This window comes from Alligator mississippiensis, chromosome 11 (assembly GCF_030867095.1).
Source record: "Alligator mississippiensis isolate rAllMis1 chromosome 11, rAllMis1, whole genome shotgun sequence".
Classification (NCBI taxonomy): domain Eukaryota; kingdom Metazoa; phylum Chordata; order Crocodylia; family Alligatoridae; genus Alligator; species Alligator mississippiensis.
The window spans coordinates 27394352-27535918 of NC_081834.1; the positions used below are offsets into that span (position 1 = coordinate 27394352).

General features: G+C 48.3%; 5 protein-coding genes across 12 annotated transcripts; 1 reads left to right on the forward strand and 4 right to left on the reverse strand.

Annotated features, from left to right (window-relative positions):
- Positions 1-15649: 15649 nt before the first annotated feature.
- Positions 15650-42211, reverse strand: SCAMP2 (secretory carrier membrane protein 2). 2 transcript variants are annotated; one of them, XM_019477474.2, is made up of 10 exons: positions 42063-42211; positions 32183-32263; positions 31321-31410; positions 30750-30884; positions 29336-29453; positions 25628-25756; positions 24235-24397; positions 22503-22604; positions 20214-20331; positions 15650-18208 (listed from the first exon to the last, which is right to left on the reverse strand). In XM_019477474.2, exons 1-10 carry the CDS (start codon positions 42117-42119, stop codon positions 18062-18064), a joined length of 1140 nt encoding a protein of 379 aa, XP_019333019.1. In that variant the 5' UTR covers positions 42120-42211; the 3' UTR covers positions 15650-18061. The 2 variants fall into 2 exon arrangements, with proteins under 2 accessions (XP_019333019.1, XP_006264049.1); XM_006263987.4 differs by lacking the exon at positions 30750-30884 and having other exon boundaries at positions 42063-42206.
- A 115-nt stretch (positions 42212-42326) lies between these two features.
- Positions 42327-57778, forward strand: MPI (mannose phosphate isomerase). 2 transcript variants are annotated; one of them, XM_059714732.1, is made up of 8 exons: positions 42327-42346; positions 44844-44971; positions 45679-45879; positions 49682-49823; positions 50324-50506; positions 53065-53238; positions 54848-55056; positions 56347-57778. In XM_059714732.1, exons 3-8 carry the CDS (start codon positions 45685-45687, stop codon positions 56560-56562), a joined length of 1119 nt encoding a protein of 372 aa, XP_059570715.1. In that variant the 5' UTR covers positions 42327-42346; positions 44844-44971; positions 45679-45684; the 3' UTR covers positions 56563-57778. The 2 variants fall into 2 exon arrangements, with proteins under 2 accessions (XP_059570715.1, XP_006264069.2); XM_006264007.4 differs by lacking the exon at positions 42327-42346 and adding an exon at positions 42397-42494.
- A 2231-nt stretch (positions 57779-60009) lies between these two features.
- On the reverse strand, positions 60010-68504 carry FAM219B (family with sequence similarity 219 member B). 5 transcript variants are annotated; one of them, XM_019477476.2, is made up of 6 exons: positions 68395-68502; positions 67421-67520; positions 65822-65912; positions 64939-65016; positions 64257-64305; positions 60010-63415 (listed from the first exon to the last, which is right to left on the reverse strand). In XM_019477476.2, exons 1-6 carry the CDS (start codon positions 68458-68460, stop codon positions 63260-63262), a joined length of 540 nt encoding a protein of 179 aa, XP_019333021.2. In that variant the 5' UTR covers positions 68461-68502; the 3' UTR covers positions 60010-63259. The 5 variants fall into 5 exon arrangements, with proteins under 5 accessions (XP_019333021.2, XP_006264068.2, XP_019333020.2 ...); XM_006264006.4 differs by having other exon boundaries at positions 60010-63412; positions 67421-67523; positions 68395-68501; XM_019477475.2 differs by having other exon boundaries at positions 67421-67523; positions 68395-68501.
- A 7041-nt stretch (positions 68505-75545) lies between these two features.
- On the reverse strand, positions 75546-90754 carry LOC102561310 (cytochrome c oxidase subunit 5A, mitochondrial). Its single transcript, XM_006264005.4, has 5 exons — positions 90299-90754; positions 82168-82284; positions 81060-81181; positions 79409-79531; positions 75546-75714 (listed from the first exon to the last, which is right to left on the reverse strand). Exons 1-4 carry the CDS (start codon positions 90738-90740, stop codon positions 79418-79420), a joined length of 795 nt encoding a protein of 264 aa, XP_006264067.2. The 5' UTR covers positions 90741-90754; the 3' UTR covers positions 75546-75714; positions 79409-79417.
- Positions 90755-120812: 30058 nt separating this feature from the next.
- Positions 120813-122139, reverse strand: RPP25 (ribonuclease P and MRP subunit p25). Of its 2 annotated transcripts, none has more exons than XM_006264004.4 (2): positions 121769-122139; positions 120813-121556 (listed from the first exon to the last, which is right to left on the reverse strand). In XM_006264004.4, exon 2 carries the CDS (start codon positions 121548-121550, stop codon positions 120945-120947), a length of 606 nt encoding a protein of 201 aa, XP_006264066.2. In that variant the 5' UTR covers positions 121551-121556; positions 121769-122139; the 3' UTR covers positions 120813-120944. The 2 variants fall into 2 exon arrangements, with proteins under 2 accessions (XP_006264066.2, XP_019332929.1); XM_019477384.2 differs by having other exon boundaries at positions 120813-121605; positions 121769-122138.
- Between the last annotated feature and the right edge of the window lie 19428 nt (positions 122140-141567).

Genomic DNA, 141567 nt, shown 5'->3' on the forward strand with positions numbered 1-141567 from the left:
TACCTAGCCTCAGATTAGGGGTCATGTCTGCATCGGTGCTCACAGACCATGGTAAGTTGGCTGGACAGACCCAGGCCCAGGTGACTGTTGGCTGAGTGCCCCCAGTTGCTCCCCAGGGGTCAGTGGCCTGCTGGGTGCTGGCCTCAGGCAGCCTGCCTCCTCTGCCCCATTGCCAGGCCAGGACAGGCCAGGCTCCTGGCCTGCCCCTGGTGCCATCACTCCAGACCCACTTCCTGCACTTCTCCTCCTGCAGGCTAGCCTGTCTCCTGTGCTACCGCCAAGCCCACAGTGCCTGGGCTCAAGGGGCATGGAGTTCCCAGACAACTGGGATGTGGAGCTGTCCATGCCCCTGACCCTGCCCTCCCAGCAGGGGAATCCTCCCCCCCTCTACAGCTGAGGAGGATATTGCTGCTGGCATCAACATGTTCCTCAGCTTGTGAGAGGCCCATGCCCACCTAGCTGCAGGGGCATGGGCTGCTCAATAAAGTTTTGCACTGCCTCCTGCCTGTGCGAAGCTTTGGTCACTGATTCAATCCAGAGGAGATTCGGCCTGATTCGGTGGCCAAATCTCTGAATCTGAATCGAACGGGAGACCAATAAAAAGGTCCAAATCGATTCAAAGCTCTCCAAATTGATTTGGAAAAGATTCAGAGAGCTTTGGAGATTCAGGCAGTCACCACTCACGGCCGCAGGGAGCTAGACCCAGATTCCGTGCTGGTAAGTTGGGGGGGGGGTTGGAGGAGGGGGAGGGGACCATGGGAGGACCCCCGCCAGGCCCCATCCTCTGCCTGTTCCCGCAGCCCCCCTGAGCACCCCCTGACCCCTGCCCACTGTCCCAGCCCCACCCCCACCCCCAACATGGCTTCCCCACATGGCCCCAGCTCCTGGCTCTTAAAAAAAAAAACCCCAAAAAACCAAAAAGCCCCACTCACCAGCTGCTGCCAGGTGGAGGGCGATCCCCACTGCCCCCCACCACCCTGCGCTGCATGGGGGAATCTGCCATGAACCCCAGCCCCCCCCACTCTCCCAGGCCCTCCCCCCTCATGGCTGCCCCACCCAGCCCCAGCTCCCAGTTCTTTAAAAAAAAAAGGAAAGCCTCACACTCACTGGCTGCTGCAGAGACCATTGGGGTTTCTGGGGGCTCATGGCAGAGCCCCCCATGCAGCATGGGGCAGTGGAGGGCAGTGGGGATCACCACTCCCTTCCCCCCCACCTGGCAGGAGCTGGTGAGTTCAGGGCTTTTTATTATTTATTTTTTTTAAAGAGCAGGGAGCTGGGGCTGGGCAGGGCAGCCATTGACGGGGCTGGGAGAGCAGGCAGGGGATGGGGCCAATTCAGAGATTCGGCCAATTTGGCGGCAGCCGAATCTCCAAATCAGATTTGGTCAAATTGATTTGGGACAGTGATTTGAATCACTGAATCGAATCACTGTCCCCTGAATCGTGCTGGGAGTGGGGGGTATGCCCTGATGCTGCCTGTACCGAGTCACACCTGAATCACCGCCTCTCCCCCCCCCCCCCCCCATGTCAGCTGGGCAAGCGGCAGCAGGGCATAGGCCCTCCGGCTCCCATCACTGGGGCAGAGGCATGCACAGTTGGAGGAGCCATGGGAGAAGCCCCCATGGCTGCCCTGCCCAGCCCCATCCTCTGCCCAACCCAGCCTCCCGGCATTTAAAAAAAAATAAAAGCCCTACATTCACCAACTCTGGCAGTGGAGTTTGGGGCCTCTGGGTGCTCATGGCAGAGGCCCCCCATGTAGTGCAGGGCAGTGGGGGGCAGCAGGGATTGCTCCCCCAACCTGGCACTCATGCAACAGTTGACCCATGGGGTGGGTGCAGCATGGCTCATATATCCCATCCTAACCAAAAGAATCAGAGCAACTTGAACAGACAAATGGACAAACTGCCCACGGACGGGTTTCCCCAAACAATACCCTAAACATGAACTCTAACTCTACCCCTCTCTCACATCACCACTTCCCTGCTCACTATATCAAATCCAAGACTACAAATATAAGATGACTCATCCCGCTCTCCAAATAATTAGATTCTAGACAAGTAAAATTATAACAAATTTGTTGTAATTTTCCATGTCCAGAACTTCATTATGAGAAGGTTATCTTCAATTCAGCCCCACACCACTGCAGTAGGGAAAGAAGATTCCTGTACCCCAGTCTGTCCCCCCAGCACCTACTCCCCGCAACCACTTGGCCCCCTGGCACCTATCTTCCTGCCATCTGTTTTCCCAGCACTTTCCCACACTTCATACCTGCCCACCCTGCTGCCTGTCCCCTACCTCCTGTTTCCCCAGTGCCTGACCGCCCCCCTGCTGCTTAACCTGTTCAGTGGCTCCAGCCCCAGCCTGGCCAGGCACCAGTGGCAGCGGCAGCTCTGGCCCCAGACCCAGCTCTGGCCAGGAACAGATAGCAGCAGCATCTCTGGCTTCAGGCCTAGGTTAGAGCAAAAGCTGGAGCCACATCTCCCCTGCTGCTGCATGGTCCCCTCTAAGGCCCCCCACTCATACTGCCCAATCTCCTCCCATGCTTCCCTGCCATGTGATCCCCAGGCCATGTACTGCACAGTCTCCTTCATGCACCGACCCCCCCGACCACCACAGTGCCTTGCCTGCTCTCCCCCTGTCGCATGAGCCACTCTTGCCCCAGTCTGAAGCAGATGGTAGCTCCAGTGCCAGAGCCGCAGCAGCTGCCTGCCCTGGGCCAGTACTAGACTCTAAGGGCATTTTCACACGTGCAAGTGCCACAGTGCTGGGTGCTTTGAAAAGCGGCTGGCCCTGCGATGCTTGCAGTTGTATAAGCAGTGAAATGGGTGTCAGCACGGAGAAAATGGTGATGGTGCACTTTTGAACTAAAACACCCCAGAGTGCTTTAGTTCAAAAGTGCACTGACACCATTTTCTGTGTGCTGATGCACATTTCACCACTCATACAAGTGCACGTGGTGCTGCGCAGTGCACATCAGCTCGCATGTGGAGCAGATTCGATTAATTGAGTCTGCTCAGAAGTGGCAGATCTCCAGCACGTCGCCAAACAGAAAAGTATGTGTACAAATGTCCTAAGACAAGGGTTTCCCCTCCTCCTCCACACCCATGTTGAATGGGGAAAAAACATCATGTTGGATCCCAGGTTGTTGGTTGTAGTCCTGTTGGTCTAAGGACATAGGCAGACAAAGTTCATTGGCTAGATGTGATATCTGTTATTAGATCCAACTAAATAGTTGGAAAATGTGTTCTTTGCAGGTTTTTGGACACAAACACCCTTCTTCTTCAAGTATAAGGAGAGTTTGTTGGTGTTTGCGTACTCTCCTGGGTAGAAGAGAAGCCAATACGCAAAATGCAGGTCTGTGAAAATGCAAATGTGCGGCAGTGAGGCTCAGAGGGAGTGGGAGACAACCCGTGTGAGAGGCTGGGGGAAGGAAGGGGGAAATGTTGAACTGGTGATGGAATGTAGTTGGTAAATGCAAACAGATTATTATGTTTGAATCATTTTTCAACATTTGGATTCAATATTTGAATCATGATGGATTCAAATTACTACTTTTTATTTAAAGAAAGGTAAATCTCTCTCATAATAGCTCCTCTCTTGGGGCTAGGGCTATTATTTCACATCTAACATTCTGTTTCAGGCTGCTCGTGGATGGCCTTCCCCAAGGCACAGCAGCTCTCTGGGCTGCATATGCACAGCCTGGACAGCAGGTGGTGCTCTTGGCCAAAGCAGAAGCAAAGTCCTGTGAATCCTAGGACTTGCTAAGGTCTGTAGAACTGCTCCCCCGATGGAAAGGCCGACTTGAAAAATGGGCAATGGTCCCCAAGAAGTGTCAGCCTTGCTAGTATTTTTCCTTCTCCTCTTGCAAATTCCTCGTTATCTTCTCCAATGTCTATGATCTTTTTTAAAATAAACCAAGAACAGGTTATGGGCAGATAACATTTTTACTTTTAGGACTCTCTTTGCCCATAGAAACCTAAGACCTCCTTATCTGTGTTCTTTTGAATGTCCTTATTAGTAGGTCCAGAAACTAATTTTTGGTAACCAATAAGTATATTTAATAAGACACATAAGGGAGGAGGGGAGTTCCAACCAACATGTCACCTTTCAGGTTTGAAATAAGGGAAGGACATTAATTGTCCATAGCTAACTGTGATTAAGTTGAATATTGACTTGAAAAAATGGCCTTAAAACACACAAATCTGTTGCAACTTGCAGATATTTTAAGCCTAAATTCTGTCAACCCTTTATTTAACGTGTCAGATTTACTAACAAAGAAGGTTAATGTATGATATGTGTTGTTTCGGATCACTACCGTCTCCTGGGCCACCAAGTCCCTTGCATTTGTAGGCTATCATTAACTAAAACACTCCCCCAAATTGCCACTTCAATCCCTCTCTCACAACTACAAGGAGCAACACCCAAAACACCAAGAAGCATAGAAAATTAGGGCTGTAAGGGACCTCAGGAGGTCATCTAGTCTAAACCCCTGCTCAAACCACCACCAACTAGATCATCCCAGTCAAGGCTTTGTCTAGCCAGGTCTTAAAAACCTCCAAGGATGGAAAGTCCACAATCTCTCTGGGTAACCTGTTCCAGTGTTTTATTACCCCCGTAGTGAGAAAATTCTTCCTAATATCTAACCTAAACCTCCCTTGCTGCAACTTGAAACCATCGCTCCTTGTTCTGTCATCTGCCACCACTAAAAACAGTCTAGCTCCATCCTCTATAACCCCCCTTCAGGTAGTTGAAGGCTATTATTAAATCCACCCTTGGTCTTCTCTTCTCCAGACTAACTAAGCCCAGTCCCCTCAGCCTGTCCTTATAAGTCATGTGCCCCAGCCCCTGAATCATTTTTGTTGCCCTCCGCTGGACTCTCCAATTTGTCCACATCCTTTCTGTAGTAGGAGGCTCAAAACTGGACACAGTACTCCAGATGTGACCTCACCAGTGCTGAATAGAAAAGAAGAATCACTTCCCTTGATCTGCTGGCAATGGTCCTACTAATGCAGCCCAGTATGCAGTTAGCCTTCTTCACAATAAGGACACACCATTGGCTTATATTCAGTTTATTGTCCACTGTAACCCCCAGGCCCTTTTCTGTAGAGATGCTGTTTAACCAATCAGTCCCCAGCCTGTACCAGTGCATGGGATTGTTCCATCCTAAGTGCAGGACCTTGCATTTCTCCTTATTGAACCTCATGAGATTTGGGGGGGGGTCCAACCTTCCAATTTGTTGGGGTCTCTCCAAATCCTTACCCTACCCTCCAGTGTATCCATTACTTCCCCCAGCTTGGTATCATCTGATAACTTGCTAAGGGTGCACTCCATCCCATCTTCTAGATCATGGATGAAACTATTGAACACAACCGGCCCCAGAATGACCAATATCATCCCATAGACCGGGGGTGACCAACCTACAACACAGGAGCCACAAGTGGTATGGGTAGCATCCACAGGCAGTGCAGCAGCAGATAGGGCAAGAAGCAGAAAGCAAAGCAGCAAACTGGTCAGAAAGCAGAGGGAAGGAAACAAAGAGAGTGGTAGGTGAGGCAGGAGAATGGGACCAGAGTGGCACTTGGGGAGCATGCAGGGCTTAGTTTATGTTATGCCTGCCAACATGGTTTGCTCTCACTGCCATAGATAAAGCAGAGGAGGTGAGGTCATTGCCAGTATCCTGCCACTGGAGGGAAAGGGAAGAGGTTAGTTATTATATATGCTATGAAGATCCTAGGTAGAGAACAATGCTCCAGATGAAGGCAAAAAACGCCCCCACAATTTGTGCTGATCTGGGGTTGGGAAGGAAGGTTTTTCCTAAGTCAGAGTTGGCAACTGGTGTGACCCTGAGTGGAAGAACCTAAGTCCCAGGTGGTTCTGCATTGATTATCACTGCAGCATGTCATATACATACAGTGCAATATCTAGCTCTTTTAGTCACTGTTGAAGGTAGACCTTTAGATTTTGGATCCAGTCAGTACTACCACATGGCCCCTGATCAGCACTAGGACACAGGAGCGGGGTGGGATCTGTGACTGCTTGGGAAAGGTGCAGTGGTAGAATACGTCCAGCAGACTCCTGACAACCCACTGTCAGAGTGAAGACACTTGTTCTGTAATGCCAAGTCAAGAAGCACCAACAAGAGAAGTCTCCTGAGTCTCTTCATTGCATTGCTTCATGCCTGGGACAAAAACTTGGTCCTAAAGCAGGGGTGTCAAACATGCAGCCTGTGGATTACTGCTTAATGCCACTGGGATTGAAGGTAGTGAGGGCTTGAAGAAGGACGTGGTTATGACTGCTGACCTCAAGCAGGAACTCCAGGCTGGGTTCTCTGACTTTCAGTCCTGAGGTGTTCAGACTTTTCAGCACCCCAATCTTTGTCTCATCTTTGTGGAAGATGTCCCCCAAGAGCTGCAAATGGAAGTCACTGATTGTGGCAGGTCCTTGTCACAGGGGCAGATGCGACACCCCCTGGTGGCCACGTAGCTCCTGCCCAGCTCAGTCCCTAAAGTAAACCTCCCTTGATCACTTGCTTGCCATATTTTGTTCTTATTTAAAGGTTAGATAAAGCAGGCTGCCCATGGGCCTTAGAATGAGCCTGCTGTGGTACAAATTGCCACCAGGTCCCTCCTGGACTCCCACTTGTCTCAACGCAGCCCTCAGGCCCAATGGCCTTCTCGACCTGCCCATGCCTCTGCAGGGAATCTGTAACCTTAAGAGCTAATTGTGTGGCTCTGTTCTACCCCCACACCACACCCAGGCCTCACAGGTGTTATTACTCAATTAGCCAATTGCCTATCAGGAATGATAGGAAGGGGGTGGAGCGGGGGACAGGTGGGGATGGAGCATGGCCACCCACCACCCCGTGCTGCTGCCACCTCCCAGGAGCAGGGGGGTGGGGGCAGAGAGGGGAAGCTTGCTCCGCTGTCCTCTCCGTCCCCCTCGGCCAGCACCCCGTGCTGCCGCCACTGTCACCTCCAGGGAGCAGGGCTGGGGGGGAGGGGCCAAGGCCAGCGGTGCCAGCCTCGTCCCCCTGCTCTGCCCCGCTGTAATGCCAGCACTGCACCGCACTGCCACCTCCTGGCTGAAATGCTCTGGGAGCACGCTGATTGGTTGTCTCGGCAACCAATCAGAGTGTGTATAAGGCGCTACAGGCAGGCAGACATACTAAGGCTTTTATTATATTAGAAAGATATCATCTGATGTTCCTTCTGTTTAGCCCCTTTCCGGGTTCCTCACTATTTTCAGCCCCTCTCTCTGGGCTCTCAGACCCCTGGGTGCCAGCATAGCCCACCTCTTCAGTCTGGGACCCTCAGGCCACACATGCAGCCACTTCCTGGGCTCTTGAGCTCTCTGGCCTCATGCTCAGCCCCTCTCAGGGCCCACAAAGCCCCTTGTTCCACACACAGTCCCTCTCTGGGTTCTCAAACCCTAGTCCCACACTCAGCCCCCTCTCTCTGGGCTCAGGGACCCTCTAGCCCAACTTCTACCCCTTCTCTGTGCTCTTGGACACTCTGGTGTGACTTGCAGCCCCTCTTGGGCTCGTGGACCCACTGGCCCAAGTCTGAACTCTTCACTATGCTCATGAGACTCCTGCTGTACCCTCCTCTCTGCTGGGCATGACTCTCAGCCCCTCCTGGGCTACTGGTCCATCAGGGTAGGCCTGGAGCCAGCCCTAGTAGCACTCCAGGCTAAACCACCGCTGCACTAAAAAGAATCTCAGTGCTCCAGCAAACACCCTGCAGCCCAGGTGTACACGGGTTTGTACTCCCCTCTCCAACTGAGGGAATTATTGCCAGGGCAGTGTGCTGCGGAGGGACACAACAGTCCAGCAGCCGCCTCTGTCCCCTGTAGAGTCAGGCCCACTCAATCAATTACTTAACTATATACAAATGTATTATTACAACAAAACCATTAAAGGGTAAGGACATACGTATACACATGCACACACACACATACAGTATAGGGTTTATTGCTTTGTAAATTTGTACACACACACACACATATATATATAAAATTTATACACACACACAATTATTATTCAAAAATGCAGATGAAAAATAGAACAACCCAGAACAAAGGATATTTATCAGGCAACCCTATAACTATTAATATACAAACTATTACTTCAACTTATTCACATGAACTATAAGGCACTGTCTACAACAGGGGTTGGCAACCTATGGCATGCATGCCGAATGTGGCACACAGCATGGTTTTTATTGGCAAACAGGCTGCTTCCCACCCCAAGGGGCAGGAAGAGGCATGCCCAAATTGAGCAGCACATGGCTGCCTGGGAACAGCCTTGTGCTGGTGCTGACCCTTGCCAACGCTGGACCCCAGCCCCGGAACACCACCAGCCCCAGCCAGGTAAGAGCCCCTGGCCCTAACCCTAGCCTAGGGGCCATCCGCCACCCCAACGGCCCCAGCCCTGGCCCCAACACTACGCCGCTAGCCATGTGCCGCTGGCAGGCCCCAGCCAGCACCACCATGGGCCCTGGGCCCAGCCATGTGCTGCTGGTGGGCCCAGCCCCAGCCGGCACCATTGCTGCTGTAGGCCCCCGTCCAGTGCCAGCACCGGGCTGGGGCCATCAGCAGTGTTGGGATGGGACCTGGCCCCATGCCAGCGCTACAGACAGCCCTGGCCATGTGCTGCTGGCGGGCCCAGCCAGCACTACTGCCGCCACCGGGCCAGGGCTGTCGGCAGTGCTGGGATGAGGCCGGGGCCCAGTCCCATGGACCTGTGCAGGCCCTGGCCCCATCCCGGTGCTGCTGGCGGGCCCAGCCCCGGCCGGCACCTCCACAACCGCCGCCCGCCCCAGCCCAGCACTGCTGCTGGGCCGGGGCTGTCTGCAGTGCCAGGATGAGGTTGGGGCCCAGGCTCATCTCAGCACTGGTGATGGCCCCGGCCCTAGCCATGCGCTGCTAGTGGGCTGGGCCCCGGCCCCATCCCTGTGCTGCCAGTGAGCCCGGCCCCAGCCGGCACCTCCACTGCCGCTGCTGGGCTGGGGCGATCGGCAGAGGCCCCATCCCGGTACTGGCGGTGGGCCTGGCCCTGGCCCTGGCCCTATCCCGGCCCTGCTGGTGGTCCTGGCCCCAGCCGGCACCTCCACCGCTGCTGCTAGGCTGGGGCGATCAGCAATGCCGGGATGAGGCCAGGACCCCGTCTCAGTGCTGCTGGTGGGCCCGGCCCCAGCCATGTGCTGCCACTGGGCCAGGCCCTGTCCGGCACCTCCACCTCCCAACCCAGCCCAGCGCTGCTGCATGGTCAGGGCTGTCTGCAGCACCGGGACGAGGCCAGGGCTGGGGCCCATGGATGTGCATGGGCCCTGGCCCCATCTTGGCACTGCAGACAGCCCCGGCCCCTGGCACGTGCTGCCGGCAGGCCTGGCCCCAGCCCTCACCACCATCGTGGGCCCCAGCACAGTGCCGCTGCCAGGTTGGGGACATCGGCAGCATTGGGATAGGGCCGGGGCCAGGGCCTTGGACCTGTGTGGGACCCAGCCCCATCCCAACGCTGCCGAAGGCCCCAGCCACGTACCAGTCGGCACCACCACTGCCACGGGCCCCAGCCCTGGCATCAGTCCGGTGCTGCCACCTGCCCCATCCTGGCACTAGCGACAGCCCAGCTCCAGCTCCAGCCCCAGCCCCATGCTGCCAGCAGGCCCTGGCCCCAGCTCCAGCTGCAGCCCCATGCTACCCATGGCCAGGCTCTAGCCCCAGCCCCCTGTTGCCCATGGGCCCCGTTCCCAGCCCCATGCTGCTGGGTGGCCCTGGCCCCAGAGCCTCAGCCCTTCACTGCAAGTGGGCCCCGGCCACAGCCCCACGCTGTCCACGGCCCCGGCCCCAACAGGCGCAGTGCCAGCACCTGCTGTCTTCCTGGAGCCCAGGGCCAGGAGACAGCCAGGGCCGGGGCGGGGAGGCAGCAATTGTTTGCAGCCTCCCAGCTGCAGCCGGCCCAGGTTCATGGTAGCTGCTGATAGCCATGGAGCCTGGGCTGCTTCCAGCTGAGAGGATGGAAGGCTACAAACAGCTACTGCCTCCCAGCCCTGGCCCAGCCCCAGATCCAGCCCTGGGCTCCAGGGAGACAGCAGATACCAGCAGTGCTCCCCATTGTGCTGCCCTTAATGCTGTTTTGGCAGAGCAACATGTGAAACCTGGTGTGGCAGGGCACAGTGGGGGGCACAGAAAGCTGCCTGTCACTCCAAGCTCCCCACTGCCCTGGCCACACTTACCCTGCAGGCAGGGGCAGCAGCGAGGGGCTCAACCCTGTGTACTGCCCATGGTGTTCCCATGCACACAGGGGAAGTGTGACCCAGGCAGCACGGAGCTTGCAGCAGCAGCCAGCTTCCCTGTGCGGTCTCTCTGTGCGCTGCCACTCTGGGTTGCACGCACTGCTCTCAGGAGGGCCCAGGGGAGGGCAGCAGGGCTGAGAGTGCAGCGTGTGAGGGCAACACAGCAGGGAGCATCACCGGTATCTGCTGTTCCCCAGAGGCCAGGTCTGAGATGCAGCTAGGGCTGTGGCTGGGGCAGGGAGGCAGCAGCTGTTTGCAGCCTCCTGACTGCAGCTGATCCAGGTTCCGGGTAGCTGCTGATAGCCACAGAGCCTGGGCAAGGGGCAGCAGGCCTGGGGGGCAGGGGGCAAAGGGCACAAGCAGGGCATCCTGCCATGTACCCCCTGCCTTCATTTTGTTTTTCTGGCTTGCCAGCACTCCGGCACCTTCCAAGGTAGGCGTTGTGGGTTTTCTGGCACTCCAGCCAAAAAAACGTTGCCTACCCCTGGTCTACTCAGTATGACAAGCAATCCTTAGACTACCTGGGTGCCCTCCACAGCAGGGGCCTCACTCCCAAGGTACCACTACAGGAAAGCAGGTGGGGGGAAAGGAGAGGGAAACCCCAAAAACTCCTAAGCCTCCCTGTCACTATCACCCAGGAGTGGCCCACATAGTGCCCCTTTGCAACCCTGGGGGGTCCCTCCCCTGCGGGGACCCTCTCTCCAGGGTAACTTACTACTCCACAGTCCCAGAAGGTTGTCTCCCATTCTCCAGGTCGAGCTCTGTTCCCCACTGGGCTTTCCTGCTGCCTGACTCTGCTGCCCCTAGGCCTGGCTTAAGGCCACAAGCACCCTACCCTGTGTGTAGTGGGCCCTTTGCCTTGTGCTAGGGGTTGGAGGCCTGGACGGCCTTGTGCAGCACCCGGACCCTCTGGGCAATGTTGTCCACACTGAGCTGCCGCCCCATGCCAGCAGCTGTAGACCTGAGTCACCTCAAGCAGCTCCCAGGTCTCTCACCCTCCATACAGTGCTTCTTGCACCAAGCTCCCGATCTCATACAGAGGTTGGGGACCTGAGCCACCCAAGTGGCTCCAAAGATCCTGCTCCGTGCAGTGGCTTGTGCACCGTGTCTCTGGCTGCACACCAGAGGTTGCAGACCTGAGCCACCTCACACAGATCCCAGGGTCCGGACACCATGCCGCACACCAAGAGCTTAGCCACTGGAGCCATCCGCAGCTCCCTACTGATAGAAGTCTTTAGGGGCTCTTCCGGGCTACTGCCTTGCCCTGCTGAGCAGCTCTCCTCAGCTCTTCTAAGCCCCACTCTTCTCCGTCCCTGACGCATCTCTCGCACTGCGCATTCAGCTCCTTCTATACTCTCCAGGGCTCTGCCCCTGAAGTCTTCCAGACCTGACAGTGTTGCAGTCTTCAATCAGGGGGGCTCCTCTTCCCCTCCCCTCCCCTCCCCTCCCCTCAGGAAAGGGGTGTGACTTTATTTCTCTTACTGCCTCCTGATTGGTGGATGGGCTCCACCAATCAAAACAGCAGAATCTCAAGCCTGGGACTCAACCCAAGCTCTGAAAAGTGAGCCTGCTACACCCCAACTCTCTCTGAGTTGGGTAACAAAAATAAAGGCCCCTTCCCTGTACAAACTCAGTCTTTCCAGGTAATCTTCCTCTGCTCCCAGGACTGCAGAGCAACTTACCCCTTTCACAACACTTTCAGGAGCTCTGTGGCCAGGACCATTTCACTGCATAGCTTACAGGGCTGAACTGCCTGGTCAGCTGAGGGCTTGTGCTTATATAGCTCCAGCGGGTGTCTGCTGATCAGGTGACTCACCAGGCAGCCTCTCTGCCACCACCTCTCTGGCTGCTTGCACACTTAAAGGGGCAGGCGCCCTCCAGTGTCCTGTTGCACTGATCCTGAGTGGTAAATTCTGAACAATTAGGATTTACAAGTTCCCTGAATTCCTGGGAGAAAACTATCTAGCAATAAAATCATTTGCATCAAGGATGTTATCCATATTTGCAAGCATGTGCATGTATGAATGGATCTACTCATAGCAAACATCAGCTACTCAAACTGTGCTCAAGATTCAACAAGCACTTGACTCAATGACAAGCCTGAAAGAGACCTAGGAACAGCCCTTGGAACCAAGCATAGAGGACCTGGTTGCAGTGAAGAGGTGCCAAGTATCCAGGAGCAGGACTAGCAGTTTGTGAGATGCTGGTCTGTACAAGCAATATCTTTGTTTTATTTTGAATTAATTTGAACTTATCATTTTTCTTAGACAAGAAAATACATTTTGAAAATAAATCAAGTTTTTCACACACCTTAACCTCTAATTTCCATTATTTACTTACATCAGAGGTTCCCAACTACTGGGCCATAGCCCGGTACTGGGCCGTAAAGGGTTGGCCGCTGGGTCATGGCATAAACCCCCAGCTCAGACTCCTGTCTGTCTGCCCCAGTGAGAGGCTTCTGCCACCACCAGTCATGTGCGGGGTTAAAGCTGGGGGCAGGGCAGCCCCGGGAGGGAGACAGCCAGATCCGTGTGCCCCATCCCACTCCTGTGCCAATCTGCAGGAAAAAATGGTTGAGAACCACTGAGTTACATGTTTACAACAACAATCAATGCAGTTCTGATCTTTATATAATGGAAAATATACATCAGGGCAGGCAATTATTTCAGCTGGAGGCCTGCTTAACGAGTTTTGGTGAGCTGTCGAGGGGCACAAGGGTAGCTCCACCCCTTTGACAGGTACGCCACCCCCTGGTTGCCATCTTGGGGCTGGACAGTGTTGCCAGGTGTATGATAATTATCATATTTGTACAAACATTTCAACCCATGTACAATGTACAATCAAGAATAGTAAAAGTGTTTAAAATGTATGATAATTTTTGAGGCAGCTAATTGATGCAACATGCAAAACCCAAGTCACTCTCAGGGAGTCTCAGCTGACTTCTGGGTTTGCTGTCAGCACTTCTGATTACTTGCCTCAAAATAAAGAAACACTTCAACTTTGATGACCCAGGTCACTCACTCACTGGTAACTTGCAGTGAACAATAGAAAGTAAATAAGACGACTTATTTGTATATCTTCTCAGTGTACCATAGTTTTTCAGCAAATATGATAATTTTGAGCTTCCAATATAACAATTTCATATTTAAGACCTGGCAATGCTGGGACTGGAAATCCCACCCGTAACACCTGGCCTTTGCCATGGGAAGTCCCTCCCCTTGCCCTGAAAGTATCCCTTTTGGGAGGGAGGGTGCTGCCATCTTGAAACCACAAAATAAAATATTTAAAAACCCCCCCAAATATCTACTGTAACATTTTAATTTTATTCTTAAAACTATTTTTATCCTGATTTATGTTTGTATCGCGTATCTAGAGGTGATTGTATAATAGCTCAAAATAGTCTTACTTTTATATATGGTGTAGGGAGGTGATGGGGTGTATGTGGGGGCTGTGTGTTTGGGGAGTGCGTCTGTAGTGGGGTGTGGGGTATGTGGTTAGGGTAGGGACTATGGGAGGGTGTGCGTGGGGGCTGTGGGATGATGTGGGTATGCTTGGAGGTATGGTGGGGAACAGTGTGGGGGGGGGAAGGAAGGGGGGAGGGGGTTCTCCCTGGATCTGCAGGTAGTGGCTGCACATGAGGCGAGCCCCGCCTGGCACTGCAACATGCAGCTCCCATTCAAGTCCCCAGCTGCACATGGCAGCAGTATGCTGGAGCAGCGTGGCCCAGTCCCACAGCATGTGGCTTCCCGTGCTCCTGCCCCCTGCAGGAGTCTCTGGCCCCTCTTCACCTGCATTGCCAGGCTCACAGGCAGGGAGGCTGGAAGCAGCCTCGGGGCAACCAGGCACAAGTTCTGCTAGTCAGAGGCTCCTCATCCCCTGTGCCCCCTGGCTTGGGGCGGGGGGGGCCGGGGTTGGGTCAGGCAGGGCTGGGGTGGGAGGTTTGCTTAACAACCAGAGCCATACCTCCTGGAGGCCCCGGCTTGCAGAAGGTTTATGGAGAGGCCCCACGGGCTGGATGCCGTATTTTGCCTGCCCCCGACTTGAGTGCAGTTTAGAAACTAATTTATTGCAGTTCTATGTTTCCTTAAGTCATATAGCTTATCTTAACATTACCCCACCCACCCTATCGACTATGGAATTGGTTAAAGGGCCCAAAGTGTTGCAACTAAGGCCATGCCATTTTCCAGCAGGCTTCCAGCTTTAGACCACTTGCAGTGCATCAGAGGCAGTGCTAGGCTCCTGAGCAGAGTCCTGATGTCTAGACCTCAGTCTGGCTCAGTCCTGTTTCTCCCCGGCTCCTTGGCCAGCAGCAGCTCCCCTCTACCTGCAACTATAAGACCTTTGTGAACATACGTATTGGATTTCTTGCATTAAGAAATACATGGTGTCATATACAAGACAGCATATTAGATTCTAAGGCCGGAAGCAGTCATTATCATAATCTAAGTTCTGGAAGAAAGCATCTGCACACAGGCAAATTAACTATTTTAGAATGTTATTCAGTAAAAGTCCAAGCCCTAGCAAGCTTATCATAGAATCATAGAAGTAGGGTCGGAAGGGACCTTGCAGATCTTCAGGTCCGACTCCCTGCCTGGGCAGGAAGAAAACTGAGCTCAAATGACCCCAGCCAGGTAGGCATCAAGCCACTTCTTAAAGACCCCCAGGGTAGGAGCCAGCACCTCTTCCCCTGGAAGTTGGTTCCAGATCCTAGCCACCCTAACTGTATAGTTCTTACGGATGTCTAATCTAAACCTACTCTCCAACAACCTGCGGCCGTTATTCCTTGTTATCCCAGGGGGCGCTAGGGGAAGCAAGGTCTCACCCAAACCCTTCTGGTCCCCCCCTAGTGAGTTTACAGACAGTCACCAGGTTCCCCTCAGTCTTCTCTTGTGAAGGCTGAACAGGTTCAGGTCCTGTAACCTCTCGTTGTAGGGTCTGCCCTGCAGTCCCCAGATCATGCGGGTGGCCCTCCTCTGGACCCTCTCAATATTGATTTCTTAATCAACATTGTTTAGTCAACAATGTTAATCAACAATGTTAATCAACATTGCTTAATCAAGAAGCTTAATTTCTCCCTAAAAGGAACTTGACTTTCATGGTTTCCCATATTTCTGAACAAGCAGAGACAGAGGAGGTGAGAATGTACAGAGTGGGAGGTGGGCAGCATGTCTTGGAATCTCCAAAGTGGTATTCACTGCAGCAGGTTTCCAGATTCAGTTTCTACCACTTGACCAATGGATCAGGTAGGCAGTTTTGACAGGAACAGATCTCAGGTGAGTCCTCCTTTGCACCAGAGTTGACCTGCTAATGTACAGGAAAGCAGGCTGCTGTTTTAAAATAGATTCACAAGATCCAAGATTTTTTTAAAATTTTATACTTTTATTTAAGCACAAAAGTTTGACTTAACATATACATTTTTACATGAAGATTAGAAGGGGAAAAATACATCAGAAAAGGGGAAACTTTAAAAATCTCAGTTTTCCATCATTATATATTCCAAAGCACAAGGTGCTGGAGGAAGCCTCCCCAGGTACGCTGGCTTGGACCTGCTGGCAAGGGGGATGTTTATGATCACCCAGATCATCATTTCTATACAAGACTGTGATCGGAACTACAGCAGAAATCAAGCCCCCTCTCTTACTAAGGTGAAGGCATCATTTTGCTCCTAGTTTCCCTCCTTTCCTTTCATTTCTCATAAAGTCCAAGTGGACGAGGCACTTATCTGGTGAAGTTCACTGCTTTGTTCAATTAGCCCAGGTAGATAAGGATGTACATGACCCTAACCAACAGTTGCAATTTCACAGCAAGCCCCTTATGTCTACAGGAGCAGTCTCCAGGAAAGTCAAGATTCTCAATGGACTGAGTTTCATGTGCTCCTACAGTAGAGGCAGAAAGGAGCAAAACATCTCAGGATGCAAGGGGCTGGATTTGTCTTTCTAGACCGATTTAACAATTACCTCCAATAAAACCCAAGACATGGGGCTTCCAGATGCACCCAGCACATCCTTAAGACTTCCTGTAGCCTCTGAAGAATTACCCATTGATACAGACCTTGGGAAGAGTTCCTGAAATGCAAACTCACAGTAATATAAAGCAATTTGAAAGTGATCACACTATTTTTGAGACTTTTAACCTTCCTTTGCCCAGATTTCTGGAGTTCTTCAGTGCACAGCACTCATTTAGTCTCACATAGCCATTTTCAGCTTGCTACTAGAAAAATTACATTTCCCATCACAGGGAAAGAGGAGCCAGCAGAGACTGATACTTAAAGATTCAGAACTCCACAGCTGACAGGACGGGAAAGGGATGAAGCAGTTGATAAAGGGTAGGTGTTTTCATTACAGAAGGCAAAACTGAAGAAAAACTAATTCCTCCACTGTAAACCCTTTCTTGGGCACCAGGAAATTCCCTCCGTTCACTGCATGGAGAGGGCTCTGAGGCAGGCAACCCAGGATCCATTTGCTTGAGCTCAAAGAAAACTCTGTAACCTAATACACGTGTGCTCCCATTAAAATCCATCTAAGACTTGTTCCACATCAAAACAGACGTGATTACAAGTGAAGCAGAAGGGGGAGCATATTCTCAGAAGACACTTGAATCTAGCAGCCCAGACACTGGAATGAGCTTCCAGCAAGAGACATGAGCAGCAGACAGGGCTTCACACAGACATAGCTTTAGAAATGGAACACAGTTCAACCAAGACATGTCCTTTGATAAAAAAAAAAAAGTATGAATTCACCCTTGAGAAAGTCCATTCATTCTCTGGGCTGCCCCCTCTAGAGTGCAGAGACAGAGAGCAAGCTGGACAGGATGGAGGAAAGGCCAGCAGCAGGCAATGTGTAGTGTTCCAAACTGAGGACCCCACTTACTAGGGTTTAGGAGGTTGGATACATCTTCTGTGCTTCCTAAGATGGTTCTGGTGGCTCAGTTTGCTTCCCACATTCTCATTCTCTCCCCTTCCACCAAACTAATACCCACATGGCACACAATCCTGCAGGGTAGCCCCAGAAAGCTTCTGACCTCTTCAGTACTGCTATTTCCTACATAGAAGTGGAGCTGGTCAGGTGTAGAGGATATCCCTATCACCCCAAGATTTAAGGCTATGGTGAAGGCTGCACTTCAATTGATCAACTCTCCATCTGTTCCCTGGGGGGATTACAGGTATAAATACAGTTCCATAGTACAGTCTGATGTAGGATCCTCACCTTGAGGTGAGAAGAAATAGAAGCATGAAGAAGTCCTGCACCATGGTATGCCAGCAAAGAGCCGTCTTCCCCAAAAGCACCATTTATGCACTGTTGTAGCCAGACCTCACAGAAGCCTGGCAGGAAGAGGTCAAGGCTAAGTAGCAGAGGCAGCTTCCTCCCATCATTATATTATTAACATACACTAGGTGCAAGTTACAAAATAAACCCTTCATAGCAAAGCCCAATGGAAGTAAACTCAAAGTCTGGAGATCTGATTCTCCAAACCCCTCTGACAGAGGCAAAAGGGGAGGAGAGGATGTTAAAGAAACATTGTACATGTCCTGGATAAGGAACGATATATTTGATTTTGAGACCATTTCCCTATCCCCTACACCAAAGCAAGGAAAGAACTAGTCGCCATAAATGAAGGCAGCTGAAGCTAAAGAGACCTCTTCTCATCTCTGCAGCTGGCGTCACGGAGTTAGCATGGTACCCATGGAAAGTGCATCTTAAAAGGAAGATCAGGGTTGTGGCAAGAGAGACAGAGGGGAGGGAGGTGTTGCAGAGGCAATCCTACATAGGGTTAGTTCCCCCGGAAAGCACTCTGCGCAGCTGAGGACGCGACCCCGGAAGCTGCATTCTGGAAGTTCCTGTTGGTGAGGATGCCTTGGGAGAACTCTTCCTGGGCCCTTTGGAAACTGGCTCCCGTCCGGCGATAGAGAGAGTGCACCTAAGGGAGGAGAGAGACCGAGAAAAGAAATATCTGTCAATTTAAGGACTCTTCCCCTGTCACCAGCAGAATAGAACCTTAGGACTTAGACAGCTGACTAGACAGCATATAGCAAGCTCGAAATACCCCCCACTTTAGTTTCAAAGCTAGTGAGCTTCACTTGCAGGTGGAAGGAAAGTCAACAGCTAAGAAAGACTGACTAAAGAATCACATCTGGCCTGAGGTCCAGAAGGATGAAGGCGAGGAGAACTCTTGTTCATTATAAATGGAGAAAATTTAGTTCAGTGAATAAGTAATGTTCTCATGATCCATAAACATATCTAGTAGGGGTGTGCGAAACAGGCCATATTTGATTTGGATTCAGCCCAAATTCAGGGCAGTGATTCAATTCAGCTGAATCCAAATCTGAAAATTCAATGCTGATTTGGAGAATCAGCAATTCAGCCATAGACATAGCTTTAAATGTTTTTTCTACGTACCTCGAGGTACGAACATGGCTTGTGAACACTGCAATGCTGGGGCAGGTGGCGTGTCCCACAGAAGTGCAGGGGGCCCCCCCCGGCACACTTGGTGGTCAACCCAGAAGTGGTCCAGAAGTACTTCCGGTCCACTTCTGGGTCCACTGCCAAGCATGCGGGGGGCACCCCTACCCCACCGGCTTGGTGATCAGCTGTGGGGGGACCCTGGGTGCCCCCCTCAACTCAGGAAGCACCAGTTACTGGGTCACTTCCGGGTCTGTTGCCAAGAGCGCTGGGGAACCCCCTGCTCCTGTGGGATGCTCCATCCGCCCCAGCATTGCAGCATTCACGACCTACCTGGTACCTTGAGGCATGTAGAAAAAACATTTAAAGCTGTGTCTATGTCTGAATTGTTGAATCTTTCCGAATCAATTTGAAGAGATTAAAGGGTCTCCTGATTCAATTCTGAGATTTGGCCACAGAATCGAATCAGGGGCCGAAGCTTTGCACAGCCCTAATGTCTAGTCCCTGCTTGAAATTCTACATAGGTCTTAGTCTCACTGAGATCTTAAGATAAAAAAAGGGCCAATTATGCTGTGGGGAAACGTGTCACTATGTACCATTTCCAATGCCTTCTAGTTTTACTGACTATGCCCTTGGGTTTGTACTATGAGAAGTAGCACTCCTGCTTCCCTTCTCTAGCCCACTTGTTCTTCATATCCCCTTCTCTATGCCAAGTAGTTGCAGTTTGCCCCCAACACACACACCCTAGTCAAACTGACACATTCACCCCCATACCTGCTACCTTTTCCATAACCTGTTCCTGCTAGCTGTAAGATCAGATGACCAGAACTAAATACCCTAGTGCTGGCAAGGACAAACAACCTACCTTATTCATATGAAGACAGTGTCATACTGTCATGGCATTCTTTTCTTTCCTATTCTTTATGCATCATAATACTGCCACTACACAGTAAGCAAAGATCTTCACCAGCTTGCCCACAATGACACTAAAGCTCCTTGCTTAGTTACAGGTCTTTTAGAACATAATAATGTAACAGTTCAAGTTTTCCAGGCAACTTTCATTGTTCTCCACTTATTCTATCATGCTGCTCATACACCTAGCATGTCTGTGTCCTATAGAACTTTTCTGAAGTCTTCTCTACTTTCAGTTATCTTAACTGTCCTGCCTGCTCCCCAGTTTTTCTAGCAATTAAATACTAATCATGAGCCACTACCCCTATTAATGCTCAGTATTGCCTCATAAATGGCAACCTGGTCTTCTCATGTGGCCCTCGGTTTCTTATTCACATGACTATAAGTTTTCTTATAGTGATGGACTCGATACAAGTACAGGAAGAACAAGCACAATACAGCTTTTGATAAACACAGATTTGCTGCTTTCATTCTGCCTTTGAAACCAAGTTGCTAATAGTACCACCAGAAGATAACACATTTTAACACTGGGAAACTCTTTGCTATTGTTAGTATAAATTGTTCCTGGTATTCATGATCTAACTGGAACCCTTTCTTGTCAAATCACTTACCTGCTTTAGGAGGAAGAGTGAGAGAATAGCACACAGTGTGAAAAATGCAGCTACCACCATCATGATTATAGACACAGCCAGGTTTCCTTTTAACTCAGACAGAGCTGCAATCCAACCACTGTAAGAGGGAAAACACATAATGAGTGGAGGGAGAAGACCAAATTCATACATGGACAAGAGAAAAGACAAAACTCCGAGAGAAGCACTTTGTTACTTGGATCATTTAACAACAAAATCAAGTGACCATGAAGAGGACATGCTATAGGAATGTCAGACCACAGAAATAATGTCTTTCTGCCTTCACGCAGGAAGTTTCTGAAAGCACAAGTTCAGTACTTCTCCACCTCTTTAGACTCAAGGCACCCAGCCACAACTTTTCTAAATGTCACAACACCCCATTTAAAAAAATTAATATATTATAATGTAAGCATAATTGTCATGTTAATGATTACTCAGTTATTAATTGATTCACTCTTTATAATTATATATTATATCCATCCCACTGCTACTGCGGCCAAACGGATCCATATCATGCGCACCTCCTGCAGAGCTAGACTGAGAAGTGGCTGTAGCAGAAACGCATGCTCTTGCCACAGCCCTTCCTGGTCTGACCCCGCACAGCATCTCCTGAAACAGAGGCATGCAGGCAGATGAAATAGCCCCACATGCCTGTTTTCAGGAGATGTGCTGGGGCCAAACTGAGAAACGGCTACAGCAGAAAGGCATACAGCCTACATTACATTCAGCAGGCAGGCATGGTATTTATGCTGCTTCTATTCCCAGTGTAGCTCCTGAACATAAAGGCATGTGGGGCAGTTCTACCTGGTGGCAGCAGCATCTTATCTCCAGACTGCTGCTGCTGCAGAGTAAAATTGCCCTACGTGCCTTGGTTCAGGAAGCATGTGGAACCCAGTTGAGAAGAAGCTGCAGCAGACTGCATTATGTTATGCAGGCAGGCACTCTGCCTCTGGTCTACCTCTTCAAGGTTTGGCTTGTACCCAGAAATGAGAAACAGCATGCCTCTCTGCTACAGCTTTCTGATTGGTCATGCTCCACATGCTTCCTGAAAACCAAGGCATGAGGGGCAATTTCACCCCACAGTGGCAGCACCCCAGCTGAGAACCACTGCACTAGATGCTTTGCAAAAAGGTATTTAAGGTGCTCTTCCCATTCTCCAACTCATTTCCTTTCTCAGGGTGTACTAAACACTAACCCAATGAGGAATGCACAGAGCAAGAAAACACTTGCCAAATGGAGACCTTCAAAAAGATGGATACGAGTGGAAAACAACTCTACGGACTGGTGTGCAAGAAGAATCATTAGGTCAGTTACAAAAAGGTACTAGAACTTCCTCAACATAAGGGACATTATGGAACTAGAGGGTCAAGGTGCAGTTGGTCCTGATTTCCATTTTCATAAAAATCCTGCTAGACAGAGTCTAATGTTAACTGCGTACACCTCGTATTTCCACCATGCAGTTATTATTGCCTCCATGATACACCCTAGCTGTTATGAGTTAATCATGCTACTTGGGACAGTCACATCTTGAACCACCTTTATGGACAAAGCATTCTTACAAAATTGTACTTTGCATTTAAGAGTCAATTTATCACAGGATAGGGAAGAGGAAACAGGTAGACAGAATCCAAGCCAGAAAATGTTCATGCCAGCTTCACAAGGCCAGGAACAGATCTGTGGGAAATGGGAAGAAAGCGGAAAGGGAAATGAAGAAGCAAAGTTGAAGCAAAGCTAGATAAAAAGATCCACGAGACCCACCAGTGGCTTACATTAAGCCCTAAAGTTTTCTGTAGCCCTAATCCTGGTAAATTGCTAACAGTAAGATTACCAGGATATCTAACTAAAACACAAGGTCATTTGGAGAGCATTTTCCAATGGTCTCTTGTGCCATTGGAAAAGAGGTATTGAAGTCCAACAGCTAAATTCATCATGTTCTGCCAAAGGAAACAGAGAAGGGATTGAACAGGAAGAAGTGTTTGACTTTCTTAAATCAGATTTGCATTTCCTGTTCTGTTTTAAAGAGTAATAAATATGATTCATACAAGGTGATGTTAGGAGAGGGAGATGCGTGCAGTTCCTGTGATTAGAACAGGAAGTGAGGAGAAGAAAGGAATCCCAGCCATGATCTGCAGAAGCCATGTCAAAGGAAAGAAATGGAAGACAGCTTTGAGAAAAACAGCACAAGACTGAAATTCCCTTCCACAACTGCTGTCCTGTGAAAAGAAGATACTGATTTAGGGTGGTGGTGCCCATGCAGCAAGCCATGCTTACCTGTCTCCCCAGCCAGGAATGCCAACTGCCTGGATGATGTAGATTGCTATTTGGCAGAAAAAGATGAAGAAGAACACAAAGAAGCTGAAAGAGCTGTCAGACCTGCAGAAGAGAGAACACTGAGTGAAATTCAGGGACCACTGAGACAAATGCACCACATAAGTTACAAAAGCACAGTATGTAATCAGAGATTTACACTGAACCATCCTTCCAGCTGAAGGCTGCTCAAGGGGTAGGGATTACCGCATCAGCAAGAGGATTTACAACACAAGAGCTGTAGTATGCACATGGTATCACTCTGAATGTGAGACTGTACTTCTTTAACACTTGTAAACACAATCTGTAGGCTTTGTAAGATATTGCTTGCAAATGTTCTCTTAAAATATAGCAAGCAGGACCATCTGAATGACTAGTATTGGATAGCAGCTGTAAATTTATTTCTCCCTGACATGCAGAACATGGAGACTTCATAACCGCTGGAAAACATATTTGGGAGATAAATTTGTGGGTGGGTCTTTTAAGTTTTTCATTACCCATTACAGAGTACCTTTCAGCTATCTCAATGTCTGTTTTGACAGGCTCATAGATTTTAAGACCAGAGGGAATCATTTCTACCACCTAGTCTGAGCTCCTCACTATGAACACAAGACATCACTCTCTCCCAACCTCCACCACATACTCCGAACAGCCTTTTTGGAGGAAACATACTGGTCTAACACAGGGGCGGGCAAAATATGGCCCACCACCCAATTTTATTCAGCCCACAGGTAGGTGGCACAGGTGATAGCATTATGCAGCAGGCCCTGGGCAAGCTGCACTCAGGTCCCCAACTCTGCTGGCAGGTGATATGGGTGGCAGCTCTGGCTCCAGCCTCTGCTGATGCTGTGGGGGGCGGTGGGCAGAAGTAATCCTGCCCGCCCACCCAACACTAGACACACAGTGTCAGCAGAGGCAGGAGCCGGACCTGCCACCTGCAACAGCCACCAGCTTAGGTGGGGGCCTGAGCCCAGCTTGCCCAGGGTCTGCCACACGAGTGGGCAGAACTGCTTCTGCCCAGTGTCTCCCCATAACATTTGGGAGATGAAGTCCAGCCCCACAGGCCCTGGGCACTACCCACCAGCAGAGGCCAGGGACGGAGCATGGCTCACCCAGGGCCTGTGGGGCTGGACTGAATTTCCCCAGGCGCCAAGGAGGATTCTGGGTAGAAGTAGCCCTGCCCACTTGGCAGGCCCTGGGCAAGCTACGCTCGGGCCTTGCAGCTTCAGCTGCCATGCAGTGCTGCACGGGCAGGACTGCCTCCACCCAGCAGCCACCAGGGTCAGAGTGCAGCTCGGCCAGCCCCTGCCTGTCGTGGATGGAGCCTGGCCGCGGGCCTCTGCATTGTCCTTCCCTGCCCTGCCATCAGGGCTCCTGGGAGCCTCAGGGTGAGGGTGGATGTGCGCACTGATGGTGGGGCAGTGCAGAGGCCTGTGGCCAGGCTCCTTCCCCCGCCCCTCTAGCTGCAGATGTAGCTGGCAGGTGCTGACTTTGGATGGGAGGAGCAGCGTGGGGAGCATGCGTGCATGTGCAGCCGGCAACAGCTCACCAAAGCTTGTTAAATGGCCCTCCAGCCCAAATAACTGCCCATGCCTGGTCTAATGTAAGACAAAGGCAAAGATACTATGAACAGATAAAATGCAATTCTTCCCAGTATAGGATATAATCCCCCAGTAAACTGGAAAATGGTACTTGCCTGAAAGCCTTGTAGATTGGCCGATACCAACAAAGAAAGGCACAGGGGGTGAACAAAATAAACCACAAGATCGAGAGACCGAAGTCTACTCCTCTAGAGTCTACCTCGACTGTGAACCATGCCAAGCAAGCGAGCAGGTTTAGAAGCAGAGTAACTGAGTGAACTGTTTAGGATGGGAGAAAGAGAAGAAACGAGATTAGCAAGTTCTTGGAAAACTCACAAAGGCATCACAAACAAAACACCACCCCCTCCTCAAGGAACAACACAAATAATATGCTTGGTAGCAAGTGGGAAGCACCTAAGTCACAATTTCTGAATTTCCCTTCCCTACCAAGAACCATTTGCAAGAAGATGAGTCTTGGTTGAAGAGCTGCATGTGATCCTGCTGCTTAATGCTTTCATCTCAAATCTTCACCTTTTTTTTTGCACTACATAATTGGTTCTGGAAGGCCCCATCCCCACCTCTCCTTTAGTTTAATGAAGTTTCCACTTCTAACCACATTTCCTCTATTCCTGAAAGATGATAAACACGACAATAAGATAGTAATAGGCTCAGGTGGGCTGCCAAAAATATAACAAGCAGGAAGTTTCAATGCCCTGGCAAATCACACTTGGAAGATGATGAGATTTGAAGGGAGGTTTACAATCAAAGAATAACTGATAAATAGATAAGCAAAAGGGGTAAAAAGGGGTACACCTGCATTGTTATCTGCGTAAGAACTAGAAATTGGTTTTCTTACATAATCATTAAAACATGATTGGTATCGAGAATTATTCAACACGTAACAAAGGTGTAAAAACATAACTATTCTACCACACTTTGGACATACAAACCTTTGTGCACTTCCCCTCTGCAAGCCAGTCTAATCTGCTGGCTGACAATAATTAAAGACTCTCTAGTTCTGCTAACTGTTGTTTCTTTAAGTTTAATAAGTACTACATGCAGCAAACCAAGAACAAAGCCAAACTATGACAGGCTGAAGCCCAGCCAACTCAGGCACTTACAACAATAAATACTACTAGAGAAGTATTGCTTGAATTATATTAAGTGTTAAATATTTACCACTTCTTCAGATTCTCAAGTTTTATATTGAAGATGGGCTATTTATAGTCATCTAATCTAATCTTCTGCATAATGCATGCTACAGAATTTCACCTAGCATTTCCTCCAGCACACTTAGGATCTTCCATTGGACAGTCTTTTAAATGAGACTTTAAAAGACAGAGAAGCAGAGTTCATAGCTAGACATGGCATCTACATCAGAGATCAATCTAGGGAGCTACTATAGAAAAGTCAGCATTTGATTAAGTAACTTCTTAGAAGCCTCAACAATTTCTCCCTCTAGCTCAACATCATTTCCCCCAACTCTCCCAGTCATAGACTGCTACTTACGCATCCACAAGTAATACAGCATCTTGCATGTTCGCTGGTAATCTGCTGGGATGTCTACAGGGAAATCCTGATAGAAACATGGCTTGATTGGACACCTCCTGGGTAAAGGTGGCCAATTGTTTTGTCTTGCTGTGAAAAATGGACAAGGAGAGATTCCTTTAAGAAGGTGCCTGTTGTTGAGAGACTCACTAAAAGTATCATCACTTGTAAGCAGGCAGATTAATAATCAATACAGACTGGGATGGAAACTGCAGGATACTGTAAAATCCAGACTCTGGCAAGTAACTAAGTTTGAACAGTCTCTACCTTAAAGGGACCCTGGACAGACTGACACTACTAGGAACAGGTTCTTTTAGATGCTGCAGATTGGAGAGCTAAAATGTATCAGAAACAGCTTCCTGGGGCCTGTCTGAGTCCCGGAACTGCTTCAGTGGGGATTAAGGTCCACCACAAATCTCAGCCACCTTCCACTCAAGACGGAGTACACACTTCTTTGATCTGCCTTCTTTAAGTCACAGCAGCAAGCATAGAAAAAAACCCAATCAAAAACCTACTCCACTGCATGCATGCTTCTCATTCTGGGAAGGGTCATGATAAGAAAAATCATGAGGCACATGTGACAGACATAAGTCATGCTGCTTATTTTATGTTGCAAGTTAAGAAATCAAGTTAGGAAATGCCAGAATCAAGGGTGCCTGGTGCCTATATATAACACCAGTCCTCAACATCATCACATATGATTTTTCTATGGGATGACTGTTCCTTTTAGAGCATGGGATGGACAGTACTCTGCAAATATAAATGTTAAGAATGGAACTGGACTGCTGCTTGGAGCAGCTGTGTCTCACTGGTGAAAGACTGGTGTACAATTAAAGAGGTAGGAGTGCACAGAAAAAGAAAGCATGGTCCCAGGGATAAAGCAGCTGAATGTCATGCTGGAAAAATAAATTTTATTCCAGCATCTGCCATGGAGTTTCTAGATCAGGAGCAGCCAGTGTGCTACAAGTGGCATGGACTCTGTGCGTGCGTGCGTGCGTGCGTGCGTGCGTGCATGCGTGATGCAGGAGACAGAGGAGGGGCAAGGCAGCAGAGCAGCAGCAAAGGCAAGAAGCAGACAGCAGAGCAGGCAGTGGAAAGGGATTGGAGCAGCACTCAGGGAGAGTGTAGGGCTAATTTGTGACACGCCTGCCAAAAAGGTTGGTCCCCTCTGGTCTAGATAATGCTAGTCAAGTCTCGAACTTCTCACAGTTGGCAGTTAATTGTGGGTTTCTCATTGTCAGGCTGTATAACCTGAGGCAACTAGAGCCAGATTTGGAGAAGTGCTGTTTGCTCCCACCTAGATATGAAGCCACCTGGAGACATGTTTTGAATGTACCATATTGTCTCGCATACCATACACCCCCAAATAAGGCATGCACCTTGTTTTTGGAAGGAAGAAGGTAGACAAAAAGATTTTTCTAGACTCGTGACCAAGAGATGACTGGAGCAGTAGTTCGCTTGCATGCAGCCAGCTCAACAACATTTCAGAAAGCTACAGCATTAATCCTTCCTCAGCCGCTGCCAAATTGGCAACAGCTTTTGACTGCTAGCCAAATACTATGGTCAACTCAGTAGCAGCTGTGAGAGGGTTATCACTGGACTCTGCCCCTACTGTTTCCTAGCCCAGAGAGAAACAGCAGTCATTTTGGTGGCCATTACATCACAGCCTCTCCATGCTTCTATTCCAGAGAAGAAAATCAGCTTTCCTTCTTATGATACATGCTCTGATTTTGGAGGGCTGATTTCTGGAGAAAAGGTGGGTATGGTATGTAAATAAATGCAGTAAACGTGTGCTATAATGTTACATTCTCCAGAAAGCAGGTGCTGTAGATCAGGAAGGGCACCCAAAATTGGACAAAGTTTCTCAACTGTAAGATGAGGAGACCATCACCTCATCCTTGTCCCCTCCCAAGGGGATGTATGAAAATAAATTAATGTTTGTGAAGCACTTGGATACTAAACCAAGGACACTGCAGAGACTCCCAAAAAGAAATAATTCTACATTTAATTCAGGACTTGGATGCCATGCATTGAATAAAGGCAATAAATGAGAACAGTTATGCACTAAATGAGGCAGATGTCATGCTGAAAGAGTAGTATGTGATTGGATAATTAAAGATCATCATAATGCATACATGAAGACAGCTGACGTGGCATAGAAGCCTTTTGCCTTTTCATGGCTTCATTTGAGTGTTTGACTTTGCAACCTTAGACCTCCAAGGTAAGTCGCCATCAATGTTCAGATCTGCAGGGTACATCTCTAACATTTGAGCTAACAAAGTAACAGCAGTAGACTCAGACTTCCTATATCAGGATTCAGCACCCTTTTGCCAACACAGACCCTAGCTTGCAACCCAGCAGCTACCATGGGCGCCACCATTCCCCTCCAGCTGCTCCAGTGATAGTGAGCAAAGGCAGCAGCAGAGAAGAGCACCCCTCCACGTGGCCTGCAGAAGCTGGCTGTAGTAGCTGCAAACCACATCAAATGGCTGGGGAATCAGCATGCCCTTAGTAAAATGTGGACCAGATCAGACCCTTTCAGGCCAGATCCAATCCATGTTCAGGCCAGATCTGGCCTGTGGGCCACATGTTGTTGACCCCTGCTCTGTATGAAATAGTCACTAGATGGTGGCAAGGTATGCTCAGCCAACAGGTTTCACAATTATATGCCGGCAGCAGAAGTGCCGACTTGGGACTCCAGGGCTCAATTCTAGGTTCTGGAGGAGAGGTCTCCAACCCCATTTGCCCCTCTGTTCTCAGCCTGCCATCCTCTATCTGCCCTTCACTGTCTACTGGGTTCCTCCTCTGGGTGCATCATGCTTGATACAGATGAAATCTTCAGAGAATTTAGCTGCCCAGCTAACAAGTCTTAGTATGTGCTGACATTTTTCAGGGGCTCATGAATCAGCCACATTTTAACAAGTTTCTGTATGGGGAAGGCAAAAAGTAACCTGCTGGCACCAGTGAGAATCTTTCATATGAAATTTCAAGTTGCTGCCCCAAATCATGAAGCCAAGACAGTTGAACAGGACATCTATACAAATTCCATTGTACTTGGGCAAAACAACGCATTTTCCCCCACTCTTCTCCATTTCAGTTGAAATAAGTCAGCTGGTTCTGACTTCCTAAAAGACTCAGCCTGAGGCACACCATCAGGATGGAAAATGTCAGGCCCAACAGTTCATTTGGCAAACATCTAAGAAACTGAACAGAGGGTCTTGTGATGGAAAGCGTCAGGCATTAGATGAAATTGCCAAGCCTATTTCAAATAGCTTCGTCCAGGCAAGTGCATAAAGAAGTCAGTACATGTAGGACAAAAACAGGGGAGAGGGTCAACATGGTCTAGTGGTAGGACTGAAATGGGTGTCATTACTCCATTAAACAAGTTGGCATAATGAAAGATGCCGATTTAACAAGGGCTGTAACAGATCCATGGCAGGTACTTTCATTGTCCTCTCCTCATAGCACAGAAATCAACTAATATGGTAGAATATGCCCCCCCCCATCAGCTGTGACAGAAGTTTCTCCAACAGACTCAAAACAAACACAATATAACTCATGTCTAATGCTGTACAGAATGTCAACAATGGAGGTGCTCCAGCAAAGCCATGTTAAAAAAAAAGATGGAGTGTAAATGGATACTTCAAAATTGGATGAAACACCACTCACGGTTAAAAGCTGCTGTATTACTCTGCAACTCCCGCTCCTTCCTGTCCAGCTCTGCTGCTTTCCTCTCCAGCTCAGCCTGCTGCTGGAGGAGTTCAGCTTGTGCTGCTGAGGCAACGGCCTACATGGAGAGTGAATCAATCAATCACGAAAATCAAATCAGCAGACATTTGGTGGCAGTGACAGGATTCCTTCCAAGTGGAAATGAAGACTAGGTATTCAAAAACACTAATCAGTATTTCAACAAAGGCAGAGGACACTAGAAGCAAAGCATTCATGGGTACCTGAGATACCCTACAGGTCCCCACCTCCGGGATGATAGCAAAAGCTTTCAGTAAAACTCCCAGCAGCTACCTGTTCATCCCCAAGCCCTTCCTCCAGGGTGACGTCACATCCTACCTGGCAGGTTGTTCTACTTTCTCGTTAGATTTATTACTTAAGTGTTTTGAACTAGTTCACCCACCTTTTCCTTTTTGTTGCCCTCAAATTAACTAGGGAGAGACACTGCCACAGCCCATGGCTTGCATGTCAGTGCCTTGCAGGCTCTTCTAGACTAATACTCTCTTCCCTGCATCACTATCTCCTTGAACTAGATTAAATTTACTTACTCTGTTTTCTTCAACCATCTCTGGATGCATCTACACAAGACACTAAAAGTGCAGTAGACCAATTCTATCGCAAATTAGCAAAAACTGTGCTAATGCACAACAGAATTAGTCTACTGTGCATTAGCATCATTTAAAAGATGTGCACCAGCACTACTGCACAGTAGTGCCAATTACCACACATTTAGTACCTGTTATTACAGGTACTAAACTTAATGTGCTGTAGTTACATTAAATGTACGTGTAGACAGGCCCTCTATAAGCCTATTGGCTTTGGGTTTAACAGAGCAGAACAGGGGTACTCAAATCTTTTTCAGCTGACACGTATGCGGTGCCTTTAGAAATGTGTTGCTAGTCTCCATTCAGTCCCTGGTTGACAAGTGTGCCTACTACAACCCTCCTTCCCCAGTTGGGCACATTCTGAGAGGTCAAGGGCTGAATGAGCTGTGTAGATGGTCTTACTCCCAGAAAGCTGGGGAATGCTTGCCCTTCTGGTATTCATGCCATGGTTAGAGCACTATAGAGCTGCTGGAAATTTTCATCAGCATCAAGATTACATAAAAGAAAAGCCAAGACGTGATCCTTTTCCCATCCTCAAAATCATTCCTTTAAGAGCCTCCCTTACCCACTTTAGATCCTTCCCAATTCAGCAATAATTTAGTTTAGTGATCAGGAGCCCCAGACTGCATGGCATGTAAGTGAACTAATAGCTAAGAGGGAAGGGGTTAAGTGTAATGAAGAAGCCCTTACAACAAAAGGTAATCAAGAATGGGGCTCTGGAGTTTAAACCTCTCTTTTCTGTACCTCCCTACCTTGCTGCAGATCTCTTTTACCTGGTGGCTATTCTGAGAACTGAAGCCTTCTCCTAGCAGTCTCTGTCTCTCTGAATGCTCATTTGCTGACGTGAACTTGGGAGTCAGGTACTTGCTGGCCTGTCTAAGCAGCAGCTGCAACATATAACTACATTGTGTTTACACCCACCAAACGTAGTTTCTGCAATGGAACAGGTGTGCTAAGTTACCCACATCAATGGGATAAGCTGTGGGCAGCATTGTGCAAAAGAGCCAGTCAGGATGGGATAGAGCATAGTTGTGATAGCAGAGGTTTCTACATTTCCCCCTTCTCTAAATTAATGTTCTTAAGTAGCAATCCCACGGGCAATCCAATAAATACAGATGAGAGCAAAACTCATCAGCTGCAGGCTCCCGCACCCCGCTCAAATAAATCCTGCCCCAACTTCCGATCCTTAGAGATCTAAATTTTGCCAATGTCTTGTACGATATGCTAAGATTCATTTGTTTTCCTGAAAGGCTCTGCTATGAAAAGGTCAGGGTCCAAGCTCACTACACACTCAATCATGTGGTGGTGGTTGGGGTACAGTACCTGTGGAGTGGGTTCTACAGATGGCTGCAAGACAGCGGGCTGCGAAATGCTGGAGGGCTGTGTGGCTGGAACTGTCTGGGCTGTACTTGTCTGGATGAAAGACAGAAGAGCATTACATGCACTGCTTCAACCAACCCAGGGCACTACCGGTTTTTGCAATGACCAGACACCAAAAATGCCTCCAGTGAGGACTGTTCCCATTGCAGGCTAGGCCTGCACTTTCAGGAACATGAGAAACCATCTTGCCTTTAAGTATCTGTGTGTTTTTGAAATCTTTCAGTTTCTCACTACCATGGACCTATGTATGGAAATACAGAGAACAACATTTTTTAAGCATTAAGCACCGTCATAGGACAGATAAACTTGGGCTCAGGTCACTTGTTTAAACCGTGACTGTTTTCTTTTTTGTTCCCCTCATCCCACGATGTCTATCACAACAGCTAGGAATGCAAGACGGAGGTCCTACTGGAGCTGGTCAGTAGTCCTAACTACCCAGCAAGTACTGATCTCTCAGCAGCATTCCTACTCCCAAAATAGAAGCTGACCAGACACATATGTCTTGGCATCAAGTCTCTTATACTTCACACTTTGGGATTCCTATGCTTTGGCTGCAAGGTCCTGCTGAGGCTGGCAGCAACTTCTCACAAGAAGCTGTTTATGCTGAGTGCAGAACTCCTACAGTGAGATCACTACTCAAGGAGATCCAGTCTCAGAGTCTCTTGTGAAAAGCCTATTACAGGTGTGATAGGCCACTGTCCATTGGGGACAGATCTGTGAACGTATCATTCATTTTTTAGCTCCATCTATCAAGAGACACAATTGTGGTATATAACTATCTAGCATGACTGCTTGACACACATACCAGCCGGGAGTTCTCAGAGAAGGGATTGAATTCATCCAGGCCACCTTGGTTGGCATTTGTCAGCTGTGTCACTGAGGGATCCTGAAAGAGAAAATGGAAGAAGGGTTCGGGTTCAAGACAAATTCTTAGAGAATATTTTTTCTGTATGATCTCAGCACACAGATCAGTAAATGTGTGCGCCTTACCACAGTCTACACTGCCTTGAATAATTTCTTCCTCAGCCCAAAGTCTTTGTCTGCCCCATATGCAAACTGCAGTAACTAGTACTTATTATGAACCAACAATGTCCTAGGGCAGCAGTTCCCAACCTTTTTGTACAAGTGATCTCAAGTGCCAGAATCACACTTTTGTAGGGCTTGCAGTTGCAACTCCACTTATAAGTGCTGCAACCCCTTGCTTGATGAACAATTGTCCTTAAGACTGGATTTCATCTGCTCTGAAGTCTGAAGAGGCAAGAATCCAGCCCACATGCACTCACACGAATCTCAAGAATTAGCATCCCTGATAGTGGAGCAGTGTTTATTTAATTCAGTGCAGTGCCTTGTCAAAAATACCTCAGTGCCCAGCCACCCTTGGTCTTGCAGCCATTGGGACAGGGAAAAAAGCTGAAGTATTCTTCTCTGTACACAAAAACTCCAATCAGCTATGTAGCTACCTGTCTGATTTTCTTTCCAGCAGGCATTCCAGATCCTTGCCTGTGAGTATCCCACTTTTTCAGGAATTGAGTCATCTAGATTAGGCAGTGCAAAAACTCTGCAGAGAGATCTTTTCATTGACATGATCATTGGGAGGATTTTTTGTCTTTTATTTGCTAAGCTTAACACAACCAATGACTGCTTAGCATTCCCTGTAATACCACTGAATGCATACCCGGTTTTTTTCATCTAGAACACATTTTCCCCAGTTTACAGAGAATGAAACTAGCACATGGAGGGATTAATTCATCCAAAACCACAAAGGAACAGAACCCAAGTTCCTTCTCAACTCTGAATTTCACCAACTAGACAACAGTTACTATGACTGAGCCTTGATTGAGTGCTGCAGAGAGTGGCTGAAAAGATTTTCAGGCAAAACATCACACTAACTGAGAGATGCAAGCTGGGCCAACTGAAAGCAAGTTGTGCCTCCACATGGCCAGACTAGAACCACAGCCAACCAGGCTTATACGAGGTATAAAACAAAAGACTAAGAAGGCAAGGCTGAGTTTTCAAGTTAACTGATCACTCTATTGTGCTTGCAGGTTTAAAAACCCTGGTTTCTGCTGGAATGTCAGTTTCTTTATTCATCAAAATGGCTGTTCCTCCACATAACCTTAATAACACACGAGGGAGAAAGAAAGATGTTAATTTTACTGGTTATGTTACGCCATTTGTCTGAATGTTATACAATGTAGAGCTGTATTTTGTTAACAGCTCTCCCTCTGATAGCCTCAAATTAGAATCATAGGAATGGAAGGGGTCTCAAGGAACATGTAAGCCCAGTTGGTGCCTGGTGTCTATCTTTTCTCAGTCACTGGTAGGATGATGTGCTGTTTCTTTATACGTTCGCTTTATGTCCATGCCTGAATTTCCATGTGATTTTACATCTGAAGCTCTCCTGAAAGAAGGTGCTCTCTCATTTCCAACAACAACAAAAAAATGCCTCTGCTCATCCATTATTTTTTTGTGATTAATGGGTCAAAAAGTAATTGCCAAGGCTAGGCCAGGGAGGAGATGGTGAGGAATTTAGGTGTGTGAAGGCTGCTCAAGTTTCTAGTTTGCCAAACATCGTAATAGCAGGATTATAAAGCCCAGAAAAGTCAACTGGTTTGTCTCAGACATACCACAGCTCTATCCCTGATTTATGATTACAGCTTTCTGATCACCTACATATAAAACTGTTTAATGAATAACTTCAGATATCCCCCGGAGATCAGACACACCCTGCCTAACACGTTGCACAAGCTTATGAATCACTCCAGGATGAAGAATTTCAAAAAGGTACAGGTTCCTAGATGCTAGATATGAGAAGTGCATTTACTAGGCACAAAAGAAAGAGGACCCTGTGCCAACTTGTGCACTTCCAGTTTGCACTGGGAATCCTTTACCACCAAAGAAGTCCAGGTTCTTCATCAATGATGTCATCCAAAGGCTGAATCAGGCATATGCTATAGCAGTACAAACAACAGCTTATTCTGGCAAGCTGGATGCCATGCCATCTTCAGGGGATATGACTATGAAATCCTAGAGCATTAAAGAGGGTGGAGAAGGAGCCTAACGCATTAAAAGGGAAAAGACTGCAAAAAACAAAACAAAAACATCCCCCAGCATTAACCCCTGAAGCACCATCTCACCAAATATGTGGGCAATCAGTTCTACCCCCTTTTGTGGATTATCCCGGTAATGAACTGAAACTAACAACGTTCTGGACAATTTCCATATGCAGAAAGAAAGAAATTTTGCAGTGTTTTTTCTTCCTACAGCCTTCCTCTCTCACCTCTGCAAGAAACAGCAACAGGTTAGTTTTTCCTGCCCTTTCAATGTGAAAAGGGACACAGAGTGTTAACATCAGCTGCAACAGCACTAACCTGCCAGTCAGAAGGGAGGGTGGCTTTGAGATGACTGCTTTGTATCTGGGTATATTAGGAGCTGTGTAGCATTTAAGGGGAAGGATGACCTCTTTAATGTAATTCCACTGTTTTCCCCCCAAACTGCACCTTAGCTGATGCTACTGGACCCAGGCAGCTTAATTTGCTGCTAAACTTTGACTTGCATGCTATTTCAGAAACCTGTTTCGTAAGTATGGACATGAAGAGCTGGACAATTCGAAATTAATGGAAAAGTGTCTGGGACACAGGTTGCTGGTGACTGGAGGGAAGCTATTCCGTAGGGACTCACAACACTGAAGACACAGGCTTGTAAAAGCCAAATCACCTAGCAGAAAAGAACGTCTACATTTCTGAAACTTGAATTTGCCAGAATTTTTGAAAAGCTACTCATGGGTTTTACATAAGATTTTTTCAATTGGCAAAAAACATAAGAGTTTGAATAGAGTTTCTCTTCTTGAAGTGCAAGAATGTGTCCCTGTTAAAGCACAGTGTTAGCCGTGTTAGTATGGTCAGACAGAAGGCATGGTTGAGATCCACCAAATAAACTAACTGAAGTAAGAAAACCTAGCAGACTTGCATGGAAAAACATCATGAGGAGATCTGCACATCTATGGCTCTGATATGCCTCACTAAGCACAACTTTAGGTAATCAAACTTTGACTACTTTGCAGTCTGCAAGCCTAAAATGGACTTGCTCTTCAATCAAAAACATATTGACAGATTAAAAAAGATTTATATGCAATGAAGAGAAATTAAAAGCCTCACTTGTGTTTGCTTTCAAAGGCAGCATATCTTACAAGCAAACAGAAAGCTAAGTTTATTGGAGGGTTTGTGGCTAGAAATGTATCATAGTTTCATAGTTGATAGGGTCGGAAAAGACCTGAGCAGATCATCAAGTCCAATCCCCTGCCATGGGTAGGAAAGAATGCTGGGGTCAAATTACCCTGGCAAGGTGATTGTCTAGCCTCCTTTTGAAGACCCCCCAAGGTAGAAGCGAGCACTGGGTGTACCAGATTTGTGCAAAATGATCAACTTTTTTTCTGACATAATGGAGTTGGAAACTGCAACATGCAATAGTATTATGAAGGTAATACAATACATTAGGTTCTGAGACTAAGGCAGAAGAGCTCAAGTCAGAACTGTCTGGCAGTTAAATACAGACAGAACAAATAGCGTGAAGGTCCAGTATAGACAAAAACCTGCTCGTGTTGATACTGTGCAATACAATGCACAAATATATGACCACACGCATACACTTCGGTTAGTCTATAGGTGCAAATCTTCCCTACCTTCCACTGCGCAGTGAGGGCAGTCCCAATCTTTGGCTTGCTATTCTGGATCTTAATTGATTTTGAAACCTAACTGAAATGTTCAAGTCTTACTGTTTGTGCCCCTAACAATGATATGGTCATGTTGGAATGATGCTGTACTAATGACAATCCAGGAAATATGAGGCAAGTATTTTTTTTTGGATGGTACTGTTCATTGGACCAGACCAGAAGAAGGATCCTTTGTGCCTGCAAGTTTGTCTAAAATCTCTCCCACCTATGCAGTTTCTCCAATAAAAGATATAAAAAAATCCTTACTTCCCAAACAATGATAGGAACTTCAAGCTTGAAATATAAGATATTTTAGAAGTATCTGCCATGTATGCTAAGTTGCTGGGGCACTGAAGGGAATTAGCAAAAACTGTTTGGCTTCCAACTATTTAGAATATACTGCAAAAAACAGAAACAGACGCATTTTTATGGAGATCAAAACAAGCACTTGTGTGTGGGTATTATGTTTCATGGTGAGCTTAATCAATACTGCGAATAAAATGTCTTTTCAAGGGCATCTCTAGCTGTTTCAGGATTTGTAAAAGCACAATGCTGGAACTCACAGAGAAAACAAACAGCTCTGATCCTTGTGCCTAAAACTTACTTCTTTGGGATGACCAAAACAACAACAACAAAAAAGCATATTCCTGTCATAACCCAATGATTTTTAGTGCCTCAGCACATTGGAATTTTCCTGCCACATGGAGCTTTCTTTGCACAGTGGATTTCTCAGCTGCAGAGAGAAATCCCCGGTGCAAGAGTTCCCGCCACACGTATGCAAATTAGTGCCCCACTATTGGTCAATTCTAAGTTATTCCTACGTGGCAGCTAGCAATTGGCTCGCTAGCCGTACAAAAGGTTAGAGCAGTTTCCGCCCAAGTTGGAGGACTCCACAACCATCTCATGGGGAACTCTGAGCGCGCTGTGGAGCCTAGCAAACTCCGCATGTGTCTTGGAGGAGGACATAGAGGCCTGATCAGCTCTTAGCCACTCCCCGTCATAGTGGAAATTTGACGTATCCCCCATGTAAAGCGCTCGTGGAGTCGTACATCGACGACTCATCTCGGTTCGGTGCGGTTCGGAAGAGATCTCACTTGTGTTTGTTTGTGCGCAACTGCAACTCAAGCAAGTTTCCTCCCTGCACTGTGACCATCGGCAGTGTAAGTAAAGCTTTCTTTGTAAAACCAACACGCTTCCGTGCCTAACTCTACTCCGTCGTGGAAAAACCCCACCTGACGGTCCGGGCTACTGGTCATAGCCTTAGACCGACCCTCAGTCCTGACAATTCCTAGGTCTTCTGAAGCAAAACTTCACAAAATGTGGTACCAAATGTCTGAAGCTGCTACTAGGCAATGGCAGCAACCATATAACCGATTTAATTTTTTTTAATCGTTGTGTCAGCTTGTGGATTCAGAGTGCTAAAAAATTGGGCTCATTACATCAGACTGCCAGACTAGACGGGTGCTGTTCTGCAGGACCAGACCTAGATTTCAGTTGCATGATGTCTACAGAGACCAAATATTAACTTTTTTCTTTTAATTCAAAGTTAATTATGTAGATCTTCTAACCATCTCAGACTGCAGGTGGCAACAGGATTTTAATTTAAATTAAAGCAAGGACAAAGCAAAAACATAATACCAAGTGAAAGTTGCATGCTCAAGGAACAAGAAAGTCAAAGAAAACCCCCAAACAGAATGTCCGCAGAAATGTGAAGTATTAAGTGCAGAATGCAAAGAAATGATATTAGATAACCCTATCTGTGACTGTGAGGCTATTTATGCTGTTTCATCAGATCTGGAAAAAGAAGTTATGTTGATGAGAGCTGGGGAAGGCTGCAGGCAGAAGATTCAAACCAACTCAAGTGCGAAACTATTTTCCTTAAGCCAGTAAAGCTTTTTGTCCAGCATTGGAAGCCAGTGACTTAATTCTTTGCTACTGTCACATGGCACGGACTTAAAATTGAGAAAAGCTCATTCTCTTATCAGACAACTCAATCTTAAGGCTTGGCTGCCAATGGACAAGCAAACAGGATCTCCAATGCCCTCTAGCCACACCCTGAGCCTATTGATTGGAGTACATATGGGCTTCAAATTACACTAACCAAGTAAAATAGTTACTCTTCCCACCCTCCCTGACAGGAGCCTTACAATGAATGAATAAAAATCCCATTGGAAAAACCAGACAAGTGAAGATATCTTTGTTGGCAGCGAGAGAAGGAATGTTAGAATTTATTCAGCATTTTTCTGTTCGGGACAAACATCCAACACACATACACGCACCTTTCATTTCCTATTCTGACCTGTTTTTCAAGGATCATTAAAAAAAAGGGCCCACAGAAGATCATCATACTAGAGTTACTTGGTACATTTAATCTTTTTGTTTGAACAATGAGTAACATGCAAGCGCAGCCCTGGTTGGCGAGATCCAGTGGCAGCATTAGTATGCACAAACTAACAGACTATTTGCATACTTAAGTAGCAAATTACGAGAGATATTTGTAAACTACTAGGGCCCCTGGCAGATGTTATATTTATCACATGACTAACACATTAATCGTGCAATTAATTACAACATGACATATGTTCAAGCAATTTATCACCCAAGTAAAATGTCAAAAGAGCCTCAAAAATGGTGAATGAGCTCCAAAGATGTTACCTGTTAAATGTAGAACATCTTTAAAGTCTGATATGCATGAGCTATAATTCAAATATGTGGCATGTTACACATCAGGTAACAGTGCTTTCTTGGGTCTTCAGGCATCCCAGGGTATACTGCTCCCTCTCTTCACCCTCCACCCGGGCTGTCAAACACAGCTTGCAGCTGCCTGCAGGAAGACGGTATACTCTCTACTTGCTCACCTGCTGGCCAATCAGGGCTCTGCTCGCAGCCCTAGCTACTGTCACTAGTCAGGGATCAGAGAGTCAAGATGACCCTGGTCTTGTGCAAGAGGAATGCCTCTAAGCCCTTGCAGAGAACCAGTGTGGAAGGAGGGCCTTTCCCCTGGACCTTGACCCCTCTCCCAGGGGCACTTCTGGGATCCCATGCTGCAGACAGGCTCCTTAAAGCTCCTGGAACCTATAGCCCAGGATCTGGGAGTGAGGGTCCAAGATCCAAGACTGCAGGCATGCTGGGAATGCTACAAAGCATGCAGCCAGGGATCTCAGAGCACCAATGCCATGTGCTCCAGGATGTTGAGCTATAGGAGCACCAGGACCTTTAAGGAGCTCACCTGCAACCCAAGATCCCAGAATACCAGACTGCAGTTTTCCAAGAGCCTAAGCTGCAGGCAGCGCTAGACCTTTAAAGGGCTCACAAGCCTTTACATGAGCTTTTAGGGTGACTTCCTTGGGTGCAGAGAGCTATGGAGCATCATCTCTCTATCGCCTTCTGTCTGGATAGCATGCCTTCTGTCACACTCCAGCCACGGAATGTGTGACAGTGTGGCTCCCCATAGCTCTTTTTTTTTTTTTTTTTTTTGTCATGCAACCAACTTTGTAGCTTGACAAAAATTATGTCTGCACAGGGACCTAGAGGTGCCAAAGAAAGGTGACAAAAATCTAAACTAATGAGCTTTTAGTTCTCAAACATCTCAGGCAGCATTTCTGTTTTGCATTTCAGGCACTTCACTTGATACTCAAGTGATATTTTTCTTGTCAATGTTTTATAATGAGGATCACAATGTGTTGATATTAAGATTGGAATGATTGCTACCTTAACAGACTGCAATATCATAAAAAAAAAATCACCACAAGGTAAGACGATACACACCAAGCAGCAGTTTCCAACACCAATGTGTTTCTGAAATGTGAAGTATTAAGTGCTGATCTTCCCACCTACAGACAGCTTATTCAAGCTTAAAGGGCTATTCCAGGAATAACCTACCAACACCCTAGGTAAGTAAATGTATTTTTCAAGGCAGCAGACATGGATAGGAGTTCAGAAGAGGAGGAATCCAGGGAGTGCAAGTAGATTCCTGTTTACTTTAGAAAGAAACCCCCTCCTTTGAGCTACCGGAAAACAAATTTCTGCTAGGCTCACCATTTAATTCCATAGGCTGAGCTCCCCTACAGCATTTAGCACTGCACACACAAACATAGACTGAGAAGCAAACCAGTAGTCTCTGCATTCCTCTGTACCTAGGGCCTGGTCTAAATCAATTTTGCATTTTTCATGAAAATCATTAAATTAAATGATTTTTTTTATGAAAAATGTGATTTGGGTGTGCTTGGAGCAGTGGGGAGGAGAGAAGCTGGTGTCCCACAGCAGGCTGAGGAGAGATCTGCCCTTGGGCAGTGCCCTGGGTGCAGAGACCCTGGCTAGGTTGCAGCTGCAGCACACCATGGAAGGAGTGAGTGGAGCAGCAGCGAGGGGCTGTGGCATCACAGCTCCTGCATTGCAGAGGGGCATTGGGCAGGCATTCATCTGCAGGGCCACTCTCTCAGGCATGGCTGAAACCACCTCTCCATGTGCCCGCAGTGGGGGCTCCTCATTCCACAGTGGGAATCATAACCCAGTGGGAGGAAGCAGTGCCTTCTGCAACTGCTTCCTCCCAAGCAGGCTGAAGTTCCCAACAAGGCTTCGCCACTTCTTCCCACGCTCCTCCCCTACCCACGCTGTGCTGGAACCAAAGGGAGGGGCTTCACATTTGACCCCTGTGCTTAAAAGCTCGTGTTGCAGTCCCGTGGGGCTCTGGCTTCTTGGGTTTCTGCAGAGCACCTCTCTCCCCTTGCACCGCAAGCATCACAAAAATGGCAGCACCCAATTAGCGAGCTGGGCCCATGACTCAAACCAGGTCCTATCTATAACATAGTATGGGAGCGCCACTGACCCTTCCTATAGCCTCCTGTATGCTTTGTTGCAGTAAATGATCCAGGTCATTAATACCAGACATTCCCACTCACTTGTCAATGTGAGATATGCAGACAGAAACATACTATTAGAACTGGCAGCATGGTATGCACATTTACTATGCCCGTCACAGGACACTATTTATGGTGACCACATCAAACAGACAGCTGGGATTATGCTTGCTTTAGTTTTACACCCTTGACCCTGTTACAAGATGCACTGCACCATTCTCTAACGCCTATTCACTTACAAGCTCACTAGGGGCCCGATTCTCCACCCACTTTGCACTGGTGCATGTACTGCAGGCTAGAAATGGTAAAAGTGAGGGGAGAATAACTTGCATGGTGCCCACACTGGGACTTCAGCAGTCACAAACCATATTTCCATGTGCTGGCAGGTGACTGTAAGCAGGAGTACCTGACCGGTCACAGGCACCATGTGGCACAGCCAACTCATCAACCTATAGAAATAGCTGCTCAAAAGATTTGGACCCTTGCCACATGAGTGACCACCATCATCCTTGAAGGAGAGCAAGGCCACGAGGACATAAAAGAGGAAGGAAGATCTTGCAGTTCACACCCTGGACTCCAGCTCAGCTTCCAGTGCGATCGTAGGCAAGTTTCACCAGCTCTTCCTTAGGCTGGCTCTGCTCAGGACTGAAGCTGTGTGGCGGGAAGGCATCTCTTGCTGGCATATTGCTGTTGTGTGGCGTGGGGGTTCCCCTTACACGGCTTTACTCAGGCGCATGGGGGGGCTCCCAAACCACTCGCACCCAAAGGAGAGAAGCCCGACGGAAGTCACACAGCATAGGAGAGCCGGGCGACTCCTCAGCGCATCCCCCAGCACCGGCTCCAGGCCCAGGCTAGAGGCTCCCGGAGCCAGGCAGAGCCCGCGCTCTCCGCGGGGCGGCGGGGCCGCAGCAGCGCCCCCGCAAACAGGATCGGGGCGCTCCGACTGCCCCTCCGTCCCACCTCCCTCGCCCCTGATTGGACAGGTCGGGCCGGAGCGGCGCCGCCATTGGCCGGCGGCCACTCACTCATAGCCACGTCTCGGCCGCGGGGCTGGAGGCTGCGGCACCGCCTCGCGCACGGGCCACTAGCGGCCGGCCCGGCCGGCCCGCGCCCACCTGGAAGGGGTTCACGTCCATGGGGTCGGCGAACGGGTTGGTGTCGAAGCCCGACATGGCAGCAGCGTCCCTGCGCGCCCCGCGACACTGCCCGGCTCCGCCCGCCCCACTTCCGACTTCCGGGAGCACCACCACGCCTGCGCGCCGCTCACCCTCGACAGGAGGGCGGGGCCGCCGCTCCCCTCTGTCACGTGACAAGTAGCGTTGTGAGCTCAGCGCTTGAGCTCGCCCGAACGCATGCGCGGTGGGAGAGCTCGGCCGCTTGGCTCCGGGGGCGGGGCCAGGTGAGCGCGAGTGACGTTTTCTGCCCGCCCCTCCCCGCGGGGGGCCGGAACTACCTTTCCCGGCGTGCAGCGCCCGGCCGGGGGTTGGGGGAGGGGAGGGATCAGGCCGTGCAGTGCCGAGCTGCGGGAGCCATGGCGGAGTTGCGTGGTGAGCGCGCTCGGGGCGACGGGGTGGGCCGGGATCCGGGATCCGCCGAAGCTGCGGCTGCGGGGGGTCGAGCAGGCGGCGCCTTGCGCTCCTGCCCGGCCTCGCGTGTGGTGCCGTCCTCGGCCGCCGCCTGCTCGGAGCCAGCGGCGCAGCCCGTCCGTCCCAGCACCCGCTTGTGCCCATCGCTCGCCGCGCTCCCGACCGCTGCCCCCAGCGCGGGGGGCCCAGGCTGCAGCTCTGCCGCCTGCAGGGGGAAGCCGCGGCTCCCACGGTTTTCTCCTTTAAAAAAGAATCCATTTTTTAAAGTTCGTGTGTTCTTGCGACCCCCTGAAACGCGCTGCTCGAGCCCCGGCCGCCCTGCCCCCGGGGCGGATCTGGAAGCGGGGTGCGGCGGGCGAGGTGCAGCACCTGGGAAGAGGCCTGGTTGACTGGGAGCAAGAAGCCTGGGGGACAGGCTCGGTGTCCCGCTTAGTCTGAAGCAAAAACAAATAGCGGTTCGCTGGGGTGAGCTCAGAGCCGTCTGCCGGGCTGTGAAACCGGAGCTTCCTTCCCAGGAGCAACTTCCCGAACCAAGGCTTGCAGAAGAAAGGCTAGCTGGACAGGTGCAGCATCAGGACCATTGCAGAGAAAAGAGGGCCCTTAACACCTGGGGAGTGAATGAAGAGTTTAGGAGGTCAGGCAGATTGTGATGAGCTGAAAAGTCAGCTGACTCCCTCACGCTGCCTGGCTAGAAATGCTGCTGCCAGGTGGTTGGTTTTTACGCTTTGGGTGGAGCAGGAGTTGGAGGGTGGATGCAAGTGCACCAGTGCATGCCCCCCCGCGCCCCAGTCCACTCGCCTCATCCTTCACTCCCCTGCTTGGTAGGGAAACTTTAATGTCCAGCACAGGCAAGTAGTGTTTTTGAGGCCTGCCAGTGATACTAGAGCCTATATGAGCACTTTACTAATCACAGAATCAGAAAAAGAAGGCTGGAAGGGACGCCCTGCTCAAGGCAAGAGCTTTGCTGCCTAAGCCTTCCTAAGTGTAGGACCACAGTTTCAGTTAGTCCTGGATGCTGCGCTTGATCTGAAGATTAAAGACTCCACAAGCAGCAAGTAGACTGATGCATGAGTTGGAGTGGAATCAGCTTTCCCATAGCAGCATGCAGTGTGCAGGAGTAAGGGAGGTCAATACATATTTATCTGTATCATTAGGCCTGACTTGGGGATAAGCAGGTGGCAAGAGATGAAGCCACAGAGCAACTTTAAACTGCAGGAGGGAGAAGGGGGTGGGCTGGAGTCTGAACATCTTGCCCTGGGCACACATCTTTGCTGGGACCTAAATTGAAACTGGTTTCTGTTGAAACGCATTGGTGTCCGAGTGGCAGAGCTGGGCTGGCCGGGACTTAACCAAAGAGTGTAAGTTGCAGCTAGGCTAGGTGGAGCTGCCCTGGGAAGATGATAGAAGTGTTTGTTGTTCAATGGAGTCAAAATATGCTACTTGGCAAAGCATGTTGTTGCTGCTCTGAGGTATATGATGTCAGAATTAGACATTGTGGACGCTTCAGGCCCACACTGACAGTCCAAGCTTTCCTGGGTAAAGACCATTTCTTAGGATGTATGGCACCTGAATAGTGGGGCCTCTGAGGGTTACTGTACTATAAAAATGGCAATCCATCACTTTTTCTTCAGTGAGCCATTATTTTAATGAAAAGTAGGCCTTCAGGCAGGGAAGGCAGTTTGAGGAATGAAAGAGGAGGGTTGACTTGAGCAGGAAAAACAACCTGGGAGAGGGTGCGAGTGTGGGGAAAGAATGTGAGGATGAGTTAGGATTGAGGATAGAGAAGGGGTTGGGCAGAGACTGAAACTAGGAACAGATGTTGTGTTTGTCCTGGAACAGGAGTCCTGGGTTTGGCATGTATACCTATGACCCTGCTAATCAGGGGTTTAGTGTGATGGCAGCAGTGCTACCTTGCTGCCATTGATCCAATGGTGCACTCTGGGGATAACCATTCAGATGCGCTTTGTACTGTTAGTACTTCTTATCTCGTGAACCTTTTTAGGATTTATCCTGAGACAATGGACATGGATATCTAAACAGTTGCACTTTGTCCTGGTATAAAATAGTTTATCCTGAGGCAAATGCAACATCTTTTTGTAGTGAGAGAGGTGAGGCACTTGTGTTTGATAGACTGCCCAAAAGATGAGGAATGAGAGTAGGCTGGGGAGAGGGAGTGGGTAGAGCAACACCATTTTGGGCAGCAGTATGGAGGAGGTGGTCACCCAGGAATTTAATGTTGGGAAAAGGGCAGCTATAGAGATAGCAAGCTGTTTTACAAGTGACCTTTTGTTCTTGTGCCTTTTTTCACAGTGTTTCCCCTCTCCTGCCCTGTGCAGAAATATGCCTGGGGAAAGATTGGCCTGGACAGTGAAGTGGCTAAGCTGCTGGCTAGCAGTGACCCCCTGGTACAGATAGCACCAGATCAGCCATATGCTGAGGTAAGCCTTGTGTTCCCTCTCCATCCCCTTGCCTTTTTTCTGGGGAGCACCTACAACCCCACACTTGGCCACTTCCACCCTTGCCCTCCATCCTGTTAAAGGCCAAAAGCTGGCTCCTTCCTTTATAAAAATACAGCTGTTATGAATGTGACGTTCATCCACAGTGGAACGGGCGAGGATGCAGACAATATAAAACTGCCAGTCCTCGTGCTTCGGGGTATGAACCAATTGCCAGCTGGGGTCAGGAAGGAATTTAGAATCTCTTCTGTGGCTTAATGCAGCAGAATAGTGACATGCTACGGAGAGGGAAAGCATTGTGTCGGCCACTGCTGGAGGCAGGGCACCCCATCTTCTGGGCTGTGGTCTGATCCAGTATAGCATTTCCAAGGTTTTGAAAAGTGCTGAGTAGAGTGTGGCAGCTGGCAAGATGAGCCTAGCAGTCAGGCCTGGGTATTTCAATCCCAGCTGGAAAATGAGGAAACCATCATAGTTGGCACTGAGTAGGCAGAGTGGAAGATGAGATGTGCTGGGAGAATGTGGATGCATATTGAGTCGGAGTGCACCAGGAAGCTGAGGATGACAAAATCTTGTCTCAGACCATTCTGCCTCCCCTCCCTATTGCCATTAACCTGCTAATTTATCCTCCTGCCTCTGGAGAGCTGCCATAGGGATGTTAATGGTTATGTCTTCTCTCCCGCCCCTTGTAGCTCTGGATGGGAGCTCACCCCAAAGGCGATGCCATTATTCTGGATAATCGAATACCCCAGAAGACCCTAGGACAATGGATAGCAGATAATCCAGGGTGCCTGGGGTCCAAGGTCAAAGACACCTTCCAAGGCCAGCTGCCTTTCCTGTTCAAAGTGCTGTCAGTTAACATGGCCCTGTCCATCCAGGCTCATCCCAACAAGGTAGGATACAGTTTGTAATTCCTTTGGGGGCCACAATTCTAGGATAGCTTCTCAGGGGATGTCCCAGGTATAGGCCATACTACAGAGCTCAGCCTTGTTTCCTGACATACTGGAGAATTAGAGGGCCTCAGACATAACCATGTCCAGCAGTAACTTACTTGCCACCAGCTGTTATCTTCCATGCCTAGATGCTGCTGAGCACATAACATAGCAGTACAGAAAACCTATCGTGCTCTGACACCTGTGCAGAAATGAAAGCAACTTCCATGCCTGTGCCATCCTAGGGTCTCTTGGACAGCAGGTGCTAGTGCTCAGATGAGTGCCGCACTCATACTGTGATGAGTGGAGGGAGAAGGACCTTGAGCTGGCTATGGAGCTTTAGAGGAAACTAATCTGTCCTATGGAGATGATTCAGCAGTCTTGCTCCCACTGATCTCTGTGGCTAGGACAGAACGTACAGTATGGGTCCCTTGAGTAGGTTGGTCCTGTATTATAAACAGGGATGCAGGTTTTCCATTTGCCACAGAAAAAAGTGCAGGTTTTCTCCCTTTAAGAAAATTGTGCCCCCTGTTGCTGCTGGGTAGACAGCAGGCACTTCACCATGGTGGCGCAGGACTCCCAGTGGCAGTACCAAGCCTCCCCACCCTGCTCTGCCCTACCATGCTGGGTCCTGCCCATTGGGCTGCAGAAGGCCCTGAGGTTGGGGGTGAGGGGGCAGGGAGCCCCAAGCTCACAGCCACCAGCCTACATATGCTCCCCCACAGGCTCCATTCCAGCCATGCCAGCTTTGCGGGGTGGGGGGCAGACTCCGCGCTCTGCTCTGGCTGCAACAATCACTGCCACTGCTGCCTGCCACAGGCGGCAGCCAGGGCTCTGGTGCTACTGAGGGGGTTGTGGGTGGGGAGTGAGGGGCACTGGCATATCAGGGCTGCCCAGCACCACAAAGCAGTGGGGACAGCTGCAGCTGGACCTGTGTCCTGGTAAACAAAGGGGGCAGAAGGAGCTCTGATTTTCCATGATAAACCCAAAATCAAATGCCAAAATGTATAGGTATTTAGAATGTATTTTATTATAGTGATTGAGGCACTGATAGACTTCCAAATTGCTTTAAAATTGTGTGTGTGTATAATATATAGCAATTAAACATTGTGTTCAACTGATACTTATATCAGAGCATCTCTTTTCACTATATATACATCAGTCCCTATCAGATCGGCACCAATAAAAGGAAAATTGACATTATTGGCAATCAGCTTTTTTTGGCTGGTGTAGCCAAAAATGTCACCAATAAATGACATGCACATGTGTGCAGCTGCAGCATGCACGCAGCCAGGAATGCAGCATGGCAGCTTGGAGAGTAGCATCCAGCTGGTAAGTCTGGGAGGGGGAAGGGGCAGATAGAGGCCTCCACAGTGAAAGAGGGAGTCGGGTAGGGGCAGGCGCTGCCCAGCCAGAGCATAATGGGGCACAGGATGGAGCCATGGGGGTTTGTCTTGGGGGTGCAGTTGGGGTGGGACAGGGCACAAGATGGAGTTATGCAGGTGGCTCATCTGGGAGGCACGGGAGGGAGGGGAAAGGGGGTGACTCCATGCTGCTGCGTGCAGCCCCGGTGAAGGCATGGAGGGCATGTGCCCCCCTGGATTTGCACATGGTGAGGGCGGGCTGCCTGCTGTGGGCTCAGAGCCAGGGGTTGTGCTGGCCTCTTCCTGGCAGGGGGGCTGGACCAGGGTTGCGCTCAAGGCGGGTAGCGGTGGTGCTGGGAGGGAGGGCTACAGCGAATTTTGGGGTGGCTGTGTAGCTCAGCCCATAGCTACCCCTCTCAGCGCTGCCACCTGTTCTGCCCCCACCCACCCCAAGCGCAGCCCTGGCCCAGCACCTGCTGGGAAGACACTGGCATAGCCCCATGGCCCTGAGCCTGCAGCAGGCAGCCTGCCCTTGCACTTGCACAAATCTGGGGGGTACATGCCCCCCATTTTTCCCCTGGGGGTGCATTCAACATCAGGAAGCCATGCTCACTCCCCCCTCCCTCCCCCCCCCCCCAAAATGAGCCTCCGTCCCCCACCCTGTCCTGGCTGGGCAGCCCCTGCCCCGCTCCCTCCCTCACCGTGTGGGCCTTGATCTGCCCTGCCCTGCCCTGCCCCAGCCCCTACCCTCTTCACAGACTTAATCAGGTAGATGCTGCTCTCCAAGCTGCCAGGCTTCATATCAGCTATTGGATCACTATTGACCAATATGTTTGGTTAATAACAGGCCATCCATATCGGCCAAATAAATCTTTATCAGTGTACCCCTAATAGTGACATTTGATTTTAATCATGGAAAAAAGCAGACTTGGGGTTTTTAATGAGAAAACCAGGATCCCTGTAAGGTCACCCATGCTAACAGGAAGGTGCTTTCGCTGGTTCTCCTGACATACCCTGCTGAGGAAGACAGACTGCTTAGCCACCTCTGAGAATCCCTGACTCAGTACAGGGACTTCTGCCTTGGCTTTTAGGGCCAAGAATATTTGCACAGCTATCTATGTGACTAAGAACAATGGGAGCACTTATAAGTAGAGTATGTATTGTGTCCTTTGCCCAGAGTAGAACTGACATTAAAGGCTGGAGCTGAACAGCCCATTTGGGATAATTTAAGAGCAAGGAACAGGTGTCTGCCTCGGCATCAGTCATCTGAAAATCTGTGCTAGGGCAGACTTGAATATTATAACTTGTATACAGAGCAGTAAGCTCAGTTCTGGCTCTGGCGGTGCTCCTCTACACTTTGCTGCTCTGTAGGTCTATGAACTGCACTGCCTTAGAGCAGTTTGATCAGAGTGCACCATCTATGCATGTCCAGAACCAAAGAGTTTTAGCCAGTGAAATGGTTTCCATTTTTATTTACTTCCCTTTCAAAGGTTCCTTATACAAAATTCCCAAACTTTAGGTCTGAATCAACTGGTCAGTGTCACATCACTGCCTGACTCCTTGGCTTGAAGTTAAGCAAGGAACAGTTTTAATGCTTTATAGTACTGATACTTTAAATCATGCTTTGTTGTGTCCTAATGCTTGAACTTCAGTCTAGAGATGTTTCCTTTAGATCCGTTTTATGGGGAGGAAAGAACTCTAAACAACACATGGAAGAGTCCCTGGCAGTGTGGCTGGGAGTTCTTGATGAGTTTGGAGCAGCCTTTAAACGTTAGATTTTTTTTGTTTGTTTTGTTTTGGTATTGGTTGGGAATGTGAAATTCAATAAGGGAATCACCTCACTGGTAATTCATTAGAGAACAGCAGGTGTCGCTGCCTGTTAGCAAGGGAAACCTGCATATTCGGAATAACAGGAGCTGTATCACAGAATTAATGAGGATGAATAAATCAGTCCATGCTAACATGCTCTTCTATCTCAGATCTTCTTGAGTGGCTGCATCAACAACCAGCTGGCATCTCTGCTGACTGCTCTTGCATTTCAGGAGAGTCTTGTGTGTTTAACTATGTTGTCAACAGGCTGGAGCATAGTGACAGTGGCTGTTCCACCAGGCAGAGGAGGTATCAGTGAGTGAAGGCAGAGCTCTAAAGTCTAGTGGGCAAACAGATTGAAGGCTGGCACAAAGCTAGATGCACTCCATCTGTGAGGATCATCCAGTGAGTGAGCCTAGGGAGTAGGAATTCTTACAGGGCTGAGTCCTTTTCAAAAAAGACCTACCCATGTTCATGTAATCCATTTTGTCATTGCTGTTGCCATATCCCCAGCCACTTGTCATGCAAGCCAGGAGGGAGGATTGGATTGTTCTGGTTACGACTCATCTGTGCTTTTCTCCCCTCTCTAGGATCTGGCAGGGAAGCTCCATGCCCAGTTTCCTGATCACTATCCAGATGCCAATCACAAGCCAGAAATGGCCATCGCACTGACCCCTTTCCAGGGCATGTGCGGCTTCCGGCCTGTCCAGGAAATTGTGGCTTTTTTGCAGAGTAAGAAACAGGTGGCACTGCTGAAGTGGACCTGCAGGGTTCTACATGCTGGGTTGGATGATGGGCAGAGGTGGGGTGGGGGAGAGGGAGCAGAGCTGGAGGGATTGAAGGCATTCAGAATCTGAGGAGGAGGAGAGATCAGATGCATCAGTTCATTCCAGTGGCCTGACTCACAACCCACTTGTACAGGGTTTGGATAGGATTCTCCATTTTGTTCCAAGCAGCTGGTATTTGGTTGCTGGAGAGTGAAGGGCCTGAGGGGGAAGGCCACACACCACAACATAATATGGGTGGGGGTCAAACCATGGTGCATGACCCATGTGCAGCTCCCAGTGAAATGCGGTATAGAGAGCACAGAAGTTGGTCTCCCGTCAGCATTAACAGCTTGTCTCTTGTGGGGAGTGCGAGTCAGCCAGGAGTGGGGGTGAGGGGAGCCCTACCTGGGTGGTGGGTGACCCTTCCCCTTCCTGGCTTATGGTGAATGCCTGGTTGGGTTGCAGATGTCCCAGAGTTCCGGGTGCTGATAGGCGACGTGGCGGCTGAGCAGCTGGAGCGCAGTGTGAATGATGATCCGCGGGGAGTGTCTGCTGCTCTGCGCATCTGTTTCACCAGGATGATGAAGAGTGAGAAGAAGTTTTTTGTGGACCAACTGAATTTGCTGGTGAAGAGGATTTCCCAGGAAGGTGTGTTCTACTCCCTGTGGCTTTGACCCAAGGCATGGAAGCCCTGTAGGGACAGGGCACAGAGGCCTTGAGGTGGCAGCTTTCTGTTGAAGGCAGCATCCCCAGGAGCCAAGGTGTCCATCCCCACCCTAGACTGGGAAAGGGACAGGGAGATGCCATGGCTTGTGGGGGTGGGCAGGCAACAGCTTGGAGCAGAGCTAATCTTCTGGAGTGGGTAGGAGGGAGGGCAATAGCTAGTGCCAAGCTCATCCTCCACCCCCTGCTTGTAACCCATGAGATGTACCTAGCTGTACCTGCTGGCTCATACCAGGTCACTTATGGGGTGCTGGAGGTAGAGTTGGGGATGACCTGCTGGGTGGAGCCCAGGCATTCCTTTGCTGGCTGTGACCTATTTGTCCTTCCGTGCAGTCCCTGAGTCCCTCTCCAAGGTCATGATTGTGCCCTTTGATTATTGTGAGGTCTCCTGATTCTTTCCTCTGCTGTAGCTGAGGTCTTGTATCATCATACAAGAGCCATGCAGTCCTCTTGGCATGATCACTGGGCTGTTCCTGCTGATGAAGAAGCCTTTAGTAAAAGCTTGCTCACTGAGCAGGAGCAGGAAACTCACCCTGACTCCTGGAGCAGCTCACTCATCTTTTCCAATAGAGAGGCTCCAGAAGTGAGTTCTCTAACACAGAGCCCCCAGACTCGACCAGCTAGGTTGCCATGCCACTTGGAGTGGAAGAGCTGATCACACAGCGAAGAGTGTGGTCAAGCTGGTGGGGAGGCAGTTAGAGCTCTTGAAACCTGTACTTCATAGTAGCACAAGCTGCCTTGTCTCTCAGGGATCTTATGTATTGGGATGTGCTAGGGAGATCCCTCAGGAAAATCCACCTGTGTGTGCACCCTGGGAAGCATCATGGCCTGGCAAGGCAGCATGCCATGGAGAATGCTAGAGATTAAACCCAAGTTCTGCCTGACTGGGACCATTAAAGTTTCCACACCTCTCATGAGAAGAGTGCTTCACCTCTTGCCTTGTTACCCAAGCTGGGTATTAGACCTTGCTTCCCAAACTTCAGTTAGAGGTTCTCTTTCCTCACTCTATGTCCTTATGCAGCTTTGCTTGCAGAGATGTCTGCCTTTCAGCTATTCCCTCTGCCAGTCTGAGAAGGTATCAGGTCTCTCGCCACGGGGTGTTCTCACTGCAGAAGCCTTCCAATTGCTTTGAGTCCAGCACTGAATACAAAGCTGCACTTGGCCAGTGAGTAGCAGCATCATCTGGGTACAGAGCCAGGGAGTCCGGTTTAATCTATCCAGTAGAAATAAACAGTGGAAGAAGCATGTGTATTTGTATCTGGGGAAAAGCAAGGACAGTGTGCAGGGGATTTTGTCCTCCTAGGGAACACGGCTGTTAGAGTCTCACTTAGAGAATTAGCAGAGACCGCAGCTCAGCCCCATTCTACCTCCTCCCTCCAAGCTCATGGCAAGATAGTCTCTCATGTCTCCCGTGAGTTTCAAGGGCTGTTTAGAGTGAAGTTTATAGCACTGTAATGAAGGGCCCCTTCTCTCGCAGTGGTGAGCCACTTGGGCCTCTTTCAGTGGCCCATATGAGGCTGCCCCTCATCCTCTGCTCCATCAGGGAGGATCTATCTGTGCTGTGAGAGCACCCCCTGGTGGTTTCTTGTGGGGATGGGTTTGCACCCAATCCCACCCTGCTCCTTATCACTGAGACTAGGGGTAGGACTAGGAGAACTGGCCACTTCTGAGTCCTGTGCCCTGAAACAGGGGGATCTGCCCCTGCAGTAGAGGGAGGGGATAGGCATCTACCCCTGGAAGCTGGGGAGTTACATGTAGGTCCTGGCTGGGGAGATGGGGCAGCTGCTTCTCTCCACTGGTAAATCAGTGGGAAGAGAGTTGTAAGACACTTAGGAATTGTAGTATTTGGGGTTCTTCTTGTTGAGAGAGTGGCTCTGAACAGTGCTCCTGTCCCTTCCCATCACCCCTTGTCCCAGTTAGACTTCTGGTGTTCCCTCCAAATGTTGGGGAGGGAGGGGAGTGTATGTGTGATGGGGGCTGGGTACAAGGCTCTGGAAGTAGAGTGAAAAGGGGGCGAAAAGTCCAAAGCTTGCGGGGAGGGTATAGTCAAGGAGTCTGGCTTTGCACCTGGGAGGAGTGAACAAGGGAACAGGCTGGTAACAGTCTCCCTTCATGTGGGGAGTCAGTTGACCCAGGCCAGTCCTTGTCTAGGCTAGAGGCTGATGCCACTTGCCCCTTGTGTTTATCTCTGGAGATGGCTAGACCTAGCTGGGGTGGGACTGAGTTCCAGCTCCCTCACTAGACAACAGCAGGTCAGTCCCCACGTTGGCTGCTTGCGGCTGGGACTGCCCAGCCTCCTGCCTTTTAGGCACCCCCAAAGCCTTCACCTCCTGCCTGGTGTAAGGGGGCGCTGTTGGTCTGGCAGCCCTGCACTGCCCCGGGCCAGAGAGCTGTCAGAAGAATGGAGTTTGTCACCCGCAGGGACTAAGCTTGAGGGTGCCTGTTGCTCACATCGCTTTGTTCTGGGGCTTTGCCTGCTGCAGCTGCTGAGGGGAAGGACACATCGGACAGCAATGGGGAGCTGCTGCTGCAACTGCACTCACAGTTTCCGGGAGACATCGGCTGCTTCGCCATTTACTTCCTCAATGTGGTGAGGCTGAACCCAGGGGAAGCCATGTTCCTGGGTGCCAATGAGCCCCACGCCTATCTCTATGGGGGTGAGTGTATGTTCTGTGAGGGCTTGGGGGAGCCATCGCTCTCCTGGGACACTGCAGTGGGAATAGCTGTTTATCCAATGCCTTACTTCTGTGTTTACTGATGGTCCTCATCTCTTGACTGGGAGGGATCAAAACCCCAGGTCATGCCAGGGGGCTGGTTAGGGCACTAGCAGAGGCAGACCATGTTCTTTACCTTAAGCCAGTCATGAGACAGTCCTGTTTGGATATGACTTACTCTCCTTAAATTGCGCATCTCTGGCTACTGTAGGAAGCAGACTATCTGACTTGGTGCCTTATTCCAGTGTAGCTTCTATTAGGTATGTTCATGTAGCGGGGATGAAGGGCTGCTGTGCTGGAACATGTTCTTTGTGAATCTGAAGGAGGCTCAGGCTAGCTTACCTGCTCCTCCACCCAGCTGATTGACAGCAGCTCTTTGAATGGCCATGGGAGTCAATGTCCTCTTGCCAACCCTAAGTAAAGTGATGCGGTGGGGTTCCCTTCATCCAGGGGTGGGCAAAATACAGGATGCAGACCGGATACAGCCTGCAGAGGGTCTCCGGCAGGTCCATTGGTCCTGCCTGGCCCAGACTGCCACCCAGTCCCATGGAGACCAACCAGGACTGAAGTCCTGGGCTGAGCACACAGCCCCAGCCCTGGCTCACCCCACCTTGCACAGGGGGTCAGGATGGCTGCTGCACTGCTCCAGACCCACCCGCCTATGCTATGGTGAGTAGCAGTGGTGGCAGCCCTGGCATGGGTTCTGGGTCCTTCTTTTTCCCCCTACCACTGCCGCTCAATGGCCGGGGTGAGCAGATCTGGAGCAGGTGTTGCAGGGACCCTGACCCCCTGCATGGGGTGGGCCGGAGCTGGGGCTGTGCACATGTGGGGCTCGGACCCTGCCCGGGCCAGTCTCCATGGAGTCAGGACTAGTGGCGTCAGCAGCCAAAAGGAACCACCACCGCTTCCTCTGTGCCTAAGCCACTATCACTGAAGCTGGGCAGTAGCTTCAGCCCCTCCTTGGGGTAGAAGGGCAGCCCAAAGGTGGCGGTGGGGGCGGCTCCTTCCAGGTGCCACCACTGTCAGCCCCAGTCCCATGGAGGCCAGCTTGGGCAGGGCCTGAGCCCTGGGCTGAGTGCACAGCCCTGGCCCACCCCACACCAGGGGTTGGGGTCCCTGCAGTGCCCATTCTGGACCTGCCCACCCCAGCCATGACGAACAACGGCAGTGAGGAAAATCAGGACCCGGAGCCTGCACCAGGGCTGCTGTGCGGCTCCTTCCCTCTGCCACCCATGCTGCCTCCAGGTCGCTCCCAGCCTGCCCGTGCCAGCTCCCTGCCCACCTGTGGCCCATCCCACATAGGGAGATTTGGTCAGCTGTTGCATGGGGGAGTGGGGTTGCTGACCTGGCCTGTAACAGGTCCAGAAAGCTCTTGTGTGGCCCAAATAATTGCTCACCTCTGCCTCAGCTAGTCAGCCAACTGTGCCACACACTGCAGAGAGTAGGAGGGTGTGGGGGTAAGGAGGGGTGGTCCTAATCCCTGGAGATTGCTAGAGCTCAAGCAGCTGGTCTTCTATGAGATGGTCAGGAGTTTCCTCCCTGTGACCTGCAGACTGCATTGAGTGTATGGCCTGCTCCGACAACACAGTGCGTGCTGGCCTCACTCCCAAGTTCATCGACGTGCTGACCTTGTGTGAAATGCTGAACTACACACCAGCGTCCAGCAGTGCTAAGATCTTCCCTGCTATACAGAGCCAGCTGGATCCCTGTGTCTACCTCTACGACCCACCTGTGCCAGACTTTGCAGTCATGAGGATACAGGTGAGCAAAGATGGGGGTGGGGCATTGGGTGACAGAAGAACCCAGGATTGGGGGGCAAAGGGCAGCAGAGCTAAACAGCAGGGAGCAAGCGATGGTTTGGCCTGGTGCATCCAGCAGGAGCACTTCAGAGCCAGCATCCCAGATCTCATTAATGACTTCTCCCTAGAGGAGCAGGACAGACTGGTTCTGCAAGGAGCAGAGCCTGATCCTTTGTGCCCAGGGCAGTGTGACAGCAAGGTGGGGAGGGGAGATAGATGTGGAGTTTAGACATCAGGAACTTACCCCTTTACCACCCTGTCTGGTGTAACCCTAGGTAGGACTCCTGTAGCCCCTGTCCAGCTTGTCCCCTTTCCTCACACATGTATGCCAGACCTGTCAGCTCAAAGCAAAGTACTAAGCAAATTATCCTGTGTTACTGGATCCCATCAAGAAATGGGACTGAATTAACTCTCTGGGACAGGTTTGCACTTGCCAAGGTGACTCCTGCTAGTGTCCCGTGTCACAAACTTTTCACTTGCTTATCCAGCCAGCCCTGCCTTCTGTGTCTCTGGCTCCTGCTACTTTTTTTTCCTCGCATCCTTTCCCCTCCATCCTGTTTCTGCTTCAGCAGAGGCCTCCTCTGCAGGGACCCACTGAAACTAGCCAGTGCCAGTAAGTTTCACTTGTTTTGAGTGTAGAGGCCAAGGACATGCATGCACTTGGTCTGAAGTTGGCCAGGCCCAATGAAGAGAGCAGGCACTGACCAAAACGGGGTGCTACACACTTACCAGAGGAGGATTAGGATGTGTTGAACCTGGCAGGGATCTGCCCTTGCTTAATGCTCTGCTGTAACTTGCTCCAGCCCAGACAGCAATGATACTGAAGAACAGGTAGGAGGAGAGGGTTTTTCTGGGCTTTTCCACTGTCTGGCAATCAAGGGAAGAGATGGCTGGAAGCAGGGATGTTGGCTGTTGGTTTTTCTTTTCTCCCTGCTTGTCCTGCAGTGTTCTCAGCAGCGCAGGCAGCTTGGTGGTCTTTGACTGGCAAGTGCCAAAAAGACAGGACAGGGATGAAGGAATACATCAAATGCAATGGGCTGTATGGAGCCTTGCACCTCTGGGTTAAATGGTGATAGTGAGAAACTGAAATCAACAGGACTCAATCTGCCATGTTTGGGGACAGGCTTCATAGTGAATTCACTGTGCTACAGATCCTTGGAGAACTGGTCCAAGTGCCCTCTGTGTCCCCCTCTCCCCCAACCCATCTCCTTCAGGAGACAGAAATTTAAGCCAAAGCGTGTTTTTATTGCAGATCCCCTCAATTAAGCTGTACCTCATCTCTGCCGTCGACTCTGCCAGCATCCTGCTGGTGATCCAAGGGACAGCAGTAGGCACCTCCACCGGCGCAACATCTGAAATGACCTTGCGCCGGGGCTCCGTGTTCTTCATCTCTGCCAATGAGAGCATCTCCCTGCAGGTCTCCTCGCCGGACGGAATGCTGCTCTTCCGTGCCTGCTGCCTCCTCTGATCTTGCACACAGAGCCTGCCCCTGCTGCAACTCCACTTAGAGTAGATAGAAACTGGCCTGGGCAAAGCAGACTTCCATGGTGTGGGTTAGTTTGAAACGTGCCCATCAAGAGCAGTGGCAGTCCTAGAGCAGCAGGCACCCAGTCTGTAGAAGGAACAACTCTTGTTTCCTGTCCCTCCAACTTCTGGCCAGCTCCCAGGTGGCAGTGCTAAGTGCAGTGGTGGGAGAAAGAACCTGTTTGTCTGTCTTAACACCCCAACCACACCTGCCCCCTTTCTGGGCTCTGAGGTGTAATGAGTTTCCTTAGCCCCATGTATTCCTGCAGTGCCTATCCTTACCTGCTCTGTGCACAACATGTAGCAGCTGTTTTCCTGTAGCTTTTAAGTGGACCATTTGATTTGTGTTAGGAGGGAGTGGAGGGGGGAACACTGCTGGGATATGTGCATAACTATGTATGATAGGTGTGTGAGGGATTGGGAATCACAGAACAGCAGGAAACATGATTGCTAGAGTTAAAGGTTGCTACCAGGAATAGATATAGGAGATTGCTCACGTTGCAGAAATCTGTGCTGCTTTCTTTCCCAGCTTATCCATTTCCAGGCAAGGTGATGCACTTTCAGGTACATGATCCACTCACCAGTGAAGTCCTTGCACCATTAGGCTGGGAATAAACCGTTTCCCAGGTATGTACTGTGCAGAGGGAGATTGCTTCTCTGAGCAATCTAGGCAGGCTTCAGTCTCAGCTGACCCACTGTATCCAAAATGGGATGAGAACACAGGCTGCTCTCACCCTAACCTGCAGCACAGACAGTTTTAGCAGAAAGAAGCTGCATGCTTCTCTGGGCTTGTTGATGTCTTCTCTCTGCAGGTCTGCTAGTGTTACTGTTGTCTTTGCTTCTGTGATCAGAATGTCCCATAATCAGACTGTCGGCAACTGCCTCCCTATCCCAGTGTCAGTAACCATCCCATCCCTACTAGGTGGGTTTGCAGTGTTGCTGAGGGCATGGATAAACAGACATGTGACATGCTTCAAGCTCTTTTGAAGTGCTTTTAATTTGTAGGATCTCCGTAGCAGACAACACCCAGCTAAAGTATCACCACAAAACACTTCAGAGTTGTTCTTGTTTCTTCATCATTTTTCATGTGGTTTTGACTGATTTGTAGCACTGTAACACCGTGCATCATCTATCTGCTCAATTAAAGTTGTTTAAAGTGCTGTGTTAGGTCTGTCCATACCTGCAGTTTCCAGAGCTTTGAGAGGCACTAATCATCACTCTAAGTTGCTTTTCAGAGGGCTGCAACACTTAGTCCTTCCAGTGGTTAGTGAGCAGAGCAAGCATCCTGCTGTATGTGCAAATTAAACTGTTTCTTTGTGTGTAGGGGAAGAGTCAGGCTGGAGTCAAAGCTTATGCAGGAACTGGGTTAATTAGAGAATTGGAAGGGGCAAAGGAGGTTCAAGGGGATTGGGGTGTTGCTTTTGATGCGCTAGAGTAGCCAAGCTGCTTGTTCCTGCTGCCTTCCACTACTGTAAATAGAACCGTCTAGGGCTGAAACTTCCTATAACAAAAAAGGATGGAGCAATTGCGATGGGAAAAGCAGCCTGCATACCAATTTCTGAGCCTTATGGCAGCAAAATCTTGTCCTTTGAGCTGGACAGGACTTAGTATTGCTGGGACAGAGGTAAGAGCCTGCACCTAGACATCTTGAAAAACGGATGCAGAGGGCTGGTGTCTGAGCATCAGGGCTCTCCTCAATTTTATCCCTGATGCTGACTCATTGTGACTTTAAGCAAATTGTCTAATCTGTGTCTCAGTTTCTTCATCTGTAAAATGGGAATAGTGACCTACCTCACAGGATGTTGTGTCTGGAGAATCCTCACTTAAAGGTGCTGGGAGTAAAGTGTTATCCCCTTGGTCCTGGGGAAGCAGTAGATAGCTCTTGCCCCTTAACCAGAATAAATAACATCACTACTACCATCTCTTCAACTGGAATTCTGTTTATGTTCCTGGAGCTGATGCACAAGGGGCCAGCTCTAACTAACACCTGTTACTTCACATTGGCCACCAAGAGACTGCCCTACTTAACGTGAAAATGTGGGAGTCATGGCTACAGACACCAGTTACCTTGTTTTGTCACAAAGGTTACAGTAAGAAAGCCAGCTGCTATTTTGTGTGCCTAAAACCCTCAAACATGATCTGTGTGCACAGAAGGTTGATTGATACTAGAGGGCAGGGAGGCAGGAAGTTGTGTGGTGCTGACCATTTAGCTTAAACCTTCAGTAGCCAGGGCATGGTATTCCTGGTGAGGGGCTGGCAAAGTGGGTGCATCAGCTACAGGCTACTCCTATTTTTCATGGTAGGAGTAGCTAAGACTATTCTTTTTCCTAACAAGATTCTTGCTACCTTGTAGACTTAGAATCATGGGAAAGTAAGGCTGGACAAGACCTCAGGTCTCAGGAGGTCACATAGTCCAACCTCTTGCTCAAGGCAGGATTGCCCTGACTAAATGTTCCTAGACTTGAATAGTTTCTACCAACAGGTCAGGTTCCAGCACTTGAGTAAAGAATTCTCTTCCCTTTTCCAAGCTTTGAATGACTTGCTGTGAACACACAAGCTGCAACAGTAATCTTAAAACTCAGCTGGTGCTGTGCTGTGCTACCCTTCCCTCTCCACCCCCATGGTCGACCTTGATAAACCACTGAAAGAAAGGACTTGCTGCTCACTCGGCATCATAGTTATCTAACTCCAGTCCAGATGCTCCCATCAGTGACCTGAAGCCAGTGGACCCCTGATGCATTTCTTTGACTTGTTTTAAATAGCTGTTCTCATCAGTATTTTGGCACTTTCCCTCTTACACAGTGAAACTGATCACCTGTGAAGGACAGTAAATGTTAAACTCTTGTAACCTTTGGGAGCATTGGGAAGGGGGTGTTACCCAGGAAATCAACCCAGGGAGGAGCTCTTCTGAGCCATATAATGTGTATTTAACAGCTGTTAAGTATTTCAGTCTCTTCTGACATCACTAGCTTTAATGGTTTGATTCATCCACTCCATTGCTCTAAAAAGAGCTATAACTCTTTGAAGTAGGGAGGCAAGGCAGCGATATGCAGCCTTGTGTTATGGTGTATTGGCAGGTAGGGTGTGTGCATGGGCTGGAATGTTCTGTCATAAAGAGAAATAAACAGTCACTGCAAAAAACAAGCACTGGCCTGTGTATGTGCATTTTATTGGGAGTGGGGGAAAACAGCCATTGGACACTGTGGATGGAGCTAGAGGGCATAGCAGAGTGAAGCTCTGAGCTATCTCCTTCACCTGCTTGCAGTAAGTCATACCAGCCATGAATTATTTGAGACTCTGTGAGTCACTCTAGTTAAGAGCCACCTAGGAACCCTCCCTTTTGCAGGGACAGCTGTATGCAACTTGCTACAGCAATAAGGAAGAGCATAAGTAGCACAAGATCCAGTTTATTAAACACTTCTTTTGAACTAGGAATATATATATAATTATCAGCTCTCTAAGACATTATATTAAATAGATTTCTTTACAGGAAGCTGATTGTCCTCCACATAATGCAGCAGGATGATGACTTAAGGCAGCTTTCTGATTTTATGCCAGACCAACTCCTTGCCCCAAGCCCCCACACAAAATGACCTGTTCACTTCTTGAGAGGTTCTGTGCTGCCCTGACTCCTTGCTGTTGTCTTGGTAGCTGAGTAAGCACCATTAAGCACCACATGAGAAAAGACCTGAAAGTAGCTAGCTGCTAAACCCCATCACTCTTGACTGACTGAAAAAGCTACTCCCCACAGCAAGAACTGGAATTAAGGCCCTGAAGGCTTAGCAGGAAAAAAATATAGTATCCTCTTCCAACTATTACTCTAGTTAAGTGAAGTCCACAGGCAAGGGGAAAGCTGTGTTCTCACTGCAAGTGTCCTGTTCACAAATTTCAAGCCACTGCACTGATGAGAGCTCACCTGGGTTGAGAATCACCCCATCACTGGTGCTGAACGAGGCATGCATGTTGGCTGTAGTTAGCACGGGGATGCAGACCATGACAGCAGGGCTCTGCAGGACTCAGCATACCCCATGGAATGCTACTTTTACAGGCTCCTCTATTCTATTGCCAGAATCAGGAAAGTGGGCCACTGACACCAGCTAGAGGCTTAGCCAGGTTGTGGCCTCATCCCCGTGCGTATGCATAAGGGCCAACCTTCTACCACCATACAGATTAATGAGTTGGATCAGGATCATTCTTTGAAAAGACCTGCAAAGGAAAACTCAAATCACTTTACATGTAAATAAGCTTCATCAGACATGTGACCTTGACAACTGGTTCTGACCAGGATCTTAGTACTGAACCACCCTGCTCTCACTGTCCGTGTGGCCCCCATTATGTTCAGGATGTAACAGTCAGTCTGGCATCCAAGCCAGTGTGTTATTTATTTCCACTGCAATCCTAGTGTCACAGACTCTATCCTCAGCCCCTCTGAAATCTCTTTAGTGACCAGAAGCCAACAGCATCTTGGAAGCCCCTCATTCCTGACACTGCATTTTGGACAAGTACTGAATGATATAAGCTAGGGGGAGAAAGACTAGGCCTTCAACAGTACTGACTCGATTCCTCGAGCCTCCCTCCCCCTTTCAGTGACACTTTTTAACCAGCAAAGAAAACAGAACTTAAGCAAAACAGATCTCCAAGCTCTGCCTCAGCAACCCCTCTCTACGAAACACATCTGCTACAAACAATTACCATTGTAACTTCCTGCTAGGGAGGTCAGTTTTAACTACTTCTGACCGAGAGAATAAGCAATTTATGATGGACTGAAGATAACTCTGGAGCACTGGGGGTTGAAGATCAGAATGTCAAGATACTTTGGAACCACAGCATTTTAAAACAATGTACAACTTTGTTTTAGAGTTGTTTTAGATCATGATTTTATTACAACTTCCCAATTTTGTCCTTTTGGTGAGAGTCAGTTCTCTGAGTCATAGCACTCCAGGCTCCCATCCCAGCATAAGTAATAGTTCAGGACAGTTTCAACAGCCCGTCCAGCTCATGTACATCCTTCCTCAAAAAATAAAAAAAACCAGGCCTAGCAGCAACCAGAATTGCGTCAAGTGATAGGCCAAAGAAGAGCTACCAGTATGAGCAAGCAGAGCACAAGATTCCAATCTGGTTTTCAAGTGTTTAACTAAAAATAATTAGCCAAATAAATTAGAACTAGATCCTGGTCCTAAGATCAGCTCTTCCACAGCAGAGCTGTCTGCCAGACACCCACCACTAAAGAAAAGACAGAGATATCAGAAAGGGCTGCTGTAATACCAGGTGCTACTGAGTTGATCAGACAACTACAAGTCAGTGATGTACTTAATAATTGCTGAGGTGTGGGACATGAAGCAGGCAACAAGATAATGAACACAGCAGACATAACCCCTCTAAGAAGCTCACAGTCCTGGTCATACTTGCTCTACCCTCATTTCAACACCAGCCAGTGCCTCCTTCAGTACTCCCAAGGGGTAGCAAGCTTTGGTTCTCATCAGTGTGCAGCCCCCAGTCCAAACAAAAAACAGTCCAAACAAAAAACAGCAGCAGTTATAATGTATTACATACATTATTCTACAGATAGTCATAAAGCAGCCCTTCCCTTTTACTGATACCTCGCTGCAACCCAGATTTCTAGCTCCCAGCTATAGCCTTATATTGACCTCTCTGTCCTAGAAGGTCCCCAGCCTTCCAGGCAGGAGGGACAAACACTAAAATAAATACAGAACAGGTTGTGAGATCACTTGTACAGAGGTGTGAAGGAAAGCCCAAGGCCTTGTGTATCAGATGCACCCAAAAACATGTAATGCCTGGTATCAATGCCGGAAGAAGCCTGCTCCAATACCATCCAAAATCTCCCTTCAGTTAATTCAAACTCTACTAGTTAAAGATGAACCTCAAAGGAGGAAAGCAAGGTACTTCTTCGGGGAACCAACAACTAGTGAACCAAACCTTCGCAAGCCTTTCAGAACTGCTTCTTTCAACATGGAAGCAAGTTACCACATTTATCTGCCATGTTCTCAGTTCCGAAAATGAAGCATTCCCCATAAGAACATGGAAGCCATCCAAGGCAGCATGCAGAAAGCTGCGCCTTAAGGATCACTACAGGACAAACAGCAGACCCTAAACTTCAAGCTCAGAAGACTGCAAAGAGGAAAATAGTGTTTGCAGCCACACAGAAGGGCACTAACTTGCTGGGTTTTATGCTAGACAGGTTGTTGTTACCAACATAAAACCTTAATTTTCCCCTTTACAAATGACTTTGGAGTTCACCTTTAAAATGAGAGCACCAGCACCCAGGTTCTGACTTCTTCTTCCTTCCCTGCCAGCCAGCACAAAGCACATCTCCGTGGCTCCAAGGAGGTGACCAGGTGCACACAGGCAGCTTGGATGTCTGCACATCATATCAATATATTATATCACTATATGTAACAAAGTGTAGCTTTGGGATAAGCGATTTCTGCTGCTCATATAGAACAGGTGCAATAGTGCAGCATTGGCAGCATTCAGTTCCCCAGTCACTGAGTCCAACTCAGCTAATGCCTAAGTTCAGTGCTGGACACGTTCACCTCTATGAGGCATCCAAATGTCCCAAGATAAAAAGGTAGAAGGTCCTGGCCCTTGACCTGTACTGTGTGCAACCCCTGCTGAACAGTCTACTGGATCGTGCAGGGCAGAGATTCCCCAAAGCAACAGGGACAAGTTGAGGCAACAGGCTTGGGAGGAATGAGATCTAGGTCCTCATCATCTGGGATCTCATCAAGGTGGTACCCATCCTGCAGCAGCTGACGGTTCAGATCCTGGTTCACCTGCTGAACAGAGGACAGACAGGGTAACAAATCCTGGAACAAGTTGCTGCAATGAGATCAGGGCCTCCTATTCCAGCTAAAACAGAAACATGCTTCATAATATCTGACATCTGACCCTACCCTCTGTGGGGCTGAAGCAGGAGTTTGAGTAGGTGTCACTTGCATTATTACATGCCACCCTTGTCACCATGCAATCCTGATATTCCTACTTAAAGGTGAACGAGAGATAATTTAAAAGGAAATGAATTGTTTAAGCTAAGATCAAGGACTAGCAAAAAAAAAAATCTCAATGGAAACCAGAGTCCCAAAGTTCCTGCTCTGCTCCCAATTACCAGTTCCCAGTCAATGGCTCTCACATGAAGTGCTGCCAGCTGAGCAGAGAAGGCAAACACAGGAAAAAGAACCCTTTTTTTCCCCCTCAGACTGCAGAACACTGCATACATCAAGACTGTGACTGCAGCTCCAAGTCCTCCTTTACTCTGCTTGAGACCTAAACTGCTTCAGAGTCTGAAAAGAGGCAGGGCTTATCTACCCTATCAAGGCACAACATTTTAACTGCATCAAATAAAACTGGCTGGTTGGGGGAGATTTAAACACCCTTTCTGCAGCTCTGGCCACTCAAACAGCACTGTTAGAAAAGAAACTTGAAATGGATCACACCGTTCCAGGTAAGTGAGGTACATCTTGTAAACAATTAGCACCAGATTAGTCAAATGAATTGCATTCCAGCTACTGAGCAATCTGCCAGCAGGTATGTGGCAGCTGAGCAAAGAGAGTAGGAAAGAATGGATCCATGCATGCTGTACTGCAAATGTAAGATACAAGTACAACTCTTTGAACTTGCCTCAGCAGAAGAGTAACCGGAGGAACCTCTTGATTCCAGCTCCCCATCACTAAGAGAAGAATGCAACAGTCAAAGCAAGCAAGAGACTGCATGAAGAGCCCAAATAATTGCTGTCAGTTCTGAAATAGGAGGGCTGGGCCTATGTGGCAAAGGATGTACATGCCAAACCCACCCAGCCCACTTTAGCAACCAGATAAGGGCATTTTTGAAGTGAGGGTGCTGAGGTCATGGACTCCAGGGGACTGAGAAACTAGCTTTAAATTTGGGATGAGGAAAGCATTTCAGCATGACATTTTTCTGCAGGGCCCTCACAGTTGACCTAATCTAGTCAGGAGAGCAGACGCATTCTTCTCCTTAAGAAGTGGCCCAAGAAGCTTAAGTGACAGGGCAGCAAGGGATCTATCACCCAAAGATGGGAATGGAGTTTGCCTTTCAATTGCTAACATGCCCAGTTTCCTTGAGGTAATGAAACCTGTCTGCAGGGTGACAAGTGAACCATTTCCATATTACAAGCCCTGGTCTTCTCCCGAAGTTTCTAAGAATTCCTATAAAGGTTGACCAATGTATAGCTCAGTTGATTGGGTACATCCTGAGCAAAGTGTTGGGTGAGCCCACTGAGTGCAGATCATTCAGTATCTGCTGAATGCAGCTACCGAACCACACATAAACGCACAACTCTCACCTGTCTGACTCAAGGGACACCAGAGTTTCATCTGCTGTCTGGCTCAGAGCAGCATAACCCTTGTTAAACTTCACTGACCTGCAGGAAGGTGCAATCAGTAAGCCAGCAATAGGCACCGAGATATGGAAATGCAATCACAGATCTGCCAGCCAACCAGGCTGAGAAAGCAGAGTTGTAGAGGGGATGTGCAACCCTGGAGAGGTCCTATCAAGATCTCACAGCCTTGGTATGGCTAGAGAATAAGTCCAGCTCCTCCCCAACCAATGACGACTCAGGGACCCGACAAGGTGTGGTCCAGCTACTGTGATCTGCTTAGCTCCCTGAAACCAAACAATCCCCCAGAAGCCCCTCAGGAACCTTGTTAGAGAACAGTGCCTGTAAATGTGGTAACTGACCACACTTATGTAGCCTCTTCAACCTGACAGCTCCTTATTCAAGATCAAATGTTCATATCCTTTTAAAGTAAAACATATATCCTTCATAAAAATAAGCCTATGTGATTTATCTGCATGAGTTCTGGAGGGGGATAGAGAACTCCTGGTGCAGTTGTGCCAGCCTCCTTACGCTGCCCACTGGCTAACGTGCCTCACCCCTGATTTGGGAAGACCATATCTAGGAGTGGGTTCGGTATCTGTGGTCCATTTGTCTCTCAGCTAAGGCTGCCAACAGCTGGGGGAACAATTAGCCTGGACAGCAATCGCTGGTTTGCTGGGTGGGCACACATTGAGACAGGGACTGACTATCCATCACTAAAACACCGAGGCTGGAGTAGGACCAGCAACTAAGTTGTTCAGGGCTCCACATTGTGTTTCTAGTCCTCAGAATGCAGCTCACAGTTATATCTGGAAATACATATCAACAATAGGAGGAGATGGGATCCTACCTTTTTGAGGCTTGCTTTGGTTGCTGCAGAGTAGCTCCTCCCAGAATGCCTTTCCTCCGCAGCACTGCCTTTGCCAGTTCCCGGTGCTTCTCTGAAACCCAAATGAGGACATTATAACCATGCACTCAACTGACTTACAGCTTCTTGCGTGAGCTGGCAGAAGTCAGAACTAACAAGAATATGGGTGCTTAGCAATGTAATTCAAGTGCAACATCCAGCACCAAATCTTCCTCTCTCATGTACTTTTGTCACAGTGATAGAGTTAGCCACAAGCTCTGATTGCACACATCAGTGGGCTTCACTTGGTTAGCTTCAAAGAGCTTCCCCTACTACACAGACTTTGGTCCTGAACACCATCTTTAAACTATGTGAACATCAGTTTAAACACCACATCAAACATGGGAAAGCAATGAACCTCCAGGGCTTAATATAAAGCCTGACAGATTGTCAGGCCAGGAGAAGGCAGAACAAGTTCCAAAAGCGAGGATCTTCTTTGAGTACTCCCTCCAGCCCCCAGCATGTGCAACCTTGGGGAATTCAGCAGAAACAACTCAGCTGACATCTAACTGGGCCGTACAGCCATGACTCACTTATAGAAAGCACCAGCAATCTGTGCCATCCATGCTCCAGAGTGATCAAAAAGCAGCTTCTCACACTTACCTAGCCTGGAAATCAGAGGATGAGCCTGACCACATCAGCATCACAGAAATACAGTGCTGCCTGCCTAGCCAGGTTAGCATGAATAAAAAGCCACTTTGGCCACAGATTTTCAAAGGTTCAGAGCCTCCAGATGTACCAGCCCTACAGATGGTGAGTAGCTGAAACCACCTACCAGAGACATAAAAGTCACCATTAGACTTCCAAGCTGTTCTCCTTGTATTAAGGGGAACTGGAGTAGCACAGCTGATCTGTAATCCCATTTATCACTGTGCAGGAAATCTTAAACTGTCCTGTCCCATGCAGAATCATGATCCTGATTCACTGAACCAGGATTTTTTTTTCTGACCATAGGGAAAATCTAGGCTTTAAGTTATGATTAGATGGAGCTGCCCAGTGGTGCAATGCTGGACTTGTACCACTCCTTCCTCCACAGCATAAACTTTATAATATGAGGGGATCACCATCATCTGTAGCAAACATTAATGCTCTTTTTAAAAGCAGGTTAAGTTGGGGTGAGGAAAGGACTCAGACCATGTAGCTTGACTAAGGCCCTCAATCACCAAACAGGCAAGGGACAGGTAGTGTTAGTACGGTACCATATGTGAGCAGAGTAACCTTCAAAAAGGGGCAAGGAGAATTTCAGTATCCATGGCCTGTACAGCTCTTGGCCTTTCTGCTAAGACCATCAATAGCCACTTCAATTGCCATGATAAAGGTTTATCCCACCAACATCCAAGACCCAGATTCTTTTCTTTATTCAGTTCATTTCACCTGGACTACCACATCGTCATGGGATAATATCACCTTTCAGTCATTACTGATCTGGGCTAGAGTTGAACCATTGATTTAGAGGTGAATTTCTCCACGCCTCTACCCAGTCTCAGCTGGGGTCCTGCTGAGGAAGTGGGGACTCTGTGGCAGCACAGGGCCATCACTTACGCAGTTTGGCCTGAATGGTGGGAGCTGTGTTCATGATATATGGTCCCTTTTTCTCCACTGCCTCAGCCTGCTTCTTTGTCCTCTTGTTCTCACTCTGCACCTGCTGAAAGGAAAATTAAGCAAGAACACAGCTGGTCAGTGAGTGGCAAAAGCGACAAAGGCAACTTTACCTGTGCTCACCACAAAACATTCCTATTGTTGGTATTTCTCAGGTAACGGTCACTACATCAGTCTCCTGATCACCGTGACAGCCTTGTGGCACAGCAGTTCAACAGAGCTGCAAGGGTGAAGTCCTCTCTTACCAGCCCCTGTGACTGCCAGGGGGACTGGAGAGAAGCGCCATAAAAGGGAAAAAGAAAGTCCATTCGAACAGGAAGGTCTGTGGGAGTTTGAGATGATTCGTATGGCAGAGCTAGCAAACTCCTTTGTTGGTTAAGAAATGTGGGATAAAGCCGAATGAGGCTTTTAAAGGCTGTTACAGGCCTCAGCCACGCAAACCTTAAAAAGACACTGAGGTTTTTTACTTAAATTTGCTTTTTTGAGCATTTCCAGCTCGCCTCCACTCCAGTGACTTGTGCCGGCTTCCTTTTCCAAGGCAGGGATGAGGAAGTCAGGAATCGTGCTCAATAATGCCAGCGAGAGGCGACACCCCAAAATGTGGCAGCGGTAACGGGCCAGAAAGGAAAACTCAGCAATAAACACCCCGACTTCATGGGGCAAAAAGCCAGGGACGGTTCCTTGAAAACAGCGACGCGGAGAAGTCTCAAGGGCCCTGAGCACCTTCGAGGCGCAGGTGAGCCAAGCGGGGCAAGGAGAAGGGCTCCGGGGCCAGCAGGGCAGACACCCAGACGAGGCGAGCCCGCTGCGGGCACTGCTCCCCCGGCCCCGAGGCGGGCGGGTGGACACACGGGCCGGGCCACGGAGCTCCGCGAGGGGACAAGGCGGGCGGGCAGATCCCGCCGGGGGCTGCTCACCGCGTGGGCACCCGGCCCGAGTCCGAGCCCGAGCCCGGGCCTGTCCCCGCCACCACCCGTCGCCATGGTCGGTCGCTCTCCCTCCCGCCCGGGCCAGGCCTGCCCCCGCCCCTCATTAGCATAACGCTGCCGTCACGAGCAATCCGCGAGCGCCGTTCGCTCCACAGCACCCCAGCGTCCCGCCCCGCGGCAACGCCTATTGGCAGCTGTGGGATAAACGGGCCAATCAGCGAGTTACGGCTCCCTTAGCCGTCACCGGCCCTTGAAGCCGAATATGCAGCAGTATCCTCTTCCGCCAGGACAGCCAAGGGCGGGGTGAGGCGGGATACGGCGACCTTCTGGCCCGCTGGTGCCGCCTCTGCGATGGCCGCGCTCCAGGGCTGCCGGCGCACACGTGTGAGGCCGTCGCTGCCTGTGCCGTGGCGTGCGGGGCGGGGCGGCGTTGAGAGCAGGGCCAGGGATCCGTGCCCCCCCGCCCGGGGTTGCCAACTCTTGTTAGGCTCCTCTGGGAGGTTTCGCGAATGCCACGTGCCCGCGGCACACCCGCAACCCTGCCCGCCTGCGACAGTTACAGAGCACGGTGCACAGGCTTTACGTCAGGAAGGCAAATGCACGTGACTATTACATTTAAAATACCCACTGGACTACTGTATAAGTCAGGTTCAACGTTTAATGTTTATTTTAATGAATGCCCTATCACTTTTCTCCCGGGTGACTCATCATCTCCCGGCGGTTTATACCTAATTCCTGGAGACGCCGGGGCAATCCTGGAGGGGCGGCAACCCTACCCTTGTACTCAGCAGGGTGAGAAATGGCTGCACGGCCGCGACCGCCGCCGCCGCAACACCAGCCTCGCTGCTCTGAGGGCTGACACTGCAGCAAACCGCCCAGTTTGCAAGGCCCAGGCCCCCGTTTCTGGCATCTCTTCTGCAAGCTGTCTCCAGCAGGGCTGAGAAGGGCACTCGAGGAGATGAATATGTGGCACCCCAGCCTAAAAGGCTGCCACTGCTCCTCCTCTGGCCCTGCAGAGCAGGGGGAGGTGCATTCCCTAGTCAAGAACGCACTTAGCTTTCATCTTCCAGGGGGGGACAGGAGGACTTTTTTTCAAGGAACATAATATATATATATATATATATATATATATATATATATAAATGAACTTCTTCAGCAAGTTTTCAAAAGGAAAGTAAGCATTGTAATTGAGCGATTAAAGACAGCTTGAAAGCGTCTGCTACAAGGAGCACAGAACTCAGTAGCATAGAAGCATCTCCCCGACTCCAAAGAAATGGAGATTTCACCTCTAGGCCTGAACAAAGCATAGGTATGAACCACACAGCAAGTGTCAAACTACATGGCAAAAAGAAGAGACTCCATATCACAGGCTGTTACATAGATACTTACACAGATGACAATTAAGATGTTGGGTGGACACCTAAGGAAGGGACAGAAGCTGCAATCCATCAATGGATCATAAAATAAGTTAAAAATGCATAAAAAAGAGACTCAAGGAGAGAAAGCAATGAAGGGGCAGCCATAGCCTCAGGACTTGCTTTCCACCAGCACCTTATAGTTAAATCACATCTGGAGGGCATTGAAGTTGAGGCCATTAACACACTGCCTGCTCATAACCAGAATAGGTCTCCCCCAGCTTCACAAGAGTAACTTTTAGAATACTACAATTATGAAAATGATAATTGCAGTACTTACTTTCTTATGAAAGCTAATATTCAAATGAATTACTAGTCTGGTAGCTGAAAGGGTAGACTTATTTAATTGCCCATGGATCCATTTCACAGGATGGAGAAAGAAACCATTCAATGTTCATTCTTCGTAGCACTAAGAAGGAGGAGATGAAGCCCTGCTGTAATTTGCTGAGTGAATACAGGCAGAAATTACATGCTCATGTGAACTGAGCCCTTAATAAAAAAGGTTTTTAGATTAATCAACCATGGTGGCAGTATACAGTCATATAATTTTAATATCAATCTGGTCTGAGGAAGACTAGGGATTAGGTGATTTGGAAGAGAATAAAAACTGAATGGAAATAAAGATGCATTTAAGTACTTGTGCACCTAATCATGCTACAGAGGTCAGGTTAGGAACTGTTTATAACATTTTATTACATGTGTACCTTTTTCCTCTTTTCTAGATTAAGCTAGTCTCTTGTTCATGTTGAAATTTAAGTTTCACATATATGCAAACACGCAACATGGCCCTAGAAAAAGTGCAGATTGAATGAAGCTTCTTATAAGCAGAAGCTGCCCTCAAGTTAAATAATTTTTAACAGTAAAGTCAAGTCAAAATATTCCATTTTTAGATAAACATTGGCATTATGTTGCAACAGAAAACAACGGAAAAAAACCCCACACAATTTTTTTTTAAAGATGCTCTAAGTTCTGGGCTTTTGTTTTATTAATTAAATGGTTTGAAAAAAAATTGGCAGGAGGGAATCCCTACACATCTATATAAATTGGTAGGTTTCAGATTCGTCAGAACAAATTCATGATGAAAAGTTGTTTTGGCAAGACAAGATTTTCATCTTCCACAGAAGGCTTATTTTGCACCTGCAGCCACCACAGTGGCTAGTTTGTGTTGGTGCCAGTTTACCTAGCACCACTTTAATGAAAGCCTGAGGGTCCTGCCATTAGAGTGAAGTTTCTGTTCCCTAGAACATAGTGCCTCTTAGTGTGCAAGCCTGGTTCAGCCGTGTGTTGTTGTTTATTCTGGGTCCATGATTCTGAGGACACAATTGGGTTAAGGAGCTTCATTGCTGTTGGCAGTATAGCAGCAGTGGGTGTTGAAGACCCTCAGTTTGTTACAATGATATTTCTTTTCAGCCTCACCTTTGCTACCAGATGCTTAAGTGCAACATCTGTTCAAAAGAGCAATCAATAAGGACAGCCATTTTGATCATCTCTTCCAGACCTCCACTAAAATGCAGCAATTGCTCCACCAGCCCTGGTTTGAGCCCTGCATAGGTCAACTTGCATACAAGGCTTTCTACACCGAACACTTAGAGATGTGGCTCTTCCCTCAGGCAGAATAGGCAGGGACTATTCTTGTCAACCAGGGAATGAGTCAGCTGCTAGTTCAGGGGTAGGCAAAGAATGGCCTAGCAGGGGCTGCATTATCTGGCTTACAGGGCCCCTAAAAAAATTAGAAAATTAATATTCATCTTCCCCTGGCTGCCTGTCATGTGGCCCTTGACGGCTTGTCAAAACTCAGTCAGCAGCCCTCTGCCCGAAATAATTGCCCGCCCCTGTGCTAGTTACATAAGGTGTGAACCTTGAGGACTTAACCTGCTTCTTGTCAGCTATCATAGTAGCCTTTTGTTCTTTTCACAGAGAGGTGTGTCTTTTTGGAAAGAAATGAAGAGGTAAAGGAGATGGAGATTTTCTTCATACACTTAGCTGAGAAAATCAGTTTGAAGCTCAGACATAACAAAGAAAACAGGCAGGGTTATGGCTGCTCCACCCTTTACACACTCACAGAAGAGCATAAGGTGGCACATGGATGCTTCAGTTTACATGGATACCAAGAAAAGTGGTATGCCACGCATTTTCTCATGCACCCCTACATTCAGATCCAAGCCAAAGCACATATTCTAAAAAGACTTCTGGAGGAAGCTAATTCTTAGAGGTGTTTTTAAAAGTCCTCTTCCTCACTTAACAGCACAATATAGAGACATACTTCCAGTGTGAAGATACTAGCACAGACCCCACATCATTTCAAAGAGACTCCCCCAGCCTCCCTCAAGGCAGAGTAAGGTCCAGTGTCTTATATGCATAGCCATCCTATGGCTTATGTCCCCTCCCCCACCTCCAAACAAAAGCAAAAAACCTCCTTCTTTCATCTCTCCATTGCAGAGGGCTTCTGTCTTCAGGACTTTCACTAGGTACAGATAGTAGTCATGATTGGTAACTGACAAAGATACTAACTCTCAAATTACTGTCCTAGAAAATGAGAACTAAGATATAGTGCCAATATTTTCTCAACCCAATGACAGTTTCTTGTCATTATTGAGGTTTTATTCTCTCACAGGATTGTAGGCTGTGTAGCCACATGAATCTTAGCAATTCAGGAATTTATAGCCTTTGAGTAAAGATAACTTATTAATTAATTAGTCAATGGCTATAAGATACATTACCTTGAAAGGTCACATGCTGAGAAGATCCCAAATGAGATTTGTTGCTTTTAGGGAAGGGAAACACACAACCAAAATCCACTCCTAAATGTAAGTGTTCATAAAAAGCAAAAACCTGTTTTGTTTCAGTTAGCAATAGACAGGGTTGATGTAGTTAAACCAAAGCATGGCCGTTTTAAGTTCATTAGATGAATATTAGTCAATAATGAAAGCATTTTGTGAGTAAATATTTTTTAGAGAACTATCTGATGTTATTACAGCTCATTTTCCCATCACAAATTAACAATAAATCTGAAAGGCTTCTACCATCAAAAACGCCTTAGTTCTCACTCCCTATTTCCAAGCATTCTAAATTCATTTGAATTCTACATTTGTTTGAAAAAGGCATATTTAGAAATAAGGAAAAATGTACTGTCAGGTACCTATTTGCCAGCTGAGTTTTCAAAGTGTTTCTTCTACTCCATTCGTTAAACCTGTACTTCCCAAACAGTACACACAGGAAAAATGGATTGCCCTGGGAGGCTGGATGAGCAGTACTCAGTCCATTTATGGGCCAGATCCAGCCAGTGATCCCAGGCCAAGAACAGAGGGGCCCTATCCAGCTGATGGGGAGGGGGGGCAGCATATTCCTGATCCAGCAGCATAGGGGAAGGAAGCATGCCCTGGCCCTGTGGGGAGAACGGGCCATAACCCAGCACCAAAACAGCAGTACAGAAGGGCAGGGCTGGTGGTGTGGCCCAGCTTCCCCATGCAAGTTTTGAGGCCTGGCAACCAGGGAGGGTGACAGTATTATTTGCCACTGTTCCCCTGCTGCCAGATTTCCTGCAAGCCTGATGCCCTGGCTTTGAGAGCTGGATTTAGCCTGTGGGCCAGAGCCTGAGCAACCTTGGATTATAGCATAAAGGCAGGCCCCATAACTGTGAAATACTGGTATTAGGAAAGAAAGCAAGTGGTGGCTATAGCTTGAACTTATTAGCACCTCATTATTGGCTGGAAGAGAGCTTTTGGGAGAAGTATAGTTCAAGAGTAAACTTAAAAAAAAAAAAGAGAGGAGATATGATTAGGAATCACAGGAAAAAGAAGTTACTCTACTAAACTGGCAGGAGAAGGAAGAATATGTGCACTTCTAGTAAGAATGGTAGTAGTTTCCAATTCAAAATAATTAGAAGCAGAAAAATAAACAGGGATGAGGGCCAAATAACAGATAGCCAAGAAATGCAGCTTTGATATATTCCCCAGAGATTTGTTTATACCTTTTGCTTCCTGAAGGTGGAGCTAAATGCTCAGTTGAGGACTAAAGGAAGGACCAGAAAAGAAGAAAAAGACAGTTCTCAGGAACGCTGGGCAAAGTGAAGGACAGCAAGCACCTGGAGACAAGTAATCACCATTCACAAATATATTATTCTCTTTCTGTTTTTAGGGTCTGTTAAGAAGAGCTGGCTGACTGCACACTTGCATGACTACAGCCAGCTATTTATAGGCATCCACTACTCCAAAAACACTTGAAATGGGCATTTTTGGAGAGACACCATAGCAGCACACATCTTTCTTCTCTGCCTTGTAAAATTTTTATCTATATCTATAGAGCGGGACACTACTCCATTCATATGGAACATCTGCATATTCACACCACAACAGTGACAATAGATGAAATTTTCCAGCTAAAAACTCAGCACAATGACATAAAAGCGACCTTGACTACATAGCACCTGCAGCACTGCCTCTCAGCAAGTTGCCTCCCAAGAAGCAAGGTGTTCAGTTGCCTGTACTGGGGAAGCAGAAGGTATCGCAGCCTTTGGAGCTAAATTTTCTGCGCCACCTGCCATCACCAAATTCTAGTTCTTCCCTAAACATCAGATCTATTTTGAGATTAATTCTTTACCAAATCTTCAGGTGATTTACAGTAATTTGCTACAGATTTGTGGACCTCTGAATACAGAGCAAGTACTCAGTTATAAGAACAAAAGCATCTTGGCAGCATTTAAAAAGGAAGTCTTTTAGAACTGGCAAGATCTATTCAATAGGCCCAGCAAATAAATGATGGTATTGAGATGATGCACTTGCTGTTTGCTTTTCTTTAGCCATCTCCCACCTTTGCCACTCAGCAGACAGTTTCTTGCAAGCATTCCAAGACTTCTTGGTACTTCTTTGCATGAACAAACCAGCACAGCAGATACAATAGGGCAACTGAGGAGCATCATGTTATGCTGCACAGAGGTAATTGCTTTCACATCCACTGTACATTCTAGCATATACACATATTCATGCTAGCCTACAATCCACTTTTTCAGGGCAGGTACCTTTTAGTGGTTTAGACTGCACTACAAGGCAGATTCAAGATGCATGCTTCATTGCTTCAGCTCCTATGAAGGCTTCTATGCTAGGCAGTGCATAAAGCTCAACTGAAGGGCTTTCTGCTTTCTCCTCCCCCTGAAAAAGAATCTAAAGGGCATTTATTTATACAGTCCTAGGACCTCAAAGCCCTAATCTGGATAAGGACCCCCAGATCACTGCACACTACAAAGAGGATTCTAGCTCAAGTAAGCTTAGTTTAACATTTTATTAAAAGACACAAGATTCTGCTGTCCCTAAAAACCTTCAATGGCAGCTGTGTCCTTTATAGGAAAAGGGTTCCTGACCATGAAGCTCTTGTGTGTACAGCAACTTGGGTCACTGGTATTGAACATGTTGGTTGACAATGGGGTACTCCAGCATAAGGTGTAACCAAGCAAGAACAAAGCATGTCTCACTGCTCTCCCTAGTAGTGACACAATATAAACTGACAGAGATGGCACTCCTTTTGTCCTGGAGTTCTGTCCTACCAGGAAACTCTACATCTGGCCTTGCAAACCAGTATTCTTGCTGGATGGATCCAGAGTGGGTTATACTTTTTAAAAAGTAAGCTGCTCTAGCTAAAGAGGTACAGTGTATTTTTGTTACTCACTTTGCTTTTGGAAATGTGTGTTTTCTGTTTTTTCTTCTCCATTATAACCACAACAGGATCATGTTCAGTTCAAACCAGTTTCTCCTTTATTTATTAGGTTCAAGTTCAAATCACATACATTGTGACTCAATAAAGGAAGAAGTAATTTCAAATAAGGTAATATTTTAACATCTGTATCTCCAGGCAACTGTGTACAATCAGGTAGCATTAATAAAATGCACAGGCAACCCATCTGGAAAAGAACAGATAAAGGATTAGCTTGAGCAGGTCAATACTTTGGCAGCATTTTAACTGTTCTCAGGTAATTGCTTCACATTCTTTGTGTTCTCTCCAGAAAGATTTCATACAAATTCTTCAGGCCCAGAAATGTGGTCCTCATACTACCAGTCTCCTAGAACTCCAAGACACCTTTCCCCAGAAAAAGGTGTAAACTAGTTTTAAAATTGTTAAATTACTTCAGACTGAGGGGAACTGCAGGTTTGAGGCTTTGCATATATAAAAATGTAAAATATGTAACTGTCAACTTTACATCTAATCCCTTCAAAAACCTATTTCTAACTGACACACACTTACATGCATCACTGGAAGTTTCATTTGGAGCTTCATTTCAGGCTGTATCCAAGTTCACTGGCATGAACTTAATTTGTTATTCCAATGGGTCCTCAAATGGAACCCAAACGAAGACATGTGTAAGCAAGTTGTCAGCCAGGGATGAATTAATGTAAGAAAGTTTGTATAAGCTAGTGGTCAGCTTTTTTAATACTGGATTTAGGAGCCCCTCCTGATTATATTTGAATGAGAAGGCAGCAGCTTTTTAGTTCAGCCCTAAAAAGAGATCCCTAGTTTTCAGTTTGGACTTAATAACATTCGGCTTATGGAACACTTGAATCCTGGCCACATTAGGGCACTCACTCATGGGCTATATTGTAAGCAAGGGGTCATCTGAACCATGGCTAAAACTCTGTAACTGCTAAAGAAAAAAACAATTATACTCAGTACTGGATGTATCCAAATCAAGCTTTATGAAAAGCATAAAACAGCATTCCTTCTGCCCTGGTACCTTCAGTATCACTGACCATTACCAAAGGAACAGTTTTGAAGCCTAAGGCAGACATATTTAGAGCATCCTCATCTATAAGAAGATTGAGCAAAATGAAAATAAAGGTGAAGGCTACTGTATTTCTAGATGGGATGAGCCTTCCATTTGGAGAAGTGTTGCTAACAGATTGTTGAGAAGCAAAAAAGTTCACATACTTCTGAGCTAGTACCATAACACCATACTGCCAAAACAAATTATTTAGAGATGCAGCTTGGAGAGAAGAGACGCACCATTATTAGCCCTTACAGAATCATGCAAATCAAGCAAGTAAGCAAAACATGTAGGGGGTTGAACACTATTGCCTCCTTTCAACCCTTTTCCTTTGCAACAATCCTTAATTTTCTTCAATTTAACTCCTCAGGTACCACTCCACTATTTACCCAGCTACATTCATTCCCCTCCCCACCCCAACCTGTCTCTCACCCATTGACTCCTTAATTTACATTGTCAGTGACAGGCTTTCTTGCATGCATATCAGTTTCTGGCTTCTTTACTATTCATTCCATACAGGAAGAGCACACACCAACTGCAGATGCTTCCTCAGGCTGATGAAGGGTGTTTGTGCCCAAAAGCTTGCAAAGAAGAATTTTTTCCAACTATTTGAGTTGGTTTAATAAAATATATCAGATTTACCAAAATAACCTTGTCTATTTAATTTTCAAAGCATTTAGAAAGAGTTTAAGTTGTTTGGTTTTTTGATTCTTTTTAGTAGGAAGGGGAGAGGCAGGGGAATGTTGCCCAGTTTGGATGAACATCCTCTAGTTGTAGAATCGAACTATTCTACAAACTAGAAAATAAGAGTCGTCTGCATGCAAAGGTACATCCAAACACCATATAGTTTTTTAGAAGAAAATAAACAGCCTGAAAACATTAGTGGTGCTACCTAAAGCTTTCCACCTAGATCCAAGTTGACAGTTAGCTCAGATTTAAAACACTCTCAAGATTCTCAGAATGTCTTAATTGAGGGTGCACTTTTAGTACTGGATATTAGGCCTGTGCAAAGCAGCAAGTATTCGATTTGGATTTGGCCGATTTGAGGGACAGTGATTCAATTCAGTGATCAAATCACTGTCCCAATTCGATTCAGCTGATTCAGATTCAGAGATTCAGCCCTGAAATTGGCAACCAAAGCTTCAGACAGCCCTAACAGATAGGAATACATTCTCAGATGGTGACAGAGCAAGGGAGGGAGTGAAGCTAGGACTAGGTAAGGGGTGCCATTCCCAGGGCTGCACAGTGCTCCACCTCTTCTCCCATGCCTGGACTCTGTCTGTCCCCACTCACCACAGCTCCTGGGCTGCGCTGTGCCCTAGTGCAGGCAGCTGATGTCAGCTGCTCCCGGGGCCGCTGCAGCAGAGGCTGGGGGGAATGGCAGCAAGCGGAGCCCCGGGCAGTATGGGACGTGGCACAGGTTGTTCGTGCTAACCCTAGACCCTGCTGCAGCAGCCCCAGGAGAAACTAGTACCGGCTGCAACCGAAGGGGGGGGGGGGGGGGGCAGCAAGCGCTGCCATGCCTCTTGCTGCTCCGCACCTCCCCAGGAGGGCTGGGGGGCTGTGTCAGGCTCTTCCCAGGGGTGTGTGCCCCCAGATCTGTGCACAGGATGACAGCAGGCTGCCACTGCAGGCTGGCGGTGTTTCTGGTGCTCAGTGTGCCCACCCCGAGTGTCAGGAAGAGTCAGCCTGGGGCTCTGCTTACTGCCACTCCCCTCAGTCCCTACTACAACAGCCCCAAGAGCAACCAACACCAGCTGCCTACACCATGGCACAGCGCAGCCCAGGAGCTGGGGTGAGTGGGGAGAGGCAGAGCCCAGGCACGGGGGAACAGGTGAAGCACAGTGCAGCCCTGGGAACAGCACCCCTCCCCTTGCCCCTTCTCTAGTCCCAGCCTCACTCCTTCCCTCCCTCACTGCCTTGGGAACCTATCCCTATTTGTTACATTATAAAGTGGGCTCACCTTATGCGAGGGAAACCTGTATAGGCCTATGGCAGAATCTCTGAATCGGCTCTGAATCTCTCCAAATCAATTTGGAGCCTTCCGATTCAATTCGGACCTCTTAATGAGTCTCCTAACTCGATTTGAATTTGGCAATTCGGCCGCTCAATCAGGCTGAATCTCCTCTAAAATGAATCAGCTACCAAAGCTTCACACAGCCCTACTGGATATCAGTGTGGCTCACAAACTCTTAGGAACTTTCTACTTAAACCATGCTTGGATTAGTTTGACAAACCAATCTGACCCTCACAGCCCTTTTTCTTTCTTTTCAGGCAAAGCACTCCAGTTTGGAATTGGACTCTCAAAATCTTCATGCAGTATAATTTTAAAAAAGAGCCTTGTTCTTGAGTTAAGCAGTGTCTACAGCAGGGGTGGGCAAAATATGGCTCGTGGGCCGGATCTGGCCCACAGCAGGTCCCTCAGTCCCCTGGCCCAGTCCAGTGGGCATGCAGCAGGGCTGGGACAGCTCTGCAGCTGGACTACCCTGTGTCTCCGCTGCCTCCAGGCTGCTCCACGGGCAGCAGTGGCAGCACAGAGCAGACACAGGTCAGCCTTGGGTAGCTGCAGCAGGGAACTGCTGGCAGCAGGAGGGACAGGGACCACTTTTACCCCATGCTGAGCAACAGCTTTTGTCCTGCACTGCAGCTACTGAGTCTGGGTGAGTAAGCCTGGAGCAGGCACGGAGCGCATGGCTCTGCAACACAGGTCCTTGTCAGTACCACAGGCCTGGGGTGGGGAGCAGTGTGGGCCAGGAGCTGCCACTGCTCATGCTGCCTAGAAAGGCAGTCCAGCTGCAGAGCCATCCCAATTCTAGAAAAATCTGGTGTCCCTTACCAATAAGATTTATACTTTGTCCAAGCCCAGTTCCTCTGGAGTGGAGATTCCCAATTCGTTCAAAGTTGGTCTAAGTTCCTGGATAACATAAGGGTAGATTTCCTTGTGAGGTCCTGCCTTATCCTGAAAAATAAAATAAAGAGGTGTTAAAACAGCAGAAATATGGCCCAGCAAGGCCAGTGTTACACTAAACATTGGATAGCACTTGCCTGGCACTGTTTACCATATGCCCACTATAGCAGTGGTTCCCAACCTTTGTTATACCGTGGAGTGGCAAAAATATTTAAATTTACATATTTAGATTTAATTTTTCTGTGGGCGGGGGGTTGCAAGGATCAGGTCTGGTTGGGGCACCGCAGCCACAGGCACCAGGGGACCCTGCAAAGAAGGGGGCTGCACAGGTGGTGGCCCAGGGGGACCCAGCTGGGGCTGCCTAGGAAGAAGGGGCTCTGCTGCCTTCCCTAACAGCAGTAGTGACATGTAGGGGGTGCACGTGCACCCCCTTAAAGGCCACACTCCCTGCTCAGGTGACAGGTACAGGAACGCCAGTACCCCTCATGCGAGTGCCAGCTGGGGAGTGGGAGCACCAGATGAAGTGCTGTGGACACTTCCCTGCCCTCCACCCTGGGCACCAATTGCCCATGCCTAGGACTAAGCAGCAAAGCCACCTCCCTGCCCTCCACCCTGGGCATTTCCCCACCCACGTCCTCCCACTCCCAGTCACGGGCCACCCAGTTTTAACCCCACACATGACTGCTGGCAGCCCGGGCCTGGTGGTTGGGAACCTCTGCACTATAGTACCTACCTCTTATATAGTAGTCCATCTCCCATAAGATTAAAGGGCACTATACCAAAAACTAATATAGAGCAGGTCTCTTGAGATGGATGTTTCCACAGAAGTTACATAAAAGCCTGTTACCAATACACCACATCTACTAAGCTGGAGTTGAACAGCAGTCTTGAACAGAACAGCAGTTGAACTACTCCATCATAGTGAGGACTGGCTGGTATTTCTAAAATGTCAGTCTTCAGTACAAGGACTAAAGCTACAAGTTTGCTTTATTGGGGTGGGGGAAGAAAGAGGAACATGTCCCCTTCTCTATTCTGACATGGTGGTCAAGAAAGTTTACCAATTTGTTCTGCTCTCTTCTAGCAAACCGAGTAAATGGTGGGAAGGAAGAAGTACAATTGTAAGATAGGGCATGTATACCTATGCTGACATTCTCTTTCCTTCATACAGCAAATTGAAACTAATCACATGATCCAAAGACAAAGCACATATTACCTTTGGTAGTGTCAGGAAACTGGGTTTCCACTAACTAAGTGGTGAATAAAATATAGTGAAAAAGTAGAAGACTCATACATCCGTTTTAAAGACCTTCAATCAACATCAACATTTCCAGCTATCATACCCTACTCAGTAGTTTTCAACCTTTTTTCATTTGCAGACCCCCAAAAGAATTCCAAATGGAGGTGCAGACCCCTTTGGAAATTTCAGATAAAGGTGTGGATCCTCTGAATTGTAGTGTGGGTAGTCACATACTTTTGTTTGATCATAGTCATCTTTCACAGACCCATTAGACAGTCTGCGGACCCCTAGAGGTCCCCAGACCACAGGTTAAAAACCACTGCCCTACATTGTTTCACTCACCTTTATAGCTTCTAAGATGCGGACTGCACTAGCAAAGTCATTTAACCGTCTGCACGCTCTCAACGCAGCATCAATGATTTTTGGTTCTGGAACCAGATCATAATTCACCAGTGTATTCATGCCTATTGAGATGAGACAAGGAAAACAGTCAGAGATTGTCCCAGGTAATTTGCACACTAAAGGGAGTAAAGGAGTGGGTAGCTTAGAAATTTCTGGATGAGTGCTTTCAAAAAGCTCAGCTAAAACCATGTAAGCTACCTGGACCTACCTATCCTTTCCAAAATGCCAGTTACTATAGCATCCAACTACAGGAGTCAATTTCAAAATTCTCTCCCCCATAATTTCAGAACCCCATTGGTTCTTTTCTTCAAGCAAAGAAATCAATAGTAAATCAGCTAGAAGAGCTGTGACAGAAAAATAGATTCTATCAATTACTGTCCACACTTCAGCTATGAAGCAAACCTCCAGAATTTACTTACATAGATATTTATTCATTAACCAACAACTGAGCTTGGTCACTCTCAACAAAATCCACCCTCAAGAAACTTACTATCAGCTGTTGGTGAAAAAAGGTCTCACATTTAAAACTAATTCTTAAATTAAAAAGAATCTAGACACTTAAGCAGCTAGTAAGCCTTTTGAATGCTAGCATCATGTTCATCAGTAAGTAAACTAAAAGTGAAATCCAGGTCTTCTGCATCACTGAGCTTCAAGTGTTTTGTTACACAACAATCCAAGGCAGTACATTATCATCTGGACTTTGTACTACACGCCAATTTTATCTCAGGAGCCCCAATGACCGCAAACCCTTGGCCAGCAGAATGTATGGAAGTCTCCACTTGATTCCTAGGTTCTTTTACCTCCTTAAATGTCAAGTACAGTAGTTCATGCCATTCCAGGTAGTTCTGAAGCATATAGAAGGTGCAGTTCCATACTATGGAACTAAGTTTCAGAGGATTTGTCAACAATCCCCTGAAAGTCACATCAGACCTTTTACTTTCTAGCCTAGCTGTAATATTTAGTGGTGCTACCATTCTAAGACACTAAGTTGTTCTCACATTACTCTATACCTGTAGTGGACTGGGGGCAGAAGGATTATCTAACATACCTTTCCTTAGCTCCCAGGCATCAATATCTGGTTTGTTGAAGTACGTTACCCAACGAGCATCAAATTCTTCATCTGATTCATGTACCTCATGAGAGTAGCAGTGAGCAGGCAATACAGCTGTATTAGGAAGGAACACGGGAGGGTTAAACAAAATCTCACTTTTCATTAAAAAAGAAACTGCTGCAGTCTACTGGCCTGAATTTAAGTCATTTAGTCAGGGTACAACCAATAATTACATAAGTTTGAGTCACTAGTTCAGTACAGTGCATTTAGAATAAAGTGTCATGTTTGATGGCAAGATGGTCTAAGTAAAGCCCTTTATAGAAAGGTGTTACTCTCATTTTGAAGGAGTGGACCTACAAAACATTCTTGAACTGGATTAAAAAGTTATGCAAATACAACTCAAAAGCTTGCAAGACTAACTGAGGAACCAGGTCATTCAGACAAAGTAAAACAGGCTATCTTGCCATTGTTAGCCCTGTCCAATAAATTCCTTTTTTTTTTTTCTGTGCCCCTAAACAAATGAGTCCATTACAATATTTTTGTTCTTTTGCAGCAGAAGACAGTTTTATTTATAGCATGCAATTCATAACATTGTCAGCATCATCTAGGAAATCACAAGGATGTAAACCTAATAAAGCTACATCAGTTTATTTTCTGAAGTGGCAAGATTGGGGAAAGAGAAAGTAAATCAGATGCTTCTTGCCACTTTCAGGCTTAGGCTTGTCTACACAAGGAAACAGACTAGAGTATGTATTTCAGAATACTATCGGTTTTGCAATAATACAGGAATGGGTAGACAAGTCTTGAAATTGCTCAATGATTGGTTTTGTAAGCCAAGGGAGGAAACATTTTCTAATTTCTAACAAAAATTCTTAAATGATTAGGTAATACAGGGGTTGGGGAGGACACAGAACAGGAAAGTTAGCAGATGACTCAGTAACAGCAGGACAAACTTGTGTTTAGGTTATCAGCTTGGCAGTGGATGAAAGCTTACTTTCAGCAGTGGCATTTATCCTCTCCCAAGAAGACCTCTACAGACTCCAGAAGCCTCATTGAGACAAAACTACCTATCCCCAGGGAAGATAAAGCTTGGTCAATGAGGAAGTCTGATTCAATAAAGAAGTGGCATTACAGAATAGATTATACACAGAACTTCAGTCTTTAGGACTGCCATCCAGCATGAAGTTTACAATGAAACTTGAGTTTCTTGATCGGCTAAAAGAAGTAGGGTTCTTCAGTCTGGAGAAGAAAAGACTGAGGGGGGATTTGATAACAGTCTTCAAATACCCAAAAGGTGATTAGAAAGAAGATGGAGATGTACTTCTCTGTGGCCACATGGAACACTACTAAAAGCAATGGACTCAAGGTGCTAGCGCACCAGAGAAAATTTAGGTTGGAGAGTAAGACTATGAGGGTGGCTAAGTACTGGAACACGCTACCTAGACAATTTGTGAAATCTCCATCCCTAGAAATCTACAATAGCAGGCTAGACAGACACATGGCTGGGATGGTTTAGTTAGGATGATTCTGCTTTAAGCAGAGGAGAGAGCTGGACTAAATGACCTTGTACAGTCCCTTCTAGCCCTATCTTCCTATGATCCTATGAAAACGTACTGGAATTTAAGATGAAGATAACATTCATGAAGTCATAACTTTGTTCTCTCCCTTAATGCTGTTTTACCAATTGTGTCTTTGGACCACTAACTAAAAGGATGCATGAGGGACAGTGATTTTAATGCCCCAAAACTTGTCCAACATCCATCACAATTATCCAATTTGTCCAGTACAAGTTATCACAAAACCCTCTCGCTTCTTGTACATTTCTTTCACCACCACAGCTACAACAATTCAACCCCAAAAGAATGAAAATTTTTTTTGGCAGACGCCAAACCTGTAGGACAAAATTTTAGCGGCTGCACAGAACTCAATTAGGTCTCTCTCATGCAATGCAAGTACATTCCCAGCTACCCCACCCACAGATTATGTAGTTGGCTGCAAATATTTCCTTCCCACAGCTTTCAATATCACATTCCTTCCACTATCTGTACTGCTAGAAGAGGAAACCCCCCCCCAAAATAACTGCACTCATGAATCTGCCTACCTAGCTAACTCAAGAACTAGGGATGTAACTAGTTAAATGACAGTTGTATTTATACCATTTACTGCTTAGTGACCTCCAGCAGAAGTGGCCCTGGCCCCAGCCTCTGGTCTGATGGGTAACTGCCAGGCCCTCACATAGTAAGCGCAGCCCCAGGGTACTCAGCAGCAGTGGCCTGGGAGTCTGCTGTTGCAGCGCTAATGCTCCCCCCACCCCATCCCTACTGTACCACCATTCAGGAATACTCTAGGGCTGCAATCACAGTGTGAGGGGTGGATCACAACCCCTCAGACCTGGTGCTGCTTGGTCCAGCTGTGGCAGCACCTCTTTGGGCCAAGCTAGCCTCACTCTCAGCCTCGCCTCATGGCTCAGACAGGTGCTGCACAGCTCCAGCACCACAATCAGGAGGGGTAAAGGATACAGCGCACTCGGTGGAGGCCACATTGGTGGGACCAGCTCCCCACATCCTCTGTGGTGAGTTAGGAAGGGCCCAGCCTGGCAGTGCAGAAGAGCCTTCCAGGTCTAAGTTGCAGTAGCACAAGTGTGGTGGGAGGTGCAGGAAGCTCATAACCCACCACCCTGGGATCACAGTGAAAAAATAAGGGGCTGGGGCCATTCCTCCTTGAGGTCACTAAACTAAGTATTGTGCTATGGGTTAACCATTTAACAAATATAATTAGAGGTGGTCAAATGGATATTTTTTTTTTATTTTTTTTTTTTACACGATATTTACATGCCTACCAAGAACAGGCAGAAAACAGCTAGCAGTTGAGACCGGTCCCTTCTTAAGATTACTTTATTAATAACACTAACCAAAGTTGTATCAAAATCCCTGGAGAAGCAGATACATCTTATTCTAGGTGTATGACCAACTACTTACTATGAAGCCACCAATACATGTTACAAATATCACACAATTAACTGGTTAACTGTGCAGTTACCTTTATGGCGCTATAACACCATACACAGCTCCAAGCAGCTATAAAGTTAGTACACATTTTTTAGATCTAACTTTATACCTGGTTGCTATCAAGCTTTAATTTGCACACATACAAGGGTCTCCCCTGCAGCTGGAAGCCCCAGCAGTTGATGGGGCTCCCAGTAATAGTGGTGAACCATGCCTAGCCAGGGCTGGGAATCCCACAACTGAGGGAATTCAGCCCCAGCAACAGCCCACTCTGGGACCCAACAGCACAGAGCACTCAAGTCGTGCAGCTGTAGATCCTGGGTAACCGGGTCCAGCTGGGTCCTAGCAGCCAGAGGGGCATGGCTGCCCTGGGGGCGTATGAAAGCCATAGGGCTGAGGGATAAAGTTGCAGCAGCTGCAATCCCTGGGGGATTGTGGCAGCTGTGAACCCCCAGCCCCAGGGGCGTGTGGGGAACCCCCACAGCTGAGAGTCTCTCAAACAAGGGGGTCCCAGCTACAGGAGCTTAATTTTTGCCTAAGCAGGTGGAGCCCAGGATCAGGCTCCCCCTGCACTGGCAGTAAGGCACAATGCGATCTAATGTGCAATCCCACAATCATGCCTCCTGCATGCACATATGGCATGGCAGAAGGCGCAACTGTATGGATCATGCATTAGATCCCATCATGCCTTTACCTACACATGCAGAGGACACCTAAGCATTGCATGTATTTTAGATAGCACGCTGGACTAACCAAATTCTTTTGTTTTAAAGTTACGTTGGCATGTAGTTTGGCCTCAAAAAGCATGACAGTAATCCCAAGTATGATTTTCCTTCAATACATATACACTAAATGAAATTCTGGTTAGAATATCATTTTAATCTTTCACAATTTATGATTATGAGGAACATTTTAAGATAATATGGCCACCACATGCAGCTTCAGGGATTTGCACACTCCAGGGACTCAGAGGACTTCCTCCACCATACCCCCAACACTCCCCACACACACCTCCCCAACTCACCCACACCCTCCCACAGCCCTCAAACACATCCTTATCCCCCACTATACCCACACACTCCACCCTAACCACATACCCCACACCCCTCCACACCCACTGTACCCCCACGCGCACGCACAATATACAAGAGTAAGACTATTTTGAGCTATTATGACAATCGCCTCTAGATGCATATAATCAGGACAAAATATCTATTTAAATAACATTTAAATAAAGTTATAGTAGATGTTCAATTTTTTTAGTATATAATTTTTTTTCTGGTTTCAAGATGCAACCACCCCTCCCAAAAGTACTCCTGGGACGAGGGGCAGGGAGAGCAATTATTTCGAGCTACTTACCGAGTTTTGACAAGCTGTCGAGAGCCACATGGGTAGCCCCACTCCTTGAGAGCTGCCCCACCCCCGGTCTCCATCTTGGAACTGAAAGTCCCACCCCCTAACCCCTGAACTTTGCCATGAGACGTCCCTCTCCTTACCCCTGGAAATACTACTTTCAGCAAGGGGTTAGGCCATCTCGGAACCAGAAAAATACCAAATTATATTCTAAAAAGCAAACATCTAAAAAATTCATTAATTTGATTGCAAGAAATATTTTCCCTGGTTTACATACGTTTGTGTAGTGTACATAGAGGTGATCGCACAATAGTTTAATATGATATCTTACGCTTTTATATTGCGGGGTGGGTATAAGGTTGGAGGGACTGTGGCGGGGGGCACATGGGTGTGTGTGTGTGTGGATATGTGGGGGGGGGAAGGGTGGCTGCTATGTGTGAGGGGGTGTGGAGGCCTGCATGTGTCAGCGCAGGGGGGAGTGGGTGCATGTATATGGTGGGGTGCACATGTGGGACTTGCCCTACACGCATTCTGCCCCTGCCTGCACATGCACACCCCCGTACCACCAGGGGCCATGCTCCCCAGTCCAGCCATGCAGCTGGGAGCCACACGGTGCTCTAGTAGTGCTGGACCAGGGCAGGAAGCAGGGAAATGGCTGGGGGTGGGTGGGACTGGGCTCCTGCCTCATGCTCCCAGGTCCCCCTCGGTCCTACTGCCTCTGGCTCCTATCATCTTTGACAGGAAGCGAGGAACAGATAAATATTTTCTAAATTTTTAGGAGTCCTGTGGGCTGGATAGAATGGCCTGTATTTTGCCTGCCCTTGGGTTAGGGGGTAGGACATCTGGTCCCAAGATAGCGGCCAGGGGTAAGGTACATGGCGAGGGGCAGGGCTACCATTGCAGCCCTTGACAGCTCACCAAAATTCATTAAGCAGTCCTCCAGCCAAAATAATTGCCCAACCCTGAGGCACTGGCTCTTCTGGGCACATGTGCCGAATTTCAAATAAAGTGTCGGTTTATTTGGTTTTTTAAATGTTTGCAAGCAGCCCCAGTGAACAAGACCAACATGATAACATTGATTTAATTTATGTCATCGTTAACTGAGTGTTTCTTACATGCATGAGTGTTAACACTAGAACCAACATTTGAAAAAGTAAGAAGCAAAACCGGAATGATATTTATCTCAATGAGAAAAAGGAAGGGGAAAGAGTTCAACCAACCCAAGTCTATGAAATTAATTCCTACAAGAACTAAAGACTATTACCACCTCACCATCTTTCGCGCCAAGGGCAAGGTACAGTTCTGTGGCCCTGCCTTCGACACACCCCACACTCTCTCTAAACAATTCCAGAACAGAACAAGCCACTGCACACTCTTGCCTGCCAAGACACTCATGAGAAAAATCACAAAGACAGATAGTAGTTATGTTGCTTTCTGCTGCACTGCTGGAATGCACCCAGGTACTACAGTGACATGCAGGGTAGAAAAAATGGGTATAGGCGAGAGGAACACACACACCTAGACAAAACTTACTCTTACTGCCAGTGTTCATGTTACAAAGGCCAAAGATTTTTTTTTTTTTTTATATTTTTTTAAGAAATGCAACAAAATACTCCCATTGCATCACACTGCGTTTGTGACTGCATATTTAGGGACAAGAAATTAAAAAACATTACTTCAACAGATACCCTTAGAGTTTAAAAGTAAAGAACTTGAACTCAGGGCTTCAAGAAAATATTACCTCAGCTGCCAACATATGGTCTTGCAGGCTACCTTTGTTTACTAACAGGCAGAAATGGAGAATATTTACCATCCATACGAGGCCGGTATACTGGTGAACTGAGGAACATTTGTAAAATATTAAACTCAGCAGAAGTGCAATATGAACACTAGAGACAATTCTGTGATTATCTAAAAGCAAATGGAGCCACTCAGACTGTCTTCCTCATCTTTCAGTGTATTTAATGGCCCACTCTCTGCTACCTCCAAGCAGAGTCAGAATATGCGAGAGAAGCAAGGATAAGTGGGCAGGTGCAGCTTGCTGGGGACTTCACAGAATTCAAGAAATAGCTCCTTGCTCCAGAGAGCTCAATAATCTAAGTAATGAATCTGACAGAAAATCATAATTGCAGAACACAAAAGGGTGAGGACAGGAATATGAATTTACATTCACAGTTTAAGACATACCTGTATTTGGGCAATACAATGTTTTGCCTACAGAGTGTTTCAAAGACCACTGCAAAACTGAATGAGGCAAGACCGGGGTTTCAGAAGAGTTTCAAAAGGACACTTCAAGACAGGGCAGCAGAGAAAGGAGACCGCATGGCTACGGTAACTGAGATCATTGAAATACAAACTGAAGAAGCGCAGAAGGCAAGTGGTATAGGAAAGCAAGCAGGGGACGTGCAATACTGGAACTCAAAAGCAAGAACAAACAGCTTATCTGAATAATGCAATAAATAAGTCCATAGCAAGATACACACAAAAAATAAGTACAGTGAGAAGGAGATTCAGCAAAACATTTTATCACAAGGTGTTTCCTGGAACCTTCAACCATGATTTAAATAAAGAGTTCTAGGAGCTGGACAGACCACCTCAGTGCACAGATAGGAAGGAAGCAGTAACAGCTTCCTTTCCTACTTTTGTTTTCTTTTTGAAAGAGATGATCACTCCCGCAGCAATCACTCTGCATTGGAGGAACTGTACAGATACAAAATGGAATTTGTATGTGGTACATTCTTTCAGTTACCAGGTTTGGAGGCCTATTAAATCATTTAACTTTTGGTAACTCCCCATTGTTCTGGACAGGCAAAATTGCCTTTGGTCTTTATGACCAGGAAGAGGCTCGTGGCCCAGGGCTACCAGCACTTGTGTGTTTCTGTCACTGCCTGAGTTTTGGGTCCCCCTTTGGTTTCGAGGCAGGTGCACGACAAATGAGAAGGTACATTTTCCCATGAGCGCAAGAAACCAGGAAGGCCACTTGATACAAATCAGGATTAGGGGGCCTTTCTATGAGAACCTGCCACGGTGGCTGGTGGGACAGGTGACCATCTTCACACTGGAGCCACTGTGGCCGTTCCCAGGGGAGGGTAGGAGAGGGAGACACAAGGCAGTAGGCAGGGGAAAACCAGGCAGCAGACACAGGAGGGCAGCTGCGCCCGAGCCACCAGGCTGCTACAGCCCCGGGGCCCCGCAAGGAAGGCAGCCTGACTTCCGCTCTCGCTCCCCTTCGCCGGCGTGGCCCAGCTCCGCTCAATGTCACCTTCCTGCTGGAGGCCTCCGATACCAAGGCAGAGCAGGGCCCGCCCCAGCCCTAGCACCAGCTGCAGCAACCCCAGCTCGGAACCTGCGACCCGGGCGCGGCGCACGCCCCATAACCTTGATGGGGCAGGTGCAGCGGCCAGGCCCGGAGCTCGCACCGCAGCGGCGGCCGAGACCCGGCGGGGGTGGAGGGAGGGGAAGGGGTGGGGGGGGAGAGGCGGAGCGCACAGAACGCCGCCCGCGCTAGGCCGCAGGTGCAGCCTGCCCTCGAGTGACAGCGCAGGTCACGGCAAGGACACGGCGCTGCCGGCGAGAAGCGGCCCCGCAGGCCCGGCTCGGAGCCTCCTCTGACCCCGCGCACCGCCTCGCCAAGCCAGGATGCGACTGCGGCTGCGGGGAGCGGGGCCGCGCCGCACGAGGGAGGAGCAGCGGCTCCTCCCCGGCGCCGGGTCCCGCGAGCGGAGGCGGAGGCGGAGGCCGGCGGGGGGCCCCACTGGGCCGTGACTCACCGGCGGGGGCTGCGAGCAGCCGGGCGCTGGGGGCGGGCAGGCGGCTGAGGGCGGCGCCGCGGCGGAAGAGCAGGGCTACGGCGGCCAACATGGCGGCGGGGGCTGCAGATTGGGAACAACCGAGCGCTACTTCCTCACGCCGGCGGTGCTCGGGATACCACGCGCCGAGCCCCGGGCGAAAGGGGGCCGGGCTATGGCGGCGCCGGGAGGACAAACCGCTCCCACCACGTGACGCGGGCGAACCGCAAGGGGCGTGGCCGGCGGCCATCTTGAAGTAGGGCAGTTGAAGGGCAAGCCCTGTTGAGGGCGTCGCCTGGCGTTGTCCTTGCGGGCGGCGGAGACCGATGCGTTTTCGCGCCGAAGTGGAAGCAAGGCCGCAGTGTTGACAGGAAGGGCCGCTTAGCCAGGCCCGGCGTTTGTTCTTGCCGGCGGTAGCTACCATTAGTCCGCAGCATGCCGGTGCAGGGGGTGTCCCTAGCTGCAGGTGCACCCAAGTTAGAGGGCTTGTCTTGGCGGGGCCTTCAGGAACGCTTCATCCCGGTCAACCTCATGTGTGAACTTCGAGGGGATTCGTTGGACTGCGTAAAAGAAACCCATGTGTAGATGCCCCTGTCCACCTTCGTTTAATTCAGCGCCGTTCTTTTTGGAAGTGAATAGAAGTGTCCACCCAGGATCAAGTTTGACTCACTGTAAAAACTAATAAGGAGGAAGCCTCCTGAAAAGCACATGTCTGTATCCCGTTCATCCAGATATGTATAAACCAGGTCTGGCCCCCTGTGGATGAGGTCACTGTAAATTAAGGCCTGTTGTCACCTGGGTGTTATCTCATGTCCATCAGACAAAAAACACAGTAGAAATCTAGCTTTTTCTTTCCAGTGAAGACAAGACTTTAGAGTACCTCTAGAGAGGGAAGAAGGGAAGATGACCCCTCAGGCATGAGGCTGAATTTTGACTGAGCCCTGCATCCCCGAGAAAATCGTCCCTTACAGCTCCTCCCAGCACGTTTCTAATGTAATTTTATTCTTACCTGCATGCACCTTCACCAGAAATGTTCCTGTCTATCTGTCCATAACAACAGTCTTGTTTCTGTTCAGTCAGGCTTGTGGGCTGCTGCTGTTTCTTATTGTAGCCCAGGTAACTCGGGTATGTACTCCCCTTCTCCAACTGAAGAGGATTGTTAGCTGGCAGGTGTGCTGTGGGGAAACTGCAGACCGCTCAGTTTCCCTCGGTCCCTGTAGAACCAGGCCAGGACAGTCAGGGGACTTAAAGTTAATACATTTGTATATAGTTATCACAAGGAAAAGAAACATGAATATAAACATAAGTACTATATGTATGTATGTATGTATGTATGTATGTGTAGATATAAAGATATCTAAACAAATAACATAAACAATATCCTCTGGGTAAATGCCATAAAACCTTATACCAGTGCTCCAGATACAGGTAAGTCACAGGTAAGTATCTGATCTGAAACAGATAAACCCCAAAATAAAAAGATAGCTAACAGATAAACTATAGATAAGTATAGGTGAACAATAAATAAGCCACAAATAAATACAAATAAACAACAGGTGAAATAATAGCAACAGGGGGTCCCAGCAGAGCCCTAGGACTCTCTTTATTTGCTAAATTACAAACATGAGAGATCACAAAATATAAGTCATGACATCACACCACTTACGGCGCAAGAACCCCAAAGATAAACTTAATCCCAAGGGGAAACCCCAATGCCCCATGGCTTTTCCCAAACCCTACAAGAAAGCTGGTAACTTTGGTGGGGGGCCCTCTCAGTGGGACCTCCACTTTCAGGAGCCCTTAACTAACCAGGGGACTCCCCCTCTCCTGTAGGATCCTCTTTTCCCTGTAACTCTCAGCTTCCAGGCCTGGAGGGTCTCTCATCCTCTGAGCCAAACAGCTCTCTCGCCTGGAGCGGGCTTGTGGGTGGGGGGGTCGCTTTCCCCTGGAACAGGGCTCCTCTCTGCAGGGCTTCTGGGGCCTCTGGCTCTGCCCTGTCTACTTGCTCAGTAGCCCAAGCACCCTCTGGCTCCCTGGACTCAACCTTTTTGCTATGGGTTGGAGGCCTAGGCTGCCTGCTCCTGGACCCTTCATGCAGCGCCTCCTGCCAAGCTCCCAGCCTTGTTCCAGGGATTGAGGACCTGAGCTGCCCAAGTGCTCCAAAGGTCCTACTCCTTGCACTATCCTGTGCACCGCATCTCTGGCCTCACGCCAGAGGTTGCAGACCCAACTCCTCTTGCTGCTTCCTGATTTGTGGATGGGCTCCACCAATCAAAACAGCAAGATTTTAAGTCTGGGAAAGCTCGGAAAGACCCAAGCTCTAAAAGACAAGCCTGCTACGTTATTAAGACTATAATATGAGCTGTGATCCTTTAACTCTCATTAACTCCCTACTGACCCCAAAGGAATTTGTGGGATTCACTTAGGGAAGACTCGCACTTTTACTCCAAACATGGTATCTGTCCCATTAATCATTTTCATCATAGCCTTGGTATCCTGCCTGATACAATAATATTTCTCAGCTACCAGCTACTCCCAAGATTCTTCATGGTCAATAGTGGTTTTTTAATTGATTGGTTTTCTACCAGCAAGAATGCAAATTATTTCTATTAATTATTAGGGATAAAGTTTAGTTGCCACCTTGTAAGTGTTCAAGGATAAATATTTCCCATGAGAAATGGAATTTTTTAGGAAGGGACTGATTTCTCAATATATTCCTCAACAAGGAACATTCTAGTCACAATACAAAGACAAGTTAGATGAAAACTCGTGCCGCTGTTTTTTGCCCTGGCTCATGGCCCTGAATGTGGGGTTAGCACAGGGAAAAGTGCTCCAGGTGTGGTATGAGAGGCTCGGGTCAATGCCTGAGCAGGCTGCAATGGCCTTACCTGAAATTCTGGGGGCCTCCTGAGACTCCAGCAGTGGTGTCCTGGTACACGGAGTCTGACTAGCAGCCAAAGTGTGGCTTTAGCTGGCCAGGCTTCAGTTTCAGGCAGCACATGCTGCTGCCGCGTGTGCCACCCAACTTTTTCTGTGCACATATTTAAATTTGGCTCTGTGCTGCAAATATTCAGCCCAGAGAACCATATCATATGCTCAGGGTGCATTTGTGGCACCTCAAAGGCTGTTGAGGTGCCACAAAATGCACATTTGCACTCGTGTGGACATGGCCATAATGTCCATCATTGCTCAGCCATGCTACAGAGCAGCACAAGCTGTTGCATTTCTCCTGGGACCCAGTCTTCTACTTCTGTAAATTCCTAGCTCATACAAATCGATACAGTCTGGAAGCCCACAGAACTTTGACACTGTACAGGGGACTTTGGTGTGAGAATCCGTCTCTTAATATGAAAAGATTCTGTGGTATTCTCCCCAAGTACAGTAATAAGTATCAATGGAGGAGAACAAGAGGGTACAGCAGGGGTGAGCAAAATATGGCCTGAGGGCTGGATCCAGCCCTCCAGGCCATTCTATCCAGCCTGTGGAGCCCCTAAAAAATTTAGAAAATTAATATTCATCTGCTGCTGGCTTCCTGTCAAAGATGACAGGAGTCAGGGGCAGTAGGACCCAAGGGAAGCCAGCAGCAGGACACAGCAGCTCAGCAGCAAGGCCTGCCTGCCCTCGCCCCACCCACAGTCCCCTCCCACCTCCAACCCTCAACCAGAAGCATTTGCCTAGCAAAGACATCTGGCCTGGGACCCTGGGGCAGTTCGCACCTCCCTCTGCTAGAGAAGGAAACTCAGATAAAAATGGGGGGACGGGGGTCAGGGGAGGACTGTAAGCAATTGCCCCACTTGGGGCCAGGCTGGGCTGGCTCCTGCTGAGTCCCACAATCCGGTGATGCAGCCGGGAGACACGTGGTGCTAGAGTGGCTGGCAGTGGGCAGGAAAGCAGGGAAATGGCAGCTACAGATGGGGGGGAGTAGCAGTGAGCAGGTGCATGGGAGCACAGTGACAGCTGGGAGGGAGCATGGGGCCCATGCCAGTGTCTCAGGGCCAGCACAAGTGCAGGACCCCTGCACCCCCTCCAGCACAGCTGGTGCCAGACCCTGCACTCCTGGCGCTCCCAGTGCTGACCAGCGCAGGCCCCGCACTCCTGCCCAGCTGCTGCTATGCTCCTGCACGCCCACTCACTGCCATTCCTCCCTGCCTGTAGCTGTCATTTCCCTGCTTTCCTGCCTGCTTCCAGTCACTCCAGCACCACATGGCTCCCAGCTGCATCGCCGAACCATGGAAGCATGGGGCCTGTGCTGGTACTCTGGGGCCAGGAGCGGGGCAGGGGAGAAGGGGAGGTGCAGGGAGGGAGGGACAGAAAGTGTGTGTGTGTGTGTGTATGTGTAGGGTAAGTCCCACATGCTCACTCCACCATACATGTACACCCACACCACCCCTCACACTGCCATACATGCAGACCCCCACACCCCCTCTCACACCCCAGCCACCCTCCTCCATACACAGTCCCCACAAACCCCATACCCACCCACACCCCACATACCCACACACCCACAGCCCACACAAACATATACTCACCCCTCTGCCCCCCACCCCTCCACAATATACAAGAATAAGACTTCATTTTAAGCTATTGCGCAATCACCTACACTACACAAACACGTGAATCAGGACAAAAATATTTTTTGAAATCAAAAAAAAAGTTAATGAATGTTGTAGATGTTTGCTTTTTAGAATATGATTTGGTATTTTTCTGGTTCTGAGATGGCAAAACCCCATCCTGAAAGGAGTATTTCTGGGAGCAAGGGGAGGGACTTCTGGTAGCAAAGGTCAAAGGCTAGGGGGTGGGACTGCCAGTCACAAGATGGCAACCAGTGGCCAGGGCACCTGTCAAAGGGCAGGGCTACACATGCAGCCCTTGAAACAGCTTGCCAAAACTCGGAAAGGGGCCCTCCAGCTGAAATAATTGCCTGTCTCTGGGGTACAGCATTGTTGCATAATAATATATATATGCCTAGACATTAGGTCAAACCCAAAGCAATTTGGGTCTGCAGGGAATTTCTCCATGAGATTTAACCCTATCTGTCTTTGTGAGTCAGGACTAATGCTGACTACAAGTCTGAGTCTCAGTTCTGGAGAGAAATATGGGTCTCCTGGGTGGAAACCAAAAAAGCACTAAGCACAGAGCCATCAAGCAATCTCTTGGGTGCTTCACTCCTACAGAAACAGTCTCTGTTAGCAACATCTGCTGCTCAGTTATTCTTCCATTTGCAACCATGCAGGAGGCAGTGAGTGTTCAGGGCCTCCAGGTTTTTGGCAATAGCATTAATGCAGTGACATCTTTGCTTCTCAGTTGGAAGGACATTTGGGTTGGAATATAGGTTTGGCAGGCATCAAGAGTGTGCCTTTGTATAAGCATCTGAATACAGACACATGGGATATGTTATCTGACATGAGGCCAAGGCTAAGTCCCAGATCCTCAAAGCTATTTAGATGATAAACTGGGCCTAAATGTTGGTAGCAAAATCAGGCCCTGCATCTCTTTACCAAGCCTCTGAGACATCCCCCCACCCTCTTTAACTACCTGAAAATACAAATTTGGAGGTAGACATTTTAAATCACAAAATATAGACAGCTTTTTGCTCTGATTAATGTTTACCAGATCTACAGCTCACTGCAATTGAATTGAAGACTCCCATTGAGTTTGCTGGGTTTTGAACATAGTCCTATGAGAGCATGACCTAAAGAAACACTTAGTACACATGAGCATGGAGCAAAGGAAAAGATATCCTCCTGGCACCTTTGTGTCCTACCAGCAATCCAGGGTCTGAGTTGGGACCAGTTTGAGTCTGGATGTAATTTATAGGAAGCCCAGAGCTGCTCTAAGTTACACTCATTTGTAATGAGCTCACAGGCACTGTTATACTGATTTGAAATGCCAGAGTATAGTGCAATCCAGCCATGCATCTTCCAGCCTATAACACACCCCTGGGATAGGGCCTGAAAACATGGTATAGAGCTAGCCCCATAGGGCAGCTTTAAAGAGAGTACAGAGGACCATGGAAACCAAAGCCTAGGAAAAAATGCTGTGCCAAAGGCCCCATTTCTGTTCTTCAGGGCACAAGCAGTCTGCTACATAGAGCATTTCTTAGACCAAGGTGAAATATAACAGTATTTTCAAATGCTGAAAGGAACTTATGATGATGATCCCCTTAGGACCCTACAGATAGACTCCTTCAGACTATTTTTAAATGCTTTTTATTTTTGGTGATAGTATTTTTTAACTTATTTTGTAAAGTAGGAAATCATTGGTATTCAGCCAATGAAGTGAAGCATTTGAAATCCCTTGGCTCCTATTGCCTCCAAGGTTGGAAATTGCCTGCATATAAAATCAATTAAAAGTAATTTAAAACATTAACAAAATAATGAGGAGGAATGACTTAGAAGATGGCTTTTTTTCCTTGTTTCTTCCTCCTTGCAGGGAGCAATATGGTATAGCAGAGATAGTGGGGACTGGGAGTTGTAGGAATAGGCAGAATTTTATGTTTGTATCAAAACCTACATTGAGCTGCAGAGAGACATTTTAGTCTGTGCTGGAAAATGGTTTAAAAGACAAATGAACTGAGTTGAATGGTCTCAGCTGAGTACTCAGTGGACATTTACTGATTTTACAGACTTCACTTCTTTCATACAGGAGGTATAAAACAAGATCCTTTCTCCTTTATGTAAGCTGAAATGCTATAGTATTGAGTGCAGAATGGATGGGTGGATTAATAGACACATAGAATCTGAGAGATCATGACTCAGCAGTAAGAACCCAAAGGCCCAGTTCTATTACCAGGCATTCATATACATCATTTAGCAAGGCTGACAATTCCTGCTCCGGAGAGACTCAGGAAAGGCTGCATTTAAGGGCTTGTCTATATTGTGGGGCTGCTGCCACCATTGCTTTTGGTGGCAGAGCTATGGCAGAAAACCCTTCTATTGGAGATGCTGCTTATAGTGACTGCAAGTTTCTGCTGCCAGAAGCCCTCTTCTGTCAGCGCAGACGCACCAGTTGACCAGTTGTGCCAGGTATAGCGGTTTCTGGCTAAGCTACACTGGCAAGTGCATGTGATTTTTTTCATACTCATAGGCATCATAGCTACACTGGCAAAATGTTTTAGCACAGGCCAGACCTACAGAGGAAGAAGCTGTGCATTTTCCTATGGCACTTTCCCAGCCACAGGGCATTACAGAGCACGAAGGGAGTAGTAGATACACTGGAGGGTAGGAGTAGGATTCAGAAAGACCTTGACAAATTGGAGGACTGGACCAAAAGAAATCTCATGAGGTTCAATAAGGAGAAGTGCAAAGTCCTGCGCTTAGGATGGAACAATCCTATGCACCAGTGCAGGCTGGGGACTGATTGGCTAAGTAGCAGCTCTGCAGAAAAGGACCCTGGGGGTTAGAGTGGACAATAAGCTGAATATGAGCCAGCAGTGTGCTGTTGTTGAGAAGAAAGCTAACAGCATATTGGACTGCATTAGTAGGAGTGTTGCCAACAGATCAAGGAAAGTGATTATTCCCCACTATTTGGCACTGGTGAGGCTACATCTGGAGTACTGTATTCAGTTTTCTGTATCCCACTACAGAAAGGATGTGGAAAAATTGGAGAGAGTCCAGCAGAGGGCAACAAAAATGTGGGGGTGGGGCACGGGACCTAATTTATGAGGACAGGCTGAGGGAACTGGGCTTATTTAGTCTGGAGAAGAGAAGACTGAGCAGGATTTAATAGCAGCTTTCAACCACCTGGAGGGGAGTTACAAAGAGGATGGAGGCTGTTCTCAGTGGTGGCAGATGACAGAAAAAAGAGCAATGGTCTCAAGTTGCAGCAAGGGAAGTTTAGATTAAATATTAGGAAGAACTTTCTCATAGGGCTGTGTGAAGCTTCAGGTGCTGATTCTATTCACAGGAGATTCGGCCCAATTCAGTTGCCAAATCTCCAAATCTGAATAGAATCAGGAGACCAATTAAAAGGTCTGAATTGATTCAGAGAGCTTTGGAAATTTGGGCAGTCCCTGCTTGCTGCCGCAGGGAGCTGGACCTGGACTCCATGCTGGTAAGTAGGGGGCGGGAGAGGGTGGATTGGAGGAGGCATGACGGGACCATGGGGGGGACCCCTGCCAGGCCCTATCCCCTGCCTGCTCCCCCAGCTCCCCTGAGTGCCCCCTGACCCCCACCCACTCTCCTAGCACCCCCCCCCCCCATTGGCTGTCCCAACCGCCCCAGCTCTTGGTCCTTTAAAAAAAACCAAAAAACAAAAAACTTCGACTTGTCGGCTGCTGCAGTGGCCTCAGGGCTTCTGGGGGCTCATGGCAGAGCTCCCACGCAATGTGGGTAGTGGGGGGTAGCGGGGATTGTCCCCCACCACCTAGCAGGAGCCGGTGAGTGGAGTTTTTTGTTTTGTTTTTTTTTTCAAAGAGACAGGAGCTGGGGCTGAGTGGGGAAGCCATGGGGGGGAGCTGGGAGAGTGGGCGGGGTATGGGGTTGAATCACTGATTCAGGTTTGGCCGAATCGATTTGGGACAGTGATTCAAATCACCAAACCAAATCACTGTCCCCTGAATTGGTCAGATCTGAAGCGAAGGTTAGCCACTTCGCACAGGCGTAACTTTCTCACTAGGAGGGTAATAAAGCACTGTGACAAGTTACCCAGAAAGGTTGTGGACTTTCCATCTTGGGAGGTTTTTAAAACCCGCCTAGACAAAGCCTTGGCTGGGATGATCTATTTGGGGATGATCCTGCTTTGAGCCTGCTTTGAGACTAGATGACCTCCTGAGGTCCCTTCCAACCCTAATTTTCTATGATTCTATGATGGATGTGATGCCGTGAAGAGTCAGCCTGACTCACAGTACATCAGGAAAAGGTGAAAGTGATGATTTTGGGAGGACCTTGGATTTCCTCTCCCAGTACAAGTAGCCACTGTGTGCTGGGTTCCCTGTTCGTTGCCAGAGTTCCCAGTGGGACAGCCCCTCCATTCTGCCTGTATCCACACACAGTTCATTGCAGGACCAGAGGTTTTTTCCTCACTGCTGCTCTTGTTGGCCCTTATATCCATAAGAAGGCATTGCAGCAGGCAGAGAAGATGACAGTGTGCCTTAGCACTCACCCAACAGGGTGCAACTTCATCTTCTCCAGACTGTTCTGCTCACTTAAAAGTATCACCAGGCCATGGCTAGACCCAGACAGAGGCTTTCACCATGCAATGGGCTCTCTAGACAGGCAGGCTCTTTCAGTGCTGGACTGAGAGGTGTGTTAGAAGTTAGAGTGCATCTAGGACCACAACACATCTCCTGAGGCTCAGAAAAGGAAAAGCTCTTTACTGCAATACAGCGCACAACACTGTGGGAAGGAGATGAGGGAGGGTTAACTGGTTTATTTGAGTCAGGTTGCTCAGGCAAGGGTAAGGGAAAGGAAGCAATTGAACTGGGGAAGTTTTTCAGGGAAAGCGACTGACATCCTTGCCTTCCAATAATTCTCCCACAGGCTCTGAAATATGAAAGGGGTCCTGCAGATCACTTACACTGACAGAGTTGGGTGGAGGGAGTTTGCTCAGCACATGCCCAGACTGTGCCCACTTCACCACAGTGCTAAAACATCACAGCTCACCGCAATGCTGCTAGACCTAAGCAGTCAGAGGCAGGGGGCACTGCGGTATTGTTCTGGGTACAGAGGCCTCTCCCTTCTCACTTCTGCTTCTGATTCCATGAGCCCAGACCTCCGGCAGGTCATTTCTCTTTGTTCAATGATCCTCATTTTGAGATGGATCTGCTCCTTTGGGCATGCCGACTTCTTTCTTTCTCTTCCCCACCCTCCACCCCCTATTGTGTACCCAGCTGGAATTTTATTACACTTGCCTCCTTGAGCATCCCCAACTCCTTGGACAGGCTCTGCTCATCCAGTGAAAAAAGCATCCATCATTTCTTCTGTTGGTGTCAGAATGGCACCATCCCACACAAATTAAACCCATCAATCAGCTCAGCTCCATCCTCCCATCAGTTCAACAGAGAATCCAAATAGTAAGTGGCAGGGAGGGCTGTTTGGAGCCCAGAGTTCCTGTCACTTGTTGGAGAGGAAAAAGGAGGTCTGGAATCATTATTTGTGGAGGGAAATGGTAGGTAGGGTCAGAGGGTGAGTGGGTTATTCCCTGACAGTGAGCCAGGTGTTACTTGCATGTATATCAGTGGTCTTCACCCAATAGAACAAGCTGTATGTCATACAGCCAGTTCTAGTAACACCCACACTTGAACTCTCTCTCTCACACACACACACACACACACACGGGCTTTTCTCTTGGGAGCGGGCTACAATTTTGGAGTACGTGAGGCTGTCCCTCATGCTCACTGCTGCTTTAAAGCTCTGAGTAGAGGTGATGTGCAGTGTCATGCTGCCCATGAGAGTCCTAGGGGATCACAAATGCAGTACTCCATATAGATATAGCTGAATTCTTCTGAGCATGAGGCTTTGTGAGCAGATCAAGGTGGAGCAGAAAGCAGCCCTGCTCAACATATGCACACAGTCATCAGTGGAGCTGTTACAGTTTTAATCATTAAGAATGTAAAGATTTCTTTTTCTTTAAACTCCTACAAAGCTAAGTCTCATTTACACTTACAGCATTTTAACATGACCTGGAAGTGGATGTAAATTATTACTACTAAGACACCCTCCTGCTCTAAATTAGCTCTCCCTTAGGTATCAGTATTACAGGACTTAGGACACACAGCTGAGCAGTTTTGCCTCCATTCAATAAAGTCCACAGTTGCACCAGCCAGTTCTTTAAGATCCCTATTTTAAAATGCCATGGTGGTATAAAGTAGTCTTCATGTAAGTAAGATTTGGCCCTTGTGTGGTTAGGGCAGGAGACTGAGAGCCCAGGACAATGGCTTGATAATACAGGAGCCCAGATAATAGCCCTTTTTGGCCCAAAACTCTATGAATCCATGTGAGAGACTGATTATTTGAAGCTCAAATCCCTCTGCAGAGTGTCTTCCTGTTGGCACAATTGTCCCACCCTGGTAAACTCATTACAGCCAGGGCTGCCTGTCAGTTGCAAAGCATTCCTGTTCCATCAAGGCTGTGTACATTCATCGGTGTCCTGTTCTATTCCCCGATCCTTCCTCCCACCTTCTCTCCCTCCTGCAGCCTGGAATATGACAAAAAGCACAAAAATAACAATGAGAAATTAATATTCAATTACACGGGCTACAGATAAGTGAAATGAATCAATCTGTGTCAGGGGCAGATAAGCGTCTGCCTCCAGCCCTGAGAATCAGCTGTCAGCTGGGAGATAATGAGGTTATCCTCAAATGAAACAATTCCCTTCTTCTTCCTCCCCTACAGCAGACCCCATCCTCTCCCTCGCTCTCCAGATCTCTTTCTTTTCCTTCTCATGCTCATTTCATCTCTCTCATTACAGCAGTAAAGCAGGCGCCTTCCAAGAGAGCCTTTGAGAAATGGAGGGAGACAATAGGAGGCCTTTTAGCCACGCGATGCGATTGTTGCCTGTGTGTCATCCCTTCCCATCTCCAACATCCTTCCCCTAGCCACAGCCACATAGCAGAATAAAGCCAGATGGGAAGGCGGGAGAGAAGCAGAGAGATAAGGGGGAGATATGGAGAGAAAAGCTGAGCTGAAGGGATTTCTATCTCTCCTCAGGCTCGGGGCTTACAGGGAAAGTTAATGTGTTTGGCCGCCTGCAAAAGCTGATAGGGAGAAGCCATTCAGGGCAGGCAGTGGGGAAGGTGGGGGTGAAGAGAGCAAGAGCTGGCAGCAGCTTTTTGCTCCCTTTTGTATTCAGTCCTTGTGTATGGCCCTTTTTTTTTTTCTTATAGGAGGAGACAGGGGATACTGCAAATGCAGAAAATGCAGAGAAAAAGCACGCAAAGATGGGTGGAGGAGGCTGCCTTGTACATGAAGACCTTATTCCTCCCAGTTCTGGATTCTCCAGACATCAGCTGAGAATCATCAGAACAGCTGTCTCACTGCTGGCTGAGGCCGTTCATGCATTGGGAAACACACCCAGTTTCCCCTCAGTGGCCCTGTCCCTTACTCTAATGTACGTTCGGCAGCAAATGCAGGGCCGAGCCAAAGGAGCGGCAAAGTGTTTTCACTCTACCCTAGTATGCTCCCTCCTCACCTACCTATCCATCACTGCTTATTAGGGCCAGTCAGCGCATCAGCTCCAGTAGGCCTGGTTCCAGATGACAGCCCAGTTGAAGGCTTATTTAAATATTTCTTGACAGGCATCTTGCATTAGACTGGAAAGCCAGAGTCTGGGCTATCTAAGACTATTAAAGATCATGGGCCACACAGCGGAAGAGTAGGGGTGTATCCCCTCAGCAGCCTGGTTGAGGGAAACTCAGTTAATTGTATTTTGCTTGTCTAATATTTGCCTTGTTGTGGGCAAGATTTCCAGAAGTGATTTGAGGTGCCTGAACTTTTAGGGTGTCCAACCCAAGCACTTGCAGGGTCCTGCTTTTGAACAGAGCATCTTCCTTCTGGTGGTTCAGTTGGGACCCCCTGGTCTATAAGATCTTGGCCAGTGTAGTCACAGCTAGCTCAAGTCAGTTGGCTGCCCACTGCAATTACATTCAATGTGACATCCCTGCTGCAAAGGCCAAGCTGTCATGTTCAACCATTTCTATTTCACACGCCTCCTCTAATTGCTCCCCTGACATGCCAGCTAGGGGGGAATTCAGGCCAGGGAGGGGGGAGAGGGAGGGAAGACCAATAGGGAACATGTCCACAGCTGCTGTAAGCATCTGTAAAACACTGTGAAATGAGGATTTCTGCCCAAAGAGAGCTCTTAGGCAGCATGTATGCAATACCACAACTAGGAAAACATGGGCCTTGAATGTCATTGCACTAAGATTTCAATGCGCCCCATGGAAGGGCCTGAAAACCTAGGGTCAGGTTCAATCCCCTGATCTGCTATAGATGTGATGTGTGTGATGATTACTGCAAAGTTCAAGAGATCCTAAGGTAATAGTGTGCCCTACAGGTACCTAGAGGTACCTGTAGGAGAATCAAGCCCTCATACATGATAAGATGGCAGTGACTCCTGGATCAGAGGGCCTGTTATGGCTCCTGTTTTGAAGGCAATCTCAGTATCTTTCCCTTCCTGTCCTAAAGCATTGTGTCATGCAGCTGCAACTGTGCAGGGGGCATGTGTGTTGCTGAACAGGTGCAGTGTCTCACCTCAGATACACCTGTATCAGCATGTTTAGCCCTTTGGGATGCTCCATAAGTTAAGGAACCATGAAGCATGTTTGTCTGGTATTTTATCAGAGGTTATGGACCTGCTGGCTCAAAGTCAGGCTGTATTGGGAATAACCAAATGTTGCTTCCAACTGGTGCCTCTTCTGTGTAAATTTGCTGGTCTCAGTCCAGCTTCTAGCAGGAGTTTGTCCCCCGTAAACATTTATCTATCACCGCTATCAACAACAGTGCTTGGCCCTCCTTGGTGATAGTCTCTCCAAGGAATAGGCTATGGATACTGAGCTAACTTCTCTTCCCTGATAGAGTGGAAGCACCTTGGTGAGGAAAGATGGGGGAAGTGCTCAAGGCTGAGGGTCCATGCTGTACTTGCTAGAAGGCTGAACAGAGCACCCCAGTCTCTAGGGTGCTGATCTGACATCTTCCACCATCATTGAATTAACTGCAGACAGAAAACTATGATTACTCAAACATTTGCATGGATTTACAGATTCATTCCCCCTTTAAAGGATTTTCTCTACGTGACAGCATTGGGAATATTAGTAACAAAGCTTTCTCAGGGAGACGAGAACAGACACCCTGGGTCTTCATAAGAAAGACTCAACTGAAAGACACAGACTAAAGAATAGAACCAACTACTGTGAAGCTCTTAGAATCATGCAGTCATTGAAAAGTAGGGCTGGAAGGGACATCCAGAGGTCATCTAGTCCAGCCCTCTGCCAGGACCACCCCTACCCAAACCAGCCCTTAGAAACCTATTACTTAAACTACACAATCAACCCTGTCACACAACTACACAACATCCTAACCAGCTACAGGTAAGGCAGGGGACAACATTGGTCAATGTTCTGTTGCTGCAAAGGTTGCTAAAAAGGGCTCAAGAGAACCAAGGAAGAAGGCCATGCCCCCCTTCTACAGAGGAAGACAAAAACCTCCACAGTCCATACAAAGCTGACCATGGGGTAAAAGTCCTGCCTTATTCCAAATGTGGCAACCAGTCTGACCCTAAGCCGAAGAGCAAGATCCTTTAGCTAGTAACCTCTAAGTTTTAGTCCCAGCAGGAGCATTGGCCCACCCCAGTCAAAATAACCAGTTTTGGGTTCAGCCAACACCTAAAGCTTTCGAGTAAAGTGAAAAAAACCCAAACAACCCTGTCACCTGTAGCAGCAGGAAGGGGGGGCGGGGCGGGGCGGGGCAGGGACAGGGAATTCCTTCCTGGCTCTTGTGGCAACTAGCAGAGCCCAGAAACATGGGAAATACTAAACATTTTCCATTCTGCTCTGCAACCTTGGGACAGCAAACCTAACTCCACAAACCACATCCTTTTACTGGACAGCCCATAACTTATCCCAGCTCCTTTAATCTTATTTTGTAACTAAGCCACTTGAAGAACTCTGCATCATTCTGCTGCTGCTGAGTTACCCCTTTTCCTTTGAGATATGAGGCTCCATGCTGTTTGCACTGAGATCAATGGAGATTCGTTGGTGACTTCAGTGGTAGTTAGGCCCTATCCTCAGGCGTGTCGTAATCATTAGAGACACTTCCTCATTTCCCTGGAGAGACTGCCCTGCTCCTGTCCCCCTGGTTTCAGCAGATGTCGGTTATTTGATCAGTTTCAAGATGTGCCAACAAGAATCATAGTTCAGCGCCCAGTGCTGTAAATGTGAACATTTTCTCTCTGCTAACTGTCCCCCTTGTGGTCAGTTAAAGAAGAGACATGTGTCCCCGGTACTTTAAGTCAAGAAAGTATATAGACTGATGACTACAAGAGCTGGAGCTGTTTTTACTCTTTATGGGTGTGTCTATGCATGTGCTTTAATTCACAGTAGTCTATTTTACTGTGCATTAAAGCGTTGGATTAAAAAACCGTGCAAATATGCTAATTCACAATAAAATAGGGTATTGTGTATTGAACATCACTAAAAAAAGCATGCACTTTCACTACTGTGCATTAGGACAGCCTAATCCAGATTTATTTAGTACCTCACATTGGAGATACTACATTTAATGCACATTAGAACAAGCACATTAATGATCTTGTATACGCACCCTATGAATCATCTGCCCCCCACATGACCATGGATGAACTTGCATATACATAGCAACCTTGACTGTTTAGAAGATATGCAGATGGTCAGGTAGAAAAATGTCATTTGCCATCATCCTTGTAGTGTTTTGACTGACCAGTTAGATAGGATCATACTGTTGTCTTTTAGAAGCGGTTTATTATGCCATCATTAATCACACTGGGGATTTTTTCTAGATCTAGAGTAATGTTTCATACTCATTCTTGAAGCACAAAGAATGCTGGCTGGGTACTTTGTACATAACTAGAAAAAAAAAAAGAAGTAGGTGTCATAAGGAAGTCATGATTCTGCATAGTTCCTCTTTACCAGCATTTTTTAGCTGCTAGATTTTTTTTATTTGTTTTTTCAGAATAATAGATACAATTTTTAAAAGTACCTAAGTGACTTAGAGGCCTGAGCATCTCCCGTTGCCAGTGGGACTCAAGGTCCTGAGGTGCATTTGAAAATTTGACCCAATGGCAATAATATTATTTATGAAGCCCCTCTAACAAAGGGCTGTTAGCAGTGAATATTTATTATTATTATTACTTTAATTTGTGTTACCCTCATAACTAGGGGCTATATAGTTTGCTGGGGGCTATACACTTTTCTAGAGGCTATATAAATATGTAATGAGTTTCTGCCTCAAAATGTTCACAACATAATTCAACTCTCATTGTTGCAAACAGGAATTTTTCTGTAGGCTTCCACTGGCACTGAGCAAGGTCCTAGAAAGAAAAGACAACAAAGGGGTTACAAGAAACAATTAAGAAGCTGCAATAAGAAACACACCTCTATAGAAGGGGCTTGTGCATCACTGGGGTATGGGAGGGGAGTGGAAGGAATCATCTGTAGATAAGTGTACCTATTGGGGGCCACCTGATGAATCTTAGAAGCTAGTTTTCCACACTGCCTTCCAGAGCTACACACTCCCTAGCAGTTCTTCATTTGCATCTACTCAGACAAGACTCTCAGAACCATGCCGTGTTCTGAGGGCCTGAGCTGATCCTTCACTGGGAGGTTTTTACCCCAGCCTCTAATATCTGGTAGGATGGAAGGCACATGAGAAAGCCTATCCTCATGAGCTTCCTGGAGCTGATCAGTTCTGAAAGGCTTGGGATGAACATCTGAATATTTGGGTGTGTATCCATCCAACCACAGATCCTCTTCAGCCTCACCAGACAGGGAGATGCCCAGGCATTTGCTTTGTTTCCCCTTCCTCCCCCTGCATACTCCTGACAGCTAATGTGCCTCCTGCCACTGCTCTGCCTGCCTGGAGGGGATGATTTGAAGTGGAATGTAAAGGAAAAGCTGCTGGAAGTGCAATTTCATCCAGTGAGCAAGCAGGAGGGGGCTGAGGCAGGCTGGCACTGGAAAGATTGCTTTTTTTAACTCAGAAGAAGAATTTGCCAAGCATCACACATGCCTGGGGGGGGCTTTACCGCTGCCAGCTCATTTAAAGATAATGAGTTCATATTTTTCCCCAGTTCTCCTGTTCCATAAGAATTCTGCTTTCCCTGGAACTCTCAGGTGTGAAAAGTGCCCCAGCCTTTTTTCCAACTATTTGAGTTGGTCTAATAAAAGAGATCAGATTTACCCAAAGAACCTTGTTTGTCAGCCTTCTTATTTCTTTCTTAACCTGATCCTAGCATTTTACTGCTAGAAAGTGGCTCTAAGCCCCAGTCTTCCCTACCATGTGAGCATGAGGTATAGGGAAGCTGTTAGAAAGGTTGGCTCACTGCTCTATCTACCTGATCTGGCTGCATGAGTAGCCCATGGCTGGCACAGAATGTTGACCCATCTCTGTATCTTCCCCCGATTCCTGCTCTGGGACACTTTCTTGGCCCACAGTAAATCATGTCCTATTCTATTCATGCATGGTCCACCTCTGTGACCTTGATGATGGGTAAAGGCTCATGTCCTATTACACCCTGGCACCAGCCTGACACTGCTCTATCAGAGCCTTTCTGCTCTGATGCCCAAAGAGTTAGGTTCCATCTGTGCTCTTGGCAGCTCACAGTGGAGGTTTGAATCTGATACTACCTTCTTTTCTTCATGAATGTGAGCAGCTTTTAATTCATGACAAGTAATTGTTCTGACACTAGCCATGAGCTTCTTGGGCTTAGGAACAATACAGTATTTCCCTCCAAAGAGACAGCATGGCCTAGTGAGCTGGGTGCAAACCTTAGAATAAGGAAGGCTTGAATTCTACACTTACCTCTGCCAGTGACTCTAATATGTACCCATGAGCAAGTAATTTAATACCTTGGTATTACCTTGGCCTCAGTTTCACATTTGTTATACGGAATAATTACCCATGTGCTGCTTATTGGTCAAGTCTGCTTTGAGCAGGGGTTGGACTAGATGACCTCCTGTGGTCCCTTCCAACCCTAATTTTCTGATTCAAGTCTGAATCTGTGTGACTGGGGCCTGTGTTCAGATAAAAAGAGTTTCCATTGCTCTTGAATCACAAACTAACCTGAAACAGTTGTGGCTTTATCCTCTGTGGAGTCAGCCAGTGACCCATGTTATAGGATCCTTATCTCTCCGAGGCACAAACAGATTAAGTGACACACCTAAGGTCACACCCAGGAAATTTGTTGCTGAGCCAGGAATTGAACCCAGGTGTCTTAAGGACAGCATTTTAACCTCAAGACCATCTTTTCTTGCTTGGAAGCTGGCTGAGGTGACATTTCCTTTGTGCTAATCTAGGGGCCAAGTCCTCTGCTGATGTTGATGAGCATAGCTCCATTGACTTCAGCAGAGCTCTACCAATTTGCAGTGTAGTGCCACTGCAGCTGAGGATTTGTGCCAGCTGAGGATTTGGCCCTGAAAGAAATCATTCACCTGAGCAGGTATGAGCCCACAAGGTATGCTTCTGGAGGCAACCGGCAAACTGTCAGGGACTATGCACATTCATTACTACCTGGCAGAGAAGACTGTCAGGTAGAGGAGCAGAGGGGACCATGTGTTCACTTAGAAGTGCCTTATGTTTTGGCTGCTTGCCAGTAACAGATCCAGTGTAACATTTTTAAATGGCATCTCTGTGTGTTAAGCCAACATGTACCATGGATACACCAAATGAAAGCAATCCACATGCAGAACCCAGAGAAAACACAGGAATGGTAAGAAATCAGGTGCCCCCTCTCCAAAAGGGGAAGGTTTGGAAGATAAAGTACACAACGCCAAGCCCATAAAAATGTGTGTGTGTGGTGTGGGATGTATGAAGCCAGGGAAGGGAGAGCTGCATCCTGTCATCCAGGAAAGTTTTGGCTTTCATGACCACAGCCCACTCTTTGGCGAGAGAGGCAGTGAGCTGCTGGGAAGAGATGGCCTCCACCTATCTCCCCTAGGGAGGAGGCTCTTCTCAGCCAGACTAGCTGACCTGCTCCACCGGGTTTTAAACTAAGCCCGCTGGGGGACGGGGGGACTACCGCCACTGCTGGCCTGCTGAGCAATCCTTGCAAGGCCAGCAGTTCAAGGCACTTAAGGGAGCCCACCCCTGCCCCAGCCCTGGTAAAATCTGTGGGCAAGGAAGGAGCCCCCCAGGGGACACTTGCCTGCCTGTACACAAATGCCAGGAGCTTGGGGAATGAGCAGGAGGAACTCATCCTCCTGCTCAATGCAAATAATTTTGATGTCATAGGGATAACGGAGACCTGGTGGGACTCCACCCGTGACTGGACCACGGGGATCGATGGCTATACCCTGTACAGGAGGGATCGTGTAGAGAAAAGGGGCGGGGGTGTAGCTCTCTATGTTAAGGAAAGCTACACGTCCCTGCAAGCCGATATTGGTGACCAGGGTGGACGACTGGAGACACTCTGGGTTAAAATCTGAGGGGAGCACGGCACAGGGGACACAATGGTGGGAGTCTACTACAGACCTCCCACCCAAAGTCCTGAGCTTGACCAGGAGTTTGCCCGGGAACTGGCTGAGGCCGCATACTCCAGGAACATGGTTGTCATGGGTGACTTCAATTACCCAGACATCTCGTGGGAGGATCGCTCAGCAAAATCTGAGCGGTCGCAGAGCTTCCTCTCGTGCATGGATGACCTCTACCTGACTCAAGAAGTCTATGGGCCAACGAGAGGCAAAGTGCTGCTCGACCTGGTACTGGCTACTGGGGATGATCTAGTTGGCGACCTAGTGATCGATGGGAAGCTGGGTGACAGCGACCACGAGCTGATCACCTTCACCATCTGCCGAAAAGCTGGCAAGTCAGTCAGCAACACAGAAGTCCTTGACTTCAGGAAAGCCGACTTTGACAAGCTCAGGAGGCTTGTCAGTGAGGCCCTAAGGGACTGTGACCACAGGGAAAGGGGAGTTCAAGAAGAGTGGTTGCTCCTCAAGGGAGCAATCCTCAATGCACAAACTAAGTCTATTCCGTCTCGGAGGAAAGGCAGCAAGAGGGCACAGCAGCCCCCCTGGCTCTCCAGGGACCTAGCAGACCTCCTGAGGCTAAAAAGAAAGGCCTACAAAGGATGGAGGATGGGAGTCACCTCCAAGGAGGATTATTCTGCACTGGCCCAGTCCTGTAGGGAGCATACCAGGAAAGCCAAGGCTGCAACTGAACTCCAACTAGCTTTGAGCATCAAGGACAATAAAAAGTCCTTTTTCAGATATGTGGGGAGCCGGAGGAAAAGCAGGGGCACCGTTGGACCCCTGCTGAACCAGATGGGACAACTGACAACTGACGCCCAGGAAAAAGCCAACCTATTAAATAGGTACTTTGCGTCGGTCTTTCATGAGTCCCACGGGACGCCCATGCCTGCTACGGGATGGGGAAGTCCGGGTGAGGGTGATCCCCTACCCTCCATTAATGCTGACTTCGTGAAGGAACATCTTGAGAAGCTGGATACCTTCAAGTCAGCCGGCCCTGACAATCTTCACCCCAGGGTACTCAAGGAGCTGGCGAGCATCATAGCCCAGCCTCTAGCGCGGATCTTTGAAAACTCTTAGCGCTCTGGTGTAGTGCCCGAAGACTGGAAGAAGGCCAATGTGGTGCCTATCTTCAAGAAAGGGGGGAAAGTGGATCCGGCTAACTATAGGCCCATTAGCCTGACTTCTATCCCAGGGAAGATCTTAGAAAAGTTTATTGAAGAGGCCATCCTTAACGGACTGGCCGACGCCAACATCTTAAGGGATAGCCAGCACAGGTTTGTTGCGGGTAGGTCTTGCTTGACCAATCTCATTTCCTTCTACGACCAGGTGACCTATCACCTGGACAAGGGAGAAGAGATTGATGTCATATATCTTGACTTCAAAAAAGCCTTTGACCTGGTTTCCCATAATCACCTCTTAGAGAAACTGGCCAGTTGTCGCCTTGGGTCCTCCACGATCCACTGGCTGGAAAACTGGCTCCGGGGTCGGACCCAGAGGGTAGTAATTGATGGAAGTCACTCATCGTGGTGTCCTGTGACCAGTGGGGTCCCCCAGGGCTCTTTCCTTGGACCCATACTGTTCAACATCTTCATTAATGATGTGGACACTGGAGTCAGAAGCGGACTGGCCAAGTTCGCCGATGACACCAAACTTTGGGGCAAAGCATCCACACCAGAAGACAGGCGGGTGATCCAGGCTGACCTGGACAGGCTCAGCAAGTGGGCGGATGAGAATCTGATGGTGTTCAACGTCGATAAATGCAAGGTTCTCCACCTTGGGAAGAAAAACCTGCAGCATCCTTATAGGCTCGGCAGTGCTATGTTGGCTAGCACTAAGGAAGAAAGAGACTTGGGGGTCATCACTGACCACAAGATGAACATGAGCCTGCAGTGCGATGCTGCAGCTAGTAAAGCGACCAAAACGCTGGCTTGCATCCATAGATGCTTCTCAAGCAAATCCCGGGACGTCATTCTCCCCTTGTACTCGGCCTTAGTGAGGCCGCAGCTGGAGTACTGCGGCCAGTTTTGGGCTCCACAATTCAAAAAGGATGTGGAGAAGCTTGAGAGAGTCCAGAGAAGAGCCACGCGCATGATCAGAGGTCAGGGAAGCAGACCCTACGATGACAGGCTGAGAGCCCTGGGGCTCTTTAGCCTGGAAAAGTGCAGGCTCAGGGGTGATCTGATGGCCACCTATAAGTTTATCAGGGGTGACCACCAGTATCTGGGGGAACGTTTGTTCACCAGAGCGCCCCAAGGGATGACGACTAGGTCGAATGGTCATAAACTAGTACAAGACCGTTTCAGGCTGGACGTAAGGAAGAAGTTCTATACTGTCCGAGCCCCCAAGGTCTGGAACAGCCTGCCACCGGAGGTGGTTCAAGCACCTACATTGAACACCTTCAAGAGCAAACTGGATGCTTATCTTGCTGGGATCCTATGACCCCAACTGACTTCCTGCCCTTTGGGCAGGGGGCTGGACTCGATGATCTTCTGAGGTCCCTTCCAGCCCTAATGTCTATGAAGTCTGTGAAATCCAGCTAAGAGATTTCAGCAGGGCCAGGCAGATGGTTCATATGAGGAAGAGGCAATATTTATTCAAATGCAGTAAAAGCAGCCTCTTTCTTGGCTCCTGGAAAACTCATTGCAACCCCCTCAAGTCAGAGATCCATCTTGTACTAGGCAGGGAAGTGCATGTGTGAGGGAGCAGTTATTATTTATGGGCATTTGCTCAGGCAGTACAAGGGACTGAGAGTGAGGACCAAAGTGCTCAACTATGGCAGGGAGAACAAGGGACAGTCCTAAGGGTGGAGAAAGGTGATAGAGTCACTGCTAGGCAGCAGTGTGTGCCTGAATTATTTAAATGCTGAGTGTGCATCAGTTCAATGGAAGTCAATAGGCACTTTCATTGCTGATCCCCCACCTCTAGAAATCAAATCCCAGCAATAGAGGGCTGGCTATGTGTTCTGCCTTCCCACCACAGCCCTGCCATAGCTATGCTGTTATCTCCAGGAAGGCATTCCCAGTGATTCTGGCTAGAAACACACACAGTGCATGGTTTATGCAGTCAGTAACTTGGAAACATGCAGCACTAAGAGCGGGACCCCGGAGCCATTCAGAGTTTAGATCCCAGGGCTCCTATACTTGCTAGCAGCAGGTGCCACTAGACTGTGAGCTCCATGGGGCAGAGCCTGCTTCTTCCCATGTGCTTATCCAATGTTTAACACAATGGGGCCCTAAGCATCAATCACAGCAGATCATCAACATGCACATAAACAGAATGGGTTGTTTTCAATTTGGCATCAGCCCATGCGTAAATACTTACTGTCCCCCAAGGAGCTATACACTCCTATTAGCAGCAGTATTAAATGAGTTCACATGCATGGAAGGGCAAAGGAGCTTACAGCTGCCCCAGGCAAATACAAAGAACCTGCAGAGGATATTCTGTCTGGGGCAGGGTACTTAATGCAGCCCTGGCCACATATTTTGCTAAGAGGACCTGTGTTCCACTAGAACAGAGACCAACTACCTCTAGGAAACCCTGATGTTCTTTTTTTGGGTACCTCATAGCCAAGGGGTGTGAACTACACTTGACAGAACAAATGGTCTGAGAAAGTGCACATTCTCTGTGCCTGGGATTCCCAACACATTCAGAGGGTATATGTAGCAGGGAAAGCAGATGCAATAACCCACCATGCAGTGCACACACAGCCCCACACCAAACACACTACTAACCACAGCCACATCTACACTAGAAACCTTTACTAGATAAGCATAAGCTCTATCACTGAAACACAGGACTGGGAGCCCAGTCCCCTGTGTTCACAGGTGATCATTAGTGGAAAGGCTTCCCCCCAGCTGTCTCTCACTTATTGTCTCCCATTCCCTCAGATCCTCACTGCCACACAATTGCATTTTCACAGACCTGCATTTTGCATATTGGCTTCTAGTCTACCCAGGAGAGCACATAAACACCAACAGACTCTCCTTATTTCTGAAGAAGGGTGTTTGCACCTGAAAGCTTGCAAAGAACAATATTTCCAACTATTTACTTGGTCTAATAAAAGATATCACATCTACCCAAAGAACCTTGTCTGCCTATATCCTTAGACCATGGGTGGGCAAAATACAGCCCTCGGGCTGAATCCGCCCTGCCAGGCCATTCTATCCAGCCCCCTAAAAAATTTAGAAAATGTATATTTATCTGCTCCTGGCTGCCTGTCAAAGATGACAGGAGTCAGGGGCAGTAGGACACAGGGGGAGCAGGCAGGAGCCACTAACAAGGATAGCCCAGCCTCGCTGGGAGGGAGCAATGAGGAAGGGAGAGACTCTGTGTGTGTGTGTGTGTGTGTGTGTGTGAGAGAGAGAATGTGTGTGTGTGTGTGTATGGAAGAAAGACTCTGTGTAAGAGACAGAGTGTGTGTGTGTGTGTGTGTGTGTGTGTGTGTGAGAGAGAGAGATTGTGTATGGGACGGAGAGACTTTGTGTGCGTGCGTGCGTCCGTCCGTGCGTGCGTGCATGCAGTGAGGGAGGGAGGGAGGGAGATAGTGTGCATGTGTGTTCATGGGGCAAGTCCCACACACACGCCCCACCATACACATGCACCCATACCCCCTCACACTGCCATACACACAAACCCCCACACCCACACCCCCTCACACCCCCTAGTCACCCTCCCCCCACACACATTCCCCCACAAAACCCAATACCCACCCACACCCCACATATCCTCATACACCCAGATGATCCCACACTCACACCCCCACCCTCCCCAACAACCCACACACCCACATCTAACAGCCCCCCACAAACCTATCCCCACTCCCCCCACCCCCCAACAATATACAAGAGTAAGACTTCATTTTAAGTTATTGTTCAATCGCCTCTATGTACATTACACAAATGCATGTAAATCAAGACAAACATATTTTTTGAAAACAGATGAATGAATGTTGTAGATGTTCAATTTTTCACCAACTGCTGAAACTTCCTTAGCCTGACAAAGGGTTTTTGAACCCAAAAGCTTGCTTAATAATTATTTTCCAACTATTTGGGTTGATCTAATAAAAGATATCAGATTCACCCAAGGAACCTTGTCTACCTATGTCCTTAGACCAACACGGCTACAACCTACATGCCTAGAATATAATTTGGTATTTTTCTGGTTCTGAGACGGCAAAACCTCTTGCTGATAGGAGTATTTCCAGGGGCAAGGGGAGGGACTTCTGGTGGCAAAGGTCGGGAGTTAGGGGCGGGACTTCCAGTCACAAGATGGTGACCGGGGGTGGGGCACCTTTCAAGGGGTGGGGCTACCAGTGCAGCCCTTGACAGCTTGCCAAAACTCAGTAAGTGGCCCTCCAGCTGAAATAATTGCCCGCCCCTGCCTTAGACCAACACAGATATAACCAACAACCCTAAAGCATTCCTGAGAACATCCGTGCTGGCCCTTCCCACACACCATAGCCACAAAGTCTTGATAAAGAAGAACCCACAGTGGTCACAGAGAAAAAGCAAAGAAGGAGGAGCACCACTAATGCCTGATCAAACTCATAAAATGTACTCAGACAGTAAAAGGAAGTGAGCCATGGACATGGAGAGGAAAGCAAATCCCCTTCAGTCTGACTTGGGATGGAAATTGCTTCCTGACACCAAATGGCATAGGCGACGCATAGGAGGGGCACAGGGGGGCACATGCTCCCCCACTGGGATTGGCTGCCACTGAAGCCGCTGCTGGCTTCTGTGGGCAGTCGCCGCTCACCAACTGCCTCCTCCTTGCTGCTGACACCGCCGCTGGTGTCTATGGGCAGTCCCCGCTCACCGCTCACCACCTCTCCCCCATAACCGCTGATGCTGCCACCAGTATCTGCGGGCAGTCCCTGCTCGCCACCACAGCTGCCTCCTACAACTGGTGCCTCCCTAATCTCAGGAGGCACCAGTTGTTCATGCCAAATGGCAAATGATTTGACCCTGAAGTGAATGAGTAAGACCCACCAGTCAAGCTCCTGTAAGGTTTCTTAGTACCATACTTTAGGAGCAGAGCACAGTCTGGCCCATCTCTCATGCTAGCCATAGTCAATATCTAGTGCTTCAGAGGAAGGGGAGAAAAAACTCCACAAACAAATCATGCATTAAAGTGGGAAAAATTTCTTCCTGGCCTTCCCAGGTGACCAGCAGAGCCCAGAATTCTGGAAGAAGCAGACATGCAAAGAATAAACATAAAAATACACATACACAGAGAGGTGACATTTCCCTGTCCAACATATCCAACCCAAGCACAGGCTGGAGGGAGGAGGCAGAGAAGCCTGTGGCACCCCCCTACCCTGGGCTGGTGCTGCTGCACTGCACCAGGCAGCCTGGGCATGACCCCTCCTGACCCCTGAGCAGCATCTCCTGGCCACCCTGCCCATGTGAATACGGGCATTGGCCCAGTGCCATCAGCCCAGCCACTCAGCTCTTCCCTGTCCCCTTCCCCCACTGGAAGGGACAGGTACCTTCCCATTGCACCTCTGCCCTGCTGCAGCTTGAGACCCTTTGAAATATTTTTGTGACCCACAGATTGAGAAATGCTGCTGCAACTGATGTGTGTGGACACTGTAACAAAAACACTTTTTCTCCAAAATGTACATTAGGCATTATAATCAGATAGTTAAACCAAAACAAAAACTCTCTAAATAATTTCCCCCCATCTCTATTACTAGTTTTTCATTTTTCACAGAAACTTCCAGGAAAGATCATACATGTATTTCTAAATAGAGAGGGGAGGAAGACCAGCACATTTTTTTTTACCTTTCTTGTAAAGACAGCAGCCCCATGTTTATTTCCTTTGCAAGGGTGAAAGGGAGAGGATTGGATCACTTGACTGACTTGCTAAGTCTCTAATGTGCTTAGATGCCTTAGCAATGATTGCTACAGAGATAGCATGGAGGGATCATATCTAACCCATCTCTCTCGCCTACCTAATACAGAGCCAAAGGGCTCTCCTCAGTTTCCCAAGCTAAAAGATCACTTTCCCCCAGTTCCTTTCCTTATAGTGGCAGGGGATCATGTATGTTTATGAAAAAGGGCCAAATTCTGCTCTCATTTACAATGGTGTAAATCAGGACTGATTCCATTGACACTAATAAAATAACCGGGGTGTAAAGTACATGTGAGAGCACCATGTGCTCCAGTGTCATCAGTTTGAATAAAGACAAGGGACAAAATTCCCCCTGAGTGTAACTGGACAAGCCTTGAGGGGCACACTCCAGTGCCCTCTGCTGAGTTTTCTCCAAAGAATTTGGCCCAAGAACCTGATGAGAATACAGTGGGCTCAGTTCCTCTCTCCTGTTGGTGTAAATCAGACATAGTTCTACTGAAAAAGTATATAATCCATGTGTCCTTAACATCAATTAACCAATGTATTACGACTCAGCCAATTTCATAGATTCATAGATTTATAAATGCTAGGGTCGGAAGGGACCTCAATAGATCATCGAATCCGACCCCCTGCATAGGCAGGAAAGAGTGCTGGGTTCAGATGACCCCAGCTAGATGCTTATTTTACCTCCTCTTGAAGATCCCCAGGGTAGGGGAGAGCACCACCTCCCTTGGGAGCCCGTTCCAGACCTTGGCCACTCGAACTGTGAAGAAGTTCTTCCTAATGTCTAGTCTAAATCTGCTCTCTGCTAGCTTGTGGCCATTATTTCTTGTAACCCGCGGGGGCGCCTTGGTGAATAAATCCTCACCAATTCCCTTCTGTGCCCCCGTGATGAACTTATAGGCAGCCACAAGGTCGCCTCTCAACCTTGTCTTGCGGAGGCTGAAGAGGTCCAGGTGCCCTAGTCTCTCCTCATAGGACTTGGTCTGCAAGCCCTTAACCATACGAGTGGCCCTTCTCTGGACCCTCTCCAGGTTATCCACATCCCTCTTGAAGTGTGGCGCCCAAAACTGCACGCAGTACTCCAACTGCGGTCTGACCAGCGCCCGATAGACTGCTTGTTCCGATTATTCCACTTGTGGTTAGAAAAACTATACACTCATTGTAAGAGTGGAAATGGATCCTTCACAGATGTTGTTATTGCTTCCAGCCATGATCCCTCTATGTCAGGGGCTGTACAGCAAGAGGCCACCCCTGCCCCAAAGACCTTACAACAGTGGTCACCAACCAGTGGATCTCAATCCACCAGTAGATCTCGGAGCCTCTTGCAGTAGATCTCGAAGTTTCTTGGAGTCAATTCAAGGCTGGGGTGGGGGGCTGAGTGCCTGCATGCATGCACACGTGTGCCCCAGCCCAGCAGGACAGTTAGTGGGGGAGGGAAGGGTTGGGGGCTAGACTGAGCCCCTCGTGGTGAGGGACAGTGCTGCAGAGACAGGAGCAGGGGTAAGTTGAGTGGGGCTCCGGCCAGGTGGGACTTACCTGCTGGGGAGGCGTGCCCCCAAATCATTTTTTCTCCCTCTGCCTCAATCTGCCCTCCCCTTTCCCTCCCCACAGACTTACCTGCTGCGTGGAGTGGTGGGGGGGACGGGCAGTGGTGGCAGCACACGGTAGATCCTGGGTTGCTTTTAAATGTCAACGGTGATCTCCTACTTAAAAAGGTTGGAGACCACTGTCTTACAACCTAAACAAATAGATGATGGTCGGGAAAGGAAATGGAGACACAGTGTGGCAAAGTGATTAGCCCATGGTTACCCAGCAGGTCAATAGCCAAGATGGGAGCGGAGCCCAAGTCTAGCCACTAGACTATGCTACTGGGTTCAAACAAGACCTGTTTTATGCAACCTTAACATTTCCTGACCTGGATCAGCAGTAAACTTTGAATCACAGACTTTCACATCTCCTAGCCTGCTCTCTAATACTTGAGCTATCTGCCTCTCCTCATCGATCAACAAACAGGGAATCAAATCAGTGAAAGACCTTCACAACATAAACATATGGCTAGCATTCAGACCTTATAAAGTGCCTTGCCTATGAGATTTCCAAAAAGAGAGTGTGATGAGGACAGCTCTTCCTTAGCTATTTAAGAGCAGAGTCCAAGGTAGCATCAAATCAGAGTATGAAATAAAACAATTACTGCAAAGTACACACCAGAGAGAGAAAAAACACAGCATTTTCAGCTGCGTTATTGCCCTGTGGCTCACGGCTTATGAAAAGTGAAGAGCTTGGTACTCAATAAATGGCAGAGGGAGAAAACAACCCATCTGCTTGTTTGTGTGTTTTATTCAAAATGAATTGCCGAGCCATGAGTTGCTGAGCCTGCCATTAATAAAGCTGACAGCTCCTCTCTGTGTGTAATTGAAGCGACTCTGATAATGAAGGTGTTACTCCAACAAGCTTCAAGCAAACCATCTTTCCTGATGTCACAGACATCTCAATGTGGAGCTGATGACTTCTAGCCACAGTGCGTGGAGCAGTTGTGATTAGCAGACTTTTTATACCCTATGCCCACCAGAAAATTAAAGAAACATCTTTGTTCTTCCTGTAGCAGGCTGCCCTCTCACTTTTAGCTCCCCAAGTTGGGCTCAGAAAAACAATCAAACCCAGGTCAGAAGCAATCCTCCCTCTTGGGTTTCCTCATACTATTCCTTACCCTTTCCCATCCTGTAACTCACTCAGTCTCTTTATCTGCTTATTGAAGAGTGTCCTACACCACTTTAACAATGAATGCCACCCTCACAGGGATTGACCACATTTCCTGATGTTAGGGACCAAACCTGTAAGGTTCTCAGTGCCCTCAGCTGGGTCTCACCATGCAGGCTGAGGGTGGACTGGATCCTACATTGCAAACTCTACATACAGACCCAAAGGCCATGAAAATGGGACTTCCTCTTACTTTGAGTAAGAGATTGGTCTCTGGGTCACATCCCTGCCATTTCAAAGCCTTTCTGGGCTACCATCAAGACAACCTGCATATGTAGGCTACAGTCTCTGACACCAATTAACCTGAGATCAAATCAGTTCATTCCATTTGTGGTTAGAAATAAATCAGTCAAACTGATTTCCTTCCCTGATTGTTCTTTTGGTGGCAGAGGTAGGGACAGTGGCTCTGACAGACCTATCCTCAATCAACTGATGCGTATGAGCTCCCTTGGCTTGAGGTTTCTCTGTACAGATGGAGACCCACCCTGTAGCTAAAGAAGATGTCACCATATCTATATCAGCTGGACAGTCATCAATACAAATGATTCCACTGCCCCTTCTTCCTGCTGGCCTTGTTCCCAACAGAGGAATAAATCCAGTAATGGAATAAAAAAAGTGAGTTTGGATCTATAAACCACGTATCAGAAATACTACCCCTGCACTAGCATCAAGGGAGGAGAGAATCACTATTTGCACATATGCAGAAGGCATCACCACAGAGTGGGACTTTTGGAAGGCTGCGGAAACTTCATTCTTTTCAGAAAGGGCAGTAGTTAGCAAGAAGGAAGTTGTGGGTGGGTGGGAGACAGAGAAAGAGGATAGAAAAGAGTTTTAAATCCTCATGGCAGTCCTGTGAGCACAAAGGCACAGGCAAGAAAAAAGTTAAGGGATTGTGAATTTTCCTGTTCCTATTTGGATGCACCAGGAGCCACTTCAAAGGAGCAGATGTTATAGTGAAGGACTATTGACAGTGCAATGAGCAGAGTCAGCTAGAACAATAAACCCCCTCAAAACACCCCCACCCCAATCAAATCACATCTCCGTGTCCTGTAAGAATATTAGATGCTCATTTACCTCATATTTAATTTCCATTTCTCTGAGAGAGAGTAGAAAGTGGGGGAGATGGATGCATGAAGGGGTAGAAGGACGGATGGGCACGTGCGCGCGCGCACACACACACACACACACGCGCGCGCGCGCACACACACACACACACACACACACACACACTCCGGCTTCCCATATGGGACTCTTGCCCTATTTCCACATCTGTTAATCTGCCACTTGGGCTTTATCCAGTGGCTAGCAGGTTTAACCTTTTCCAATCAGTAATCACACATGCCACCCCTTTACTTTCCCACCCCTTGAGCATACCCCATCATACTCCTTTTTCCTTTTTAGTTTGCACTTTCCTTGGAGCAGGATACTTAGTCTTTACCTGGTACCTGAAGCTCAGTGTAAGGTGTTGTACCCACACCATTATGACCACCAACCCACTGCAACCATATGCCCAGGAGCTGTCCCCTGTACCTTGCTGCCTTTCCATTGGAGGGGTATCTCTGTCCACACCACACTCCCTGCAGCTTGGAAATGGCTCGCCCTCCTCCTGCTACTACCAAAGAGGCAGAGGAGTGTGTGTGGGAAGGGAAGGGGGAAAGATTACCCATGTCTATGAAAGAAGGTAAGCATGGGGACAGCCAAGACCACCAGGACTCATGACCAAGCTAGTTGCTGACTTCATTGTCCCTTTATTGATTACAAAGCATCTAAAAATCTGGAGTGTCTTCAATATAGAATCTCATTTCTATAGAAACTATGTATGGCTTAGGTTATTTCTCAGAGTGGGAGGTGGGGCAGTCAGTGAGGATAGTCCAGCATGTAGTCCATCATCCCTGAGCCCTTTTGACTCTCTGGTACCTGTACCTGCAACTTCTTGTTATTCAGTTCCTCCTGTGGAGATGTCAAAGGTCTCTTCATGCCCTTTGGGGAGGAAGTGGATATCTCATCCTCTATCTCCTCCTCTTCTGGCCAGAGCCCTTCCCTGGGCTCTGGGGGTTGGTAGCCCATTTCACTGGGATCCAGGGGGTCCTTGGAGAGCAGGATGCAGATGGAGGGCACATTCTTATGGACAGTCAGGGTCTCCACTTGGCCATTGGGCAGAGGGTCCTTGTTTTCCCAGACTTCCACCAGGGTCTTGTAGCGCACCTTGGTGACCTGGTGGAGACCCCCCAGCTTCCTTTTCATGATCTCCACACAAGTAATGGTCTTGGTGACCGCCCGGCCACAGCCACTGAAGACAATCTGCCGAGTGCCCTTCAGCTCCATCCTGGACATGGCAAACCCCATCAAGTTTCGGATCTTGCTGCCCTCCTTCACCTTCATTTCCACCACATCAGGGGCCAGGCCAGTAAAGGGCAGCGGGCTGTCTTCCTCTGATGTCTTCACCTTCCTGAAGTTCTCCATCCTGGACTGGGTGACAGGAGGCATGGGCTTGGATTCTGCCCCTTCAGCAGCCATCCTTCCCCAGGGAGAAAATGAGCAAGGTCAGGAACCTAAACCCCAATGTCCATTGCAAAGGCTCCCGGGGAAGTACCAGACTCCCTCAGCTGTGGGTCAGCAAGCAGAGGGGCAAGTTTAGTCCTGCTCCCCCATTATCCCACTTCTGCCGACTGGCTACTCACCCCTCTCGCTGGGCAGGTGAAGAAGGACTTTGGGTGAAGCCTGACCAGTCCCCTGTGGTGGCTGTGCTGGACAGTCAGTCCCCAGAAGAGACAGAGCTGCAGAATCCTCCCTGGGTGGGAATCCCTCACAGTGCCTGCACTTAGCAATGCCTGGGCTCCTCCGCTCCCACTGCAGCACTCCTTTCTGCTGCTCTGTGCTTCATTCTGGACTTCAGCAGCCCCCAGAGCTGTTTTGTGTAATTAGTAGATCCTCCCTCTTCTCCTCCTCCCCCGCTTTCCTCCTCCCTCACCCCACGCCCCTGCTCAGCCTCCCATCCCAGCACAGAGCTCTCTGCTTCATCCCCCCAACCCTACTTCCCTGGCTGGTAGGAGAGTCTGACTTTTCCCTAGTCCAAGAGAAGCTGGAAGGGGGGGGGAGGGGAGTGGAAGGGGGGCTGGAGGTGGGGGAGAAGGAAAGCTACTCTTTCTTCATGATGCTTCCAGAGTCCTGCCCCCTTAAAGAGAAACTGGCCCCTTCTCCTGGGTGATTTCTCCAGCTCAAGGACATTAACTGCTAAATGCAAATGTCAGCAAAGTACCGGCAGCTGCTTGCTCCTGCTTTTCCATGACTGGCTGAGTTAGCTCTGACACTGAGCATCCCCACCAGGGGACCAAGCTCCCTGCAGGCAGAGCAGGGCCCTTCATTAAGCTGATGTGTGCAGGCTGATTTATTGTTGTATTCATTGTAGTGTCCTTCAGGGCTTGGACACATGGCCCATTTGCATGGGTGCAATCAGCCCATGTACATGGGTGTCAGGAAGGAGCGGACACACAGCGTTCAGCCCTACACTGGAATGCCTGACTTGAAGCCCTTGTAGAATTACCCTGGGGGAAACATCAGAGTTAAAACGACACTGGGGTAAGTTACACTATGGGTCCAGAGCAATCCTGGGGTAGCTGCTTGATATAAGGCAAATCGTGTTCTCCTGCCACCTAGTGGTCAGGAACTGTAAGAGCATCAACTTCTGTTACCACTTACCCTGAGATAGCAGGTCGTCTGTCTGCTCCAGAGCCTGGGATCATTTATATCAGTACAAAACCAGTATATAGGATGGTGGTATATAGTGTGTCCAGACTCGTAGATCCCCTGTTCTCCTGAGTCACTAGGGAGACTCCTTGTGCAGGGAACCCCGGGACCCTCTCTGGATGGAAGTGTTGGGCCTGTTGTTGAGTGGACCCAGCTCCTAGATCCCACACACTTCAAAGCCCGCTGGGTCTGGGAAAAGCAGTTCCTCCTTCATCACCAGACACAGTGAGGGGTGGGCATATGTGAGGGCAGAGTGGCTGGAGAGGAGCCACATGTTGCTATGTGCTGAGAGCTCCAGATTGCCTCACTTCAGCTTTGCCAAGACCTGGTGCTCTGGGGCCCCTGAGAACTCCTCCCTGCCAAGCAGACTAAGTGTGGCAGGAAGAAAAGAAGGCAGCAGCCCAGCCCAGGCCCAGGCAGAGGGACCCCAGCAGCGGGAGACAGTGCCAGAGTGCCCCTGCTGCCATCCTGCCTTCCCAGAGAGAGAGAGAGAGGCATCCTCTGCTGTGGCCTTTAATGCAGCTGAGGAGGCCTTCTACTACCACTCCTAAGGGGAAAGAAGAGAGTCCTTTGGTCTATAGGACTGGAGACAGGCCCACTGCTACCACTACTCCCACTAGAGGGCAGGAGAATCCCTCAGTCCCTAGTGGGGAGTCTCCTGTGAGCCTCAGCCTTCAAATCTCAGGTTAGTCTCAAGCACATTTAAGGCCTCTGTGGTTCCCAGGCCCCCTCTTCAGCAGCAGGACTGGAAGGGGAGGGACTGGCCCACCCTAAGCCTCATTCACCCCATTAGTGGCAACCTAGACATTCAGAAACACTAAGGCAATGTGAAGAGAAGAGGAATGAACATGGAAATTGAACTCTTCTCCCATTCAGGGGAGGGGGAAGGAGAGAGGCTAATGGTCATGATGTAGGGTCTAGCATTAGACCAGAGGAGAAACCTTTCTTGCCCTCATGTCCTTATCCCTCTAGGGGAAGACAGTGCTTCCATGTGATGGCTGAAGTGTACCAGAGGAGAGGAATGAACCCATGTGTGACTGGATAAGGGCTCCTGAGGGGCAGGGGAGCCTTCTGGTCAGGTTACCCTTCCTCTGCTGAGACAGGGTGGTGCCTGAATCCCCTCCTTACTCTAGGTGAGGGGTGCCTCATCCCTGCACAGGGTGGTACTGGGTCCCAATCCCAGTCCATCAGCTGGGCAGTATGTGTGATCCCAGGAGCAGAGGAACACAAGGAGATGGGCAGGCACTGCCTCTGACAGTGATGATTCAGTCATCGCGGCTTTCTCATCAACTAGCAATTAAGGCCACAGGGCTGGATGCCTGGTGAGCGTTCTCACTCTGCTGCATAAAAGATGGAGTAAAGGAACTCAATAACTGTCATAAAGAAGGAAGAACAGTGGCTTCACCAGGCAGGCGAGGATCAATATCCAATTGGTGGTGACACAAGGCCCCCCGCCAGCACTGGCTGCAGCTACTGGCACCCATATGACTGATAGGCTGGGCCACAGACTTCCCCTTGCTGCTTTGCCCTTCCCTTGTCCTTTACCTCTTCCTTCAAGCTACCCCCTTCTCCTCTGTCTCCCTTTTAACTTTCCCTCCATTTTCTTCTTTTACCCTCCTCTTTACTTCTTTCCTATATAATTTGTTCTCCTCTTCCAATTTCTCCCCATGCTCCACTCCAGTGTGGGCTGTCAGTCCCAGCCTGGATCATTGCGAACAGGGGATGGAGTGAGTTCAATGTGAAATGCAAGCTGAGGATGCAGGGCATTCATCTTTTCACTCACTTTCTACCCATTTATCTTTCCTCTTTCACGTTCCTCCTTTTCTCTGTCACTCCATCAGAGCCTTTCCCTTGTTTCTCTTTCCCTCTGGTGCAGGGCAGTAAATCTCCCCCCTCAACGAATTAACCCTCCCTGAGTGTTCAGAGTGAATTATCGCCTCATCTATAATCATCCAGAGACAAAGATAGATGATTGTTTAGGAGAGAGAGACTGCTGGAGAGGGAGGGAGGCTGGGAGGGAAACAGCTCTAAAGACTTCATAGCTGCTGGGCCTATCTAGGGAAACATTTCAAGGGAAAGTCTTCTCCACAGAATCTCCTCTAGAAGATGCCGTGGTGACTAGACCTGGATAACTCCAGCTAGGCCAGGGCCAACTGCTCCTAGGGTTCCTCCCTCCCAACTGCGCAGTGCACACTCCACGTCCTCTCCTCAGAAGCCTTGTCTACATTACAGACTATTTATCACAAAGGCCTACTCTTGCCAACTCTAGTTCAGGTGCGCTGGCAGGCCCAGAGGGCTGCTTCTGCTCTGCCTGGATGGGAAGATGAGTCACCTGTCTCAGAAAATTTCCTTGAGCGCTTCTTGGAGGGAACTCTGTTGTTAAGTGAAGAGGAGTCTCCCTGAAGGAGCAGCTGTGATCCAGCTCCCATGTCATGTTTCTGTGGCCGCAGTGTGACATGCAGCAAGACACAGAGACTTTACGTTTGTTCTCTCTTCTCCTATTGTTTCCTTCCATTGACAATAAAAATCATTTGGACTGAAAGTGCAAGGTTGCTCTTCATGGCTCATAAAATATAACACGGACATCATCAAATGATGAAGATTTTGGCCTCACAAAACATTCAAGCTGAGATCAAAACCTCCTTCCAATCTCAACATAAAATCCTTGGACCAAGGGCCAGATTCACATAGGGATTTTGGCACCCAAAATTGTTAATAGGCATCTAGTAGGCTTAATAGCCATTCAAATAAATGGGGTTCAGGTGCCTGAAATATTGTAATGCTTTTTTAAATCCAATTAAATGCTTCTCTACATCTCTGAGAAGGGTCCTGGCAGGTTGGTGCAAGGGATGAGGCAAGGGGTAATGTGGCATCATATGATAATTACATTTAGGGGTCTGCTGCTTTCTTCAACTATCTGAATGCTTCAGTATGATGCATCATTCACTCCTGCATGCGGAGGGTGGGCCCAATGCAGTGAAAGACCAAGTTCTTGTCAGAGCCAGGCAAGAAACGAGGTGTAACTGAGGTCTCCAATAAATCACAATTTTCTCCCTGTATGAGCAGAACAGAGGGCCCTGGCCACCCAGTGAGGTGAGTAATTAGTCTGGCTGTGCTGTTGGTTAGTTAGCCAGCCAGATCCAGCCCAGGACCAGCTATCTCAGTGCTCCAAGTCAAGGTCAGGATCAATACCCTGCCGTGATTAAATAAAGCCCCAACAAAGGAGGTTGCCTGACGTACGTGTGTGTGTGTGTGTGTGTGTGTGTGTGTGTGTACTGGCCCATTTCCTATTGAAAGTCACAAGCAGCACCAGGTGTTAGGAAACCTAGCCCAATGCCTGGGTTACAGCCATCAAGTGATGAAGCATAGATTCCCCTGCAGCTTACCGCAGCTGGCATTAGCTCTTCAGGGCTTTGGGCAAAGTCTCAATGGAGAGATATCTTCACCACCGATCTAATTGTAAAGGACAATATTTGAACTGTTCTCCTTAACTAGTCTGGCAACTACTGCAAACACTTACGGTGAAGTTACATGGTACACTTAGACCATACTACATCTGTGGAATGGTAAGTGATGTTACTTACATGTGCTATGAGCAGTTACACATTAAGGGTTAACACTGTTTCTTGCCTGCACAGCCACTAGAGGGCTGGTGAACAGGGGCATTGTCCCTGCTTGTGGCAGGACCTGGGAGCAGGGCAACCTGGGATGCTGGAGAAGTGTAAATTGCTCATTTTATCTCCACTGAGCTGGCTGAAGTTACCCTAATGCTAGCTAAGCATTACCCTAATGCTACCCTGTGCTGGCCCCAGCAGCCTCACTTGGGATCCTTGTGGCCTCTCAGGGCAGCAGTGGCACTGAGCTGGCTGCTAAGAGCTTGGCCAGCAGCCAAAGTGTGGCTCTGGTTGGCCAGGCTCCAGTTTCTGGTAGCACACATTGTTGCCAAATGCGCCACACTGCTTTTTTTGGTGGCAGGGTTTTTTTTACACTGGGATCTCTCCGTGTTAAAGAAAAACACTGTGCTGTGAATTGGGACCCATGGCACATGAGTGCATGTGCACCACCTGCCGTTTGCAGCACTTCAGACAGTGTTGAGGCACCGCAAGCTGCACATACACACTCGTGGGAACACACCCATGAAGGGCTCTGCAAGTATTACAAGGATCTTGATAGCAATTAGTTGGCTTGCACATCAGACTCAGAAGGAGCTGCCAGCCCTGCATGGGTAATGGGGACTAACCCCACATTGGAGCCCCTTCTCAGTCCTCCAGGTCTTAGCTGACACTTGCACTGATGTTGCTTGTGCTGTGCCAAGAAAGGCTCCAGTCCCCAGGTTCACCACTTCCCATTTAACCCCTTTCCCTGCCCCACAGCACAGACTTAGCAAGTTCTCAATCCTCTCTCCTGGAAGCCAAAGCTGAACACCCAGACTCTTAGGAAAGAGTTGTGAGATGAAAAGATGCCCAGGTATGGATTTGCGAATAAGTGTGCTCAACTGCTTGAGGCCCATGGATTCGTTTCAGTCTATGCTGAGCTAAAAAATTCTATCTGGTGTCACATCAGGAGGAGTTTGGACAAAGCCCAGCCATTAACTTTCAGGTAGCTGCAATCTACAGTAAGAACGAGCCCATATTTACTAGATATCTATGGGAAACCTGGATGTAGTAGTGCCCTTTGGACAACTTTCCTGCAGTTCTACCATTGATCCATGAAAATATTAAAATCAAAATCTGGAACTTGCATGTGAGGACTAAGGTCTCTCCACACAGGAAGAAGGAACAATCCTTCCCAGTGCTGTGTGGTGGGACAGGATTGCTTTGTAGCTGCTGTTCCTGGACATGGGGACATGGGGAATGTCCTGGCAGCATGATCTAGTGCAGGGGTGGCCAACCTGTGACACATGTACCACAAGTGGCATAGGCAGGTTCTGTGTGGCATGCAGCAGATCAGGGAAATGACAAGCAGCACAGCGGCAGATAGGGCAGGAAAGCAGAGCAGCAGATGGGGCAGGAGAAGGGGGTTGGAGTAGCACTCTGGAAGGGTATAAGGCTAATATATATCATGTCTGTCAAAAGTTTTGCCCCCTAACTCTGGTCTAGTGGATAGGGCACTGGCCTGGGCATCAGGAGGCCTGGATTCTACCCTCTGCTTTGCCAGTAACCTGCTCTCTGTCCCTCTGATTCTTCATCTGGGAAATGGAGGTTATGAGTCTAGTCTACCTATATCAATGGCTTTGAGATCTGCATGATAAGATGGCTGGTGGATCTGCAAAGCTTTGTATGTCACAATAACATTCCTTGTCTTCTCCTGCCTACAGAGCTGTTTCTCATCCTGCAAGCAAGTATGCATCTAAATCCTACTCCTGCTGTAGAGCTCAACTGGGCTAGTACAGAGACATCAAATACTTTGCCCACAAACATGCTGAGAGCCTGTGATCAGGGCAGGAATTGAACCCACATCTCCTGAGTACCAGCCCAGTGCTGCACTGTAGCAAACCTACATAGATTTCCACTTATTTTCAACCTGAATTCCTCATTCATACTATGAAAAACAATGTTGTTTTTCCCACTTGTATCTGATAAATGTTGGTGGAATAAGGCAAAGGGGCTCTGTATCTTTCTCAGTCGGGCAGCGATGGATTAAGCCTCTCATAGAAATTGCTTCCTTTAAAAGATTCATCTTCAGGCTAAAAGACTAGGAAAATAAATGTGAAGGAATTTGGCAACCATTCATGGAGTGTACCAACGCAGAGTAAAGGGCTGGGAAAGCAAAGGCAGCTCTCATTAACTTAACACATAAACTTTATGGCAGGCACAGAAAATGACAAATCTTGCTAAGGCATTAAACAGCTCCTGAAATGCACATTGCTTCAGCACAATGTTCTGTGTCGTTCAAGAGTCTGGAGAGCTGAGCTGTGTCCTAGCTGGTACAAAGAGTGGGGGCAGACAGCATGTTTCAGAGATTTCCTGACGGCTCTTTGGTGCTGATCTCCAACTGGTGTTGATGACAATAGATCCACTGAAGGCAACAGAGCAAACACCAGTTTTCACCAGCTGAGCATCTGGTCCCACCTATTTCTATGGGAGCCAGGTTACATCCCACCATGTGGCCTGGGAACAATGACAATTTGCGATGCTTGGAAGAAGGGTTGCATCCTTGTCCGAAGCTTTCTGGATCAGTCAATGAAACTGGCTGAACACAGAGGAGTGCATTCTCCCCATCTCTCGAAGAAAAGCACAGCAGCCATGCTGCATCTGAAGCTCTGGATAGTGGCAGAAACAAGCCCTCCCAGGAGCAGACTATACATCCCAGTCCCACCAATATGGATCAGATCTCCAGGGCTGCTTGCATACCCAGGGAATCAAGGGGAGTAGTGTTTGCTCCAGATTTGTCCCTCTCTGACTCTTTATCTCAAAGACTGCCTGACACAACACTGAGTGCATCCTCTAATCAAAGGCCTTGATGGTCTACAGCAACACTCGGCAGTAGAGGTCTCCTCTTTAGAGGTCGGGCTCATCCTGGAATCTTGGCGTGTTTCTATGGCTCCCTTCTCTACAGGACTGTACTGATTGGGTATTTGAATCCAAGGCAGCATTTACCATCTAATTGCTGCTTAACAAACTCTGCTTATTACAGCCTCCTAAATGGGGAAGATGAGGTGCAATCATGTTAAACAGTTTACGCATCACTAAAACTGATTGGTAGGGAGCTCCCCGCAAGGCAAAGGATGTGTGTGGGGGGTGGGGGGAGGAGAGGGGGTATTAATGACAGGGTCCTGCTTTCCCTCTCTCTCTTGCTTATTTGCTCTCCCGCTGCAGTGCTTAAAATGTAAATGAATTTCATTATTAGCAACTCCATCGCTAATTACCATCCAAAGCCATTCATTACCCTGTCAGCTTATTTGTTGGAGGACAACAGAGTGGATCGTTTATTCCATGCTAAGGAATAGCTGAAATGAGCTCATGCATAAAGAACGGAGAGTGGGAGATGGGAGGCAGATGAGGCTCAGGCAAAGGTGGGGGTTGTGGGGGGAGCAGGGAGAGCACGGAAAGGAGAAAGGGAAAGACAAACCTATGGTGAGGGAAGGAAAATGAAGAGTGCTTCATTAGAGACACATCAGGAAAGGGGAGAGGAAAGATCAAGGGAGGGAAAATTGAGAAAAAGTAATTAAAAATGGAGAATGAGAGAGAGAGAGAATATAAGGGTAGGAAAGCAAAGCAATAATGCTTTCCACATGCACTCATCCATCCATCCACCCATGTGGACAAACAGTCAAATTGCAGTGAATTAATGGGAGTGCAGACTTACTACAGGCTTGCTGATGTGTGGTAACTAGTTGCTCGGTCCTGCCTTACGCTGAACCAAAGATGACCAGGGGTAACCTGCCTAGGTGGATGAAATGAAGTTAAGTTTCCCTGGGTTAGCTTTCACTTGTCACAGGGAGACGCACACAGACAGACAGTTACTCTGAAGCAGCTGATGACCACAATGCAATTGGGTTTGACATCCATGTAGGAGGGGAGACCAAAAAAAATCTATCACAGTAGCCTTTAACTTTAAAAAGAAAGACTACACAAAATGGAAGATAGTGAAAGAGAAGTTAAAAAGGGCCCCGAAGGAGGTGAAGAAAATGCAAACAGCATGGGACCTGCTTAAAATGCCATATTGGAGGTACAGGGAAAATGCATAGTGAGGAGTGTAGGAGGGCTATTAGGAAGGCCCAGGCAGGGATGGAACTCAGGATAGCGTCCAGGATTAAGGACAACAAAAAGTCCTTTTTCAAGTACATTGGGAGCAAGAAGAGGGCACCAGGCAATGTAGGGCACTTGCAAGACACAAACGGTAATCTGGTGGCCATGCCAGACAAGAAAGCTGATATTTTTAACAGTTTCTTTGCCTCTGTTTTCCTGAACAGGGACCAGGATATCCCACCTACCAGAGGTTGGGACAATCTTGGGGATAGCTCTATCAAGCCTTTAGTCAGTGCAGATGTAGTGCGGGATCTTCTGGAAGGGCTAGACATTTTTAAATCTGCAGGTCCAGATGCCCTCCACCCAAAGGTCTTGAGGGAGCTAGCAGGGGTCATCGCGGAGCCTTTGGCCCAGCTGTATGAGCATTCGTGGTCATCTGGCCAGGTGCCGGGGGATTGGAAACTGTCTAATGTGGTCCCTATTTTTAAGAAGGGGAGGAAGGAGGACCCAAGCAATTATAGGCCTGTAAACCTCACCTCGGTGCTAGGGAAGCTCTTGGAGAAGATCATCAAGGAGCACATCTGTGGGGGGCCTGCAGGGGAGATCATGCTCCGGGGCAATCAGCATGGGATCACCAAAGGCAGGTCCTGCCAGACCAACCTGATTGCCTTTTATGACCAGGTGACTAAATCCTTGGATGATGGTGTTGCCGTGGACGTAGTCTTTCTAGACTTTAAGAAGGCCTTTGACACTGTCTCTCACCCCATCCTCATCAATAAATTAAGTGACTGTGGCATTGATGCCTGCACAGCTGGATGGGTAAAAAATTGGCTGACGGGGCACACCCAGAGAGTAGTGGTGGGTGGATTGTACTCAACCTGGTGAGATGTGAGCAGTGGGGTACACCAGGGCTCAGTCCTCGGGCCCGCTCTGTTTAACATCTTCATCAGCGACTTGGACGAGGGGGTGGAAAGCACGCTGTCCAAGTTTGCTGACGACACTAAGATGTGGGGCGAGGTGGACACACTTGAAGGGAGAGAAAGGCTGCAACTAGATTTAGACAGACTACAAAAGTGGGCAGATGAGAATAGGATGGGGTTCAATGCAGACAAATGCAGGGTGCTGCACCTTGGGAGAAGGAATCCACAGCATACATACAGGCTGGGGAGTTCCCTTCTTGAAAGCACAGAGGCAAAAAGGGACCTTGGAATCATTATTGACTCCAAGATGAACATGAGCTGCCAATGCCAGACCGCAGCCAGCAAGGCCAGCCATACCTTGTCATGCATCCAAAGGTGCATCTCAAGCCGGTCCAGAGAGGTGATACTCCCCCTCTATGCGACTTTGGTCAGGCCGCAGTTGGCGTACTGCATCCAGTACTGGGCGCCACACTTCAAGAGGGATGTGGCCAGCCTGGAGAGGGTTCAGAGGAGGGCCACCCACTTGGTGAGAGGGCAGCAGGACAGGCCCTACGAGGAGAGACTGAAGGACCTGAACCTGTTCAGCCTCAGCAAGAGGAGGCTGAGCGGGGACCTGGTGGCTGCCTACAAACTCATCAAAGGGGATCAACAGCAAATAGGCAGAGCTCTTTTCTCCCCAGCACCACCTGGGGTGACGAGGAACAATGATAATAAGCTGATGGAGAATAGGTTTAGGTTAGAGATCAGAAGGCAATATTTTACAGTTAGGGTGACCAAAATCTGGAACCAACTTCCCAAGTAAGTGGTCCTCACCCCTACCTTGGGCAAATTCAAGAGGAGGTTGGATGATCACCTGTCTGGGGTCTTGTGAACCCAGTATTCATTCCTACCTGTGGCAGGGGGTCAGGCTAGATGATCTGTTCAGGTCCCTCCTGACCCTAGCTACTATGAAACTATGAAACATATCACAAAACAAAAAATGGAAAACGGACCAAAATAAAACCAGCTTGGTTTAATGGAAGAGTTGCACAAGGCAACAAACAGAAAAAAGGCTTCTTTTAAAAAGTGGAAGATAAATCCTAATGAGGAAAATAAACAAGAACATAAATGCTGCTAAATCAAATGAAAAACTGTACTAAGACAAGCTAAAAAAGGATTTGAAGAGAAATCAGCTAGAGACATAAAAGGTGACAGTAAAAAATTATTTAAGTACATTAAAAGTCAAAGACCTGCCAGGGACTCAGTTTGGCCTTTGGATGATCAGTACATAAAAGGGATGTTAAAGGATGAGAGGGCCATTGCTGAGAAATTAAATGCATTTTCTTTTCATCTGTTTTCACTGTGGAAGCTGTTAAGGAGATTCCTTCACCAGATCCAGTCTTCTCTAGGGACAAATCAGTGGAGCTAACCCAAACTGAGGTTTCAGTAGATGAGGTTTTAGAGGAATTTGATAAACTAAACAAAACCAAATCACGAGGACCAGATGGCATTCACTTTGGGGTCCTGAAAGAACTCCGATTGGAAATTGCTGAGCTCTTAACTGTAGTATGTAACCTATCACTGAAAACAGCTTTGGTACCAGAGGACTAGAGGGTTGCCAATGTGCCTCTAATATTTAAAAAAAGGCTCTAGAGAGGACTACAGGCCAGTAAGCCTAACTTCTATTCTTGGAAATCTGGTAGAAACAATAATAACAAAAATAATTTTTCAGCATGTGGATGAGTAGAGTACGACTTGCTGGGAAGGAATCAACATGGCTTTGACAACAGGAAATCAGGCCTCACAGGCCTACTAGAGTTCTTTGCGGATGTCAATAAGGAGGTGGATCAGGCTGATCCAGCTGACATAATATATTTGGATTTCCAAAAAAGCCTTTGGCAAGGTCCTCCATCAGAGGCTCTTAACAAAATTAGGTAGTTGTGGGATTACAGGGAATGCCCATTTGTGGATTAGAAATTGCCTTTAAAATAGAAAGCAAAAAGTGAGTACAAATGGTCAGTTTTCAGGATGGAAAGAAGTAAACAGTGGGATTCCCAAGGGGATTCTGTGTTGGGACCAGTGCTGTTTAATGTATTTATAAACGATCTGGAAAAGGGGGTAAGTAGCTAGGTGGCCAAATTTGCAGATGAGACAAAATTATTCCAAAATGGTAAAGATCAAGTTGCACTGTGAGGAATTACAGAAGGATCTGGCATGATTGAGCGAATGGGTAACTAAATGACAGATGACATTCAATGTATACTAGTGTTAAAGTGATGCACCTGGGAGAAAATAATCCAAACTATACATATACTATAATGGGCTCCACATTAGCTGTTACTACACAGAAAAGAGATCTGGGAGTCATTGTTCACTAAAAACATCATTTTAGCGCTCAGCAGCTATTAAAAAGGTAAAGAAAATGTTAGGGATTGTTAAGAAGGTTAAGAATAAACAAAACTGATAGTATCATCATGCCCCTTTATAAATCCATGGTGCACCCACATCTTGAATACTGTGCCCAGTTCTGTTTCCCATACTTCAGAAGGTTATAGAAGAACTAGAGAAGGTAAAGAGAGGGATTATTAGTGGTATGAAGGGGCTTCCACATGAGGAGAGTCTAAAGAGGCTAGGCCTATCCAGCTTAGAAAAGAGATGCTTGAGGGGGGACATGATAAGAGTTTACTAAATACTAAATGGTGAAGGGAATGGAAATAGGGATTTATTATTTACTGTCTCACAATACAAGAACTAGGGGTCACAAAATGAAACTAGCAGGTAATAAGTTGAAAATTAACAAAAGGATGTTCTTTTTCACACAGCTTCTAATTCAAGCGTGGAATTAATTGCCACCAGATGTTGTGGAAGCTGACAGTTTAGCTGGATTCAGAAAGGGATTGGACAAATCCTTGGAGAAAAGGGGCATCAGTAGCTATTGAACATGAGAGTTAGGGAAACAGCCTCTAAATTAGACCTTCCTAGACCTTAAATGCTGGAGGCTGCAAGACAGAATGACAAGTGGGGGAAAAAGCCCTGGTCATAGCCTCTTCACTCTCCCTTTCAGAGACAGCCCTTCCCTCCTCTGCCACTGTGTGACACAGGATACTGGACAAGATGGGCCTGTGGTCTGACCCAGTAAATGACAGTTCTTATGTTCTTATGATGCAAAAGTCTGTTTTTAACTTGCTGCAATATCATTTCTCCACACGTCTCCACATCCATCCACATATCATAGCTTTTTTTATTGTATCCATCCCTATAAAATGGCATTTTCTCCTGGGATTAGCAGGGAATTCCCCTGCTTAACATTACTGTTTTGTATGGTGGGGTACACAGTGTTATACAGGGCTTGGAGACTGCATGGCTTCTGTCACTTAATCAAGGCACATCATGCAGGTATCTGGGTCCCTTGAGCATAGTTTATAAAATTAACAGCAGCGGGACATTGGCTGCCATGGTCCCGCCACTTTACCTATGACAGGTTAGTGCTTTATGTCTTGCGTGTTGTCAGGGTTGACTGTCGTTTTGCTAGGAGGTTAGACAATGGATCTGTATAGGATGGTTTGGATAGGGATAATTAAGCCTCGGGTAGCGGGGTGGACTAGATAACCTATGAAGGTCCCTTTCAGCACTACTACTCACCGATTCTATGAAAAGGCTCTAGTTCAGCAGAAGGTAGATCTCCTAGATAGCAGGGCACTGGGAATTGTGATAGCATGACATGGATGGTAGATTGATGCCAGTAAGCTTCATGAAGGAAGCATGTTTGGAGGGGAGATCAGAAAGAGGGGAGGGGCTTGCCAGACCAAGGGGCCATGGGAGACTAATGATCCCCAGTGGGAGTTCAGTGCCTGAGAGTCGGTGGTGGGGTTGGGGCAGGGAGGGTGGCAGGGGGGAAGGATTCCAGATGAATAAAGCAGTGTGGAAGAAGGCACAAAGAAGGAAGGAGAAAGGAGAGGAATACCAAGGGCTGGCAAGGTGAGAGGTGTAGGCAGAGCCAGAGTGAGGAGAGGCAGCCTGGAAACAGAGTCTAGCAGTTGAACGAGATCAGTGTTGAAGATAAAAGGACAGCAGGGGTCAAATGAGAAAGAGGGAGCTATGTTATGGATATAGGAGGTGTGGAGGTCAGAGAAGGACTGTGAGACTGGATGAGGGTAGGTAGAAGTGAATTAGGGAAATGAGGTGAGGTGTTGATTGCGTGGAGGGAGTTCTGAGAGAGAAAGAGGGAGGTCCAGCTACTGAGTACAGCCATTGAGCCAGCACTACAGTCCAGGAGAGGATATCAGAGCAGGGAAGTGTGAGGCAGCAGCAAAGTGGGTAGGGTGATGGCAGGGGGTCACTAGAGAAGAGGGCATGGGGCAAGGAGGCAAACAATAGGCTTGAGGATGTAGTTGGAACTGGATAAGGAAGAAGGGAGACAGCGGGAAGGACCCATAAGCACTAGGCCTGTGTGAAGCAGCTAGTAGCCAATTCAGGGGACAGTGATATGATTTGGTGATTCGAATAACTGTCCTGATTCGATTCGGCTGCTGCTGCTGAATTGCTGAATCTCCTAATCAGCCAGGCCAGGCCCATCCCCCACCCCTCTCCCAGCCCAGCAATGGCTGCCCCACCTGCCCATCCCAGCTCCTCTACTTCTTAAAAAAAAAAGCCCTGACTCAGCAGGTGCTGCCAGGAGAGGGGTGGGGGGCAATCCCTATTGCCCCCATGGCCAGCGCTGCATGGGGGGCTCTGCATGAGCATCCCAACTCCCCCACTTGCTCCCCCAGTCCCCCCCGCCCCGATGCCCAACCTGGGCCAGCTCTGGCCCTTTAAAAAAAAACCAAACCAAAAAACCACCAGACTTACTGCTCCTGCCAGCAGGGGGTGATCCCCGCTTCCCCCTATTGCCCTGCGCCACATGGGGGGTTCTGCATGAGCCCCAGAAGCCCCCTGCAGGAGCAGTGAGTCCTGGGGCTTTTCTTGGGTTTTTTTTTTTCTTAAAGGGCTGGAGCTGGCCCAGGCAGGGCACCCGTGGGGGGCTGGGGGAGCAAGAAGGGGGTCGGGGGGGTGTGCAGAGGCCCCCATGCAGTGTGGGGCAGTGGGGGGCAGCGGGGATTGCCCCCCACCCAGCAGCACCCAGTGAGCACCAAGGCTTTTTTTTTAAATACCGAGCTCAGGCAGGCGGGGGCAGTCATGGGGGGGTTGGGGGAGCAGGGGTTTGGAGGGACTGGCGGGGGGCTGGCAGGGGTCCCCCCCATTGTCCCCTCCCTGCTCTCCCAGCCCCCCCTCCCTCGCCCTTAGTGCTTACCAGCTCGGAGTCAGCTGCAGGTCCCTGCTGCAGCCACTGGGGACTGCTCGAATCAACAAAGCTCTCCGAATCTTTTCCGAAGATTCAGAGAGCTTTGAATCAATTCAGACCTTTAAATTGGTCCCCTGATTCAGTTCGGATTCAGAGTCAGCCACTGAATCGGGCCAAATCTCCTCCGAATCAAATCACCACCCGAAACTTCGCACAGCCCTCATAAGCACCTCGTGGTTTCTGTGTGATGGGAGGTAACCTGCTCCCCCACAGGCTGTTATTTAATGGCACCTGACAACACCAAGCAAGAGCTTGTATATGTGAAAGAGGTGGAGAATGGTGCAGTATCCATATGAAGCTGTTGAATGTGACTTCTGGTGACTATATCTGATTACAGCAGCCAACACCCCTACACTCACAAACAGTGCCATGATCTCCCTAATGAGCACATGAAAAGTCAGTGCCTACAGGAGCGTCCCAGCCAAAGCACCCAGCTCTTCCCACAGTCTATACTGCACCATTACCCAATGCTGGGCCAAAAACTCCGAGCCAAAACTGCTGCTTGCTGACTTACCTGCTTGGCTTGGCTCTGTTTGTTTGGCCTGTGAACACCAACCTCCCAACACAAGGTGCAGGCAAACCTAGTGATTAAGGGATCAGGAAGACTAGGGACAGAAGATGGAAAAAAGAAGGAAATATATCCATAACATAGCACAGGGTGGAGTAACCTGAGAGTATGTCCTCCACATGCACTCCTGATATTTCCTTTCATCCCAGGTGACCTTGTGCTGGAGTAATTCGGAAAGTCAGAACATATGATACAAGGAAACTCTCCCTGCTGCTTTCGATCTCTGCGTCACATCACCCCTTCTCAAGTCTCAGCCAGTCATCACGTTGCAGCATGCAGATGGGTTATCAAGCTGAACTCTGTAGTTTGATTGCTGCTGCATCCTCCTTGTGGGAATGGATAACGTGTCCTGTGATGGAATGTTGTAGCCTGCCTTGTTAGGTCATGGCTGTAATGTTCTGGGGGAATCCCTGCTATTATCCTCACCAGGACTTTGAAACAACCAAATTAGAGACCAGTGCCAAGGAAATCCATCCCAGGTCTTACATTGAGCTCAAAGCTTTCTAGTAACCCGACTTTGGGTGCTTAGTGCCCTGTGGATGCCCACAGGGTAGGCATAGTTAATAAAAGCAGGTGATTCTGTTGCTCTCTATCAAGTCTCAGTCCTTTGACTGGAGAAGCTCCAGGTAATTCTCATGATAGGGACAGGGGTAAATTCAAGGCATACAGAGCCATGCAATTCAGACATGCTCTAAAGGAACTTTCTTTGCTTTTCCTGCAAGCACAACAACTGGCCAGCTGTCCTTAAACAACAGAACTTTAAAAGCTAATTTGAATGTGAATTTAGGGAACAAGAAATCATCCACAGAAAAGACTACACTAAGCAGAGTCTCAGCCAGGACCATGGATTCTTATTCCATTCCCTGAGCTCACTGTTAACTCCAGTGTACCTCAAAGTGTTAACTGCCTTGTTCATCTCAGTTCATCCAAGCTACCCTCTCTTTCCTTCTTTTAGCAGTGTCCCCTTCACTTGTCCTTTTCCCTTCTTTGTAAAGCCCCTTCTCTTGGCCAGTTCTTTCATAACATCTGATGATGAAGCAGGTTGTTGCATTCAAACGCCTGTGCCTCTCTGAACCAGTTAGTCAGGTGCCACCCTACCTTGCTTTCTGCCTGACTTCAGACTAACATGGCTATCACTGTTTGTTTTCCTCTGCATCAACAGGCTTCAGTCAGTGTTGGAAGCAGGAGGCTGTGCTGCTCTGATCCACTAGGCTAGGCTCTATGGGCCTAATCCTGAACACTTCAGTAGTTCCTGAGAGATGCTAAGTAAGTGTCCTTAACTCCTTTTGAGTCCAGGGGGAGCTGGGAATACACACGTTTTTCAAGAAGGACCCAGTACTTTGCAGGATCTGACCTTGTGCTTCCATGTGCATGTGTCCTGCCAGCTGTACAGAGGCTGTGCTCATGTAGCTGACTGGCAGTGTGTGGCAGTGATCCAGTGTCACCCTGAGGTGACAGGGCTTGTCTAGACTAGTTGGGCTCCTTGTTTGTCTGAAAGAATGTCAAAGTGAATAAATAAATGTGTGTTTCCTACTCTTTAAAGAAAGAAACTCCATGTGGTAATAATATACTTGTTAACCTTGTATGAAGTTAAACTGCTTAATACACGCAGAGGATGTGAGCAGCAAAAAGGTTTAGAAACCATCTGGGATGATGGACTTACCTCTGGGACTGTGCTGCCTTTAAGGTTCTGAGGCACTCCATGTCCAACTGACTGCAGAAAGCCTGGGGTAAGGATCAGTTTGTTTCAGGTTCAGTTAAAATATCTGCTTCCCTAACCTTGCTCCTCTGAACCACTCTGGGAAGGTGGATTGGGAGGCAGAACGGATAAGAACACAGCAGGTTTGACATGATCATCCATCAGGATGGAAAGGCATAAGCAATGCTCTTCCCCCATGTATGAGACTCAGCCTTCCACCACACCCAGTCAAAAGAATAGAGGGACCTAGGCCAGTCATAGGACCTCCAGTTGAACAACTCACTGAGAAGGATTGAGAAGATTTTGGAGGAAGCCCCTTCATCCTGCTAATACATAATTAATTTAATTAACATAGGTGCCAAATGGATCCACCCTGGAGTGTCTTGTTCAGGTGCTGGTAGATTTTCTTGGCTGAGCTGTTGTAAAACCCATTTCCTTCCTCCAGTTTCTTGTATGTTTTTTTGTTTTGTTTTGCTTTGGGTTTTTTTTGTAAAAATCTCTCTCTCTCTTTCTCTATGTCTCTCTCTCTCTCTCTCTCTATATGTGTGTGTGTATATATATATATATATGTGTGTGTGTATATATATATATATATATATATATGTAGCAGGCTTGCCTTTCAGAGTTTGGGTTGAGTCCCAGGCTTGAGATTTTGCTGTTTTGATTGGTGGAGCCCATCCACCAATCAGGAGGTAGCAAGAGGAGTTAAGTCACGCCCCTATCCTGAGGGGAGGGGGCTAGGAGCTCCCCTTACCTGGACCTGGTTGAAGACTGAAACACTGTCAGGTCTGGAAGACTTCAGGGGTGGAGCCCTGAAGAGTATAAAAGGAGCTATGTGCCTAGCATGAGGGAGACACATCGGGGACAGAGAAAAGAGAAGGGGGCTTAGAAGAGCTGAGGAGAGCTGCTCAGCAGGGCAAAGTAGTAGCCCAGAAGCACCTCTGAAGACTTCCATCAGTGGGGAACAGCAGACAGCTGCAGTGGGTAGGCTCTCAATGTGCAGCACAGCACATAGCATCCAGACCCTGGGAGCTGCATGAGGCGACTCAGGTCTGCAACCTCTGGTGTGTGGCCAGAGACACAGTGCATAGGCTGGTGCACAGAGCAGGATCTTTGGAGCACTTGGGCGGCTCAGGTTCTCAACCCCTGGAATGAGGCTGGGAGCTTGGTGCAGGAGATCCTCACAGATGATCGAGGAGCGGACCGAGCCTGGTCTGCACGAGGCAGCCCAGGCCTCCAGCCCACAGCAAAAGGTTGAGTCCAGGGAGCTAGACAGTGCTCAAGCTACTGAGCCAGCAGACAGGGACAAGCCAGAGGCCCCAGAAGCCCTGCATAGTGAAGCCCTGTTCCAGGGGACAGTGACCCCCACTAAGCCCACCACAGGCAAGAGAGCAGTTTGGCACAGAGGACGAGGGCCACACTCCAGGCCTGGGAGCAGTGAGTTGCAGGGAAAAAAGGATTCCCACAGGGGAGGGGGAGTCCCCCCTGGTTAGTTAATGTCTCCTGAAAGTGGAGGTCCCACTGGGAGGGCCCCCCTGAAGTTACTGGCATCCTTGAAGGGCTTGGGAAAAAGCCCAAGGGCATTGGGGTTTCCCCTTGGGATTAAGTTTATCTTTGAGGTTCTTGCACCATAAGTGGTATGATGTCATGCCTTATATTTTGTGAACTCTCATGTTTGTAAATTAGTAGATGAGTAGAGTCCTAGGGCTCTGCTGGGACCCCCTTTTCCTATTATTTCACCTGTTGTTTATTTTTATTTATTTGTGGCTTATTTATTCACCTATACTTATCTATAGTTTATCTGTTGGCTATCTATGTTTATTTTGGGGTTTATCTGTTTCAGATCAGATACTTACCTGTGACTTACCTGTATCTGGAGCACTGATGTAAGGTTTTATAGCATTTACCCAGAGGGTATTGTTTATGTTATTTGTTTAGATATCCTATACATATACATACATACATACATATATATACATAAATATATATATGTATACATATATTACATATGTTTATATCCATGTTTATTTTCCTTGTGAAAAGTTAATGTAAATAAATTTGTATATAGTTAAGTCCCCTGACTGTCCTGGCCTCGTTCTATTGGGACAGAGGGAGACTGAGTGGTCTGCAGTTCCCCCACAGCACACCTGCCAGCTAACAATTCCCTTCAATTGGAGAAGGGGAGTACATACCGGAGTATACCTGGGCTACATTTTGTTAGCTCATCCGGGATTTGTTAGCAGGTAACTTGATATTGTAAGGTGCTGTGTGTGTCTCTATAGAGAGCCAGAAATGTAATTATGTCAGATCCTGCTAGTCCTCAACAATCTGGGGGAGAGGATGGGCAAGGATCCTCTGAGCAAGGAGAGGCGACAGCTTCCCCCAGTGTTACCGCTGAACGGATTGTGGCTTTGCAGCAGGTCATTGGGGAAGTGGTAAATTCTTCAAATGACCAACCTGCATATAAAAGAATGAGGAGCTTCTCAGGAAATCTCCCAGTCCCTGTGGGAGAGGAAGGGTTTGAGGCCTGGACTG

What these genes read in the sequence shown, in the direction of transcription:
- LOC102561310 (XM_006264005.4), bottom strand. Translation starts at nt 90,740, where the DNA reads ATGGTAGCTACCGCCGGCAAGAACAAACGCCGGGCCTGGCTAAGCGGC. An exon ending in GCTGCTCGCAGCCCCCGCCG is followed by an intron (nt 82,285 to 90,298) that starts GTGAGTCACGGC and finishes TTCCTAATACAG; the next exon opens with CTGTATTGCCTGCTCACTGC. An exon ending in TGCCTGGGAGCTAAGGAAAG is followed by an intron (nt 81,182 to 82,167) that starts GTATGTTAGATA and finishes TCATCTCAATAG; the next exon opens with GCATGAATACACTGGTGAAT.
- FAM219B (XM_019477475.2), bottom strand. Translation starts at nt 68,460, where the DNA reads ATGGCGACGGGTGGTGGCGGGGACAGGCCCGGGCTCGGGCTCGGACTC. An exon ending in TCGGGCCGGGTGCCCACGCG is followed by an intron (nt 67,524 to 68,394) that starts GTGAGCAGCCCC and finishes TTTTCCTTTCAG; the next exon opens with CAGGTGCAGAGTGAGAACAA. An exon ending in CACCATTCAGGCCAAACTGC is followed by an intron (nt 65,913 to 67,420) that starts GTAAGTGATGGC and finishes TTTGGGTTTCAG; the next exon opens with AGAAGCACCGGGAACTGGCA.
- RPP25 (XM_019477384.2), bottom strand. Translation starts at nt 121,604, where the DNA reads ATGGCTGCTGAAGGGGCAGAATCCAAGCCCATGCCTCCTGTCACCCAG.
- MPI (XM_006264007.4), top strand. An exon ending in CAGATCAGCCATATGCTGAG is followed by an intron (nt 44,972 to 45,678) that starts GTAAGCCTTGTG and finishes CGCCCCTTGTAG; the next exon opens with CTCTGGATGGGAGCTCACCC. An exon ending in AATTGTGGCTTTTTTGCAGA is followed by an intron (nt 49,824 to 50,323) that starts GTAAGAAACAGG and finishes GTTGGGTTGCAG; the next exon opens with ATGTCCCAGAGTTCCGGGTG.
- SCAMP2 (XM_019477474.2), bottom strand. Translation starts at nt 42,119, where the DNA reads ATGTCGGGCTTCGACACCAACCCGTTCGCCGACCCCATGGACGTGAAC. An exon ending in CTGTAGAACCCACTCCACAG is followed by an intron (nt 30,885 to 31,320) that starts GTACTGTACCCC and finishes TATATGTTGCAG; the next exon opens with CTGCTGCTTAGACAGGCCAG. An exon ending in ATTCCTGGCTGGGGAGACAG is followed by an intron (nt 20,332 to 22,502) that starts GTAAGCATGGCT and finishes TCCCTCTTACAG; the next exon opens with TGGTTGGATTGCAGCTCTGT.